This window comes from Myotis nattereri, assembly GCF_964212035.1.
Source record: "Myotis nattereri genome assembly, chromosome: 7".
Classification (NCBI taxonomy): Eukaryota; Metazoa; Chordata; class Mammalia; order Chiroptera; family Vespertilionidae; genus Myotis; species Myotis nattereri.
The window spans coordinates 75,773,746-75,917,924 of record NC_138082.1 but is presented as its reverse complement, the minus strand read 5'-3'; the positions used below and the strand labels follow the sequence as shown (position 1 = coordinate 75,917,924).

Genomic DNA, 144,179 nt, shown 5'->3' with positions numbered 1-144,179 from the left:
TGTGTGCAATGTGGTATGGCAGCACATGTGAATGGTGCAGGACGGGTCCTTGTTCTTACTGTCAGACAGTGAGACTGAGAGTATTAGGGGAAGGGTGTATGAGATCTCAGAATGTTCAGTTCAGTGAAGATCTGAAGGCGTGGTAGCTGAAGTGCCATATAGATTAGAAAGGAAACAGATGAAAGTAAATTTTCCTCAGGGCATATAAGTTTATTAGACTTTGACCTAAAGAGGTTTTCTGTGTGAGGGGATGTGGCTTATTTATGGGATTAGTGTGTGCATATTATGGAATTAGTGAATCTGATAATGATTATGTGATGAAGTGAAGGTAAGAGTGTATCTCCGTAATGGGAATGGAGAATGGGAAAGAGAGATGAAGAGGGAAAGCCTGTGTATATGATAGAACAAGGGAAAAGGAGGACATACAGAGCCTTACTTGGTATGGAGGATGACAGATGTGTGAGTGAGTGTGTGAGGATCTGACTTTGTGGTTCCCAGAGAGTAAGGTCTGAGTAAAATATCATACACACACATCAGCACTGTCTATTGCCTCAGTTTCAGGTGGCGCTATGTTGGAAATTTGTGCTGAGCGGCCTTGCCCTGTCCTTGAAGGCACACTGCCTACTTGTCCCTCTGCGTGAGCCTTAGTCCTAGTCCCTCTTTCCTGAAGTCCTTTTCTGCATTTGAGGGGAAAATGAACTAAGTATGGAGTAGGCTGAGCAATTAAGCTACATCTCTTGATCAAGTTCGGATCCCTCCTTTGTTTATTCCTTACCATCCTCATCACCACGTGTTTTTCTGAGCATGTGTATCTCCATACGCCCCTTAGATGGTGAGCAGATAACGTTGATAGGTCCACCGACGGCCGACTTTTTCCCTTCTGCATCACCGCAGGCTGGGGCCTCCAATGGTGACTCGGGTAGAGGTGTCTTGTCTTGGGTATTGCAGGGTCCTAGGCAATGGAATAAAAAAGAACGCTGAGATGAGGCATTTTCTGGGGTCTTTGTCAATTCAAAAACTGCATCTTCAGTGGACATTACAGGTCAGGCATCTTCATTTCAGTTGACACTTGCCCTCACAGTAATTAAGGTGACTTTCCCATTTAAAATTATCTTTATTCCAAGCTATAAGTAAACTCTCTTTTTTAAAAATTTTTGTTGATACTTGCTTGACTTTATTTTTTTTATTGTCTTATTGCTTAAATTATTACAAAGGGTATTATATATGTCTCCTTCCCCTCCCCCCCACCCCCCGCCCGACCTTGACAATCTCCTGGCCTCCCCTACCCACAGGGTCTTATGTCCATTGGTTAGCTTATATGCATGCATACAAGTCCTTCGGTTGATCACTTACCCCTCTCCCTCCTCACCGCCCCCCACCCCACCCTCCCTGGCCTTCCCACTGCAGTTTGACAATCTGTTTGAGGCAGCTCTTATTAAATGGTATGTTTGGTGGATGTCACTTGGATTGGGTATCTTGCATGTGATATTTATGGAGATCTATCTATACAGATTATCAACAACTTTGAATCATGCCTGAAAGACAGTATGCAGGGATTGAAAGGTGGATATCAATTCAAATTCCTCATGAAAAATTGTGCATTTAGCAGATATATGGTGTGACTTTTATGAAGTACTTAATGAATAACAATATATTTAGATTGTTCTTTATACTGAGATATATATATATATATATATATATATATATATACACACACACAATGATGTAAAAGGATAAATTTTTATTTTTGAGGAAATTATACACTATTTTCTCACTGTTCCTGTTTCAATCTTTGCAAGCTCACTGCTGCTTAATTCACAGTTAAAGATTATCTTCATGTCTCTGAAATGTGTGCACCTTAGTATTATTCATATTTATAGCAAAATACCATGGTGAATGTAATGTACTTAGTGTTTACATTTCTAATGCATTGGTTTAAACTGGGTAGAGGTATGATGTGTTATTGAGTTGGTGTTTGCTAATGTAAATGTGGAATGAGCTTTGTGTGACTGAGGAGGGTATGTGTGCTTATTGTCACTGTGTTCGTTCAGCACATATTTATTGCATAATGTGTAGATTGCATTATCAATAATAATGGACTTACGTGCTTTATATATTATGTTGTGTAGATAAGGAATGTTATCACTAAGAATATTGTCTTTGAGACTAGAGCAGTTAGTATATTTCCAAAATGTGAGACAATAGTTATAGAATCTGGGGATGTGAAAATGAAGGTTTATAAGAGAAAGAACCCCTGTGCTTTGAAAATAATGGCAGAGGGAGAACCAAGATGGCGGCATAGGTTAACGCCGGAGTTTGCTGCTTTGAACAACTACTTCAAAAGTGAAACTAAAAGACGGAACGGACATCACCCAAAACCACTGGAACGCTGGCTGAGTGGAAGTCCTACAACTAGGAGGAAAGAGAAACGCATAGGGACACTCAGAGGAGGCGCAGTGCTGAAGTCAAATTCTGAGGTGCGGAGTGCGCGGAGCGGGCTGGCGGCGGAGGGCGCGGTTGGCATTTTCAATCGGGAGGGAGTCGCAGACTCTGAGCTCCAGATCCGGGCGAGTCTTTAGGGACCCAGACTCAAACGGGAGAAGCGGGTCTGTCTGGCTTCGGTCAGAGCGAGTGCAGCTTTCTCTCCGAGCTTTGCAGCGGGTGCTGGGACTCAGAGAGGCAGAGCCCCTGGGGACAGGACTGAGAGCCGCCATAACTGCTCTCTCCGGCCCACCCTGTTGATCCTGTGCGACCCGCCCCGCCCAAGCCCTGCACACAGGCATTTGCCAGATAGCCTCAGGCAAACGCCAGATTAGCACCTCCCTAGAGGACAGAAGTTCTCTCACTGCTGACACAGCTGATTCTTATAGCCACTTGGCCTGGAGGTCAAACCCTCCCTGGAATTAGCTACAACAATCAAGATTTAACTATAAAACCACCAACAAAGACCACTAGGGGGTGCACCAAGGAAGCATAACAAAATGCGGAGACAAAGAAACAGGACAAAATTGTCAATGGAAGATCTAGAGTTCAGAACCACACTTTTAAGGTCTCTCAAGAACTGTTTAGAAGCCGCCGATAAACTTAATGAGATCTACAAGAAAACTAATGAGACCCTCGATGTTATATTGGGGAACCAACTAGAAATTAAGCATACACTGACTGAAATAAAGAATATTATACAGACTCCCGACAGCAGAACAGAGGAGCGCAAGAATCAAGTCAATGATTTGAAATGCGAGGAAGCAAAAAACACCCAACCGGAAAAGCAAAATGAAAAAAGAATCCAAAAATGCGAGGATAGTGTAAGGAGCCTCTGGGACAGCTTCAGGCGTACCAACATCAGAATTATAGGGGTGCCAGAAGATGAGAGAGAGCAAGATATTGAAAACCTATTTGAAGAAATAATGACAGAAAACTTCCCTCACCTGGTGAAAGAAATGGACTTACAGGTCCAAGAAGCGCGGAGAACCCCAAACAAAAGGAATCCAAAGAGGACCACACCAAGACACATCATAATTAAAATGCCAAGAGCAAAAGATAAAGAGAGAATCTTAAAAACAGCAAGAGAAAGAAACTCAGTTACCTACAAGGGAATACCCATACGACTGTCAGCTGATTTCTCAACAGAAACTTTGCAGGCCAGAAGGGAGTGGCAAGAAATATTCAAAGTGATGAATACCAAGAACCTACAACCAAGATTACTTTATCCAGCAAAGCTATCATTCAGAATTGAAGGTCAGATAAAGAGCTTCACAGATAAGGAAAAGCTAAAGGAGTTCATCACCACCAAACCAGGATTATATGAAATGCTGAAAGGTATCCTTTAAGAAGAGGAAGAGGAAGAAAAAGGTAAAGATACAAATTATGAACAACAAATATGCATCTATCAACAAGTGAATCTAAGAATCAAGTGAATAAATAATCCGATGAACAGAATGAACTGGTGATTATAATAGAATCAGGGACATAGAAAGGGAATGGACTGAATATTCTTGGGGGGGAAAGGGGTGTGGGAGATGCAGGAAGAGACTGGACAAAAATCGTGCACCTATGGATGAGGACAGTGGGTGGGGAGTGAGGGCGGAGGGTGGGGCGGGAACTGGGAGGAGGGGAGTTATGGGGGGAAAAAAGAGGAAAAAATGTAATAATCTGAACAATAAAGATTTAATTAAAAAATTAAAAAAAAAGAAAAGAAAATAATGGCAGAGAATGCAGAGAATATTTTGTAATACTAAATATGCCATAACAAGCAATTGCATTAGAAAGAAAGTGTGAAATATTGACTTTTGAGGATTTTAAAATAGAATATGGCCCCTATGGCCTAGCATTCTAATTCTTCAGCATTCACCACATAGAATTATGGTCTTATTGAAAAATATATGTAATAGATTGCCCAGAACATCACATTTTCAAATAGTTCGACATCAAAGCAACCTGAATGATCGGAAGAGTATGATCAACGCAGAAATAATATTCATGAAATGATATACATATACCGAAAAGGAACAAAATTAATATCATGTACAACATGGATGAATTACAGAAATATAGTAATGAGTGAAAGGAGCTAGACACAAAGTATATACTGTGCCCTTGTATTTCCATAAAATTTACAAACAAGGATACTAATCTAGCCTCTTAGGAGTCAGAGAAATCATAACTGTTTGCATGGCATGGGCAAAAATCCAGCATGGAGAATTTAGATGCATGTGGAATGTTGTAGGGAAATGAATGATGGGGACAGTGAAAGCAAAGGGGTCTTATATGAGATGAATGTGAATGGGAAATACTGGCTATGTAAATATATGGATGTGATGGTGTCTTTGCCTGGGTATCTCTGCACTCTACCTCAAGTTCAGTTCTTGAGGATCCTACCACTTAACGTTGCGCCTACGTTAAGCTATTAGTGCTTCCCAGGATCCTGGTAATATGACATGTGCTTGGCCAGCTCATAGGAACGTATTCTTCCATGTTTCTCTGATAAAACTCTCATCCCCTTAGGCCCTCTGCCATGATTTCCTCAAATAGAACACTGTTCTCCACTGATCTCCTTGGGCTCCCTCCAGCTCTTTGCGGTGTTTTCCCTTGCTTCCACTGCTGATCCTACTAAGACAGTGAAGGTGAACCTTTTGAGCTCGGCCTGTCAGCATTTTGAAAAGCCCTAACTTAACTCTGGTGCCGCGTCACTTATAGAAATTTTTTGATATTTGCGACCATAGTAAAACAAAGATTTATATATTTAATGTTTATTTTATATACTTAAATGCCATTTAACAGAGAAAAATCTACCAAAAAAATGAGTTCGCTTGTCACCTCTGACACGCGTGTCATAGGTTCGCCATCACTGTACTAAGAAGATGCAGAATCATTGGAGTATCTGTTTGTCCTGGGCAGCTTGTTGTCGGTTAACGGACAGAAACCCTCAGCTCAACCATGGGTTCTGTCTAGATCCCGCCTCCCTTTGCATCCTACTCAATAGTCCCTCCTTACCAGCATCATTTGGCTTGTCTTTCGGAGAGATGGAAGGAAAACCCTCTGAAGAGGAGGCCTTCCGTGCTTTCTGTTGTTGAGTTGGGGCCTCTGCCTTGTGCCTGCGCTGCAAAGCATCTCCTGAATTCAGCTTTGCTGAGAAATTAAATAAAAATAATAGATACACAGCCCATTCCTGTAATTTGTGTATTTACCTGTCCATTAAACAAAGCGTCTACCATGCACCACATTCATTGAGCACACACAGCCTGGATGGGTCGTGTTATGTGGTTCCTATGAAAATATTAAAGGCACGGAGTAGTTATTGTGCTAATATATGTCCTGGGTGACTGGGTTTGTTCAAAGCGGCTTCTTTGAAAATGGAACCGAGATTGCTGTCTTCTTTCAACCTGGACATACAACTATGTTCTCTTTGTTAGCTTCCCTTGAAGGTAGTTCTGACCCTGAGATTACATTCCCACAATGGAACATGATTGGAAATGACATGTGCCGTTTCAGGCTTCGCCATACAAACCTTGAATGTGCTGCTCTGTGCTCTTCCGTTTCCTGACTGGCTGGAACGCTGGAATCTCAGAGGCTCCAGTACAGGACAGTTTTTGATGTGGTAGACGAAATACTGGGAAAGAAAACTTTTAACATCAGCAAGCTAGAAGATGTGTGTGAAATCTATAGGGGTTAATATGTCCATGACCCACACGAGAATGTGGAGTGAAAGTTCATATACATATTCTATTTCAGAATTCTATGTGTGGGATACTTTGAGGTATTTGCATGGCATATCAATGCGGTAATGAGGATGTAGTTTTGTATGCAAGTATTTTTGGAATTTTATGTATGTATTAGAATATTTCTGGTGAGTGTTTTCCATGTTGGTAAAGAGGATGGGGATGAGTGTGTGCATGTGTGCAATGTGGTATGGCGGCTCATGTGAATGGTGCAGGACTGGTCCTTGTTCTTACTGTCAGACAGTGAGACTGAGAGTATTAGGGGAAGGCTGTATGAGATCTCAGAATGTTCAGTTCAGTGAAGATCTGAAGGCGTGGTAGCTGAAGTGCCATATAGATTAGAAAGGAAACAGATGAAAGTAAATTTTCCTCAGGGCATATAAGTTTATTGGACTTTGACCTAAAGAGGTTTTCTGTGTGAGGGGATGTGGCTTATTTATGGGATTAGTGTGTGCATATTATGGAATTAGTGAATCTGATAATGATTATGTGATGAAGTGAAGGTAAGAGTGTATCTCCGTAATGGGAATGGAGAATGGGAAAGAGAGATGAAGAGGGAAAGCCTGTGTATATGATAGAACAAGGGAAAAGGAGGACATACAGAGCCTTACTTGGTATGGAGGATGACAGATGTGTGAGTGAGTGTGTGAGGATCTGACTTTGTGGTTCCCGAGAGTAAGGTCTGAGTAAAATGTCATACACACACATCAGCACTGTCTATTGCCTCAGTTTCAGCTGGCGCTATGTTGGAAATTTGTGCTGAGCGGCCTTGCCCTGTCCTTGAAGGCACACTGCCTACTTGGCCCTCTGTGGGAGCCTTAGTCCTAGTCCCTCTTTCCTGAAGTCCTTTTCTGCATTTGAGGGGAAAATGAACTAAGTATGGAGTAGGCTGAGCAATTAAGCTACATCTCTTGATCAAGTTCGGATCCCTCCTTTGTTTATTCCTTACCATCCTCATCACCACGTGTTTTTCTGAGCATGTGTATCTCCATACCCCCCTTAGATGGTGAGCAGATAACGTTGATAGATCCACCGACGGCCGACTTTTTCCCTTCTGCAGGACCACAGGCTGGGGCCTCCAATGGTGACTCGGGTAGAGGTGTCTTGTCTTGGGTATTGCAGGGTCCTAGGCAATGGAATAAAAAAGAACGCTGAGATGAGGCATTTTCTGGGGTCTTTGTCAATTCAAAAACTGCATCTTCAGTGGACATTACAGGTCAGGCATCTTCATTTCAGTTGACACTTGCTCTCACAGTAATTAAGGTGACTTTCCCATTTAAAATTATCTTTATTCCAAGCTATAAGTAAACTCTCTTTTTTAAAAATTTTTGTTGATACTTGCTTGACTTTATTTTTTTTATTGTCTTATTGCTTAAATTATTACAAAGGGTATTATATATGTCTCCTTCCCCTCCCCCCCACCCCCCGCCCGACCTTGACAATCTCCTGGCCTCCCCTACCCACAGGGTCTTATGTCCATTGGTTAGCTTATATGCATGCATACAAGTCCTTCGGTTGATCACTTACCCCTCTCCCTCCTCACCGCCCCCCACCCCACCCTCCCTGGCCTTCCCACTGCAGTTTGACAATCTGTTTGAGGCAGCTCTTATTAAATGGTATGTTTGGTGGATGTCACTTGGATTGGGTATCTTGCATGTGATATTTATGGAGATCTATCTATACAGATTATCAACAACTTTGAATCATGCCTGAAAGACAGTATGCAGGGATTGAAAGGTGGATATCAATTCAAATTCCTCATGAAAAATTGTGCATTTAGCAGATATATGGTGTGACTTTTATGAAGTACTTAATGAATAACAATATATTTAGATTGTTCTTTATACTGAGATATATATATATATATATATATATATATACACACACAATGATGTAAAAGGATAAATTTTTATTTTTGAGGAAATTATACACTATTTTCTCACTGTTCCTGTTTCAATCTTTGCAAGCTCACTGCTGCTTAATTCACAGTTAAAGATTATCTTCATGTCTCTGAAATGTGTGCACCTTAGTATTATTCATATTTATAGCAAAATACCATGGTGAATGTAATGTACTTAGTGTTTACATTTCTAATGCATTGGTTAAAACTGGGTAGAGGTATGATGTGCTATTGAGTTGGTGTTTGCTAATGTAAATGTGGAATGAGCTTTGTGTGACTGAGGAGGGTATGTGTGCTTATTGTCACTGTGTTCGTTCAGCACATATTTATTGCATAATGTGTAGATTGCATTATCAATAATAATGGACTTACGTGCTTTATATATTATGTTGTGTAGATAAGGAATGTTATCACTAAGAATATTGTCTTTGAGACTAGAGCAGTTAGTATATTTCCAAAATGTGAGACAATAGTTATAGAATCTGGGGATGTGAAAATGAAGGTTTATAAGAGAAAGAACCCCTGTGCTTTGAAAATAATGGCAGAGGGAGAACCAAGATGGCGGCATAGGTTAACGCCGGAGTTTGCTGCTTTGAACAACTACTTCAAAAGTGAAACTAAAAGACGGAACGGACATCACCCAAAACCACTGGAACGCTGGCTGAGTGGAAGTCCTACAACTAGGAGGAAAGAGAAACGCATAGGGACACTCAGAGGAGGCGCAGTGCTGAAGTCAAATTCTGAGGTGCGGAGTGCGCGGAGCGGGCTGGCGGCGGAGGGCGCGGTTGGCATTTTCAATCGGGAGGGAGTCGCAGACTCTGAGCTCCAGATCCGGGCGAGTCTTTAGGGACCCAGACTCAAACGGGAGAAGCGGGTCTGTCTGGCTTCGGTCAGAGCGAGTGCAGCTTTCTCTCCGAGCTTTGCAGCGGGTGCTGGGACTCAGAGAGGCAGAGCCCCTGGGGACAGGACTGAGAGCCGCCATAACTGCTCTCTCCGGCCCACCCTGTTGATCCTGTGCGACCCGCCCCGCCCAAGCCCTGCACACAGGCATTTGCCAGATAGCCTCAGGCAAACGCCAGATTAGCACCTCCCTAGAGGACAGAAGTTCTCTCACTGCTGACACAGCTGATTCTTATAGCCACTTGGCCTGGAGGTCAAACCCTCCCTGGAATTAGCTACAACAATCAAGATTTAACTATAAAACCACCAACAAAGACCACTAGGGGGTGCACCAAGGAAGCATAACAAAATGCGGAGACAAAGAAACAGGACAAAATTGTCAATGGAAGATCTAGAGTTCAGAACCACACTTTTAAGGTCTCTCAAGAACTGTTTAGAAGCCGCCGATAAACTTAATGAGATCTACAAGAAAACTAATGAGACCCTCGATGTTATATTGGGGAACCAACTAGAAATTAAGCATACACTGACTGAAATAAAGAATATTATACAGACTCCCGACAGCAGAACAGAGGAGCGCAAGAATCAAGTCAATGATTTGAAATGCGAGGAAGCAAAAAACACCCAACCGGAAAAGCAAAATGAAAAAAGAATCCAAAAATGCGAGGATAGTGTAAGGAGCCTCTGGGACAGCTTCAGGCGTACCAACATCAGAATTATAGGGGTGCCAGAAGATGAGAGAGAGCAAGATATTGAAAACCTATTTGAAGAAATAATGACAGAAAACTTCCCTCACCTGGTGAAAGAAATGGACTTACAGGTCCAAGAAGCGCGGAGAACCCCAAACAAAAGGAATCCAAAGAGGACCACACCAAGACACATCATAATTAAAATGCCAAGAGCAAAAGATAAAGAGAGAATCTTAAAAACAGCAAGAGAAAGAAACTCAGTTACCTACAAGGGAATACCCATACGACTGTCAGCTGATTTCTCAACAGAAACTTTGCAGGCCAGAAGGGAGTGGCAAGAAATATTCAAAGTGATGAATACCAAGAACCTACAACCAAGATTACTTTATCCAGCAAAGCTATCATTCAGAATTGAAGGTCAGATAAAGAGCTTCACAGATAAGGAAAAGCTAAAGGAGTTCATCACCACCAAACCAGGATTATATGAAATGCTGAAAGGTATCCTTTAAGAAGAGGAAGAGGAAGAAAAAGGTAAAGATACAAATTATGAACAACAAATATGCATCTATCAACAAGTGAATCTAAGAATCAAGTGAATAAATAATCCGATGAACAGAATGAACTGGTGATTATAATAGAATCAGGGACATAGAAAGGGAATGGACTGAATATTCTTGGGGGGGAAAGGGGTGTGGGAGATGCAGGAAGAGACTGGACAAAAATCGTGCACCTATGGATGAGGACAGTGGGTGGGGAGTGAGGGCGGAGGGTGGGGCGGGAACTGGGAGGAGGGGAGTTATGGGGGGAAAAAAGAGGAAAAAATGTAATAATCTGAACAATAAAGATTTAATTAAAAAATTAAAAAAAAAGAAAAGAAAATAATGGCAGAGAATGCAGAGAATATTTTGTAATACTAAATATGCCATAACAAGCAATTGCATTAGAAAGAAAGTGTGAAATATTGACTTTTGAGGATTTTAAAATAGAATATGGCCCCTATGGCCTAGCATTCTAATTCTTCAGCATTCACCACATAGAATTATGGTCTTATTGAAAAATATATGTAATAGATTGCCCAGAACATCACATTTTCAAATAGTTCGACATCAAAGCAACCTGAATGATCGGAAGAGTATGATCAACGCAGAAATAATATTCATGAAATGATATACATATACCGAAAAGGAACAAAATTAATATCATGTACAACATGGATGAATTACAGAAATATAGTAATGAGTGAAAGGAGCTAGACACAAAGTATATACTGTGCCCTTGTATTTCCATAAAATTTACAAACAAGGATACTAATCTAGCCTCTTAGGAGTCAGAGAAATCATAACTGTTTGCATGGCATGGGCAAAAATCCAGCATGGAGAATTTAGATGCATGTGGAATGTTGTAGGGAAATGAATGATGGGGACAGTGAAAGCAAAGGGGTCTTATATGAGATGAATGTGAATGGGAAATACTGGCTATGTAAATATATGGATGTGATGGTGTCTTTGCCTGGGTATCTCTGCACTCTACCTCAAGTTCAGTTCTTGAGGATCCTACCACTTAACGTTGCGCCTACGTTAAGCTATTAGTGCTTCCCAGGATCCTGGTAATATGACATGTGCTTGGCCAGCTCATAGGAACGTATTCTTCCATGTTTCTCTGATAAAACTCTCATCCCCTTAGGCCCTCTGCCATGATTTCCTCAAATAGAACACTGTTCTCCACTGATCTCCTTGGGCTCCCTCCAGCTCTTTGCGGTGTTTTCCCTTGCTTCCACTGCTGATCCTACTAAGACAGTGAAGGTGAACCTTTTGAGCTCGGCCTGTCAGCATTTTGAAAAGCCCTAACTTAACTCTGGTGCCGCGTCACTTATAGAAATTTTTTGATATTTGCGACCATAGTAAAACAAAGATTTATATATTTAATGTTTATTTTATATACTTAAATGCCTTTTAACAGAGAAAAATCTACCAAAAAAATGAGTTCGCTTGTCACCTCTGACACGCGTGTCATAGGTTCGCCATCACTGTACTAAGAAGATGCAGAATCATTGGAGTATCTGTTTGTCCTGGGCAGCTTGTTGTCGGTTAACGGACAGAAACCCTCAGCTCAACCATGGGTTCTGTCTAGATCCCGCCTCCCTTTGCATCCTACTCAATAGTCCCTCCTTACCAGCATCATTTGGCTTGTCTTTCGGAGAGATGGAAGGAAAACCCTCTGAAGAGGAGGCCTTCCGTGCTTTCTGTTGTTGAGTTGGGGCCTCTGCCTTGTGCCTGCGCTGCAAAGCATCTCCTGAATTCAGCTTTGCTGAGAAATTAAATAAAAATAATAGATACACAGCCCATTCCTGTAATTTGTGTATTTACCTGTCCATTAAACAAAGCGTCTACCATGTACCACATTCATTGAGCACACACAGCCTGGATGGGTCGTGTTATGTGGTTCCTATGATAATATTAAAGGCACGGAGTAGTTATTGTGCTAATATATGTCCTGGGTGACTGGGTTTGTTCAAAGCGGCTTCTTTGAAAATGGAACCGAGATTGCTGTCTTCTTTCAACCTGGACATACAACTATGTTCTCTTTGTTAGCTTCCCTTGAAGGTAGTTCTGACCCTGAGATTACATTGCCACAATGGAACATGATTGGAAATGACATGTGCCGTTTCAGGCTTCGCCATACAAACCTTGAATGTGCTGCTCTGTGCTCTTCCGTTTCCTGACTGGCTGGAACGCTGGAATCTCAGAGGCTCCAGTACAGGACAGTTTTTGATGTGGTAGACGAAATACTGGGAAAGAAAACTTTTAACATCAGCAAGCTAGAAGATGTGTGTTAAATCCATAGGGTTTAATATGTCCATGACCCACACGAGAATGTGGAGTGAAAGTTCATATACATATTCTATTTCAGAATTCTATGTGTGGGATACTTTGAGGTATTTGCATGGCATATCAATGCGGTAATGAGGATGTAGTTTTGTATGCAAGTATTTTTGGAATTGTATGTATGTATTAGAATATTTCTGGTGAGTGTTTTCCATGTTGGTAAAGAGGATGGGGATGAGTGTGTGCATGTGTGCAATGTGGTATGGCGGCTCATGTGAATGGTGCAGGACTGGTCCTTGTTCTTACTGTCAGACAGTGAGACTGAGAGTATTAGGGGAAGGCTGTATGAGATCTCAGAATGTTCAGTTCAGTGAAGATCTGAAGGCGTGGTAGCTGAAGTGCCATATAGATTAGAAAGGAAACAGATGAAAGTAAATTTTCCTCAGGGCATATAAGTTTATTGGACTTTGACCTAAAGAGGTTTTCTGTGTGAGGGGATGTGGCTTATTTATGGGATTAGTGTGTGCATATTATGGAATTAGTGAATCTGATAATGATTATGTGATGAAGTGAAGGTAAGAGTGTATCTCCGTAATGGGAATGGAGAATGGGAAAGAGAGATGAAGAGGGAAAGCCTGTGTATATGATAGAACAAGGGAAAAGGAGGACATACAGAGCCTTACTTGATATGGGGGATGACAGATGTGTGAGTGAGTGTGTGAGGATCTGACTTTGTGGTTCCCGAGAGTAAGGTCTGAGTAAAATGTCATACACACACATCAGCACTGTCTATTGCCTCAGTTTCAGCTGGCGCTATGTTGGAAATTTGTGCTGAGCGGCCTTGCCCTGTCCTTGAAGGCACACTGCCTACTTGGCCCTCTGCGGGAGCCTTAGTCCTAGTCCCTCTTTCCTGAAGTCCTTTTCTGCATTTGAGGGGAAAATGAACTAAGTATGGAGTAGGCTGAGCAATTAAGCTACATCTCTTGATCAAGTTCGGATCCCTCCTTTGTTTATTCCTTACCATCCTCATCACCACGTGTTTTTCTGAGCATGTGTATCTCCATAAGCCCCTTAGATGGTGAGCAGATAACGTTGATAGGTCCACCGTCGGCCGACTCATTCCCTTCTGCAGGACCACAGGCTGGGGCCTCCAATGGTGACTCGGGTAGAGGTGTCTTGTCTTGGGTATTGCAGGGTCCTAGGCAATGGAATAAAAAAGAACTCTGAGATGAGGCATTTTCTGGGGTCTTTGTCAATTCAAAAACTGCATGTTCAGTGGACATTACAGGTCAGGCATCATCATTTCACTTGACACTTGCTCTCACAGTAATTAAGGTGACTTTCCCTTTTAAAATTATCTTTATTCCAAGCTATAAGTAAACTCTCTCTTTTAAAAATTTTTCTTGATACTTGCTTGACTTTATTTTTTTATTGTCTTATTGCTTAAATTATTACAAAGGGTATTATATATGTCTCCTTCCCCTCCCCTCCACACCCCCCCCCCCCGCCTGCCCTTGACAATCTCCTGGCCTACCCTACACACAGGGTCTTATCTCCATTGGTTATACTTATATGCATGCATACAAGTCCTTCGGTTGATCACGTACCCCTCTCCCTCCTCACCGCCCCCCACCCCACCCTCCCTGGCCTTCCCACTGCAGTTTGACAATCTGTTTGAGGCAGCTCTTATTAAATGGTATTTTTGGTGGATGTCACTTGGATTGGGTATCTTGCATGTGATATTTATGGAGATCTATCTATACAGATTATCAACAACTTCGAATCATGCCTGAAAGACAGTATGCAAGGATTAAAAGGTTGATATCAATTCAAATTCCTCATGAAAAATTGTACATTTAGCAAATATATACACAATGATGTAGAAGGATAAATATTTATTTTTGAGGTAATTATACACTATTTTGTCAATGTTCCTGTTTAATCTTTGCAAGCTCACTGCTGCTTAATTCACTGTTTAAGATTTTCTTCATGTCTTTGGAATGTGTGCACCATAGTATTATTAATATTTTTAGCAAAATGCCATGGTGAATGTAATGTACTTAGTGTGTACATTTCTAATGCGTTGGTTAAAACTGGCTTGAGGTATAATGTGTTATTGAGTTGGTGTTTGCTAATGTAAATGTGGAATGAGCTTTGTGTGAGTGTGGAGATTATGTGTGCTTTTTGTCACTGTTCGTTCAACACATATTTATTGCATAATGTGTAGATTGCATTATCAATAATAATGGACTTACGTGCTTTATATATTATGTTGTGTAGATAAGGAATGTTATCACTAAGAATATTGTCTTTGAGACTAGAGCAGTTAGTATATTTCCAAAATGTGAGACAATAGTTATAGAATCTGGTGATGTGAAAATGAAGGTTTATAAGAGAAAGAACCCCTGTGCTTTGAAAATAATGGCAGAGAATGCAGAGAATATTTTGTAATACTAGATATGCCATAACAAGAAGTTGCATTAGAAAGCAAAGTGTGAAATATTGACTTTTGAGGAGGTTAAAATAGAATATGGCCCCTATGGCCTAGCATTCTAATTCTTCAGCATTCACCACATGGAATTATGGTCATATTGAAAAATGTCTGTAATAGAGTGCCCAGAACATCACATTTTCATGTAGTTCGACGTCAAAGCAACCTGAATGATCGGAAGCGTATGATCAATGCAGAAATAATATTCGTGAAATGATATACATATACCAAAAAGGAACAAAATTAACATCATGTACAACATGGATGAATTACACTAGTATAGTAATGAGTGAAAGGAACTAGACACATGGAATTATTGTGTCTCTCCATTTCCATAAAATTTAAAAACAGGGATACTAACCTCAGGTCCTAGAAGTCAGAGAAATCATAACTCTTTGGATGTTATCGAATTTTAATCCATGTGGAATATAAAAGGATATAGATGATAGGGAATGTGAGTTCATAGGAATTTCATATGTAGTGAATGGGAATGGGAAACATTGGCTATGAAAGTATATGGATGTTATGGGATCTTCACTTGGGTATCTCTGTACTCTACCTCTTGTTCAGTTCTTGAGGATCCTACCACTTTGGACCTGTGTTCAGTTATTCGTGCTTCACATGTTTCTGGTAAATACAACATGCCCTTGTCCAGCTCATATAAAAATATTCTTCCACTTTTCTCTGATACGCCCTCTCCCATTATTTCCTCAACTAGAATGCTGTTTTCCACTGATCTCCTTCAGCTTGTTCTAGTCCTATTACTGTGCTATTACTTGTTTTTCCCTTGGAATATATTGCTTCCAGTGTTTATCCTGTTAAAGATGATGCAGAAGCATTCCTGTCTTTGTCCTTGGCATCCTTGTGTTGACTATTAGGCAGAACTATTCAGCTCAACCCTGGGTTCTGATTAGATCCCAACCTCCCTTTGCAGCCTTTTCGATAGTTCCTCCTTAGCAGCACCATTTAGCTTGTCTTTGGAAGAGATGCAAGATAAACTGTCTGAAGAAGAAACCGTGCCTATTTCCAGCCTTCAGTTAGGGCCACTGCCTTGTTCTGTGCTGCAAAGCACCTTCTCATATGTATGTTCAGCTTTGCTGAGAAATTAAATATAAATAATAGAGATGTAGTTGATGTTGTTATCTGTGTATGTTAGTATATCTGTCCATTTAACAAACAAGAAGAGTCTACTATGTGCATTGTTCAGTGAGCACACATGGCCTTCATCTTCATTGATAGTGTAATATGGTTCTCATGAAAAGATTAAATGCACAGAAATATTGATTGTGTCAATATATGTCATGTGTGACTGGGTTTGCACAAAGAATGTTCTTTGAAAATGGACAGAGACTGCTGTCTCCTTTCAACCTAGACATACTGCTATGTTATATTTATTAGCTTCCCTTGCAGGTGGTTCTGACCATGAGGTTCCATTTCTACAATAGGAAATGAAGGGAAATGATAGGTGCTACTTACAGGCATCACCATACAAACCTCCTTTGTGCTCCTCCGGGCTCTTCTGTTTCCTAACTGCCAGGGATACAGGCATGTTAAAGGTTCCAGGACAGGAAACATTTTGATGTGATTGATGGAATCCCAGGAAAGAAATTTTCAAACGTAAGAAAACTAGAAGATGTGTGTGAAGGTGGTAGGAGTTAAGATGGCCATGACCTACATGAGCATGTGGAGTGAAAGTTCATGTACATACGGTATTTCAGGATTCTGTGTGTGGGCTACTTTGTTTGATGTGATTATATGGTATAACAATGTGGGAACGAGGATGTACTTTGTGTGCACGTTCTTGCTGAGTGGTATGCATATTCCGGGACTTATCTGGGTGTGTTTTCCATGTCTGTAAAAAGGGATGGTGACTGAGGGTGTGCATCTTGCTGTGTAGTGTGACAGCACTTGTGAACAACTGCAGGAGTGGCACCTGTTCAACTTGAGATTTTGAGAGGGAGCCTGTTAGAGACCATGTGCGTGCACTCTCAGAATGTTCACTCCATGAAGGACTGAAGGCCTGGTTGCTGAAGAGCCATATGGTTAGACACACAACAGGTGAAATTTCATTTCCTTCAGGGCATGTTAGGTTATCTATATGGATTATATATGGAATTCATGTGTAAATGGGTGAGTCTGAAAATGGTTGTGTAAAGGAATGAAGACAAGAGTGTACCTAGGTAATGCTGCTAGAGAGTGGGAAAGATAGATGCGTGGTGAAGGCCTCTGTATATGAGAGAACTAGGGAAAGGAAGGAGAAATGGAGCCTTACTGGGTATGAAAGAGGACAGAAGTATGAGTCTGCGAGAATCTTTGTTTGTACTCATTTGAGTTTTAGGTTCTAATTAAGCTTTCTTACACCGATTGGCATGGTCCTCTACCTCAGCCACAGCTGTCCCAGTGCTGCTATGTTGGGGATTTGTGCTGAAGGACTTTGCCCCGTTCTAGAAGGTACACTCCCTACTTGTCCCTCTGCAGAAGCATTAGTGCTCGTTCTTCTACCCTGAAGCCCTTTCCTGTTTTTGAGAGGAAAGTGAGCTAAGTAGAGAATAGCCTGAAGAACTGAGCTTCATCTCATGACCAAACTCAGATCCCACCTTTGTGTATTCCTTACCATCCTTATCAAGACAGGGATGCTTTGGTGGGGAGAAGACACAGATGAAAGGGTTAGAGAAGTCAATTTCTCCTGCTGCCTGATTACGGGCTGGGGCCTCCACAGATGTCTGACGCTGAGGTGTGTCCTCTTGGATGCTGCATCGTCCTGGGCAATAGAATAAAAAAGAACATTGATGTGAGGCATTTTCTGAGGTCTGTGTCAATTCAAAAACTACACGTTGAGTGGATATTACATGTCAGGCATCCTCACTTCAAATGACACTTGCTCTCACAGAAATTAAGGTGACTATCACACTTAAAATTCCATTTACTCCAAACCCTAAGCAAGCACTTATTAAATGGTATGTTTGTGGATGTCAGCGGCATTGGGTATTTCTGCATGTGATATTTCTGAAGATCTACATAGATTATCAACAACTTAATGTCTTGTGTGAAAGACAATGTGCAGGAACAAAAGTTGGATATCAACCCAATTTCCTCATGAAAAAGTGTACAATTTGGAAGTATGGGGTGTGAGTTTCATGAAGCATCTTGCATGTATCCATATATTTATATTGCTACCTATATTGATATTGATATACAGACAGAGATACAAAAAGATGAATTTTTATTTTTGAAGAAATTATATTATGTCACTGTCCCAGTTTCAATGTTAGCCAAGCTCAATGCTGATTATTCTCATCATATCTCATGAATGTATATGCTATGTATATTATTCATATTTGTAGCAAAATGCTGTGGTGAAGGTAATGTGCGTGGTGTTTAAGTTTATAATGTGTTGGTTAAAACTAGATTAAGGTTTAATGTGTGATTGATTTGGTGTTTGCAAATCTGAATATGGGTTGGGCTTTGTGTGACTGAGAAGGGTATATGTGCTCTTTGTGTGTTAGTTCAGCACATATTTCTGTGTGCAGATTGAATTTCCTATAATGAAGGATTTGTGTGTTTTTCATACCATGCTGTTTAGATAGGGAATTTTATTACTGAGAATATTCTCTTTGAGACTAGTGAAGTTGCAAAATGTGTGAGGGCATAATTAAAGAATGTGAAGATGTAAAAATGAAGGTGTATAAGAGAAAGAATACCTTTGCTTTAAAAAAGATGCAAAGAGTACAAAAAAGGGTGTGTAAATTAGGAGGCCAGTAACATGTAATTGCCTTAGAAGTTAAAAGCATGAAAGAGTGAAGTCTGAAGGGGCTAAGAGAGAATATGGCACCTTAGGCCCAGCAGTCTAGCTCTTCAGCATTCACCAAGTAGAAATGTGTCCATACTGAAAAATACTTGTAATAGAATGCCCAGAACATCACCTTTTCATGCAGTTCAGACACAAAGCAACAGAAATGCTCAGAAAAGTATAATCAATAGAGAAATTATATTCATGCAATGCCATACAGATACCAAGAATGAAAAAGCTAAAGTCAAATGCTACATGAATGAATATCACAAATATAAGGAAGAGAAAAAGGAACCAGACACAAAGTATGTATTTTTCACTTCTGTTTACCTAAAATTTAAAAGCAGGGATACCAATCTCACAAACAAAATAGAAACAGAGGCATAAACACATAGAATAGACTGGCACCTCTCACAGAGGAGGAGAGAGGAGATGGGATGAGAGAAGGTAAAGGGATTAGCCAAAGAGCACATATGCATAATTGATAGACACAGACAACAGCGTTGTGATGGCCACAGGAAAGGGGGAGTGGGTGCGGGGGAGGTGGGCCAGACTTAAGGCGGTTGGGCAATGACAACACTTGTAATAGTACCAATGATAAAAATAAAGTTAAAATATGATGTTGCCAAAGGTCCCCTGGAAGACGCAGAAATCCCAAACAAGTTGGAAATACCAGTTCCCTTGAGGCATGTGAGCTACCATTAGAACTTTGGGGTTGGCTCCAATCTGTCTCCCTCCCACCCCTGACCAACAGTTCTTCCATATACTGGTTGCTTGTTTACTTTTAATCTCCATAGTAACCAAAGTATTCCAGTTTTCCAGTTTTCAAAAGGGCCAAACTTTCTCCTTAATTTAACCATCATTGTTAATGGTTGTTTTTTTTTTTTGTTTTGTTTTGTGAGTGCGTGTGTGTGTGTGTGTGTGTGTGTTTGTGTGTGTAACCCATTTTTTCTTACATTTCACATAGTAGGCCCACATTTACATCTTCATAATCTAAAACATAACAATTCATTTTTACCCCTGAGTAAATAAATTCTATCTGACATTAAACACTCATCCGTGCACAATAAGTTTCAGTGTTCAAAGTCCTTCTCCCTCCACCCCCAATTTATTGCTCACCTCTAGGAGCCAGACTTTCTTCTTGATTAAGAGGAGAATAAACTATTAAAAAACTAGTAACAACAACATTTACTTTACCAATGCCCTTAGGCAGAAATCAAATACAGGGAAATACATTTCCTAAGAAATATTATACTAATCAACCACTATGTCTCTAACAGAACAACCCAGAGTGACATGCTGCAGGTAGCACAGGTCCTAAACCACAGTGACGAGGCCCTGGACATCTAAGTTTACTCTCAGACTCCCTGGGCCCTAAAAAATTCAGCAGGCACACATCCATCTCAGTCTCTCAGGTCTCTCCCTCCCTCCCACCACCCTCTCCCTCTTCCCCTGGTTTATCTTCGTTATCCCCTTCTCTTCATTCTCTCTCTTCTCTCTCCCACCCACAACTCGCTCCCTTTCCTCTCTCCTCTCTCCCATCCTCCCTCTTCTTTCCTCATTCTCTCACTCTCCCTCTCCACCATCAAAACTAGGAATTCTCTATGTCTTTCTTTAGAAAACAGCACCTGGTTACCCTATGCCCCGAGAATGTGCATAACACATACCTGTTGACATCCTTGCAGTTTTGATGAAACGCCTGCCTTCCAGATGTTTCTGTTTCTCTTTATGCTTCATGGTTGAACTCTTTAAAGAGTCACTCAAATCAGATACCTTTCTCCCCCAACAGAGTTTGGGGTTCTCCCCCAAATGGGGTTCTCCCCCAAACTCTGCTCTCAGAGTTTGGGGGAGAGTGTCAGTTGGTGATGACAAAGAATAAAATTAAAAAATAAAATCAATATAAACAAATTACTACCAATAATAAGACACTTGAGAGACCTCTCCTCTCACCAGATCACTACTCTGACCAGTCCTTAGGACACTACCAGGGCAGTTATGATGCACGTCATCACCATGGTTTCAGTGGTTTTCTATGACCTGTGCATGACATCACTGCACCCCAGCCACCCAACCAGTATTCACAGAACTACAAGGCTGCCACACCCACTGGCCAGAGTGATCCCTATAGCCAATGGAAACACTACCATGAACTTGAATTTTTTATTGTTTACTTCATATCAAAATGAGAGGATAGGTGACTCGAATGAAACAAAGGAAATGATTTTATATGTTTAGGATAACCACATTACTAATTCTCCCCAGTGGTGAGGCTAAGCAATACCTGAGAAAAGTAGGCTTAGAACCATGCCTGTCTCACAGACAGTGGTATTTTTATGTAGTATATGCTATTGGCAGTTCTATTTAACTAATGTATAAACATAAGTTATATGTGAGGTATGTATTGGTGTATACTAGCATGTGTGGATTTGAAAATTCCATACAACTCTGTCATTTATTGAGTATCCCCCACTATGGGGAATAGTCTCATACATTTTTACAACAAGCCATTTTCTCTTTGGCTATGCTTTTCCTTATCATGTCCCCAGAGGCTTGGGGAAAGCGGGAGCCTTTGGCCCTTGTCATGAATCCTGTTCTTGTCAAGCTAGAAGGTCTCATTTTCCAGGCTCTGTTCTAGGCCCCCATCTAGATCTTCTGGAAACGGTTGGGCTCTAAACAGGGTTTGAACTCTGTAGAGTCCATTCTACATCCCACCCACCACAGAATATGCCTCATCCCTTCAGAGCAACATGTATTTACTTAGCAGTTACATTAGCGCTTGGCTGTGACTTAGCCTTCTCAGCCTTCCTTATGCCCAGTGGGCCCTGCCTCTGGGTCTTACCCCATGTAATCATGGGCAGTATTTTCCAGTGCTATCACCACCACACTAATATAAATAGTGGTGGAAAGAGACTGCACTTGCGGTGGTGAACACAATAGAGATGATGTATTATAGACTTGTATCCTTAAAGCATATTTTTAAACCAATATAACTCCAGTATCTCAATAAAAAATAAAAGAAACTACAAAAAAATAGATGTCATTTAAAAAAGTATGTTTTCAAAGAATTTTGTTACTTCCAGGCTCTTCTACTTTTCACAATGTTATTTATCTATAACTTAACACTGGACTCTTTCAAGTGTCTCTTCAGTTTTATCTTGGCACTAGGTTTCTCTGAGAAGGGATTTTTACCTTCATGTGTGAATAACTCTCTGTCACCTGAATTATTATGTTTATTTTGTGCTTTTTGCTTCCCATTTATCTTTTCCTTCAAAGTTTCTTGACCTAAATTATAAATGTAGAGTTTATAATCCTAGAGAATTTAGTGATGTGCTTAATAAACAAAGAAGGAGTGAGCAGGAGCAATGAGTGTAAACCCTGGTCATCTGGTGTATGGTTACAATATTTTGTCTTTCCACATGATTCTGGAGATTTCCATAATAACTTAATTGCTGTAGTCATCCCTATATATAATCTAAGAAAAACTTTTGGATCATCTTTTACTACTAACGATATGGGTAAGATAGACACCCTCATTAAAACACCCATTATTAGATTTCATTATGGAGGACATAAGAATTAATAGGGTAAAATAGTAATACTATATAAAATATAATAATAAAAGCATAATATGCTAATTAGACTGGAAGTCCTTCCAGACAGCCTTCCGGATGAAGCCGGGGCTGCGAGGGAAGCCCGGATCCCAGGTTCCTGCTCATGCCTGGAGGGCAGCCGAAGTTCCGGGTGCCAGAGGGAAGCAGGGGGAAGGAGCCGGGGGAAGGAAGGCCTACTCTTGCATGAATTTCATTCATCAGGCCTCTAGTACTATACAAAACATTTTAAAGCTAGAGGAACAAATGATGCCCTTGCAGAGAAACTAATGATCCAAAGACCTGATATTGCCTGGGTTTTGTAGCTTCCATTGTCATTAACTATTATATTGTTCTTGTGACATTGGAGGTGGTATTTACTTTCATCATTTTTGGCTCTACCGTCCAATCATTTTATCTGAGGCTCCTTGGTGCCTTTTAAACAATCCATCCCATTCCTCTCTCTTCCTCTTCAGTGTGTACATGTATGTGATCATCCACATTCCAGTTCCAGATGATTCTTGCTTTATCTATTGAAGTTCCTTGCTTTTATGCTTTTCCCTTTTTGAACCATTCTCTATTCTTTACTCAGAGTTTTGTTTTTGTTGTTGAGATGGTGCTAGGGATGCCCACTCATTGGGTTTCCGTATGAGGACCTTATCATACAGGTCTGAGTCATAAATCACTTCTAAATCCAGTTAGCTACTTGGGGCAGTGGTGGCTTTGTGGACTTGGCATGTCCTTTAGGAACAGTTATCCCCTGCCTTTCTATTGATAGCTTTGTCCTTCACGAATAGCTTTTGAAATGTAAGTCATATTTTGTCACTCTGCGGCTTAAAATTCACCAGTAATTGCTGCCCAGTATAACTTTCAGTGTAGATAGAAATGTTTTATATATGCAAGGTTCAATATGATAGCCAATAGCCATATGTGGACATTGAGCACTTGAAACATGGTTGATGCAACTGAAGAGCTGAATTTTTAATTTTAAATAAACTCAGGAAGCCTGGCTAATAGTGTATTGGACAGCACAGCTCCATTGGCATCCCTTCATTCTTAAAATAGAAGCCAAAGTCGTAATCAAGACCTTCTATGATCTGGCTCTTGCTTATCTCAATATCGTCATCTCATACCATTCTTTCTCTTGGTTCAGCCACATTGGCTTCCTTTCTGCTGCTAGAAAACATCAAGCCCTTTTTAAACTCAGGGCCTTTGCTGATGCTGTCTGCCTGGAGTACTCTTCTTCTTTTTTAAAATATGTTTTTATTGATTTCAGAGAGTGGAAGGAAGAGAGAGAATGGGATAGAAACATCAATGATGACAGAGAATCATTGATTGGCTGCCTCCTGCATGCCCCCTACTGGGGATCGAACCCATGACTCAGGCATATGCCCTGACCAGGAATCAAACCATTGACCTCTTGGTTCATAGGTTGATGTTCAACCACTGAGCCACACTAGCCGAGCTATTTTATTTTTTAAATGCAGTTTTATCCCGTTCTTAGAAAATATGGTGTGATATAAAAATGTACATCTATAAATTATGAGAGGATTCATTTTTTCTCTAGCAAATTTATCCTTTATTTTAAAACTAGGGGCCCAGTGCATGAATTCGTGCACCTTGAAAGGAACTGTGGGCCGAGAGGCTGCGATGGGCACAGGGGCGGGTCTTGGACCATCCTCTGCACCCCTGCCCGGCCCCTCCAACCGCAGCTCCTGGTCCCCTGTTTGCCGGCAGCCCCGCTCCCGCTGCCACCGCTCCCACGCGATGACAGCACTGGTCCCGCTCGCACCCACTGATGGCACTGAGCAATTGGGGCCAGTGCCAGCAGCGGGTGCCAGCGGGACTGGCACCGTCAGCAGATGTGAGTGGTGGCTGCTGCCCCGATCACCCCTCAGGAGCAGAGGGAGGTGGAGAAGCCCTCAGGAGCGATCAGGGCGGTCAGCTGCCACTTGCACCTGCTGATGGTGCTGACGATGGGGACCGGGGCGGGGTGCTGGCAGTGAGTGCGAGAGGCGGCTTTGGTGCGGACAGCAGGTGCCAGCGGGGCCAGTGCAGGCAGCAGGTGCAAGCACCGGGTGGGACCGCGGCACGCAGGAGCAAAGAATTTTCAGGAACCACCAGAGGCTCGCCCCGATGACAGCGCCCAGTGCCCAACCTTGGTTTGGCACCTCTGCTTATCTGCTCCACCATCCTGCTGGGGCCGATGCCCGCCATGTCCCCCACACGACCCTTGGTGGTTAGCTAGCGCATGTCATAGCGACCAGTTGTTCGGTTGTTCCGCCATTTGTTCTATTTGCATATTAGGGTTATATATATATATATATATATATATATATATATATATATATATACATATATATATATATATATATTTTTATATTCACTTGTTGATAGATGTGTATTTGTTATTCATAATTTGTATTTTACCTTTTTCTTCTTCTTTCTTCTCTTAAAGGATACCTTTCAGCATTTCATATAATACTGGTTTGGTGGTGATGAACTCCTTCAGCTTTTTCTTATCTGTGAATAATATTTGCATATTAGGGTTATATATATATATATAATATATATATAGAATTATTCAGTTGGTAAAAATGTAGTTGACTTATAACTTTTCAGTAATATATTATTGCTTAAAATAGGGTTATGGCTATATTATGGCTCAGTTAGAAATACAAATGAAATAGAGGATGCTGAGTTTTTATTTTTATTTATTTTTTAAACATACTTTTATTGATTTCAGAGCGGGAGAGAGAGGTAGAAACATCAATGATAAGAGGGAATCATTGATTGGCTGCCTCCTGCATGCCCTAGACTGGGGATCCAGCCCGCAACCCAGGCATGTCCCCTGACTGGGAATCAAACCATGACCTCCTGGTTCATAGGTTGACACTTAACCACTGAGCCAAGCCAGCCAGGCAATGCTGAGTTTTTATCAATTTTTTTTAATTTTATTTTTTAATTAAATCTTTATTGTTCAGATTATTACAGTTGTTCCTCTCCCCCCCCCCATAGCTCCCCCACCCGTTTCCCACCTCACCCTCTGCCCTTACCCTCCCCACACTGTCCTCACCCATAGGTGTACGATTTTTGTCCAATCTCTTCCCGCACCCCCCACACCCCTTTCCCCCCTGAGAATAGTCAGTCCACCCCCTTTCTATGCCCCTGATTCTATTATATTCACTAGTTTATTCTGTTCATCAGATTATTTATTCACTTGATTTTTAGATTCACTTGTTGATAGATGTGTATTTGTTATTCATAATTTGTATTTTACCTTTTTCTTCTTCTTTCTTCTCTTAAAGGATACCTTTCAGCATTTCATATAATACTGGTTTGGTGGTGATGAACTCCTTCAGCTTTTTCTTATCTGTGAAGCTCTTTATCTGACCTTCAATTCTGAATGATAGTTTTACTGGATAAAGTAATCTTGGTTGTAGGTTCTTGCTATTAATCACTTTGAATATTTCTTGCCACTCCCTTCTGGCCTGCATAGTTTCTGTTGAGAAATCAGCTGACAGTCATATGGGTACTCCCTTGTAGGTAACTGACTGTTTTTCTCTTGCTGCTTTTAAGATTCTCTCTTTGTCTTTTGCTCTTGGCATTTTAATTATGATGTGTCTTGGTGTGGTCCTCTTTGGATTCCTTTTGTTTGGGGTTCTCTGCGCTTCCTGGACTTGTAAGTCTATTTCTTTGACCAGGTGGGGGAAGTTTTCTGTCATTATTTCTTCAAATAGGTTTTCAATATATTGCTTTCTCTTTTCTGGCACCCCCATAATTCGAATGTTGGTACGCTTGAAGTTGTCCCAGAGGCTCCTTACACTATCTTCATATTTTTGGATTCTTTTTTCTTTTTGTTTTTCCAGTTGGATGTTTTTTGCTTCTTCGTATTTCAAATCTTTGACTTGATTCTTGGCATCCTCTACTCTGCTGTTGATTCCCTGTAAATTATTCTTCATTTCAGCTAGTGTATCCTTCATTTCCAACTGGTCCTTTTTCATGGTTTTGATGTTCTCACTAGTTTATTTGAAATTCTCACTAAGTTCCTTGGAACTTTCATTAAGTTTCTTGAGCATCCTTGTGGCCATTGTTTTGAATTCTGTATCTAGTAGTTTGCTTGCTTCCATTTCATTTAGTTCTTTTTCTGGAAATTCCTTCTGTTCTTTCATTTGTGACATGTTTCTTTGTCTCTTCATTCTGACTGCTTCCCTGTGTTTTTTTCTACATATTATGTAGAGCTGCTATATCTCCTGGAATTGGTAGAGTGGCCTTGTGTAGCAGATGTCCTGTAGGACCCAGTGTCCCACTCTCCCTAGTCACCGAACTGGGCACTCTAGGTGTTCCCCTGTGTGCACAGTCCTGTTGTAGTTGAGCCTCGATTGCTGTTGGTGTCACTGGGAGGAAGTAGCCCCGCAGGCCAATTGGCTGTGAGGACCTGCTGCAACTCAGCAGAAGAGCTGCTGTGCAGGAGACACCCCTATGGAGCAGAATTTGATTTAGTGGGGCTTTGGTGCTAAGTCTGCCCCTTGAGTGTGTTACTTGTGGATGTGTAGAGTTGTAATCTGCTATGATCTGAAGCTGTCCACTAGGTACGCTGGCTCTGGGGCCTCCTGGGAGGTGCAAAGTCAGCCACTGCCTGTGCCCTGCCTGGGGTCACCTAGCACAAGCTACAGAGCAATCTGCAGATGGCTGCTATTTTTGTTGGTCTCGGACAGGTGTCCTCAAACTACGGCCCACGGGCCACATGCAAATACAAATATTGTATTTGTTCCCGTTTTGTTTTTTTACTTCAAAATAAGATATGTGCAGTGTGCATAGGAATTTGTTCATAGTTTTTTTTTTAAACTATAGTCCGGCGCTCCAACGGTCTGAGGGACAGTGAACTGGGCCCCTGTTTAAAAAGTTTGAGGACCCCTGGGCTAGGAGGTGCCCAGGAGAGGCAAGCTGTGAACCTTGGCAAGCTGCTGTTAGTGCTAGGACTGTGGACACTTATAGAGAGGTATGGGGTACACTGAGTCCAGCTGCAGCTTGTTTGAGAGATTTTAGGAAAATCTGAAGCCTGAGCCAGAACAGGCAATTCACATGGAAAAGATACTGCAAACAGCTTAGGGGGCTGCAAATTGGGTGGGGTAGGATCTCAGGGAATCACCAGGGCTGGGCCAAGTGTGGACCAGGTTGATGGAGATTCAGATATAGTGTCTGCTAATCAGCTCTGTGTGTGTGGGAGGTCCAGTACTTTCATCTGGGAGAAAGCTGCCTCCAAGTTCTTGCTCTGCATTCTGGCTGATGCCAGACAATTTAGTTCCTCCCGGTATCCTTTCAAGCTGTTGCCCCAGAGCTGGAGCTCAGAGTGAGTGAGTCTGTATAAGTCTGTGTATGGGCCCTTTAAGAGGAACTTCCTGGGACTCCAGCAGCCTCATGTCACTCAGCCACCTCCCCCACTGGTTTTTACAGCCTGAAGTTACAGGGACTTCTCTTCCTGATTGGGGGCCGGGCTCAGGGGGGTGGGCGGACCTATAATCTGAGAGATAGAGCACCTGAATTAATCTGAAAAAGAATCGTATTATTTTAAATCTTAGAACACATATACTTATGTGAATAGGGGGTTAAGTTTTTCTTAAGTTTCCTTTCCAAGGCTTGTGCAAAGCAATTGAGGAGGTGACCCAGCTGTGAGTCCAGCAAGCAGAACTGATAAGCATGGTCAGGCCAACCCACCAGGAATTAAAACAGCATCTCATCAGCATCATCTCATCACCTGATGACTCCAATAGCTGACATCTGCGGACCCCCAGGGCTGCATGTAGCACCCTAGCCCCTTTCCCTTTTATAATCCTGTTCCCTACACCTTGCTGGGAAGACAGGATTTGAAGGCTTGTAAACGCCCCGTCTTACTGGTTGGCTACCCTTCTCAATAAACACCTAATATGACTCAACCCTGCCTTCGTTATTGGACACAGCAACAGGCAGCCCGAGTCCAACCGGGGGTTTCCCGGTAACATATTTTGGCGACTCTGCTGGGACACCCTCCTCTGAGCCCTAAGGTCAGACCCTTCGGGGTTTGCCAAAGGACTCAGGTGGTTGCCTGGACTTGGGAAACTTCTTGCAGGCACCTGTGGAAACTCTTTAGCAGCTGCCGAGTTATTTAACTCTATGACTTTCCTTAGGTGCGTACAAACTTTCCCAGTCACCTTTGCAGTTGTTGAATCGGCTTTCTGTTTGGGTGCCTATTATCTGTCAGTCTCAAGCACTGTAAGCTGGGAGTGGCATTAAGGTACCTTCTGTTTCTGTTTGTGGGTGTCAAATAACTCAAAAAGCATGGGAAATGCACTGGCAACCCCCCCGGAGTTGATTGGTCCATTTATACTTGGCTTCGCTCCTAAATATCCTCTAAACTGGGAACAAGAGGAGATTAGTGTTTGGGAATGCACAGTGTGAAGTTCTTGTCTGAGGGTTGTACACGCCTGTCAATGTCATGTATGAGTGTCTATTGATTGTTGTTTTGTGTCTCTCTGTTGTTTGGTTTCTAATGAAAGTTCTTGTCTGTCTGTATATAATGTAACTTGGTTACTGATGTTCTTTGCTTGCTTTCTTATTTTGGGGGGATTTAATTTGCTCTCTGGTTTCTACTGAGAAAGAAAAACATGGGAAATAATCATTTAAACTCCCCAAGTATTTATCTTAGAGGGCCGGAACTGTAGAAGTACCCTTTAATAGGCTGCAGAAGCGGCAACAGCGGGGTGAGGGGTCGGCACTCTTCTTGTAAAGAAAAAAAAATGGTGCTTTTATACTGAAGTGGTTGGAGGCCCAGGAACTGCTGCAGTAGAAAGCAAAGGTACTCTGGATTTATAGAAATACTGGCAAGAAAAATCAGGAGAAACAGAATTTGATTATAGGACTGAGTGAGCTAAAAATAATTGTATGGTTTTTGTAACTGTTACTGAAAATATTGATTTTTAACCTTCTTGTTTTTCAGACATAAAGGAACTTTTTTCTTTTCTTAAAGCAATTTGGTAAATTATACTTTGATAAGCAATATTTCTCCATACCTGACACCTCCAAAATTTAGAAACTTTTAATGAGTAGTATTATTATTCTCATGGCAATTTGTTTGTTTGCATGAATCCAATAAGAATCTCATTTCTTCATAACAGGACGTAAGTCAGTTTCCAGTTGTGGTTTTATTAACCAAAGCTTTGCTGGAATGTCATGTCTGAGAGAGACCTGCCAGGACTCTGGATGCCACCAGAAAGCTCTCAGGAATGAAGATTGACTTTGAAGCCGATAAGCCCCTTGGATAAAGAGCCTGGCACCTTACTTGGTCACATGGTTCATGGTGGTTTTTCCAGGTAAGGAAGGAAGGTTACTTTCCTGAGAGAGGGCATGAAAGGAACCTCAAGACACTTGTGGGGATTGCATCTTGAGGAATGCACCCCAATTCTGTAGGTATTGCAGGCAAAGCCTGAATGGCAACTGTGTGGTGTGGCTTGTTTGCCCTGGGAGTAAACTTTCTCATGAGATTCCAGCAAAGCATATTTTTTAAAAATAGCCTAAGTGATCAATTATTATTCTTTTTGTGTTTATGCAAACCATCAGGCCAAATTGTAATGACTTAATACAGTAAATAAATTGGTCTTAATTTGGCTCTTTGATGAAAATGAGGGTGATTTTGGGGAGAAAAATTGTGTTTCAACGGGATTTTTTTTTTTTTAATCCTCACCCAAGGGTATTTTTTCCATTGACTTTTAGAGAGAGTGGAAGAGAGAGGGAACGATAGCGAGAAGTATTGCTGTAAGAGTAACACAATTGGTTGCCTCCTGCACACGCCCTAACCAGAGCCCTGGATGGGGAGAAGCCTGCAACCGGCTAGGGCTGGCAGGGTTCTTTGAGAGGGTCTGCAGCACAACTTTACAGCTGGTCCTAAGGGAGTCTCCTTTGTCCCTTCCACCCCCACACATGGCCATAAGTTAAGCTGAGAAACACCGAAGCAACAGGGTAATGACAAGGGGCTTTGGGAGTCCTGGTTATCCAGCCTTTTTTCTACTCATGTCCAGCCACACATGTACTATCCACTGTCTTTTGATGGATCGCTTTTGGCCCTTAAAATCTGATGGATCTGACAGAACTCGGCACACAATGGGAAGGTCTGGCTGTGGGGTCACTAATGTCCTACCGGGAGGCGTGTTATCTCCACCAGAACCGTGTAGCAAGCCAGGGGCTATTTATTGACTGGTGTACACTTTTCTGATGCAGATGGCATAGCTTTGCTCCAGAGCTTAGGGGTCTATGTTGGGGCTCCTATAAACTCCACATGTTGCCTTTTCCTATCACTGACACCGTTAGAACTGTGGGTTCCACTGCTTGAACCACAGCCTGGACCTGATTAAGAGCCTCTCCTGCCCCAGGAACCACTCAAACCTGACAGCACTCCATGTAGATAGGTGAGCACAGTATTCTGTTAAGTATTCTGTTGAATAGTTTTAGTTTTATGTATTCTAGACTTGGAAAGTAAAAATAAAGTAGGATTTTATTATTATTACTAGAGGCCCGGTGCACAAAAATTTGTGCACTCGGGGCGGAGGGGGGTCCCTCAGCCCGGCCTGTGCCCTCTCGCAGTCTGGGACTCCTCGGGAGATAACGACCTGCTGGCTTAGGCCTGCTCCCCGGTGGCAGAGGGCAGGCCCAATCCCTAGGTGCAGCCCCTGGTCGGGCTCAGAGCAGGGCCGATTGGGGAGTTGGGGTGCCGCCCCCTGTCATGCACAGAGCAGGGCTATCAGGAAGTTGTGATGCCACCCTGAGTCACGCTCAGGGTAGGGTCGATTGGGGGGTTGGGGCACCGTCCCCTGTCACACTCAAGGCAGGATCGATGGGGAGGTTGCGGCGCCACCCCCTGTCACGCACAGAGCAGGGCCAATCAGGGGGTTGGGGCACTGCCCCCTGTCACTCACAGAGCAGGGCCAATCAGGGGGTTGGGGCTGCCTCCTGTCATGCACAGAGCAGGGCCGATCAGGGGGTTGGGGCGCCGCCCTCTATCACCCACAGAGCAGGGCCGATCAGGGGGCTGGGGTGCCGCCACTCTCACACTCAGGGCAGGGCCGATGGGGAGGTTATGGCTCTACCCCGTAACACACACAGCAGGGCCCGTAGGGGGAGAGGGGGGTTTGGGTGCCGCACCCTGTCACACACAGAGCAGGGCTGATCAGGGGGTTGGGGCGCCGCAGCCTGTCACACACAGAGCCACAGGGCAATCAGGAGGTTGGGGAGCTCCCCCCTATCAGGCACAGAGCAGGGCTGATCAGGGGGTTGGGGTGCCTTCCCCTGTCACGAACAGAGCAGGGTGGATAGGCAGGTTGTGGCCCCGCCCCCTGTCACACACAGAGCCACAGGGCGATCAGGGGGTTTGGGCGCTGCCCCCTGTCACGCTGATCCTGGTGCCGGGAGGCATATTACCCTTTTACTATATAGGTTAGAGGCCTGGTACACGGGTGGGTGCCGGCTGGTTTGCCCTGAAGAGTGTCCTGGATCAGGGTGGGGGTCCCCACTGGGGTGCCTGGACAGCCTGGGTGAGGGGATGATGGCTGTTTGCAGCTGGTCACACACCCTTCAGGGTGGGGTTCCCCACTGGGGTGCCTGGCCAGCCTGGATGAGGGGGTGAGGGCTGTTTTCAGGCTGCGGGTGACTGAAGCTCCCAACCACTCCTTTTTTTCTTTTCTTTTTTTTTTTTTTTTTATTCTGGGCCAGCTTTAGCTTTGAGTCTTGGCTCCAGCTCTTAGGCCCCTGCTGCTGAAAGTAGGTTTCTGGCCTTTGCTTACAATGTTGCGATCCTGCTGGCTGAAGCCCAGCGGACTAAAGCAAGTTTCTGGGGTTTTGTTTAGCTTCTATATTTGTTACATAGTTGCTTAGAGTTGCAGCTCAGAGGCCTGCAGCGGCAGGTGGGGAACGTTGGAGTCCTCTGTCACTGAAGCAAGCAAGCCTCATGTTAGTTTCAAGCTGCCTGGCTGCCGGCCGCCATCTTGGCTGGCAGTTAATTTGCATATTGCCCTGATTAGCCAATGGGAAGGGTAGCGGTCGTATGCTAATTACCATGTTTCTCTTTTATTAGATAGGATACTTTTTGAATGTCTTATAAAAAGTGGGGCATTTGTAAAAATGTTATGGAGGAAATCTCTCTAACCCATAGTGCATTTTGCAACTGGAAGAGCAAAGGTAAGGAATTCCAGTGAACTGATCTTTTAGGGTGCTCTTCTATGATGGGTTTCTTAAAAAACATTCAAGAAATGTTTTACTTTCTTACCATCTTAAAACAAACCAGCTCTAGTTGGTTTGGCTCAGTGGATAGAGCATTGGCCTGTGGACTGAATGGCTCCCTGGGTTCGATTCTGGTCAAGGGCACATGCCCAGGTTGTGGGCTCCATCCCATGGGGGGGTGGTGGGGTCGTGCAGGAGGCAGCTGATTAATGATTCTCTCTCATCATTTATGTTTCTATCTCTCTCTTCCCCTTCCTCTCTGAAATCAATAAAAATATATTTTAAAATATTAAAACAAAAACAAAAAAAAACCCAAACCAACCAACCAAACCTTCATTTCAGCTTTTCCCATCCACCATCTATGGTGTAACCACTGCCAAGAGGCAGATTTTTGTGAAAACCCTTACAGGGAAGATCATCACTCTTAAGGCTGAATCCTCGGATACAACAGAAAATGTTAAGGCCAATATCCAGGATAAGGAAGAAATTCCTCCTGATCAGCAAAGACTCCTCTTTGCTGGCAAGCAACTGGGAGATGGATGTACTTTGTCTGACTAGAACATTCAAAAGGAGTGCACTCTTCACCTTGTGTTGAGACTTCGTGGTGGTGCTAAGAAAAGGAAGAGAAGTCTTGCACCGCCGCCAAGAAGAATAAGCCCTGGAGAAAAGGTTAGCTGCGGTCCTGAAACAGCGCAGTGCATGAGAATGGCAAAGTCGCTCGACTTCGTCTGGAGTGCCCTCTAGAAGAATGTGGTGCTGGAGATTTCATGGCCAGCTACTTTGACGAGTATTATTGTGACAAATATCTGACCTATTGCTTCAACAGAATAGAAGACAATTAATTGTATATGGGTTGATAAAAGACATAGACTAACATTAAAAAAAACCACACCTTAAGCATTTCAAATGATAAAGTCACAAAAGCATTTTCTTTTTTTTCTTTTTTAAATATATATTTTATTGATTTTTAGAGAGGAAGGGAGAGGGAGAGAGAGATAGAAACATCAATGATGAAAGAGAATCATTGATTGGTTATCTCCTGCCCACCCCCTACTGGGGATCAAGCCCACAACCCAGGCATGTGCCCTTGGCCAGAATCGAACCTGGGACCCTTCAGTCCACAGGCTGACACTTTACCCATTGAGCCAAACCAGCTAGGGCCACAAAAGCATTTTCAAAGTCCAATTTGTATATATATTTAGCGCCTACTATATCTTCTGGCCTTGTTAAATATTCTTATTAGCACTTAGCAGTTAGCATTTGAATGCTTCTCACAAGTGGAATTTTCAATCAGGTCTAGTTCTGAAGGAAATATTAAGTTGAATATGTGGAGCTATGATTGATAACCAGTCTGAGCAGTAATGAAGCTATCTTTATATGTCAACAGTTTTTCTTCAATTGGAAATGTTAGCTATCTTAAATTGGACTCAGCAACAGCCCAGATGCAGGTGTCTGTTAGGGCATACAGCATGTTCTGAGTCACTCTAAGACAGCAGACAACTAATCTCATTTAATTCCTGAAACTTGTCTCTCTTTAGCAGTTCCTTAATAGGAATTGCAGCATGATCAACTCTTCTTTATTAGAACAGTTTTAAAGACCCTCAATCAGAGATATGGCTGGCTGAATGTTAAAAAGTAATTAATTTGAGAACTATAAAGATTTGGCTAAATTAGAAAAATAACTACTTTGAAGCTAAAATAATCCTTCAATATATGAATTTACTGCTTTTCTTTTCCTTATATATGTTTTCTTATTTTTAAAAGCAGATAGGAAAAATGCAGTGTTAAAAGTAATGTTACTACCTATCTCCTTCCAGAACTCTGAGGACATGCACATGTTTGGATATGTACACATGATTTACCATGAACAGGGTGGCCTGGTAGCTAGGTGAGGATCCTGGTGGGAAGCATGGCACACTCAGGAGAAGTATGCTTGCAGCGAGTTTCATGGAGAAGACATAAACAAAGGTTTGGGAAGCTTGGAGTGGTGACGCACCCTGGAGCTGGCAACTATGTGAAGCTATTACCACCTCTAAGCCTGAAGGGACAAAGAGGGAGTAGTAGCTGGGGCCTGGGAAAAAGCTGGGACCTTGAGAAAGAAGCCAGGCCCCAAACGTGGCCCAGCAGAGAAGGAAAATAACTATCTTGACCTTTCTCTTCTCCCTTCATCTGATCTCCTTGTGGTGCCTTCCAATGACAAACCCAATTAGAAGCCATTGGGAAGGGTCCTGGATGATGCAGTCCATGAGGTTAGGCTCCCAGGGCACACAGCAAAGTGGAAAAGGGCAGTGAGTGGGGAGGGGAAGGGGGAAAAGAGAATGTCCAGTTCACATGAAGAGCTTTCGATGACAATGAATATACATATGTGTAGTCCTGGTTTTGCATGGTTCTGATAAGTGTAACTTTCAGTTATCACAGTTTTGTTAAATTACACCATTCCCCTAACAAATTGGTATGGTAACGGAATAATTGTACAAACTTCACTGCTAGCTCTTCAGTCCACGATGACTCAGTAACTAACAGTTGTTCGTAATGATCAGTGACCAATCATGTCACTTCTTCCCAAGTCTGTCAGTGATTGGTCACTGCACATATTATTTAGTTCATAGACAGCAAAGTGTGTAGTTGTGTTGCCCCCTTGTCTTCCACTGAGGAACCCATGTGATGAACCCATCTGTTACAAAAACAGATAATTGAAAGAATTGGCCTAAACATTGAAGTGCAGTAAAGAAACAAAAAGTGGTAACTCCATAAATGACGTTTGAATGAAATGTAAATAGAGTTATAGAATAGCTGGCTGTGGGAGTGTGCATATTGCCAATGTTTGAGAAACTCCAGATGTGCAGCCAGAGGAACTTAGTAAAGATGAGCTTATTGACATAAACAAGTAAGTGGTTTTGATGGAAAGGATAAAGACATTTCAGAGGAAGTGACAAGAGCAAAAAACTTAACATTAAAGGAACGCTTGGAGATATTTCATGGTATTTCAGGTAAGAAGGATAAAGTGTTAGAAGCTGTTATGAATGAACTTGGGAAGAGTATGACAATTCACCAAAGAATAGGAGAGATGGTCACTCCATACTGAAAGTTATGAGACAAGAAGGGAAGCAAAGCACTGTTTACATTTCTCTTGGCAAGACTTTTTTTTTTTACAAAGCAATAAAGCACTTTAATTCACAGTGCTTCTGTTTTAAATTATAATGTACTAAATAATTATGTTTTATTTCTTACTTCCTTATAAACTTATAACCAATAGAGAATTTTTAATGTTTGACAAATTTTAAAGGTCACAGAACAATATTTTTCACCTTTAACTATTTTTTAAAACAAATTCACATTTTATTTATGTCAAAATAAACTGTACAAAATTGACTTTCTTTACCAAAAATAACAGCAATATTTTCTGTATTATTCCTAGATAAATAACAAAACACATTTTTGTAGGTTTTCTAGGTTTTGCTTATAAATCAAGACACGTCAGTAGATATAGTCATGAAAAAAAGACAGAATAAAACAGACCAATCTGTTGTCAGTATCCATGGCCTCTGATCCTGTCTTGACCATGAAACAGAAGTGTTCGACATATACTTGCTAAAAAGCTTATGAAGCCCTAACCGGTTTGGCTCAGTGGATAGAGCGTCGGCCTGTGTACTGAAGGGTCCCAGGTTCGATTCCGGTCAAGGGTATGTACCTTGGTTGTGGGCACATCCTGAGTAGGGGGTGTGCAGGAGGCAGCTGAAACTTAGCAAACTAGGAGAAAAACCTTAAAGAAACCAGGAAGAGCATAAATTTATGAACTAAAAAACAAAGAACAGAAAGGATCAAAAGCTAAAAATGTTAGCTTAAGACATTTAAAATACAGATAAACGTCTAATAAAACGTTAATAATTTTGAAATTAAAGAATAGGCACAAAAAGCTAAGATTATTTTAAAAACATTAGAGAATACTATGAACATTATCCCATTAAGTGTAAAGTTTTCTCTGTCTCAAACAAACTATTTGAAAAACCAGGCTGGTAGGCCCTGGCTGGGTAGCTCAGTTGGTTAGAACATTGTCCCAATACGCTAAAGTTGTGCGTTCAATCCCTGGTCAGGGCACATATAAATGCATAAATAAGTAGGACAACAAATTGATGTTTCTCTCTAATATAAAACCAACCAACCAGGCTGGAAATGAGATCTCCAATGGAAGAGAAAAAAAGAAAAAGGAAAAGTATGGTTATAAACATATAAAATTCTTAAATATAAAATTAATACCTATAAGTGGACTGTAAAAGTTAAGTGCATATTAACTATAATCTTGAGAGCAAGCATTAAAAAAAAATCAAAGAAGTTTAGTTCAAATGCCATTGGAAAACTAAAATTCTAAAAAATACTTAGTCATTTAAAAAAAAAAAAGACAGGCCAGCAAAAATGAAGAAAAAAACCCCAGAGGAGGCAAGTAGGAAATTAATAAAGTGACACAAATCTAACCATATAAATAACTACATTAAATCTTTTGGGATAAACTCTCCAATTAAAATGTAGAGATGGTCAGAGTGGATAAACAAGACCCAATTATATGCTGTCTCAAAATAAGAAACTCAAAATAAAGACACAGATGGGCTAAAGGTGAATGAGGTTAAAAGATATAACATGCACAAGAAGATGGGAATATCTATATTATGATCAGATAAAACAGATTTCAAGAGAGCATTACCAGAGTTACAAAGGGGGGTTTCATCAGATGCAAGGGCCAAGTCATCAGGGAGACTTAACAAAGTTTAAAAATACATGAATCAAAAATTTATAGAATTACATGGAAAAATGGTTCCGAAACTATGTCTGATTTCAGCAACTGATAAAACTAGAACAAACAGGATTCAAATCTTTTTTAAAAATATATATATTTTATTGATTTTTTACAGAGAGGAAGGGAGAAGGAGAGGGATAGAGAGTCAGAAACATTGATGAGAGAGAAACATTGATCAGCTGCCTCCTGCACAGTCCCTACTGGGGATGTGCCCGCAACCAAGGTACATGCCCCTGACTGGAAACGAACCTGGGACCCTTCAGTCCGCAGGCCAACGCTCTATCCACTGAACCAAACCGGTAAGGGCAGGATTCAAATCTTGACAGTCTCTTCAATAAATGAGGTTGGGAAAATTGGACAGATAAATGCAAAAAGGTAAAACTAGACCACCAACTTACACCATACAGAAGAATAAACTCAAAGTGGATAAAAGACTTAAATATAAGTTGGAAAACCATAAAAAGCCTAGAAGAAACCATAGGCAGCAAAATCTCAGACATTTTTTGTAGCAATGTGTTTGTGGATACATCTCCTAGGGCAGTGGTCGGCAAACTGTGGCTCACGAGCGACATGCGGCTCTTTGGCCCCTTGAGTGTGGCTCTTCCACAAAATACTGACTTCTGTGCATGGGCCACAAAGTTTCAGTCACACTGTACATGCGCACCTGCACGTGGTATTTTGTGGAAAAGCCACACTCAAGGGGCCAAAGAGCCGGATGTGGCTCGTGAGCCGCAGTTTGCTGACCACTGTCCTAGGGCAAAGGAAACAAAGGAGAAAATAAACAAATGGGGCCTACATCAAAATAAAAAGCTTATGCACAGCAAAAGAAACCATCAACAAAACAAAAAGGGAGTCCACTATATGGGAAGACATATTTGGCAATGATACATCTGATAGAGGGTTAATATCCAAAATATTTAAGAAACTCATACAACTTAACAAAAGGAAGACAACTAACCAAAAAATGAACAAAGGATCTAAATAGACATTTCTCCAAAATGGACATACAGATGGCCAAGAGCCATATGAAAAAATGCTCAGTCACTTATCATCAGAGAGATGCAAATTAAAATGACAGAGGTATCACCTCACACCTGTCAGAATGGCTACCATCAACAAATCAAACAAGTGCGGACGAGGATGTGGAGAAAAGGTAACCCTAGTGTACTGCTGGTGGGAATGAAGACTGGTGTAGCCATTATGAAAAACAGTATGGAGTTTTCTCAAAAAATTAAATATGGAACTACCATTTGACCTAGTGATTCCATTTCTAGGAATATATCCTAAGAAACCCAGAACACCAATCAGAAAGAATGTATGCACCTCTATGTTCATAGCAGCATAATTTACAATCGCTAAGATCTGGAAATAGCCCATGTGACCATCAGTAGATGAGTGGATAAAAAAGCTGTGGTACATTTAACTATGGAATACTATGCAGCACTAAAAAAGAAGACTCTCTTACCCTTTGAGACAGCATGGAGGGACCTGGTGCGTATCATACTAAGTGAAATAAGCCAGTCAGAGAAACACAAGTATCATGTGATCTCACTCATGTGAGGAATCTAAGTAACAAAATAAACAGATGAATGGAGAGGATCCAGAGACATGGAAGCATGGAATAGAGTGTGGAATCTCAGAGGAAAAGTGGAGGAGGCTGGGTGGGTGGGAGGTAATCAACCAAAGACCTTGAATGTATCTACACTAATAAAAGAGAAACATGGTAATTGGCGTACGACCGCTACCCTTCCCATTGGCTAATCCCCCTGTCACTCACAGAGTAGGGCCGAGATATGCAAATTAACTGGCAGCCAACATGGCGGCCGGCAGCCAGGCAGCTGATGCGAACAGGGAGGCTTGCTTGCTTCAGTGACGGAGAACTCCAACGTTCCCTGCCTGACTTGCCCGCCTCTCAGCTGCAACTCTAAGCAACTATGTTGCGAATATAGAAGCTAAAAAACCCCCAGAAACCTGCTTTACTCAGCGGGGCTTCAGCCAGCCGGACCGCAACATTGTATCAAATACAGACAGTAAACAAAGGCCAGAAACCTGTTTTCAGCAGCCGAGACCTCAGAGCTAAAGCTGGCCCAGAATAAAAAAAAAAAGAAGAAAAAAAGGAGCGGTTGGGAGCTTCAGTCCCAGCCTGAAAACAGCCATCATCCCCTCACCCAGACTGGCCAGGCACCCCAGTGGGGACCCCCACCCTGAAGGGTGTGTGACCAGCTGCAAACAGCCATCATCCCCTCATCCAGGCTGGCCAGGCACCCCAGTGGGGACCCCCACCATGATCCAGGACACCTTTCAGGGAAAACCAGCCAGCCCCACCCATGCACCAGGCATCTATTCTATATAGTAAAAGGGTAATATGTCTCCCAGCACCGGGATCAGCGGAGCCGCGAGGCCTCCTGGCACCGGGATCAGCGTGACAGGAGGCAGCGCCCAAACCCCCTGATCGCCCTGCAGCTCTGTGAAAGGGGGCAGCCCCCCCCTGCCCCCCACGGGCCCTGCTCTGTGTGTGATGGGGTAGAGTCATAACCTCCCCATCTGCCCTGCCCTGAGTGTGACAGTGGCAGCGCCCCAACCCCCTGATCCGCCCTGCCCTGAGTGTGACATGGGGCGGTGCCCCAACTCCCCTATCGGCCCTACTCTGAGTGACAAGGGGGAGCTCCTCAACCCCCTGATCGGCCCTGCTCTGTGCATGACAGGGGGGAGCTCCCCAACCCCGATTGACCCTGCTCTGTGCATGACAGGGTATGGAGCCCCAACTCCCCTGATGGGCCCTGCTCTGTGCGTGACAGGGGGTGGCGCCGCAACCTCCCCATCGACCCTGCCTTGAGTGTGACAGGGGGCGGTGCCCCAACCCCCCAATCAGCCCTACCCTGAGCGTGATTGAGGGTGGCATCGCAACCTCCCAATCTGCCCTGCTCTGTGCATGACGGGAAGGCGCCCCAACTCCTCAATCGGCCCTGCTCTGAGACCGACCAGGGGCTGCACCTAGGGATTGGGCCTGCCCTCTGCCACCCGGGAGCAGGCCTAGGCCAGCAGGTCGTTATCTCCCGAGGGGTCCTAGACTGTAAGAGGGCACAGGCCGGTCTGAGGAACCCCCCCTCCCCCCGAGTGCACAAATTTTTGTGCACCGGGCCTCTAGTATATACATAACCCGTGGACACAGACAATAGAGTGGTGAAGGCCTAGGCAGGGGGTGGGGGCTGGTGGAGAGGGTCAATGGGGGAAGAAAGGGGACATATGTAATACTTTCAACAATAAAGATTTAAATAAATACAAACAAAACCTTATAACTGATGTTTTCATGCCTTACTAACATACAATTTAAAAATAGAAAAATTCCCATTCCCAATGAAAGAAATTGTAAGGTATTCTAGTATAAACTAAAAATTAAAAAGCGTCTGCCCTCTGGTGGTCAGTGCGCATCATAGTGACTGGTCATTCATCCGTTAGGTGAATTTGCATATTAGGGTTTTAATATCTTTTGAAAGATATTAAAGAATATCAGTATGTTTTATAATTAAAGAAAAAAAATACCAAAAAATGGATAGACCATGTTCATTCATTCGAGTTTTTGTGTGTTTTTTAATCCTCACTTGAGGATATTGTTCCATTGATTTTTAGAGATAGTGGAAGACAGAGAGAAATATTGATGTGAGAGAAACACATTGGTTGTTTACCTCCTGCACATCCCCTTCTGGGGATCGAGCCTGCAACCCAAGCATGTGCCCTTGACTAGAATCAAACCTGGGACCCTTCAGTCTACAGGCTGATGCTCTATCCACTGAGCCAAACCAGCTAGGGCTAGGCGATTTTATTATACTACTAGAGGCCTGATGCACGAAATTCGTGCAAGGGGCTCAGCCCTCGTAGCCCCACCTTCTCCGGAAGGTCGTTTGGCTGTCTGGTCTAATTAGCATATTATGCTTTTATTACAGTAGATTTTAGGGCCTGGGGATCACACAAAAAAAGATGTACAGTAGTGCATTTTATTCTTGTGTGGCTTAAATTTATTAAACACTATTGGGGTACCTACTATACCCTAATGCTCTGGTAAAATGTAAAAGACATAAAAATTGTGTCTCTATTTTCAAAGAGCTCATAATCCAGATCAGGCGTCCTCAAACTTTTTAAACAGGGGGCCAGTTCACTGTCCCTCAGACCGGGCCGGACTGTAGTTAAAAAAAAAAAACCATGAAAAAATTCCTATGCACACTGCACCTATCTTATTTTGAAATAAAAAAAACAAGACTTCAAAAAAAGGCTCTCCTAACTTCAAAAAAAAGGGCCCTACTAACTGCAAAATAAAAAAAAAAAATAGATCTCCTAACTTCAAAAAAAATAAATCCTAACTTGTTCTTACCTCGGTCCTCAGGCAGCAGCAGGCTCTGCACAGGCAAGCTCGTGACTCGTCCTATCACACCCGAGACTGAGAGGAGGAGTCAGAGACAGAGAGAAGGAGGGGAGTCGGAGAGTGGGGCGCACATTCCACACATGTGCACTGCGGGCCCGGGACGGGTCGGCTGCTAAGCAACAGGCAGCAGTGGCAAAAACACCCGGTGGGCTGGATAAATGTTTTTGGCGAGCCGCATGTGGCCCACAGGCCATAGTTTGAGGACCCCTGATCTAGATGATGAAAAAAATTACCTTTCAAAAATAATAAGCAGGTATTTATGATCCAGGGATAGAGTCCTACCTTTCTGTGTTATTTTCTTTTCCTGTAGAAAAATATTTGAGTGACATTGTTTTGTTCCTGCCTATTCTATGTGATTCACTATAAACATGAGTATCAACATATTTAATTATCTAGAAACTGTTTCTAATTGTAATTCTTACACAGAAATTTCTTTTTGGTAGGGAAAATGGGAGTACATTTTAGTGACATTCACGAAATACCAGTACTGGTTAAAAACAAAAAATTCTGCAGTAATTTTTAATTTATGTGAAATAAACTATAAAGCAACCCAATCTTTCAGCTTTAAGAGCTCTATCCTTACACCTACCTGGACTTGTATCTTGTTATGAACACACTAGAAGCCTGGTGAAATACATTCACTGTGTGTGTGTGCGTGTGTGTGTGTGTGTGTGTCCCCTCAGCCTGGCCTGCGGCCCTCGCAGTCCAGGACCCCTCGCTCCTTACCGCCCGCCTGCTCGCTGCTCCTTACTGCTCGGCTTGCTGCTCCTTAGCACTGCTGCGGAGGCAGGAGAGGCTCCCACCACTGCTGCTGTGCTTGCTAGCCGTGAGCCCGACTTCTGGCTGAGTGGCGCCCCCCCTGTGGCAGTGCATTGACCACTAGGGGCAGCTTCTGTGTTGAGCGTCTGCCCTCTGGTGGTCAGTGCACATCATAGTGACTTGTCATTCCATCATTAAGTGGATTTGCATATTAGGGTTTTATTACTGGTGTATAGGATGTTGTGAACATATAAGTTTTCATTTGTTTTAGGTCATTTACATAAACCAGTTATACATTTTTTCTATTCCCAAATTAAAATGCCAAGCGCTAATTATAAAATTTGACTGCTGTGAAGTTACACAAAGAAAACTATAAATTAGCTTTAAAATTTTATTGAAACTCAGGTTTAGAATTGAACAATTTAATACAATATTATGTTGAATATTTTCTAACCAGTATTCTTACCTGCCTTTACATGATTTCTGGACACAACTTTTAAGAATTGATACTTTCTGCCTAATTTTCCATAATATGCCAATTATGCATGTATTAAAATCTCAGATACTTATCAGAATTTAAAAAAATAAACTAAAATATGGGAAATTTAAGACATTAATATTGCAGCAACTATAATATAGAAATTTACAATCTTAACTGTTAAAATTGTTAACATTTATTGTAGTAATGCAGTATGAATTTTTAACATAATCACATAAATTTTTCATTAAAATGTTCAACCATTTCCTACTGAAGCATGTTCAAAGTTATAAAAACCTTCTCTTTTAAAGTAACTTATACTGAATTAGTCCAAAAGCAATTGTGGCACTTTAGAGAAGACGTTTATTCTACTGCATATCTTAAGTACCCAAGGTGCTGCCCGATCAATAGCAGGTTACTGAAAAAGTGTAAAGCTTGGCTTTCTTTAAGGAGTGAGTCGTTTGGGATCACGGGGGAACATTGAGGTCTGACGAATATTGTGCAATCCCAAAAACAGCATAGTCACTCGTTCCAACCCTAGGGAAAACAAAATAAACATTAATTCCTTTTCTGAAAATCTCTCAGGTTCTTACATTTTGAAAATTACCAACATAGTATTGCTGATCAACAAAATAATTTTCCTTGTTAGGAAGGAAAATGACTTCTATAATTTCAAGTTTATTTAACATGGAATGTTTTAGGTCTGATTCTGAAATAGAGATGACGCTTGTGAGAAGGACAAAATGAGATATCCTTAAGCTATGTGATTCTATGAAATGCGAACTACAGAAATCTATGTTAATGTCCAAAATTTATGGCTTAAACAAATATCTCCTCCTCTCCCCCCCCATGTATAAGCCTGTATGGTTTCAAATAAGACCAGATTCTAAGTATGTAGTCCAGGTCATCAGTATAAGACAAAAGTCATAAACCTGTTCAAGGAAATTTATTAATGGAAGTACCAGAAATTTGTTGTAATTTGATAGGCATGTAACATGGTAGTTCCTAGTATAAAAGACTCTAGAGTACATTATTGTACTAAATTCTTTGAGTACAGAAGAGACTGACTTTGACTTAAATACTATACTACTGATAAGAATTAAGACTAAGTGCCATCTAAAAAACAGAACAACACTAGCAAATGAAACATTTTATGTGCAATTTGATTTATCTATTTCACTAAAGTTGTAAGAAGACTAATATACCACATAAAGGTCAGAGAATAATCTTATATAACAACAACTTTTAATTTTAAAGAAATATACTTAACTCTAAAAACAGAAATATAAATAGGAGAATTAACATTTTTATCCTTATTCCTTACCAAAAACATCTGCAGACATTATTTGAACCTTGTATTAATCTAACACTAATCAAGGTAGTATTTTGATAACCATTCAAATGTCCTCTTTCACAAGTAAAATTAAAATATACATTGCCAAATCAGTCACAAAAGTTTGTAATGTTATACCAACTGAATATTACTGAATACTCGAAGAGAAAATAGTCATAAATGTCTCACTGAGACTTAAACTATATGTTCAATGTAGCGTTGTTTGTAGTAACAAAAGGCTAGTAACAACCTACATGTCCTAGGAAGCTGGCTAACAAGGCTATAGTGCGTCCTTTCAATGGAGTCTATGTGGTGATTAAGAATGAAAAAGCTTTTGAGGTATTCATAAAAAATTAATTAAAAATACAGTCAGGGAAAAATGTAAGGTACTGAATGATTTACACAGTATGCTACAATTTGTAAAAAAATTATTTTTACAAGTGTGTGTATTTTTGCACATGCAAAGACTACCTTTGCATAGGGAAGTGAATGCACACTCCTCTATACCCTTTTAATTTGAAATTATGATAAGTATATTATGTATTCACCAAAAACCTCCAAACAACAAATAAAAATTCAACAAAACTATAAATTGATAATTACTTTTTAAATGTCTTTGACATGGACATCCCAAAGTTGAGTTAAACATTTACTCATTTTAAATCAGAGAGCAGCAGATTACACATACTTTAGAAATAGTCCTGAAAGTCAATGAAATGTTACAATTCAACAAATCATTTAGCAGCAATCTGAGCTAATTTGAGGGACAGCTTTAATTTGGGCTAATTTGAATGAACTCATGGATGAAAAACACAGGGCATTTCATTTACAAGACATTTTGCTTTTAAACAATTAAGATAAAAGAATGGCTAGAACTTTATTACAATATTTTAATATATTTTTATTGATTTCAGAGAAGGGAGAGGAAGAGAGATAGAAAAATAAATGATGAGAGAGAATCATTGATTAGCTGCCTCCTGCACTCCCCACACTGGGGATCGAGCCCGCAACCTGGGCATGTGCCCTTGACCAGAATTGATCTGGGACCCTTCAGTCTGCAGGCTGACGCTCTATCCACTGAGCAAAACCAGCCAGGGCTATTACAATATTTTAGAACCCATAAGTTAATATTGTCATAATATTAAAGGAATGTATTACCAATGCCTCCACCAGCATGAGGAGGGGCTCCAAAGCGGAAGGAATCAATGTATGCCTTAATTTTCTCCAAATCTACAAAAAAACCACAAACATAAATTACCATTTTATTTAGCTTTAAAAAGATAAAAAAGCAATTACTGTTAAATGAAGACTTAACCAAATGACTATTTCTGAGGAGTCTTTAAAGGGTTTAAAATAAGTTATTTTCAGAATATATATCACTTTCCTAAATACATTTAAGTGGTTTACCAATTCCATGATGTAAGGCTCTCTCTGTTAGCAGCTGAGGATCATGTATTCTTTGAGCTCCTGATAGTATTTCTTCTCCTCTCATGAACATGTCATAAGAGTTGGACTGCTTCTGCAGGAAAAACAAACAAACCAAAAACATCACTTATCGAAAGTGGCTACCATTCTATTTCCATTACACATGTGGAAAAAAAGACCTTGGTTGCAAGAAGAGCAAGTTCATTTTTCCCTACAATTGATGATGTACCTGCTCCAATGAACATCTTTTGTTTCTCTAACACAGGTTAAATTAGCGAGGTTTGAATAGTAACTTCTTTCTTGCCTTTATCAGATTTCATACTCCCCTTCTCCCACACCTTCCAACATCAAATCAAAGCACCATATCTAACTTATAAGAAGTAGTGCTGATTCTCATTTTACTTTATCAACAGAAATGTTTTTAAGGGGGTCACTTTTGGAACTTCAAATTATCAATTAACATTTCTTTTTTATTTTAAGGGAAGCAAATTAAACATCAATTTACCGTAGCTCATCCTATTCTCTATCAGGTTTTAACTTACTTTCCCTGTCTTTCAATAAACCAGTGGTTCTCAAAGTGTGATTCTGGGATTAGTAGCTTCAGTATTACCAGGAACTTGTTAGAAAAGCAAATTTTCAAGCTCTACCCCAAACCAACTAATCAGAAAGTCTGATGAGGGGCTCAGGAACCTGTGCTTTAGAAAGCCCTCCAGGGACTCTGATGCACACTAAAGTTTGGAAACCACTACATGGAAAAATAGTAAAAGGCCACATTATGTAGATTTGTTCAAGGTCAAAAATAAATTTTGCTAGTGTCTGCAAATCTAGCAATACTATTTATTATTTATATGGTGTTTCTTCCTCAAATCTTCAAAAAGTGACACACAGAAATGATTTTTAATATGTTCTTGGAACAATTTGCTAGAATATTCAGATTTCACCTTGACCTCAATTGACAGAAACTAGTAGTAATCCACATAACATGACCACTGGAACTGCATATTACAAATGAAAACCATTATTCCCATTTACAATTTGACAAGGTAACAAAGTTTTCCTTCTTCCCCCAAACAGGTTATTTAAAATCAAATTACTTACAGAATTTCTTGGGTCAGGCATGGTATAGAAAGGTCTTACAGCCAATGGATATTTATCAAGAATATAAAAATCGGTATCATACTATAAAAAGAATAAATATAATTAAAATAGTTTTTAACAGTTTAATGAAAGTGAAAAGGCGGCTAGCACTTTGGTAATTAATGTTTTTTTTTAATACCACGTTTTATACTTCAAAATTACTGTAATTACACTGTAAATAAAATGAGTATTCTATTTCTTTCAAGTAATATCTGTAGCCTATAGTATTTTGCCATAATGTTGTATATTCTTCCAATACTTAATTTTCTTTTTTGGGGTGACATGTACTCTCTCTCCAATTGCTTCCACATTGAAAATTATGCTGCGATAAACTTCTTTGATTTTCATTTTTTCCCTTGCTATTCTATCTCATTTAGTTCTTCAGATGTATTTTATAGCTGTTTATGTTAAGTTATACCAAATATATTTGGGTTTTACAAGAATAACAAACATTTTAAATCTATAAATTATTTTAGGAAAAACACCTTTATAATATTCACCTTCAAAAAACCTTATCTTCCCAGTAATTAAAAATTTAGTTTAGATATCTAAAAGAAATTTGGTAGTTTTCTTCAATGAAAACTACAAATGAAATCAATAACATTAACATGAAATTATGACAATTTTGTTAGAATACTTACTATGTGACCTAGATATAATTAAAAAGAAACCAATCACATTTCGACTGTTTTGATGTTAAACATTTTTGCTAGAACTGGAGTGTAGAGGGAATGTCAACAAAGCCGACGAACTGATATTGGCTCTGCTGAAACAGCATTTTAAAGGTATAAACTCAATACTGTGCAGTTTCAGAAATATACGTGTTTCCCAGTCAGTTTAACAGTTTAGAGTGCAATCAGCAGGCGGCGCTCAAGGACTGTTTTCATTTCATCACACAATTCTTTGAATTTCTTTAAGCACCCTTCTAAGTTTAGCTTTTCTCTTCTTTAAGAGCTTCAGAAAATGAGATAGGAAAGTAGCTTTTCACATAAGAGGCGGAAAGGAAATTCATTCTCCCTCATCTTGAGGTCCTTTCTAACTAATCTGACATAGATATCACTTTTAGAGATACTTCAGTACAACTAAGTACAAAAATTGAATACTGAGATAATCAAACTGTTTGGGCAAAGCCTGTTTGAATATTTTTTATTTTTCCAAGATTGAAAAAAAAAATTGGCCCCCTGGGTTTTTATTTATTCTGGAATCATACTATTCTAGGAAAATCATTCCCTCTGCAATTGTTCTTTAGTACCAGGATACATTTCAGATTTAGAGAAGAAATCCAGCATGTACAAGAGTCCTACCTTTTCCTTTACCAAACGACCCAACAGTTTTTCATTCGGCGTACTGGAAAACAATGACAAAAACATGAAATCAGATGTTTGATTAGTTCTTAGAGTTATTAAGGCACCTCTATTTGAAGTTCTCAAAGAATAAAAAATTCAGCCAAAACACACAGTTGTCTATTCTGCTCTTTTTTAAAAAAAGGCAAGTACTACTGAAAACAACTTATAAGTGCACCTGGTATTTAGTAGATGCTGCTCAATAATATTTAAATAAAACCATAAACAGAATTTAGCAATTCACTGATTCAGAAATAACATGGATGATATAATTTCCTACAATCAAATATTACTAAAGTTCACTATATGAACATAGGCTATTCTTGGCGTTAAATGGTTCCACTTCAAATGTTCTCTTCTTTTCATTACTCCTTTTTACAAAAATATATTTTTATTTATTTCAGAGAGGAAGGGAGAAGGAGAGAAAGATAGAAACATCAACGATGAGAGAGAATCATTGATTGTCTGCCTCCCACATGCCCCACACTGGGGATTGAGCTTGCAACCCAGGCATGTGCACTTGACTGGCATCGAACCTGGGACCCCCTTCAGTTCGCAGGCAGACGCTCTTTTCCAGTGAGCCAAACCGGCTAGGGCTCCTTTTCATTACTCTTTTTTAAAAAATATTTTATTGATTTTTTACAGAGAGGAAGGGAGAGGAATAGAGAGTTAGAAACATTGATGAGAGGGAAACATCGATCAGCAGCCTCCTGAACACCCCCCACTGGGGATGTGCCCGCAACCAAGGTACATGCCCTTGACCAGAATCGAACCCGGGACCCTTCAGTCCGCAGGCCGTCACTCTATCCACTGAGCCAAATGGGTTAGAGCTCATTACTCTTTATCAAAGGTTTATAAAACAAAAATCACTAATTCTGAATCTTTAAAATGTTTATATAAACCAATTAAATTTCTATAGCCACTTTAGCATCTACCCTATTTAAGAACAATTTCTAAAATACTTATGAAAATGACAGAATGTACGATTTGACTTAAGATGTCATCTAGCAATGTAGGGGGTGCTTAAAATCATATACAGATATATTTGTTAAACAAACAAAAATAAAGGGTTTTGAGTGAAATATTTTTTAAAAAGCCCTAAAAAATGACAATCATGCCTTTCCCTCTTATATCCATATGATTTGTGATGCCTTAAATATTTTAACTTAAGAACCCTTGAATAAAATAGATAATTTCGTATCTGTTAAACTACGTAATTTGTTCAAAAATTATACACTGTATGATCTGAGTTTAGATAAAATAATACTGCATATCAAATGAAGAATAGTGATTTTTATAAATTTTGGAGATCTTATTAGTTTTATGCCTTAATCCTGTGTGGGGATGGGTTTAGATTACTGTCTATCTTCTCTAATGCCACTGATTGAAAAAGAGAGGTAAAATATTAGATGCCAAAATCACAGGCAAAAGTCTCTATATTCTTTAAAGCATTACAAACTAGGGGGAGAGGGGGCACAAAAATGGTATTTATTGAAGCTTAGGCAAACCACATTAAATCATTATTTCAGATCACACATTAAACAAGAACAGCATCATACGATATACCCAAAAGTTAATAAAAAGCTGGGTAAAAAAATTATGATTTGTTAATATATTCATTCTTGCGTATCTTAAACCTAGTTACTAAAGTTTTAAAAGTCACAAAGACAAACCTCAGATCTTCTTCGTCTCCCATTTCAATTCCAGCTTCCCTAAGCATAGCCAATGCTTCACAATACTCCAGTCTTAAAGTGGGCTCCAAAAATTTGAATGGCTCACATGGGAACTGTTTATTCACCGTCTGAATTTCAGTTTGAAACCTATTTGAATAATGATTTAGAGTTAATAATAACGTGAGATAAATGTTTTCCCCACAAGAGGTCACTGTGGCATCATGTTAAAAATTACTAAAAACTTTTTACTAAAACTGGTGAAATAAGGAACATATATAGCTTTTACTCTACCACACACTTGCTACAAATTCTTTTTTCTTTTAACAAAGAAACATTTTAAACATTTCACAGGAGTCACTATCTGTGCGATGATGTGAGAAGTTCAGAGGCAGAAGCTCCATGACCAGCTGAGTACCCGTCCAGCTGAACCACTCAGCCCCCTCCTAGCTGGCCAGTTGGCAGGGACCCAAGAGCCTACATATTATCAGTCCTATAGGCATTCCACTGATAATTCTGGAATAAGGGACACATGTAGCTTTATTGTTCAAAAGGAACAATAAAGTTTATTTATCAAACGGAAATGCTTTTAGAGCAAAACTCTCTATGTAAAATCTGCCTCAGTGCACTTTTAGGCTCTTCTGTAATACTAGCAACAGCTAAGAAAAAATATCTGGTAGGTAGTGAGTACCATCTTTGCCACATAAAATCATCTTTGAATCAGTGTAGGTACCAAGAAAATGTTACTAAGAAATTGTTTAAGTTAAAGACTAGAGTTTAAACACTTAAAAGATTTAATACCATTTCTCAGTCTTATGTTGTTTGTCACCATGGTGGCATTAAAGGATTAAAACTTTTTTTGTAACTCATATCAAGTAACATTGTTAGAAACAAACTACCCATTTCATGAGGCAATAAAAACTCTGACTTTAACTGCTATGAAAGTAACATAGGCTCTATTTCTTCAAATATCCAGGATGTCAGTATAAGGGAAATACAATCTGGTAAATATATCCACCAAAATGAAGCCACAATTGACTTGGATCCAGAATAGTATTTTGAGTGTGGATTTTTTTTCATTAATTAATTGATCATCTAACTAGCAAGTCTATATGCACACGTATGTCCAATAAAAATTTAGTTTATACATTTCAAATCAAGAATTGCTTTATTCTGAAGAGCCCAAACTGTTTTGAAATTAAGTCCAGTTAGGGATATAATACATAAATTTTTTACCTTTCTTGAAGTCCTTTGAATATTTGTACTAAAGTGTCAGCAATTTCTTCCATAACTTCATGGTAATGGTAATTGAAAGCCATTTCAATGTCCAAACCAACGAATTCAGTTAGATGTCTGTGGGTATTAGAGTCTTCAGCTCTGAATACTGTAACATTAATAAAAGATATACATAGCAGTGTTTTAAATTTTGGAGAAATTGAGATTCAAAACAAAATTCTATTTACTTGTACTCAAATGGTACTATTTTCATTATCATTATAAGGTTGGAAAGACCTTTGACAAGCCATCTGTTACAGCACTCTCATGGATAGTTAAGTTCATTACAAACTCCTACAGTCATGTAGTAAAAGCTGTAACAAATGTAAATTAGTGAGACTCATAAGAACCCCGAGGGAATGCAAGATCCTGAGGTGCCTTCTCAATAACTAAAAATATTCAATATAATGAGTTCTCAATTTTATTAAAGCTTGACTCAAGCTAAATGACATCTGTACAGATGAAGCACCTACCTCAGTCCAGCTCTTAGCATCCTCACTGCACGTTCCTCCTTTTCAGCCTTCCTGGCTAGTCCTGTTCCATCACTCCACGCTCTCATAACTTAATCCCACCCTATATTTCCCATTTCTCAATACTAACTAGTCTCAATTTTATTTGCTCCCGTGCTTTTAACTTAGCTTGCTTCTTCTAAAATGCCATCTCTGTTGTCTTTACCTCCTATTCTGTCCTTAATGCCCATTTCAGTTTGAATTTTCTTTCATGGCATCTCTAGCAAACTCCATCTTCTTCCTCTTTTTTACCCTACCTATACCACATAATTAACACCAACCTGCTGACTATATATCACAATTAGATTCCCTGTGGCTGTGATATGTATGCATGTCTTTTTTAAAAAATGTATATATTTTATTGATTTTTTTACAGAGAGGAAGAGAGAGAGGGATAGTTAGAAACATCGATAAGAGAGAAGCATCGGTCAGCTGCCGCCTGCACACCCCCTACTGAGGATGTACCCGCAACCAAGGTATATGCCCTTGACCGGAATCGAACCTGGGACCCTTCAGTCCGCAGGCCAACACTCTATCCACTGAGCCAAACCAGTCAGGGCTATGCATATCTTATTGTGTCTTAGGAGCAGGGACAATATTGTTCTCTTAGCACTCAAAGCATGGTCTGCACAGCAGCAGTACCTTGGAGCTTATGAGAACTGCAGAATCTCAAGTCTTACCCCAAACCTCCTGCATTTTAACAAGATCCCCAGGTGATTTGTGTGCACATTAACACTGGAGAAGTTCTGGTTGGATCTTCTTTAATAGCGCAAGGTTATATATGCAGCAAGTGTTCAGCAAATAATTGCTTAATAAATTCAGAAAATTAAGACATTTAATGATCTTGCCAGTTTCTCTATTAGCAGGTATTTAATTTATCTTAAACTATCAAAAAATTCACATATATAAAATAACTTTTTTTTTTACCTTGGTAAGTTTTAAAGAATATAGTAAAGCTGTTTTGTTTTGTTTTTTTGCTTATAGTTAGCATCATAAAAGAATTTGCTTCATGATTGTGTCCATGCTTGACTTTTAGCAAATGTATATATACTAGAGGTCTGGCACACGAAATTCGTGCACTCGGGAGAGGGTTGTCCCTCAGCCTGGATTGCGAGGGCACAGGCGAGGCCAAGGGACCCCACTGGTGCATGACTGGGGCTGGGGAGGGACATGGGAGGTTGGCCAGCCGGGGAGGGACTTTGGGAGGACTCCAGGGCATGTCTGGCCTGTCTTGCTCAGTCCAGATTGGCTGGACCCCAGAAGCAAGCTAACCTACTGATCGGAGCGTCTGCCCCTTGGTGGTCAGTGTACGTCATAGTGAGCGGTTGAGTATCCTTAGCATATCATTAGCATATCATGCTTTGATTGGTTGAATGGCCGACCAGACAACCAGACACTTAGCATATTGGGCTTTTATTATATAGAATTTTAATATATTTTTATTGATTTGAGAAAGAAAGAGAGAGACAGAAACATCAATGATGAGAGAGAACCACCAACTGCTGCCTTGTGCACACCCCCCACTGGGGACTGAGCCCACAACCCGGGTATGTGCCCTTGACTGGAATTGAACCTGGGACCCTTCAGTCCGCAGGCTGACTCTCTATTCACTGAGCCAAACCGACTAGGGTGCAAATATATTCTTAAAAAACATGTTAGTATAATTTATTAAATCCAGGCATTTGTTAGTATTTTCTAATGGCCTTAGCATATTATCAATACTAAGGAGAGTACAATTAGTAATAGCAAAAAAGAACAGCTTTGGAATAAAACTGGCAGCAAAGTATACAGAGGTACATTTGTAAACTTACAACAGTAGCAAGGAGCTTTCCAGGACAACAAAATGTATTACTTGGAAGATTGCAATCACTTTTTCTTTAGTATTGATGGAGGGTTGAAAGGATAGTCCAAATGGGAGCTAATTCTATTCTAATTACACTTAAGTATAATAAATAATATACTTAAATATATTCAGAGGGTGTATATTTTCAAAGCATCCATTTTTTAAAATGAGACAGTCCCAAGATACACATTTTCTTTTTTTTTGTCTTCAGCATTCTTCTGTAGGAAAATATATATATATATATAATGCTTATGATTCTATTCATATGAATGATGTTCAACTGTTCAAAGAACTATTGAACATACAATTTTTTGGGAAATGTCTAAATGTCTACCAGGCAATATTGTTATTTTTACCCCCAAGTCTAGTGTTGATGTAGTCAGTATAAAAAAGGATTTAAGCTTTAAAAAGGTCTGTGTAAAATGTGTTTCTAGCCCTGGCTGGTGGCTCAATTGGTTGGAGCATCATCTGGTACACTAAAAAGTCTTAGGTTTGATTCCCAGTCAGGGCACATACCTACCTAGGTGGGCTCAATCCCTGGTCAGGGTACAAGAGGTAACCGATTACTTCAGAGGGTGTATGTTTCTCTCTCATATTAATTTTTTTTTCTCTCTCTCTCTCTCAAAAAAAAAAATCAATGAAAACATATTCTTGGATGAGGATAAAAAGAACAACAATTAAAAAAAAATAAAATAAATGTGCTTCTAAAACCCTAGCTGTGGTACAATTAATGAATTTTGAGATAACCTTAACTACCAAAACCTTACCTGGTCCAATACAGAAAACCTTCTCAAAATCAGCACAAATACACATCTGCTTGTACAGCTGTGGGGACTGAGCCAGATATGCATTATTTTTAAAATATGACACAGTAAATACATTGGCTCCTCCTTCACTGGCAGCTGAAATATAAACATACATGTTACTATAATCAATTGTAAGCTTATCAATGCAAACTTCTAATAAAAATAGTTTATTCTTTTGATTCAAGTACTTCACTTAAATAAAACCACACTAGAAAAAAGACTGCAGAGAAACCATAGTCTATATGTTTTATCCCTGATTCTAAACAGTTTATATTTAGGCGAGATTTACTTCTTTGGCTATACTTTCATTTTACTTCTTTGGATATATACGCTCCCTTTCTGCATAAATTTAAATCTATTAAAAGCTACTTTAGCTTTGTAAAACTTTTTGTAAAAAAAGATAATTTTTCTAACTAAGAATTCAATGTTCGTCCTGGCCAGTGTGAATCAGTGGTTAGAGCATCAGCCTGAGCACGGAAGGGCTGTGGGTTTGATCCCTGGCAAGGGCACATACCTGGGTTGCAGATTCATCCCTAGCCCTGGTCAGGGCATGTGTGGGAGGTAGCCAATCGTTTCTCTCTCTGTCTTTCTCTGCCCCCACCCCTTCCATTCTCTCTAAAAATCAATGGAAAAAATATTCTCAGGTGAGAATAAACAAAACAAACAAAAAAATAATTCAATGTTTAATTTTTTTATTTTCAACTAAATGCCTTTAGTAACACCCCTCCCCACCACTGAATTTTAGAGAGAGTGGAAGGGGGGTGGGGTGAGATAGAGAAACATTGATGTGAGAGAGACACATCGATAGGTTGCCTCATGCACACACCCCGACACAGGCAAGGGTTGGGCCCACAACCCAAGTGGGAATCAAACTCGACTCTTGGGTCTGCAGGCCAATGATCTAGCCACTGATCCTAAACTGGCCAGGGCAGTAACACACTTTTTAGTGTTATTTAAGCAACAGTAAAGAGGGTAAAATGATTAAGATAATGTTGTCATATAAAGATGAGCATTCATGACGTTTTTCCCGTCTGCAATATTTAGTATTAATTTTACAATGCAGTTTATACAAACCAAAATTACAATATGAATTTAAAAAGAAATCTACATAATGAAAGTCATTTCTGGTGCAACTTATATAATAACAATCTTGCCTTGTGTGTTATAGTCTCACTTTACAATCACTATCATATAATGACTCCTGAAATAAGGGGATGTAGTATTACTGATGCTAGTGAGATGGGACTGCTGCTATGTATCATAGTCTTTGAAATAAATAGTCTCAGAGCAATAAACCTTAAGGAATACTTGGGATTCTCAAATTTAAAAAACACACAAAACTAATAGTAAGCAACTTGGGGAAAACAAATTATTTTTAAAAATTAAGAGGAATATCTTAAAGCATACCTGAGATAATTTTAGGAGTCTGAATCTCCACAAAACCTTTGTTAGTTAAAGTTTCTCGGAAAAGATGGCAGATGCCAGATTGGAGACGAAAGACTGCCTGGCTAGTTGATGTCTATAAAATAATAATAAATTCTAATTAAATCAACTTGACACATGAAGGAAATAAATAAATGATACTTCCTGGGTAGTGCAGGGCTTACAGAGCACATAATGCCCCATCTAGGGTGCTAGCTGACATTGCCATGAGTGCCCAGGATTGCCAGATTCACCTCCAACTTTTTATGGAAAGCCATTTAGATCTACTGTGAAAACCCACATTTTCCAATGGTGGCAAGAAATTAAAGTAAAAAAAAAAAAATGATGTGAGCCAAAGAAAAATATTCTTTGGGTCAAATTCTAGAGGCAAAATCAGTAACTTGTGTGAACAAATAGCATAGGCAAATACAGTAGGATGTTTAACTGCTGTGGCCAAAATGATGAAAACCATGAGGTTTCTAGGCAGTATCAAGAGGACTTTTGATTATTGCTAGCCTTTTCTATATACTACAAGTTAATGTGGAAAAGTAACAGTTTACAAAAAGCAAATGGTCAGGGGAAACATGGGTGTACAAAAGGGCAGGCCTGTAGATTGCAGAAAAGCTGGAAAGAACTTATAAAGTGACAAAGAACGTTAAGCTTTAGGTGGAATATGTTATGTAAAGGAGGAAGATGTGGTCAAAACCTTAAGAAAGAAAGATGACATTGGTTTTACTATAATGATGAAACCACTGAAATCTTTCACTTGCAACCAAGCTAGAAAGGGAAACAGAAGCCTATGAGGTTTCCCTTTATATAAACCAAAGGGTCAACTACTTCTTTATTGTTAACTAGAGGCCCAGTGCACAAAATTCACGCGGGGGGTGGGGGGAGGGGGTCCCTCAGCCCGGCCTGCACCCTCTCCAATCTGGGACCCCTTGGGGAATGTCTGACAGCCCGTTTAGGCCTGATCAACTGTGAGGAGCCAATGGCTGCCAAGAGGTGGAGCTTTTGACACTGACTGACATAGAAACTGACCAATCAGAACCAAATCTGGGTCAACTGTGAGGAGCCAATGGCTGCCTGGGAGGCAGAGCTTTTGACGCTGACTGGCATAGAAACCAACCAATCAGAACCAAATTGGCTGGCAGGGGAGGGCAGTTGGGGGGGGGGCAGGCTTGCTGGGGAGGGCAGTTGGGGGTGACCAGGCTAGCAGGGTTCTGATTGGTTGGTTTCTATGCCAGTCGGACATCCCTCTCATAATCTGGGACTGCTGGCTCCTAACTGCTCGCCTTCCTGCCTGCCCCTAACTGCTTCTGTCTGCCAGCCTGATCACCCCCTAACCGCTCCCCTGCAGGCCTGATTAACACCTAACTGCTCCCCTGCCGGCCCAATCATCCCCAACTGCCCTCCTCTGCTGCCTGATCTCACCCCCAATTGCCCTCACTTGCCAGCCTGATCTCACCCCCAACTGCCCTCCCCTGCCGGCCTGATCTCGCCCCCTACAGCCCTCACCTGCCAGCCTGATCTCACCCCCAAACTGCCCTCCCCTGCCAGCCAATTTGGTTCTGATTGGTTGGTTTCTATGCTAGTCAGCGTCAAAAGCTCCGCTTCCTAGGCAGTCATTGGCTCCTCACAGTTGACCCAGATTTGGTTCTGATTGGTTGGGTTTCTATGCCAGTCAGTGAAGGGACAGAACGGAACTTGAAAGAACTAAGCAGAACTAAGCAGAAATGCACCCTCCTCCCTCTTCAAGGACGAAGCACGGACATACTCTTCCTGCCCTCTCCTCTATCTTGTCTTGCAAGGCTGGGCCCTCAGCCCAAGCCGCCCCCCCGCCCCCCCCGAGAGTGACCACAAGAATGCTGGTATTGTCCTAGGACGGCTCCAACCTTCAGAATGTGATGGTCACTTCCTGACCCTTATGCTGTAAAACCCTGACCAATCTCTGTAACTCACGCCACCCCTAAAGCCCACCCCAAATAGCTAGCCCTATATAACCTTTGTTCTCCTGGGACACGCTCTCTCGCCTCACCGCTGTGCCGGATAGAGGCTGGGAGCCAATTCTAGAATTGATCAATAAAGACTCGTTGCTTTTGCATCGGAGGAGGCTCCCTGGTGGTGGATTATTGGGGACCCCGAGCTCTGGGCATAGCATCAGCATCTCTGGGCCTATCAATGGGGCCTGATCAGAAAGGTGGGGCTGATCAGCAGTCCTGGGGGAGGCCTGGAGAGAAAGGAGGCGTGACTGCTGACCAGGCCCAGAGCTAAAGAAAGAGGCAAGTGCTGATCAACAGCTGCCACAGTGGCTATGGATCAGACCCTGCTTCTCTCTTCAGGCCTCTCTCTGGACCTGATTCACAGCCCCCTCAGTAGTCAGTGCTGGGTCACCATGCCTGCAGCCATAGCAGTCAGCGCTGGGTCGCCATGGCAACCCAGTGCTGAATGAAGGACTGACTTCCTGTTGGTTGAGCCTCCTGGTCGTTGCAGATGTGATGGACCTAGGGTTTTTATATATTAGGATTCTGTGCTTAGATCAAATTCAGAGGATTGAGGCATTAATTACTAAACTTCACCAGGTTGCTCTAAAATCTGCACATAATTTCACAATTTTCTAGTGATATTAGTAGTTATGTTTTCACTTGCTTACTAACTTGTCTAAAACAGGTTACCACCTTGAAGCAAGCTTTTTTACTGGCTTCATGTTCCTTTGTCTTTTTAAAACAGTGCAAGTCAATATTCTGTGAACTATTTCTTGACTGTCTTTGTTGCCTGCACTTCGTTCTTGGAGGAGGGTCAGTCGGAAAGGTAAACTGTTTCTTGTATTATCATACTTACATATAAGCAAACAACAATCAGTTCAATGAGCCCAAGACAGGTATGTTATCCTTGCCCTCCTTGATTTTGGCATAATCATGTCACTTAATAAATAAATGAGGCATACCCTAAGATCAATGACTCTGTTATCTAATCTTGTATCCTGGTTAACAGTAGCTCTTCCTTCCTAAAAAAAGAGAGAGAGAAAGAAAAACAGATTTTACAAATTTTTTCAGAACACAAAAAGCACTTTTAAAATATATTCTTTTACATACTGATTTAAGAGAGAAAGGGAGAGGGAGAGTGAGATAGAAACATCAATGATGAGAGAAACATCAACTGACTGGCTGCCTCCTGCATGACATACACTGGGAATCGAGGCTACAACCCAGGCATGTGCCCTGACTGGGAATCACCCGTGACCCCCTGGTTCAGAGGTTGATGCTCAATCACTGAGCCATGGTGACTGGGCCAAAAAACACTTTTAGAAGCCATGTATACTTTTAAGTGACAGGTGTGTTTATGTGTATTAATATCAAACCCCAATCTGGATCCAAAAACCAAGAAGCAGGGTTAGAGAAAAGTTACTGTTAAAAGAAAGAGAGAGATAGAAAGAAGAGAAATGAGACGAATAGGGATTCTTTCTTTCCATCTCCCATCCCAAAAGCTTTGCCTCACATCAAATTTAATGCAGAGGCAAATATGAGAATCTAACTGTTGCCTATTAAGCCAGGCATTACAAAGATCTGTAGATGTATTTATATTATTGTTACTTTCTATAAATTAATAAATATTAAAAATTTGTTTTAACTTCGAATACTGTAAATATTGACAGTATACCCACAAAAACAAAAGCTTGTGAGGTCAATTATTTTTAAACGTGTAAAGGGATTCATAGATCAAAACGTTTGAGAATTGCTGATGTTAAGAATAAACTTAGATAAAAATGAAGCTCATAACAACAGGTACCTTTTATACAGAAGCAGGGCATCAACTTTTCAATGTTTTGCAAACTAAACATACAGAGGAAGCATAGTGTTTCAAAAAGTATAATTTTTACCTCTTCTCCTTCCACCTCAGGCCGAATGGCATCATCCAGCTGCAGGGGCAAACGGGGTTCAGCCAAACTGACCACATAAATCTGAAAGTGAGAGATTACCAAAAAGATCATGAAGCACACAAAACCTGTTATTCTTTGCTTTTTTTTTAAAAAAAAAATCTACAATTGACTTAAACATGAAGGAATATTTGCATACATCTTTAACTGAAACTATGTACTAAAATCAAACAATATGGTACATGTTTTTTCACCTACAAAATGGGGATAATAGTATTTCTTGCCTACCTCCCTGGGTTGTTGAAACAGTCAAATGAGCTAAATATACTTTGTAAACTCTAAGTTGCACACCAATGTGATGAATAAGTAATAATTGGAGTTGAGGGGTCTGGGTTTAAGGACTTGCTTTATCACTATAGCTGTTGTTAGGCAAGTCACTTAACCTCAGAACTTCAATACCGTACTGTGTAAAATGAGGTCTGCAGTAAAAATCAAATGGAATAATGAATATAAAAACACTTTTTCATTTGAAGGGGCCATTATCAAATGAGTTGTTAATGACATTTAGCTATTTCTACCACCAGAACTACAGTCAGCCCAACTCTGCTGTACCTCTCCTTCCTTTTCTCATGCTTTTCCCAAATATGCCTTCCTTGCTTTCTTTCATCGAACGTATTAAATCTCCTTTCCTTCTGCTCTCCTGGTTGGGAGCACCATATGAGGTTATTCCTTTATGGTGTTAATATCCCTCAACATCTACTCACACTAATTGCATATTTTAGTGCTAAAAAGCAGTTAGGTCATAATGAATTAGCTACTCTTAATGTTAGCCCATTAATTGTTCCCAGCTATGCCTAGAAAACCTGCTAAAGCACAAAAAGAAAACAGAGCTTATTTTGTTAATTCAGGAAATTGTATTTTTCCATTTGGAAGATCACATTTAGCATTCAAGTGAGACACTTAAAGAAAAAATATTAGAAGGATACTCCAGTCCCACAGTAAAATAGCATTATTTGACACCACCTCTTATACCCAAATTGTAGCACTTCCTTTTGATGAGTTAATGGAAACTTGATCTGCAATGCAAACTTGGAAAACTGAACAGCTACTTCTTTTATTATTAAAACATGTCTTTTCATTGATTTTAGAGGGAGAAGAATGGAAAGAGTCATCAGAAGGCTGCCTCCAGCACCTCCCCGACTAGGGATCAGGCCTGCAACCCCAGCATGTGCCCTGACCAGGAATTGTATCTGAGACCACTCAGTATGGGACAATGCTCAACCAAGTAAGTCACATAAGCTAGGGCTTTTAAAATATTCTTTTGCCTGGCCAGCGTGGCTCAGTGGTTGAGTGTTGACCTCTGAACCAGGAGGTTACGGTTTGATTCCCAGTCAGAGCACATGCCCAGGTTGGGGGTTCGATCCCCAGAGTGGGGTGTGCAGTAGGCAGCTGATCAATGATTTTCTCATCATTGGTGTTTCTAGCTCTCTCCCTCTCCCTTCCTCTCTGAAATCAATAAAAATATATTTAAAAAAACTTTTTTTAGAACTAGTAAAAATTCATTGTCTCCTTCACTAGGTTGTGAGTATTCTGATCCCCAGAACCTCACAGAGTGCTTGGTGCAAAGTATATTTTCAGTAACTGCTGGTTGAATAAATAAATAAGTCATTAATTATAAAATTCTATTTAGTATAAAATATTTATGCTTTGTGAGATACTTTATAATTATTTTTATGGAGGGAAAATTTGTAAGCTCTTGGGCTTTATATTTATTATCAACATTAAGTTTATAATAAATGCTCCATAATCAGAATGTTTTAGAAATACAATTATTTGCTATAGTCACTAAAAATTTATTTATTAAAATACTGAAAAAGATATGTTGCTTGGAAGATAGGGGTTTGTTTTTCTTGGTTAGTGTACCCTTACATTTGCCTTTACTAAGTTAAAGACTTCCTGGATTGGTTTAAAGTGAGATGTGCACAAAGAAAACAAAGTAATTTGGCAAATTAAGTCAGTAAAAAAGACAAGATATTCTAAGCTTTGAAGAGTTCCATGACAATCAATTCCAGTTAAATAACCTTATTCCCAAATAAATGTGCATGTATGAGTCTATCTTTCTGCATTTGTCTGTCAGTTTGCCTGACTGATCTATTTTATATATGCTCACAGGGTGTGTGTGTGTATATATATATGAGTATATATAAGATAGGGCAATCAGACAGACTGTGTAAGAGACATTTAATGATGCATTTTATAAATACAAAGTAGGCCCGGATCTGAGAACTGCAGGTTCAAAACTGCAGGGTTATTTCAACAGTACTAAATATATATAAATTCACTTACAGTATTTTCAAAGGCAATGAAAATGAGCACTTCCAGTTTTTATGTCTGATGAGAAAAGAGATGTGAAATAAATCTTGTATGAAAATAAGTTATTGCTAGAATGTAAGACCAATATAGTATCGTCTCTTGACTTTTCTATACTGTAAAATATCAGAAATAAAATTGTAAGAAAAGATGATTAAAAATTAGTATAATTAATGTTTAGAAGTACATCATCATAAGAAAGTTCATAGCAAAATAGGTTCATAATAGTGAATAAAGCTTCTCCAATGTGTTACATATTTTTCCCTGTGTGACTATGGTAGATTGTTTGTAAAAATGGCTTCCATCATTCCTCCTGTTCTGTACATATGCCCTTTTCCAATGATGTCGCCTCTCCTAACATCAAAAGGTGGAATCTATTTTTCCATCACTAATATCTGAGTTTGGCCATGTGACTTGCTTTGATCAATGAAATTCTTAGCAAACATGACACAAGCAGAAGCTTGAAGAGTGTATGCACACTAAGGCTTCCTTCTCTTGCTGCTAGGAACCAGTCTGGTACCATGTCAACAAGCATGAGCTAGCTTGCTAGATGAACTGAGGCCACAGGAAAATATGTTCCATAAATATCAGTGAACCCTGTCGATGACCCATGGAGCAGATGAGCCAATCCAGATGGGCCGACTCTAACTGCCCAATGTACAGAAAAGTGAGCAAATAAATGTTTGTTGTTTTAAGTCACTAAGTATGGGGTGGTTTGTTATAAAACAAAAGCTAACAGATTCAGTTAGTCTATTTATAAATCTCAACATTTTGTAACACCTCTAATTATTAAGAAGATATAGATTTAACATGAATAGTTATAAGAACTACTCAAACCTATTTCTGTACACAATTTTTTTATATATGTGTGTGTGTGTGTGTGCATAGTCAATCCTCACCCCAAGATATTTTTCCATTGATTTTTAGGGAGAGTGGAAGAGAGAGGGAGAGAGAAACATCGATGTGAGACAAACACATTGGTTGGTTGCCTCCTGCAAGAGCCCTGACCACCCCAGGCTGGGGAGGAGCCTGCAACCAAGGTTGACCGGAATTGAATCCAGGACTAATTAGTTACAAAGAAAAAGAATTTCTCAACCTTGGCTGCACATTAGAGTCACCTGGGAACCTTTTTAAAATCCTGATTCCGCCCTAACCGGTTTGGCTCAGTGGATAGAGCATCAGCCTGCGGACTGAAGGGTCCTAGGTTCGATTCCGGTCAAGGGCATGTACTTGGTTGCGGGCACATCCCCAGTTAGGGGTGTGCAGGAGGCAGCTGATCGATGTTTCTCTCTCATCGATGTTTCTAACTCTCTATCCCTCTCCCTTCCTCTCTGTAAAAAAATCAATAAAATATTAAATAAATAAAAAAATCCTGATTCCTGGGCCTCGTCCTCCGGAAATTGTTTCTTTGTTATGGGGCCACAACATTAGTAACAAAGAAACAGAATTTCTGGAGGATGAGGCCCAGAAATCAGGATTTTAAAAAGATTCCCAGGTGATTCTAATGTGCAGCCAAGGTTGAGAACCACTAATCTATAAATATAGTATTTCTAAAGGTAGCTTCAATAATAGATCCATTACAAATCATTTCATTTCCACGCTCCGCTCAGAGGGCAGGTTCCTGTCTGAAACCTCGCCCTCCAGGAAACAGCTGGGGGAGGGTGCAGCCGTTTCCAAGACGACCCCTGCAGGACTGGTCGTGGTTCTGGCTATGATGTTACACTCAGGTTTTTTATATAAGTAGATAGCTATTTTCCCTTTCTCTATAATGGAAGTGTCAACCAAATTCACGATCAACAATGACAGATTGAAACACATGCATGCAATTGACACCATCAAGAGCTTTATAAGTATTGCGCATGCATGAATCAACTTAGCCTTTTATAGATATCGAATATATCTATAAAAGATATATGAAAGAATATATCTATAAAACTTGTTTAATTAGACATGATTTCTGATTTAGCTAAACTTTTTCCAGCCCAGTGAAGCACCCCAACTTCTCTTTTAGGTAATTGTCAGCAACACAACAGTAAATATCAACATGAAGCAGATTATTATTGTAGATCACACGGAGAGAACAAAGGGTAAAATATTTAACTGCAGCAGTGTATGACTATATTCTGCACAGTGAGAAAACCTGAAGTCATTTTCAAGGTCCACCATTTCTTACTTCTTTTCAGTCGGGTCAAGTTTCTAAGCTTTCTAAATCTCCGTTTTCCAGCTAATGAAAAGAAAATAGGATTCCACCGAATCTCCCGTTTACCTACTCCAGGACCTCTGTGAGGGTCAAATGAGATGAGGCATGGGAAAACATTTCACAGACATTTGGTTAAAGTGTGAAATGTTTGCACCTGGCTATAAAGCAAGTTGTGTTCCTGGGCTGAAGAAACTGCAGGGAGGCAAGTCGTTGCTAGGGAGAGGAAACTGGGCGTTGCTACGTGACGTCATTACCTGGTGTCCACAGCGACCGTTTCTGGGCTGGGCTGTGGGCTGCATTTTATGCCATGGGGTCTCGGCAGTGTCGGCTGTGATTTGGTGGGCTGTCATTCTGGGGTGGTGGCGGGGCCTGTGTCTCACTTGGGGGAAGCTGAGTGTTGCTTTGTGGGTGCCAGGTCCATGGTGCCGTTTCTCTGTAAATGGCCAGTGCGCGTCACAGCAGCTCCTGTGTTGAGCGTCTACCCCAATGGTCAGTGCATGTTGTAGTGACCAGACAACCCTTAGCATATTAGCCATATATATATATATTAAAGGCCTGGTGCACGAAATTTGTGCATTTGGGGGTGGGGTGGGGGTCCCTCAGCCTGGCCTGTGACCTCTCACAGTCCAGGAGCCCCGCAATTGATCACCCCAAAGAGGGAGGCCCTGCCCACCTGGCTGGGGTTCTGCGATGGATCGCCCCCTGCAGAGGGAAGCCCAGACTATCTGCCGCAGTGCCACTGGCCAGGCAGCCTGGGCCTCCCTCTTTGGGGCGATCTTGGAGCCCAATTGATCTCCCTGCCAGCTGCCCTTTGCAGGGCGATCATGCGATCGATCGCGCCCTGCAGATGGAGGCCCCGCCCACCTGCCACAGCCTGTCGGTCGGTGACCTGGGACCCCCTCTTTGGGGTGATCATGGGGTGATGGCCAGGTCCCTGCCTTGGCGGGCCTGGTGCCAGTGTGTGTCATAGTGTGGTCATCTGGAAGGTCGTCTGGACGGTTGTTCTGCTATTGGGTCGTTTTGTCGATTTGCATATTATACTTTTATTATTATAGATAGATATATTTAAAAATATATTTTTATTTCAGAGAGGAAGGGAGAGGGAGAGTTAGAAACATCAATGATAAGAGCGAATCATTGATTGGCTGCCTCCTGCACACACCCCCCCCCCCCCCAATGAGGATTGAGCCCACAACCCAGGTACCCAGGTATGTGCCCTTGACTGGAACTGAACTCAGGACCCTACAGTCCGAAGACTGATGCTCTGTCCACAGAGCCAAACTGGCTAAGGCCACAATTTTGTATTTTTAAAGTTACCTTTTGAACATGTAGCTCTACATCTTGCTGCGTACAGCTTCCAATTTTCTGATTCACTTTTCTCACAACACCTTCTACATCTACGATGCTCTCTTTGCTGATGCTGTCAAAAGAAAAAAATTCCCAACTTTAATCATCTCGTCAGAGTGTCAGAACTCATTTGGTGTTTCAACAGTAAAGCTGAATACATTAGACACTTCTTTAATAGAGTAAACCACTTGAGATAAACCCAGACTATTTAACAATACACTATTATGCAGCACACCTTGTGAGATTCTTTGAAGAGAAGATTTCTAGATGCCATCATTTAATTACCATTTATAAAATACTCTGGTTATAAAAGGACCAGCACTGAATCACAAGTAATAGGGAAAAGTCTTTCAATTATTTATTAAAGAATATTTCCCTGCCTATATTTGAAATTTACTAAGATCAGCATTTCCTATAACAAAAAACACTGGCTTCAATAAATGCAATTAATGGGATGTAATGGAACTAAATAACAGAAGAAGGCCAACTGGAAACATTTCAAGATAATAAAAAGACATTGGGGTGCTGCAATTAAATCCTCATTGCCCATAGAACATATACTGTCATTAACTGAATTTATGGCAGACAATTATTGGATTGTGTAATCCCATTTAAGAATGTCACCCAGCCAGCATGACTTAATGGTTGAGCGTCGACCTCTAAACCAGGAGGTCACAGTTCGACTTGCTGTCAGGGCACATGCCTGGGTTGTGGGCTTGATCCCCAGTAAGGGGTGTACAGGAGGCAGCTGATCAATGATTCTCTCTCATCGTTGATGTTTTTCTATCTCTCCCCCCACCTCTCCTTTTCTCTCTGAAATCAATAAAATATATATATTTTTTAAAAAATAATGTTTATATGAAGCTAAATATACATTAAGAGTAAAATAAATGCATCTTCTGGGCAGTGTAATTCCACAGCAAACTTGAATTTTGCAGGAAAATCTGCTCTAGACTCCCTGTTTATCTGCTTATGTCATAAACCCTAGTTAACTTTTGTATTAACCTCTCATGGTTCAATTCCCTATCCAGAATCATAGAGAATATGAACAAAAGATGTAACTCTCATAGTAAAGATTCTATGTATTCTGATGAAGTATTGAGTCCTTCCTTAGTAGTTATGGTGCTACTGGACAAGATTCCAGAAATCCAACAATGCTTATTTTACAAAAGAGAACACCACAATCCATTTCAATGAACATTTGCTCAGGGTTGGGAAAAGGATCAGAATGAGAATAGATGGAAAATGGTGAAGAAAAAAATTTTTTTTCACTTCACTCTGCTACACTGCTTAACATTTCATAGTGTCTGTTACCAACTACCTTAAAAAAGATCAATAGTACACACATAAGTTTTCTGAACGAGGGCTACCACCCTACACTGACAAACCTGTGTATTGAAGAAACTCACAATTTATTACGGCAAACGAGACATTGGTGAACTAAGATAAGGCTACTCTGTGACCCAAAGGCACAACAGGCTTCAGTTTATTCTTAAAAAGGCTTTCTAACACTGGCAGTCCAACGTCACTGAGCCTTCGGTCAATGTGACTACTGCCTACCAGGTGCCCTGTTTGTTTGCATGAGCAAACCAGATACTGGAGTATATAATTCAGGCCTCGTGAGAATTCTGCTGCTCACCTTATATTTCATATTTCATGGACTTAGACCAGTGATGGCGAACTTTTTGAGCTAGGTGTGTCAGCATTTTGAAAAACCCTAACTTAACTCTGGTGCCGTGTCACATATAGAATTTTTTTGATATTTGCAACCATAGTAAAACAAAGACTTATATTTTTGATACTTATTTGATATATTTAAATGCCATTTAACAAAGAAAAATCAACCAAAAAAATGAGTTCGCGTGTAACCTCTGACACGTGTTATAGGTTCGCCATCACAGCCATAGACCTTTCCATAAGGAAGGTGTTTCTATTCCTCACTGATGAGTGTGTTGCTTCGTAGAGTAACCTGACTTGTCCCAACCAGACCTCCACCTGCTCCACTCCACTATTTCCCTGGCCATCTTGGTTCTCCTATCTCACCCTCTCTGACTCCCTTCTAGACAGCCTTCTTCAAGCCAACTTGCCGTAGACCAATCCCAGCATGTCATAATTCTAAGAGTTTCATCAAGAGGTTGATGAAACCTGGGGACTCAACAGGGTTGAGTCACACATGTAGTCACCTGTTGGGAATGGCTAAAGGCATTTCCCCAAACCTGAACAGGAAACTGATTGTGGCTGCCAGACAGTGAAAGGGCATCTTAATCTACATCAGTGATGGCGAACCTATGACACGCGTGTCAGAGGTGACAAGCGAACTCATTTTTTTGGTTGATTTTTCTTTGTTAAATGGCATTTAAATATATCAAATAAGTATCAAAAATATAAGTCTTTGTTTTACTATGGTTGCAAATATCAAAAAATTTCTATATGTGACACAGCACCAGAGTTAAGTTAGGGTTTTTCAAAATGCTGATAAGCTGAGCTCAAAAGGTTCCCCATCACTGATCTACATGTTATTGCCTCCTACTGGCCAAACACCTGAACAGCTGTAGGCTATTCCCCAAACTGTTAATGCTTAAGTGTATTATATCCACCTTGCCTTAGGACAAATTGTGTTAATAAAAGCAAGGGTCCTAGAGAAGGAGGGAGTCTTCAGTTCCTTTAGCTGAAGGTCCTCTGACCCCCCAATGCCTTTCAAAATTATATCTCGTCTCCGGACTCTTTATTAGTCTCTGGATTCTTATGTCATCTACGCGCAGCCTTTTCCAGATTCCTGAACCCTTCTTGATGCTGGAACAAGAACCCCGGCACCAACTCAATAAACACATCTACTCTCAACTAGTATCTTTCCAGAAAGAAACTGGAATATGGTAAAGATACCTTGCCTAAGGCTAACTAAAGTTTCAATTAAATAAAACAAAATTTTATCTTCTTTCTCCCTCAGAAGTACCAGATGATTCCTTTTATCCAGGGCCTAAAACTTGGAACTGAGCCTACCTTCAGTTACTTCATTTACTTCAGTAGTATTATGTGCTAAAATATTTGATCAGTTAGATTAGAAAACAACCAGCATTTAAATATTGTTTCCAATACTAAATAACTCCAAAAGAACTTCTGAAAACCTGACTTATTTCTTAAACTAGGGCCAGAGTTAAACTTCTGTAATCACAAATTGGTCTATTGAATCAATTAAAAAAGTAGGATTAACTAGATATAGAGGATGCCTATAATTTTTTTTGCCCTTCCAATCTCAGTATTTCCCCTTATTACATCTACAAGCTACCTGTTGTTAAAAGAATACTAGTAGCCTATTTAGATATTAGTAAAATCATTCCATGATTTTTAAACCTTGGATAATTTAGCTGTAATATCTCTATATCTACACCTACAACCATGTCTATATATCTACCTCTATATCCTTCTATTTATCCCTATTTATTTATAGACATAAATGAATTTAGAAGGAAAGAACCTTAAAAAAAGTCAAATTTGTGAAAAAGGGTCAGACTAGAACTTGCTAGTTAAAACTAATAAAAAAGTTATAGTATGTATAGAGTCAATACAAGAGGGATAGGAATACTTGAATAAGCTACTGCCAGTATTAGATAAAATTCCATTTTGTACAAAGATTCTAATGATTTTAACTAATATTGAATGTTAAAATGGCTTAATACTTTATGTGTATATACTATATAGTTTGACTGTTACCATAAAGAAACCCTGTTAAGGTTTCAGTTTTACATTTCAAAACTAATGCCACAATATCTATATTTTGAAAGAGGTTATGTCTAACAGGCAACTGAAAGCCTTGGAAGGAAGAAAATCCACAGTGGAAAGCAGAGGAACTCCTGGGAACTATTTTATTGTAGGAGAAATGGATGAAGCAAATAAAACACATCTTTTTTCAAGAGCTAAGTCAGCTATTTTTATTATTGCCACTGCCTCCCAAAACACACTACCACTGCATTGTGTTTTATACTGCTTTCATTTCCCAACTACCCTTTTGAGCCTACATATAATTAATCACTCTACAAACAAGATGAATTAGTATAGCCTTGATATTAAAAATGCCTCGATAGGCACAACAAACTTCATGTCATCCATTAGAAACTGTCAACCGTCAACTTAATAGTTAACTTCTACTGTCTTTAGAAAATAAAATTATAAAAAGCACCATTCTTTACATAAAGTACTTCATAAAAATATTTAGAGTTGGCTATCAAGTTTTTAAAAAATATATTTTTATTGACTTCAGAGAGGAAGGGAGAAGGAGGGAGAGATAGAAACATCAATGATGAGAGAGAATCATTGATCGGCTGCCTCCTGCACACCCCCTACTGGAAATAGAGCCCACAACCCGGACTTGTGCCTTGACAGCAAATCCAACTGTGACCTCCTGGTTCAGAGGTGGATGACGTTCAAACACTAAGCCAAGCCGGCCGGGCTCAAGTTTGTTTGTTTTTTTTAATGATGTATGAGTCACTCAAGCAATCATAAAACATGCAACTTGGGAGAAAAACAAACAGTACTTGGTTATCTGAAGGAATAAAATCCCATCTTTCCAACACAAGTGCCATACATTTATTACTTAGAGCCTTACTAATAATTCCAGGGACACTTTCCTCATCTATAGTTCTCTCAATCTTCATTAAAAGCTTTTGCATGTCTACAATAAATAAAAGTAGGAAACTAAAAAAGTCTGGTGGAACTGTTAGAAATAGGTACAACTGTTGTATTAAATAACAGTTGACTGATGAATATATATTAAAAACAGAACAAAACAAAAAACTGGAAAGTAGTAAAGAGCCACATCTTTTTTTTATTGATTAAGTTATTACATATGTGTCCTTATCCCCCATTCCCCCCCATCGCTCCCACTCATGCCCTCACCCCCGTTGTTTGTGTCCACTGGTTAGGCCTGTATGCTTGCATATAAGTCTTTTGGTTGACCTCTCCCCCTTACCCCCACCCTCCCCTACCTTCCCTCTGAGGTTTGACGGTCTGATTGATGCTTCTCTGTCTCTGGATCTGTTTTTGTTCATCAGTTTATATTGTAAGAACCACATCTTTACCTAGCACAGTAATAGGTGTTCACAGTGATGGCCCTCTGTCATTAAGAAAAAGGAAGAATGTGTAAAATAGACTTCAAAGATTCTGTTATAATGATCAAACTAGTTTCAATAATTGAAGGAGGTAAGCTTCATAGCCTAAAATAAGAGTAATGTCTTATTTAATGTTTCTGAAAAAAAATTAGTTCTTAGCATATCTCTGTGATACACTATTTGTCCCAACTCTTTATTCCCATGTGGTACCAATAATCATCCACACCTTTGCCATGGCTTCAAGGTAGACAGAAGGTTACTTCTCTTCCCTTAGAATTTGGGGTTGGCCATATTACTTGCTTTATCAATGAGATGTCAGTGGATGTGAGCCAGCAAAGGCTTGAAATGTACTTATGCAGTTGAACTTGCCATTTAGCATCCCTGCATTTCTCTTGAGAGGATGATGCTCAGGTAAATTGATGGTCCAAAGAATCTGAGAAACACCAGGACCCAAACCACAACTTCAGAACAAGCTTAGATGAGCCAAACTCTAACTGACCCTCAGATGTAGAAGCAAGAAATAAAAGTTTGCCCAGCCAGCATGGTTCAGTGGTTGAGTGTCAACCTGTGAAAAAGAAAGTCATGGTTAAATCCCTGGTCTGGGATCAGGCCTAAACCAGCAGTCGGACATCCCTCTCACAATCTGGGACTGCTGGCTCCCAACCGCTCACCTGCCGGCCTGCCTGATTGCCCCTAATCGCCTCTGCCTGCCAACCTGATCACCCCCTAACCCCTCCCCTGCCAGTCTTATCGACGCCTAACTGCTCCCCTGCTGGCCCGATTGCCCCCAACTGCCCTCCCCTGCTGGCCTGGTCGCCCCCAACTACCCTCCCCTGCCAGCCTAGTTGCCCCCAACTGCCCTCCTCTGCAGTCCTGGTCCCACCCCAACTGCCCCCTGCTGGCCTGGTCATCCCAACTGCCCTCCCCTGCTGGCCTGGTCACCCCTAACTGCCCTCCCCAGCTGGCCTGATCGCCCACAACTGCCCTCCCCTGCCGGCCATCTTGTGGAGGCCACCTTGTGACCACATGGGGGCGGCCATCTTGTGTGAGGGCGTGATGGTCAGTTTGCATATTACCTCTTTATTATATAGGATATTTAAAAAATCAAAGTTTATTGTTATATGCAGCTGCGATTTTTCTTAAAATTCTATAATTCTATTAATTAAGCATTCATGAAATATATGGCATTAACATAATTAAGTACATAAATTAATTTTAAAAATCCATATCCCAATAATACTTAAGAAATAATTCAACACACCACTTCCTCTATTTCCTTCATTTTTCTTAGATAATCCATATTATTTTATTTTTATACTAGAGGCCTGGTGGATGAAATTCATGCACAGGAAGGATCCCTAGGCCTGGCCAGTGATCAGGGCCTTCCGACTGCCGGTCGGGGCCTTCTTCATTCCATGCTGTCCCCTGGTGGTCAGAGCACATCACAGCGAGCGAGCGAACTCCCAGTCAAACTCCCGAGGGGACAATTTGCATACTAGGCTTTTATATGTATAGATAATAGATTCACATTTCTATAATACTCCATAGGTTTTATTCATTTTGACATTACAAAAATTTTAACTGGTACTATTTAAAATATATATTTTTATTGATTTCAGAGAGGAAGGAAGAGGGAGAGAGAGCTAGAAAAATTAATGATGAGAATCACTGACCGCTGCCTCCTGCACACCCCCTTCTGGGGATCGAGCCCACAATCCAGGCATGTGTCCTTGACCCTTCAGTTGGCAGGCCAACACTCTATCCACTGAGCCAAACAAGCTAGGGCTTAACTGATACTATTTACAGGTACAAGGTATGTAGTATTGAATTATACAATCACGGTACCTGTCCTGTCTTCATTCTAATTGGGAAGATAGTTTGAATATTATTTTTTAAAATTTAAATTCTTTATTGTTTAAAGTATTACATATGTCTCCTTTTCCTTCCATTGACTTCTCCCTAGCCGCTCCCACCCCCCAGCACATGCCCTCACCCCCCTGCTGTCTGTGTCCATGGCTATACTTATATGCATGCATACAAGCCCTTTGGTTGATCTCTTTCCCCCCTTCCTTGCCTTCCCTCTGAGGCTGGACGGTTTGTTTGATGCTTCTATGTCTCTGGATCTATTTTTGTTCATCAGTTTATGTTGTTTGTTATATTACACAAATGGGTGAGATCATGTGATATTTATCTTTCTCTGACTAGCTTATTTCACTTAGCATAATGCTCTCCAAGTCCACCATGCTATTGCAAATGGTAAGAGCTCCTTCTTTTTTACAGCACTGTGTAGATGTACCACAGTTTTTTTAATCCGCTCATCTGGGGATGGGCACTTAGGCTGTTTCCAAGTATTAGCTATTGTCAATTGTGCTATGAACAATGGGGTGCACTGTTAAGTGTACATATTCAGTGGCAGTCACAATGTTGTACAACCATCCCCATTATTTATTTTCAGAACTTCTTCAGTATCCCAAATAGATACCCTGTACTCATTAAACAATTAACTCCCCTTTCCCTCCAACTACTCCCTATCCGAGCTCTTGGTAATCTCTATTCTATTATCTGTATCTATGAATTTCACTATTCTAGGCCCCTCAAAGACGTAGAATCATATTTGTCCTTTTGTGTCTGACTTATTTCACTTAGCATAATGTTTTTAAGATTCATCCATGTTATAGCATATATCAGAATTTCATTCCTTTTTAAGGTTGAATAATATTCCATTATATGTACATGCCACAGTATGTTTATTCATTCGTCTAATGATAGGTTGTTTCCACCTTTTGTTTATTGTGAATAATGCTAGAACAATAACATACAATGATCTGTTTGAGTCCCCGCTTTAAATTCTTTTGGGTATCTACCTAGAAGTGGAATTGCTGGATCATATAAAAATTCTATGTTTAATTTTGAGGAACCGTCATATTGTTTTCCAAAGCAGCTGTACCATTTTACAATCCCACTGGCAATGCACACAGGTTCCAATTTCTCCACATCCTCACCATCATTATTTTCCATTCATTCACTCATTCATTGATTCATTATTGACTTTAGAGAGAGGAGGTGAGAGGGAAAGAAACATTGATGTGAGGAACATCTACTGGTTGCCTCCTGTATGTGCCTCAACTGGGGATCGAACCTGAAACCTGAGTATGTGCCCTGACTGGAATTAAACATGGGATGATGCTCCAACCAAATGAACCACATGGGTCATGCTGTTTTCTGTATTGGTTTTTTTTTTTTTTGAATAATGGTCATTCTAATGGGTATAAAGTGATGTCTTATTGTGGTTTTGATTTGCATTTCCCTAATGACTAGTGATATTGAGCATCTTTTCATGTGCTTAGTGGCTATTTGTATATCTTTGGAGAAATGTCTATTCAAGTCCTTTGCCCATTTTGAAATAGGGTTTTTGTTGCTGTTGTGAGTTGTAATTCTAGATGTATTCTGGATATTAATCTTTTATTGGACATAGGATTTGCAAATATTTTCTCCATCCTGTGGGTTATCTTTTCACTCTCTTGATGGTGCCCTTTGATACAAAAGTTTTATATACATAAAATCACTGCTAAATCCAATGTCATGAAGCTTTTGGTCCATGTTTTCTTCTAAAGAATCTTATAGTTTTAACTTTTATATATTTAGATCATTGATCTATTTTGAGTCAAGTTTATATATGGTATAAGATAAGGTCTTTTGCATGTGGATATCCAGTTTTCCTTGCACAACTTTTTGAAAAGATTGTTTTTATCCACTGAATGGTCTTGACACCTTTGACGAAAATCAATTGACCACATATGTCAGGGTTTATTTCTGGGCTCTCTATTTTATTTCATTGGTCTATATGCCTGTCCTTATGCTGGTACTACACTGTTTTGATTACTGTAGCTTGGTAGTACATTTTTTTAAAAAAAGTTCTTATTATTGATTTTTAGGGGGGGGGGGGAGAGAGAGAGAGAGAGAGAGAGAGAGAAAGAGAAACATCAATGAGAAAGGAAACATCATCAATCAGCTGCCTCCTGCATGCCCCCAATGGGGATCGATTGCACAACCTGGGCATGTGCCCTGACTGGGAATCAAGCCTCTTTTTTCCTGAGTTGACACTCAACCACTAAATCACACCAGCTGGGCTGTCATAAGTTTTGAAATCAGAAAGTGTGAATCTTCCAAGTTTGTTATTTTTCAAAAATTTTTTGGCTAGTCAGAGTCCCTTGAGATTCCATATACATTTTAGGATGGCTTTTTCTATTTCTGAAAAAAAAAAAAAAAAAAAAAAAGAAAGAAATGCCATTGGGATTGTGACAGGGATTGTACTGAATCTGTAGATCACTTTGGGTAGTACTGTCATAATACTGAATTTTGAAGTGGTTTGTTACATAGCAGTTTTCTTCCGCAACAGCTGACTAATACAATCTTAAGCTCAAGAAAGTTATAGCCCTAACCGGTTTGGCTCAGTGGATAGAGCGTCGGCCTGCGGACTGAAAGGTCCCAGGTTCGATTCCGGCCAAGGGCATGTACCTTGGCTGCGGGCACATCCCCGGTGGGGGGTGTGCAGGAGGCAGCTGATCGATGTTTCTCTCTCATTGATATTTCTGACTCTCTGTCCCTCTCCTTTCCTCTCTGTGAAAAATCAATAAAATATATTTTAAAAAAAGTTATAAAATTAAAAAAACACACACACCCTTGAGTTCAAAGCTATTATCTGATCATAATAAGGGTCTCTAAATGTTTATTTGCAGTTTATCATACACACATTGCCAACCAACAGTGTATATTATGCACTATAAATATGTTTTCAAAAACTGGATATACAAAACTTTACTATAAAACATTAGGCTGATTTTTTATCAAACACAGCAGAATTTATCTGTTCAAGTGAATACTGTCCTCTTCAAAGTGACTGCTCAGGGAAAGAGGTTGGTCTATAAACACATTTCAAAATCAGAACTGCCTAAAACAATCTGAAAATGACATCTGGTATTACCTCTTGGCTTTGTCACACATATTAGTTTTTTGGGGGGACCAATCTCATTTATACTTATTATTTACTATCCTTTAGAAACACTAAAGACCATGATAGGAATCTGGGTGGGAGCGTAGAGGAGACATTAAAAAAATTATATCAGAAGAGAACCGTATTAGAAATACAAGGAAGTAACATGTTTCACAGAGAGAACAGTTAATATATCAACTATAGGACTAATACAGATAGAAGATATTAAGCTTTACATATAGGGTTAACATAGCTATAGATAATATATCAACTATTGGGCTGAGTAGTTATCTCTGAAGATTTTTGATATTATAGGAGATTATACTTATTACTAAAAATTCCAGTCTCTCTATATAAAAGGCTAATATGCAAAGTGTCCCCTTGGGAGTTCGACCAGGAGTTCGCTTGCTCACTATGATGTGTACTGACCACTAGGGGGTAGCATGGAGCGAAGGAAGGCCTGGCCGACAGCTGGGGAAGGAAGGCCCCGGCGGGCAGCCAGAAGTCCCCAATTGGCCCTGATTGCCAGCCAGGCAATGTCTCCTCTACCCATGCACAAATTTCATCCACCGGGCCTCTAGTGTTAAACAAACATAAATTTAAAAATTTAAGTCCCCCATTATATAGCCAACCCCTCTTCCTATAATCACTGTTTTACTATTTGGTCTATACACCTCCACGTTTTTTCTCATTTGCAAAAAATATGGAATGCTTCATAAATTTTCTGTCATCCTTCTACAGAAGTTTTGTTCATTTTCTCTGTATTTTTTAATGTTGAAGCATAGTTTTATTTTTATATTTATAGTGCAAATGAAACTTATCTTAATATATAAATACCTTAACTATCACTATTCCCACATCAATTTCCTTTTATGTTCCAGTTCCTATGTGAAGTAGTTTGTTGGGGTCCAACCCCAGCAGGTCCAGGGGTCCCCAAAGGTGTGGATGGAGTTGGCGAAGGAGGAAGGACACGGAGGCAGAGTTCAGTTGATCAGCAGCCTAGCCAGGATCTCCAGCCAAGTTCTGGTGTTTATTGTCTTGTTACATCTGTATTTATACCAGTTGATTTTAATCCTGTCAATTTCTATTGCAAAGGTTAGGGTGTTTCTTATCTCCATTCCAGGGAGTAAAGATTATGTAGCTTCAGTGTGATTGTTTGTAGTTAAAGTGATTAACTACCCACCTGGCACATAGTTAAGTGGTTTTATCCCCTCCCTAACTTCAGGGAAAAATCCCTACCTGGGGAAACAACCTTTCTCAGAGAGGTGACCTTGGTTAAAACACATAGCGCTAAGGGGAGCAAACATTAACAACAGTATGCCATATACGCCAGGTCCCTTGAAACATATGCTGTGCAGATGTTTCTTTCCTGTAGCGCCTGTGTCAAGCAGCAAGGATGGACCGGCTTCCGGCAGTAGTTTACACATATACCATCTTGCTTAAACTTCACAAAAGTCTACAAAGTAGGCACTGTCACAATTTTACAGTTGAAGAAATAGACTAAAAGGTCAACTAATTAGCCTAAGATCACACAGCTAGTAAAATCATGTACAGATGACTAGAGAATTGTTAGACTTAAAAATGAGCACCTTGCCGAAACCGGTTTGGCTCAGTGGATAGAGCGTCGGCTTGCGGACTGAAAGGTCCCAGGTTCGATTCCGGTCAAGGGCATGTACCTGGGTTGCGGGCACATCTCCAGTAGGAGATGTGCAGGAGGCAGCTGATCGATGTTTCTCTCTCATCGATGTTTCTGACACTCTATCTCTCTCCCTTCCTCTCTGTAAAAAATCAATATATTTAAAAAAAAAAATTAGCACCTAATTTTAAATACTACAGAATGTATCGTCAGCTCACTTTGAAATAATACATTCTTAATCTTAGAAGCTGACGAGCTGCCAGACTCCATTATAGTTTATAAGAAAGAAACTGGAAAAGGCCCTTCATGAATAATTTTCAAAATGTCAAGAATCGTGCTACCTTCTCCAATAATACTGATGCATCTTGATGTCCTGCTATTGCTGCCAGCCTCAATACAAATTCATCAGAATCTTTGTATAAAACAACATGAAGTTATATTTAAAGTTATAGTTAACTTAGAAGAATTAATCCCATAAACTCTCTGGAATTTTGACGCCAGATTTTAGACCTACTTTTAAAGTTTATCTTTAGACTTCAAAAATACAACTAAAAGACAAAACGGACATCATCCAGAACCACAGGAAGGCTGGCTGAGTGGAAATTCTACAACTAGAAGGAAAGAGAAAAGCACACTGAGACTCAGAGGAGGTGCAGAAGTAAAGTGCAGAGGTACAGAGGCGCACGCCGAAATGGCTGGCAACTGAGGACGCGGCGCATGTGGAAGGGGCTGGAAAATGAGGACAAGGTTGTCTTTTTCAATCGGGAGGGAGTCTCAAGCTCCTGACTGCTCTGAACTCCAGTTCTGGGTGAGTCTCTGGGGACCCAGACTCATACTGGGAGAAACTGGGCTGTCAGGCATCGGGCAGAACTCATGGGCGGCTTTCTCTCAGAGGTGCTTGCAGCATTTACCGGGACACTGAGATGCTGGGCCTCTTAGGGTAGGACTGGGGAGCAGCCATAGCTCATTGCTCCGCCCTGTTGATCCCCTGAGACCCCGCCCCACCCAAGCTGTGCACAAAGGCTTTTGCATATGAAAGGCCTGGCCCTTTGCAACCTGAAAATTACCTAACAGACTGCAGCTGAATCAGAGAGACCCAGAACTTCCAAAAGAGGGTCTAAGGCCCCACAGCAGCTTGCACTGCTTCACAGCTGGGCCTCATCTGGGCACCTCCAAACCCCAAACAAAGAAGAGGAATCTCTCCATAGCTCCTGCTGGGTAGCCTCAGGCAGAGGCTAAATTAGCACCTCCTTAGAGATCCAAGAGCCAGTGTACCCAGTGGTCAGAGTGGGACCATTCAGATTACAACTCCTCAGATCCATGAGGGACACACTCAGGGGGCAGACTCAGTGAGCACCAAAGCCCCACTGAAGCAAGTCTTGCGCCAGAAGGGAGTCTCCAGCTCAGAAGTTCTCCCACTGCAGACACAGCTGATTCTCACAGCCAATTGGCCTGGAGGTCAATTCCTCCCAGTAATAACTACAACAATAAAGGCATAACTACAACAAGACTGTGCACAAAGCCCACAAAGGGGTGCACCAAGAGTGTCCACCTCAGGTAATTGGGGAGGCTGAGCCACTAGGCCCTATAGGACACCTAACACAGAAAGCCACTCTGTCAACACAGGGAAGCATAAAAAATGAGGAGACAAAGAAACAGGTCACAAATGACAGAAATGGAGAAAAACAAACGACTGGATATAAAGTTCAAAACCACACTTTTAAGGTTTTTCAAGAATTTTCTAGAAACCATTGATAAATTTAGTGAGACCCTCAAGAAATCTAGTGAGACCGCTGATAAATTTATTGAAACCCTCAAGAAATCTAATGAGACCCTCGAGGTTATGAAAAAGAACCAACTAGAAATTAAGCATACACTGACTGAAATAAAGGATATTATGCAGCGTTTCAACAGCAGACTAGAGAATCGCAAGAATCAAGTCAAAGATTTGAAATACGAAGAAGCAAAAAACACCCAACCGGAAAAGCAAAATGAAAAAAGAATCCAAAAATACGAAGATAGTGTAAGGAGCCTCTGGGACAGCTTCAAGCGTACCAATATCCGGATTATGGGGTGCCAGAAGAACAGAGAGAACAAGATATTGAAAACCTATTTGAAGAAATAATGACAGAAAACTTCCCCCACCTGGTCAAAGAAATAGACTTACAAGTCCAGGAAGCGCAGAGAACCCCAAACAAAAGGAATCTAAAGAGGACCACACCAAGACACATCATAATTAAAATGCCAAGAGCAAAAGGCAAAGAGAGAATCTTAAAAGAAGCAAGAGAAAAACAGTCAGTTACCTACAAGGGAGTACCCATATGACTGTCAGCTGATTCCTCAACAGAAACTATGCAGGCCAGAAGGGAGTGGCAAGAAATATTCAAAGTGATGAATAGCAAGAACCTACAACCAAGATTACTTTACCCAGCAAAGCTATCATTCAGAATTGAAGGTCAGATAAAGAGCTTCACAGATAAGAAAAAGCTAAAGGAGTTCATCACCACCAAACCAGTATTAAATGAAATGCTGGAAGGTTTCCTTTAAGAAGAGGAAGAGGAAGAGGAAGAAAAAGGTAAAGATACAAATTATGAACAACAAATACACATCTATCAACAAGTGAATCTAAAAATCAAATGAATAAATAATCTGATGAACAGAATAAACTGGTGAATATAATAGAATCAGGGGCATAGAAAGGGAGTGGACTGACTATTCTCAGGGGGGCTGGGAGGGGAGAGGAGTGGGGGGTATGGGAAGAGACTGGACAAAAATAGTACACCTATGGATGAGAAAAGTGGGTGGCGGGGGTAAGGGCAGAGGGTGGGTGGGAACCGGGTGGAGGGGAGCTATGGGAGAAAAAAGAGGAACAACTGTAATAATCTGAACAATAAAGATTTTTTCTAAAAAGTATATCTTTATTGAAGTTTTCAATACAAATACTGAACTGGACAGGGCCAAATACAGAAGTTCTGCTTCTCCTACAATAGATAACTGCCTCTTTATAAACTACTTAAGCTCAGAGTTGCAACCCACAACAGTATAGTGACTTAGCCTATGTTTACCAAATTGTCCTCATGATTCTCAAGGGGTACCCACATACCCAACTCCCTGTGGGCCTCAACTATAGGTGATCTATACATATACTTCTACCACAGCACCAGTAACATGTCTCTGTATACAGCTGTTTATCTACATTTACTCTCTTATCAAATTAAGTTTCTTATTATATGTATCATTGTGTACAAGCCTAATAAAGTGCCTTTACCAAAGCAGGTGCTAAATAAGTTTTCTAAATCAATGAGACTTCTGAGGATTTTGGTATTTTACAATTTTAGAAGTTAATGCAGCAAACTGAATTTTAGCTTACCAACTATGTAAAATATTTATTCTTTTGTAAAAGATCTAAAAGTAAAGTAAACAAACTTGCAGGTAGCTAGGTGACTCATTGGAGAATGGGAAAGATACTTGTGACTCATCAGCTACCAATAAATCATTTAACCACAATGACTAATACAAAAAAAACTTAAAAAAATATATGTATATAAATAAGAGTCTGAAAAAGTCTTTTTTTCTTTTTTTTTCCAGAATCCAAAAATTTCTATGTTGGGATGGAGGCATGTTAAATAATCACAAATAGCAAAATATAATTTTTAACTTTAACAACTGCTTTTTCGTTTAATCTTTAATTTCTTTATTGATTAAGGTATTACATATGTGACCTCATTCTCCCCATAAACCACCCCACCACCACTCATGCCCTCACCCCCCTGCTGTCTGTGTCCATTGGTTGGGCGTATATGCATGCATACAAGTCCTTTGGTTGATCTCTCCCCCTTACCCCCACCTTCTCCTACTTTTCCCTCTGAGGTTTGAGTCTTATCGCTGCTTCTCTGTCTCTGGATCTATCCCTGTTCATCAGCCTATGTTGTTCACTATATTCCACAAATGAGTGAGATCATGTGGTGTTTATCTTTCTCTAACTGGCTTATTTCATGTAGTATAACACTCTCCAGTTCCATCCATGCTGTTGCAAATGGTAAGAACTCCTTCTTTATACCGTGTTCATGGATTGATAGAATCAACATCATCAAAATGTCCATACTACCCAAAGCAATCTACAGATTCAATGCAATCCCCATTAAAATACCAACGGCATATTTCACAGATCTAGAACGAACGTTCAAAAATTCATCTGGAATAAAAAAAGACCTCGAATAGTTGCAGCAATCCTGAGAAAGAAGAACAAAGTAGGTGGGATCTCAATACCAGATATCAAGCTGTATTACAAAGCCACTGTTCTTAAAACAGTTTGGTACTGGCACAAGAACAAACATATAGATCAATGGAATAGAACAGAGAACCCAGAAATCGACCCAAACCACTACGCCCAATTAATATTCGACAAAGGAGGAAAGAGCATACAATGGAGTCAAGACAGTCTCTTCAATAAATGGTGTGGGGAAAATTGGACAGATACATGCAAAAAGATGAAACTAGACCACCAACTTACACCATACACAAAAATAAATTCAAAATGGATAAAGGACTTAAGCATAAGATGGGAAACCATAAAAATATTAGAGGAATCCACAGGCAGCAAAATCGCAGACATATGCCGAAGGAATTTCTTCACTGATACTGCTCCTAAGGCAATGAAAACTAACGAGAAAATAAACAAATGGGACTACATCAAAATAAAAAACTTTTGCACAGCAAAGGAAACCATCAACAAAACAACAAGAAAGCCCACTGCATGGGAGAACATATTTGCTAATGTTATCACCGATAAAGGTTTAATCTCCAGCATTTACAGGGAACTCATACAACTTAACAAAAGGAAGATAACCAATCCAATCAAAAAATGGCCAACAGACCTAAACAGACACTTTTCGAAAGAGGACATACAGAAGGCCGAAAGACATATGAAAACATGCTCAAAGTCACTAACTATCTGAGAGATGCAAATCAAAATGACAATGCAGTATCATCTCACATCTGTCAGAATGGCTATCATTAACAAATCAACAAACAAGTGTTGGAGAGGATGTGGAGAAAAAGGAACCCTTCTGCACTGCTGGTGGGAATGCAGACTGGTGTAGCCACTGTGGAGAATAGTATGGAGTTTCCTCAAAAAACTAAAAATGGAATTCCCATTTGACCCAGTGATCCCACTTCTAGGAATATATCCCAAGAAGCTAGAAACACCAATAAGAAATGATATATGCATCCCTATGTTCATAGCAGCACAATTCACCATAGCTAAGATTTGGAAACAGCCTAAGTGCCCATCAGCAGATGAGTGGATTAAAAAACTGTGGTTCAACAACTGCTTTTTCAAATGAACTGTGGTTCTTTTTTTCCCCATTTTTTTTTTATTTCAAGAAAAACGATTTTAAATATAATAATGTTACATGCAATAAACCTTCAAGAAAAACTATTTTAAGTATAGTAATGGTACATGCAATAAACATTAATATCTCAAGAAAAACAATTTTAAATATGATGTTACATGCAATAAACACCAATTATTCAAGAAAAATGATCTTACATATAATAGTAATACATGCAATAAACTTTAATATTTCAAGATTAAAAGGATTTTAAGTATATTATTATTACCAAAACTGTACTAACATAGTATATCACAAAAGTTGTAAGAAATATTAAAAATCCGCAAATAACAAGATTACTTCTATTATATTCTAGTATATATTTTTTTCACTCTGGCTCTATTTTTGTCCATCAGTTTATGTTGTTCATTATATTCCACAAATGAGTGAGATCATATGATATTTATCTTTCTCCGACTGGGTTATTTCGCTTAGCATGATGCTTTTAAAGTCTATTTTGTCAGATATGAGTATTGCTCATATCATTTTAAATACACAATTAAGGATCTGTTCTTAAAGATCTCTAGGGAATGAAATTTGACAACCTTCCTATGTAATTCATTTGATTGCTTCATTTTTATATGCATTCAACCGTAAGAAAATTTATCTTTCCAACAAATTGATTACAATAATGTGTTGAAGAGTCATGTGGCACTTATATTCAATTGGTAACTCAACTTTTCAGATTAGTACATTGATGAATTGGATATTCCTAGGAAAGGTAATTTTGGGAAAAACAACTGACCCCACATTAGGCTCTAAATGTTCTTAAGGCAAATAATCAACAGCCAGAAACTGCTAGCAGTATAATCTAGTCAATAAGGCAAAGATAAAAATCTCAGATTTTAATACCTAAAGTAAATGCTAAGGTAGTTATCTACTTTAAGATATTAAAAGAGACCTCATATTTTGCCTTTTAAATGATTAGAAAGCCCCAGCTGGAACTATCTGATTTGATATTTTTAAGAGCAGAATCCTTGCTTTATTCCACCTGGTATATGGCCAGAGGGAATAGAGTTAAATATAGGGCCTCATAGAATTAACATATAAATACCATTATTTTCCCCACTTTGTTGTGTAGGAAGTTCACAATATTTTAAATGTACAGTCTCTTTGGGTAGCACTATTCAAAATGGAAACACCTTGAGAATATATAAACAGTCCTTAGACACTGTCCTAGTATACACATTTCATTATATAAAAACGGCCTTTTTTTTCATGAACATATTTCTACCCTATGCTATTTTCCAAACCAAAGATTCTAGCAGACTGGTTAGTTGGCTCACTAGGCTGCTAGCTTCTCAAAGTAAATGTTACTAAATATTCATCTGAATTACCTCATTCTTCATTGAGTGACTGTTTTTTCTCACATATAGAGTAATAAGAATGTGTAAAATGAACTGTGGCAGTGCTGATGAAAAGAAAAGGCAAAAGAGTAAGCAAACATAGATGCAATTATTAAAGTTGTCTAGTGAATTTTAGGTTTCATGTTTATAATTATAGATATATTTTTATATTGAAATTATTAAAGAAAAAATAACTTTATAAACATAAAACTCTCTAGTTTCTAACTACTTTTCCCACCACTGTTTTTATAGCATGCTTTTTAAAAATTAAATTTACTGGGGTGACATTGGTTAATATTATGTAAATTTTAGGTGTATATCTTTATAATATGACATCTCTACACTCCATTGTGTGCCCACCACCTTCAGTCTAGTCTCCCTCCATCACCATGTATTTGACTCCCTTTATCCTCTTTGTCCTTCCCCCCGCCCCCAGCCAGTTCCTCCCAGTAACCACTATTCTGTTGTTTGTATCTACTTCCTTATCTTCCCCCACCCCAGTATCAATAATGGTGAAAAATATACTATATTAAGCGTTTCTTTCTGCATATTTACATATTCTAATGTCAATAAAACTGTTAAAATTTTAACACTTATAGACACTTGAATATTAAAGGTTTTCAGCAAAACAAATTTGCTAGCCTTCTAGTTGTCAGAAATAATTAGTTGAATTTTACTATACTCAATAAGAAATATGTCCACCGATCTACATAACTACCCACATTCAAATTAGTAATTTTTAAATCTTGGAAAAGCTATAATATAAGATTAGATAGAAAAGAGGACAGGCTTTAAAGTTGCCACACACTAGTTTTTCGAGTAATGCACCAACAAAATAATGTAAATTTTTTTTAGTAAAACACTACTCAATATAGCACAATGATGTAAATTAAATTGTACAGTAAGTCATTGAGGAAAGAATTCAAAATGCCCGAACATGAGAAACCATGTATTTTTGCTAGTTAAAAACAGAACCCAAAAAGCATAAATTATTTTTTAAAATATTAAACTACTCTTAGATAATAAAAATCTATATTCGAATTCTAAGGCAGGCATAGGCTTGTTTTATATGTCAAGTAACTTCTTACAATTATAGTGAATTAATACCATACCGAATCTCATACTTTTATATTTCTCAGGCAAGTAGAAATAAAGATTTTTAAAGAAGGGTCATAGCTCTAAAAATGAAGTAAGACTAGATACAGTAAACAATTTATGAACTCACATGGCTAGTTGGTGGGGACCAAGCATCTGGGCTCTCTGGCCCTCTATTTTACCCAGCTGGCCTTTGGTGCTTTGTAAAAATTAAAGATTTAAATCGTCCTAGTAGTTCCATAATGACTTATTTTGTGAACTCATTTTTCTTCACCAAAAATGTCAAGAATTTTAAGTTCAAAATAAGCTTGGTAAGAATTAAACACTACTCAATATAGCACAGACCAGTGGTTCCCAAACTACTGCATGGCTCTTTTTAGTGGAACAAAAATGTCAGGAATCCTTAGTGAGTACTTAAACAAGTTTTACTGTGTTATTTAAATATCTACAAATATAAAACTAGTATAAATACCTACACATACAGCTCTTAACTTTAAATCAAAATAAAATTTTAAACAAAATAAAAACAAGTATAAAGACACAAAATTCAAATAAATAGTATTAATTTAAAGCTTGCGAAAACTAAATTGCTGACTTTTGGGTTTACTGTATAAAGCTGTAATTGCAGATCCAGTTCTATATTTAATGTTTTTGCATTTTTAATTCTAGTAATGTGAAGAATGCCTGTTCACAATTACATAAGACATTAACTCTGAGGTTGGTTCAGGATAATTAGGCCTCATAATCAACCAAAATTCTGTAAAGAGCAATCCAAGAATGACAACTTAAATAAAGTATTAGTCGATAATTTTATAAAACTATCATGTTCATGTGAAAGTTAATAACGTTGCATTGTCAATTGAAGTTTTAATCAAATGAGTATCGAATCTGATAACTATTAGAACTGGAAATAGAAACATTTTTCCTTGCATGGAAACTACTATGCTATTAGTAATTCTGCTGCCCTTATACAGATAAATGTAGGATTCAATAAATCTGTTTGAATGGCACAGGCTTTTAAAACTTCAGGATGCCTCGTAACTATGAAGTATCACCTCGTAACCCAACTCATTCAGCATGTACTACTGTTCAAATACAGTGGAATTTTCATTTGTACAGAACATGGATATCATTTGGCTTCAGCTGGCATGAACAAAATTGTAAATCTGACAGAAAACGCTAAATGGAAGCACTAAATTTACAGTTATTTTGTTATAACTTAGGCTTTAAAACGTAAAATAATACCCTTAAATAACTTTAAGATAATAATAAAAATGTACACTGAAATTTTTAAAAATCTAGAAAACGTTCAGCCTCCTAGGAAACATATCTGTGGACCCCAAAGAAATGCAAAGAGAAACCCATCAATGAGGATCATGAAAGACATGGGCTTAATCTAAGTGACAAAGAGTGAGGATTTAATGAATAAAGCCAAAGCTTTTAAGAAGAGAGGCCACTGCAGATACACAGAGTGTATCTTGGGAAGTACATAGTGACAAATAACACTGTACTGAGGGAACCAGCAGGCAGAATTAACATTGGACATGGTTGGAAATAGAAAGCCATTAAGATGTTAGATAAAGATAGGACTTAAAAAAAAGCTTCTAGCAAGTATAGACTTAGGAGGGCGCAGAAAGAGCTTGTATGTATCGCTAAATATTAGTTTAATCAATTATTGGAATATTTTGTTCAAACCCAACTAATGTGGCAGAAATTATAAAGGATAACACTAAAAAGAGAAAAGAATTAAAACCAAATAACTTAGAAGACTCACTTAGAAGAAAACTCACAAATAAAGATTTTACTCTCAAATGTTTTTTAAAATATGAGTTAATAATTATAGTATTACTATCATTCTGGTGCTGTATCTGAATGTTGGATTATCCTTCATGCTTCAAAACAGAATGTCCATATGAGCCATAGTTAAGGATTTTGTAGTATGGCTGAGTTAGCTGAATTCTTTTCTTGCCTAGAAGATCCTTCTTACACTCTCCCATTTAGATGAAAGCCTTTCTTTAATTAATATATTATGAGGGCATCAGTGAACTAATTTCTGTTTGAGAGACCATATACAAATAGCTCTTCCAGCTACAGCTTTGGTTGATTATCTGACATGGTCAATTACTGTTAATCAAGTCCCAGGAGTCTCTGAGAAGATCCAAAATTGTCCTATATAATAAAGAGGTAATATGCAAATTAACCCTCATGCCCTCACAAGATGGCTGCCTACAACCAGGCCAGCAGGGGGGTTAGTGAGGGAAGACGAAACGACTGAACAAGCAAGCTGCGTGGGGTGACCAGGCCGGCGGGGGGGAGGCAGTTAGGGGCGACCAGGCCAGCAGGGAGGAGCAGTTAGGGGTGATCAGGCCGGCACACAGAGGCAGTGAGGGGCAATCAGGCTGGGCTGGGGGCAGGGGGGCATTTAGGGGTGACCAGGCAGGCAGGTAGATGAGCGATTAGGAGCCAGCAGTCCAGGATTGTGAGAGGGATGTCCCAGATTAGAGAGGGTGCAGGCTGGGCTGAGGGGACCCCCTCGTGCACGAATTTCATGCACTAGGCCTCTAGTAAAAAAATAACTATTTGTGGACTATTTTGATGTGTTTACTTCTAAAGACATTAAATGAAGTGACTATCCTCTTGTTAGTAAATGCCTCTTAGTAAATATCAAGGTTAAGTGGGATTTTAACAAGATTTTTAGACTAGAATCTTTCCTTCAGGAACATAATCCTGAGGTTACAATGAAGTTTAATGGAAAAATATATTCTAAACAAAACTGTCATCTTCATATATTAGTTTTCAGAACCAAGATGTAATAATAAAATCATAATATGCAAATTGACTTAAAAGCAAAATGACCATCTGGACGACCGTCTGGAAGACCACACTATGACACGCACTGGTGCCAGGTCGGCCAAGGCTGGTGCAATGTGATTGGTCGATTGCCCCAAAGAGGGAGACCTAGGCTACCCGGCCAGCGGCACTGCGGCAGGTAGGTGGGGCCTCCCTCTGTGGAGCCCCATGATCGATCGTCCTGCAGAGGGAGGCCCAGGCCACTGGCTGGCGGGGTGATCGATGGGGGGGGCTCCGGGATCCATCACCCCGCAGAGGGAGGTTCAGGCCATCGGCCAGCAGGGCAATCAATTGGGGTTGGGCCTCTGTGATCACCCCAAAGAGGGAGGGCCAGGCTACCCACTGGCAGTGCTGTGGTGGGTAGGTGGGGCCTCCCTCTGAGCAGTGATAGACTGAGCAGCCCTGACCAGGTGGGCGGGGCCTCCCTCTGCGGGTCCATCGATCACGGAGCCTCACGATGGAGCGTTGCAAAGAGGGAAGCCCAGACTACCCAGGTGGCAGCACTGTGGTGGGTGGGCAGGGCCTCCCTCTGTGGGGCGATCGATTGTGGGGCTCCCAGGCTGCTGAGGGCCCCCCTGCCCGAGTACATGAATTTTGTGCACCAGGCCTCTAGTTCTAGCTAATAAAAGAGAAACATGGTAATTAGCCATACCTCCGCTACCCTTCCCATTGGCTAATCAGGGCGATATGCAAATTAACTGCCAGCCAAGATGGCGGCCGGCAGCTTGAAGCGAACATGAGGCTTGCTTGCTTCAGTGACGGAGGAAGCCAATGTTCCCCACCTGCCGCTGCCGGCCTCTGAGCTTGCAGTTTGAAACACTGTTACAAATATAGAAGCTAAACAAAACCCCAGAAACCTGCTTTCAGCCAGCTGGGATCTCAGAGCTGGAGTTGAAACAGTGTTTCGATTATAGAAGTCAAACAAACCAGATACCTGCTTTCAGCAGCCGAGGTCTAAAAGCTGGAGCCAAGCCTCAGAGCTAAAGCTGGCCCAGAATAAAAAAGAAAAAGAAAAAAAGAAGCGGTTGAGGGCTTTAGTCACCCGCCAGCCTGAAAACAGCCCTCAGCCCCTCACCCAGGCGGGCCAGGCACCCCAGTGGGAGCCCCCACCCTGATCCAGGACACCCTTCAGGGCAAACCAGCCGGCACCAGGCCTCTATCCTATATAGTAAAAGGGTAATATGCCTCCCAGCACCGGGATCAGCGGAGCCGCGAGGCCTCCCGGGACCGGGATCAGCGTGACGAGGCAGCGCCCAAATCCCCTAATCGCCCTGCAGCTCTCTGTGTGACAGGAGGCGGGGCCACAACCTCCCTATCCACCCTGCTCTGTTCGTGACAGTGGAAGGCACCCCAAACCCCTTATCAGCCCTGCTCTGTGCCTGATAGGGGGGAGCTCCCCAAACCCGATTGCCCTGCGGCTCTGTGTGTGACAGGGTGCGGCGCCCAAACCCCTGATTGGCCCTGCTCTGTGTGTGACAGGGTAGAGCCATAACCTCCCCATCGGCCCTGCCCTGAGTGTGACAGTGGCAGCACCCCAACCCCCTGATCAGCCCTGTTCTGTGCCTGATAGGGGGAAACTCCCCAACCCCCAGATCGCCCTGCGGCTCTGTGTGTGACAGGGTGCGGCGCCCCAACCCCCTGATCGGCCCTGCTCTGTGTGTGACAGGGTGCGGTACCCCAACCCCCCAACCCCCCCGCCCCCCACGGGCCCTGCTCTGTGTGTGATGGGGTAGAGCCATAACCTCCCCATCGGCCCTGCCTTGAGTGTGACAGTGGTGGCGCCCCAACCCCCTGATCGGCCCTGCTCTGTGGGTGATAGAGGGCGGCATCCCAACCACCCCCCACGGGCCCTGCTCTGTGTTTGACAGGGTAGAGCCATAACCTCCCCATCTGCCCTGCCCTGAGTGTGACAGGGGGCAGTGCCCCAACCCCCCTATCGGCCCTACTCTGTGAGTGACAGGGGGGAGCTCCTCAACCCCCTGATCGGTTCTCTGTGCGTGACAGGGGGGAGCTCCCCAACCCCGATTGGCCCTGCTCTGTGCGTGACAGGGGGTGGCGCCGCAACCTCCCCATCGACCCTGCCTTGAGTGTGACAGGGGGCGGTGCCCCAACCCCCCAATCGGCCCTACCCTGAGCGTGACTCAGGGTGGCATCACAACCTCCCGATCTGCCCTGCTCTGTGCATGACAGGGGGCGGCGCCCCAACTCCCCAATCGGCTCTGCTCTGCACTCGACTAGGGGCTGCACCTAGGGATTGGGCCTGCCCTCTGCCACCGGGGAGCAGGCCTAAGCCAGCAGGTCGTTATCTCCCGAGGGGTCCCATGCTGTTAGAGGGCACAGGTCGAGCTGAGGGACCCCCTCTCCCCTCCCCCGAGTGCACAAATTTCTGTGCACCGGGCCTCTAGTCTTATATAATAAAAGGGTAATATGCAAATAGACTGAACAGTAGAACAATTGAACAACCAATCAAAGCATAATATGCTAATGATATGCTAGGGCTGCTCAACAGCTCGCTATGACGTGCACTGACCACCAGGGGGCAGACGCTCCGACGGGTAGGTTAGTTTGCTGCTGGGGTCTGGCCCATCAAGACTGAGCAAGACAGGCCGGACAAACCCTGGAGACCTCCTGCAGTCCCTCCCCATCTCCGATTGTGCACTGGTGGGGTCTGTTGGCCTGGCCTACACTCTCTCACAATCCGGGACCCCTCAGGGGATGTCTGAGAACCGGTTTCAGCCTGATCCTACAGGCCAGGCCGAGAGACCCCACTGGTGCATGAGTTCATGCACCAGGCCTCTCGTTAAATATAATTTAGCATATATGTCTGTGGTTTCCAGGGGCTCAAACGCTATCTATATAACATTTATTTCTAGGGTCCAAGCTTATTTATGCCCCACTTCATAGGACATAGATTGACCTTAAAAAACACAAACCTTTGCAGACTATGAGATGAAATCTGCAAACCTAAATACCAAAAGATATAGGTAGAAGAGATGAAAGTGACAGTCTCTGGGCATCAGGAGTGGGAGGGAGGGAGAGATGGGGTTACTGTACTAGTAGTACTAATACTATTGAGTTCACCAGTGAGAAGCCATGTAATTAATGGCATTGGAGTTTTTAAATCAGAGTGCAGGTATCGCTATGATACAGTAAAACTAAATCTGAGCCCAGCTGGCATGGCTCAGTGGTTGAGCGTCGACCGATGAACCAGGAGGTCATGGTTTGATTCCCGGTCAGGGCACATACCCCGATTGGGGGTTGGGGGCTCGATCCCCAGTGTGGGGTGTGCAAGGGCCAGCCGATCAATGATTCTCTCTCATCACTGAAGTTTCTATCTCTCTCTCCCTCTCCCTTCCTCTCTGAAATCAGTAAAAATATATTTAAAAACAAAAAAAAACCACACTTAACTTTGATAAGTACATCTCTAAACTAAAACCAGTTGCTGAGCATCTACTATATTAAAACACTGTGATATGAGATGATAAAACTGAATTTGATAAATAAATCTCTAAACCAAAATCAGTGACTAAGCATCCACCATATGTAAAATACTATGCTGGAGGAGTCATGGACATCCCAAACATAAATTAGAGTCTTAAATTATATGATTTTTTAGTTTTTTCTAGTTATAAATTGATAATTCTATGTGTATTAACTCATCTTTGAAAGCATACATCTAAAGAACAGACATAAAAATCAATAGAAAAAATATACACTTACTTTAGATTGAATTTCTTTGAAAAATATTTATGCCTATGAAATACTTTACTACTTAAAATGTAAAGATCGTCCATTTTCCAAGTCTTCTTTGATCATTATCATGGAAATAAAATTTCAGTTAAATTGAGAAAAACATACAAATGAACAAAACTAGGCATATCACCAACTATTAACTTAGAACTACAGCATGTATAACCACTACACTATACCATTTCTTGCAAACTGTACAAAACAAAGAATTTCTACAGAAACTCTGAACCAGACAGCAAGACTTTTGGAGAGACAAAGCAATTTTTACCTTTTAAAAAATCCTTCAGGAGGGAATCAGTTGTAAAACTACATTATTTTATTTTATACACTTTTATTCAGTTAGGAAACTTGTTGCTCAATATGCAAATCAGAAACTGAGGGAGGGAGAGAGGAAATGAAGCTCCAAACACCACAAAATAAAGTTGCTTTGCTATGTGGAGGCTGCCAGGCTTTTTGTTACTCTACTTGAAAGTAAATGTGACTTGTCTGTAGAGAGTGCTGCTTCAGCAGTTCCCAATGAATTTTAAGCCTGTGCTCCATATTTTCTCTTTTGTAAGTTTAATGTATTCAGCAACACTGAACCGACAATTTAAATAACTACATTTTTAAACAAACGAAGCATTGATGTTAATGTATGAAAATGGTCCAAACCCCTGGGAGTCTTGGTTCCCACCATTGTTTATTCTGACAACAGGATATAATTGCTTACTTACTTGGCAGCAAATTTAACCATCTGCTTGCTTGCATGGTCTCCCACTGCCACAAGAGCCTGAACATTAAACTGCTGCTGACGTAGGACTAAGAAACACTGCTTCCCTGAATAAGACAGAAAGAACACAAATGTATTAAGAACATGCTACTTCAGGTTTTACAGAAAAAAAAATGCTTATCTACTTTAAATTTGGGTCAAAATTTACTATATTCATCAGGCTCATAACATACATATATCTGGCTTTTACAGACAAAATACTCATCCTCAATTGACAAACTTTAAACAAACCCAAGTTCCTACTATGAGTAAAATAATGCTTTTAACATGTTTGTTATGAGAACACAGGCAAATCACTAATTAAAAAATATTACAAATAAAGAAATTATTTTTTGTTATTGCATTGATTTATTAAACAAATTTCAAGTAACGTCAGATCACTTTCAACATTCATTCAATAGCTATTATATTCTACAACCAAAGGCACTGTGCTAACCACCATGGGAGCTTCAATGATGCAAGCACAGAAGTACTAATAAAGAACTTAGTAACAAGAACACAAGCATTTTATGGGAGTGGTCCATTTTACTTTCTACCAAAGTTCATTTAAAGGGCATTTAGAATGACAGGCTAGTTCAGTGATGGCGAACCTTTTGAGCTCGGCGTGTCAGCATTTTGAAAAACCCTAACTTAACTCTGGTGCCGTGTCACACATAGAAATTTTTTGATATTTGCAACCATAGTAAAACAAAGAGTTATATTTTTGATATTTACTTTATATATTTAAATGCCATTTAACAAAGAAAAATCAACGAAAAAAATGAGTTCGTGTGTCACCTCTGACACGCGTGTCATAGGTTCGCCATCACGGGGCTAGTTTCTTTCATGGTCTATTTCCTTTATCACCTTCCCAATATTTCATCCTTTGTAATAGTTCTCAATTTTTCTTTTACTCCACCTAAGTTACTTTGTCTATGAAAGATCATTCTCTTTATGCCTTATAGCCAGTTTTATTTTTATATATTCTGGGCCTCTTGATTTCCCCTCCTTTCATTAAAGAACCATCATTCCTTATTCTTAATCTTTTGAAAACAACTATTCATAACAGATTCTAGTAACTATATATCCTTGTGACATCCTTTTCCTCCAAAGCAGATTCTTTTTAAGTCTCTGTCAAGTTTTGGGAAACTATTTCCTCATAATACCAGGTAAATCTTTTTAAGACCACTTTTCTCATTAGCTTGTCTTATAAAACTGCAAAAGATGATCTGATTTTTTTTTTAAACATATTTTATTGATTTTTTACAGAGAGGAAGGGAGAGAGATAGAGAGTTAGAAACGTCGATGAGAGAGAAACATCGACCAGCTGCCTCCTGCACATCTCCCACTGGGGATGTGCCCGCAACCCAGGTACATGCCCTTGACCGGAATCGAACCTGGGACCTTTCAGTCCGCAAGCCGACGCTCTATCCACTGAGCCAAACCAGTTTTGGCTGATCTGATTTTTAAACTGAGAATTATTCTTTATACTGAGAACTAGCCTTGGGAAAAAAAAAAAAAAAGCAAAAATGCAAGTGGACTTATAGTTATTACTTTCAACATAGACTATTTTGAAAAGAAAATCAGACAGTAATTATGAATTTATAAAAGAAAGATAGATTGCAAGCTCAAACATAATCTATGGACTTCTGAGTCATATATGGTAGTTTTACCACTAAATAGACACTCATTTTCTCTTTCCTTTGGAATATGATCCAGTCATAAAGTACAGTTTTTAAGAAAGTTTTATGTATAATAAATTCAAGGGATTTTAAGACACTGAATAGATAGAGATTGATGAAGTCAGAGAGAAATCTGCAGGTGGATCAAAATGACATTATCCCAGGAACTACTGAAACTATAGCCAGATATTAGGCCACTTAGAACAAAGTGTTAGCATGAATTGGAAGGCAACATGATTTAGTAAGTACTTTAGCTTTTCTAACCGGACAGATAGGCAGCACAGATTTAGCCATCATGCAATGAACTCTAATGCCACACAAAAGACCTTGGGAGAAAACGGAGAGCTCTACAGCGCACATGAACAGCGAGCACAGGAACATGTCCCTGGGTCAGCACTAAAGGTAACATTTAGTATAAGGGTTTGGTAAAAAGTAAAAGCTCTGAAACCAAAAGACCCAGGACCACATTCAGCCCACCACCTGGGAAGGAGCCTGTGGGAAGATTATTATTCTTTGATTGGTTGACTCCTGCACACACCCGACCAGGCCAGGATAGAACCTGCAATTCAGGTATGTGTCCTTGATTGGGAATTGAACCTGTGACCCTTTGTTGCCAGTGCTCTAACCACCGGCAAGGGTGGAGCCTGTTGAGAAAATTATTAAATCACTTTATGCTTCAGTTTTTCATCTGCAAAAGGGGAAAAAAAAACAATAGATATAACTCATGGAGTTTCTTGATGTTTCTTAAATAATACTGAAAATTATATAAGTAATATATTTAGAGTTGTGACAGTCAATTAATATTAAATATGAATATAAAATATTAATTAGTATGAACTATAAATATTGTTTACTACTATTATTAATAGCAGCACTACCATTGGTTATTTATTTGAGGATTATCATTCCTATTTCACAAATGGATTATTATGTGCAAAAAATATGTCAGGTGTCTGGAATATAAAATAAATATTTGTTAGATACTCATGATAGACCATTGTGTGAAAATATAATAAAACCACATATGTGAAAATATAATAAAACCACATATAATCTCTATTTTGTGTAAAAAGTATAGATATATGAAAAGATGTTCAGAGTCATTAATCATCAGAAAAATGCACACTAGAACCACAATGAGATATCACCTCACACCTGTCAGAATGGCCATCATCAATAAACAAACAAGTGTTGTTGAGGGTGTGGAGAAAAGGGAACCCTTGTGTACTGTTGGTGGGAATACAGATTGGTGCAACCATTGTGGAAAGCAGTATGGAGTTACCTCCAAAAATGAAAAATGGAACTACCTTATGACCCAGAAATTCCACTTCTGGGAATTTATCTAGAGAAACCTGAAACATTAATTTGAAAAATATGTACTCCTATGTTCATTGCAGCTGTATTTACAATAGCCAAAATTTGGAAGCAGCTCAAGTGTCCATCAATTGATGAGCGGATAAAACAGCTATAGTACCTTTACATAATGGACTATTGGGCCTAAAAATGAAAAATTTACCCTTTGCGACAGCATGGATGGACCTAGAGAACATTATGCTAAGTGAAACATGCCAGAGAAAGACAAGTACCATATGATTTCACTCACATGTGGAATTTAATGAACAAAGTGAACTAACAAGCAAAGTAAAGAAAGACTCATAGAGAGAGCAGGCCTACAGCTGTGGTGGGGGGTGTTGGACAGGGTGGAAGGATTGGGGGGGGAGGGAGAACTCATGGGCCTGGGTAACACTGTGGTGAATGTGGGAATGAGGGGGTGGGTGGAGGTAGAAGAGGATATAGGGGAGATGAATGGTGTTAAAAAACAAAAGAAAAAAAAGTTATTAACACAGATTGTATAGGGGACAAATACACCAAAATGTGGTTACGAATGGGTGGTGAAATTTCAGGGAATTATTATGTTCTTCATATTTCTCTGTATTTTCTGAACTTTCTCCAATAAGCATATACTACTTTTCTAATCAGAAAAAAAAAACTTTTTAAAGACAATGACACAATGAAAGAGGTAGGTATAGAAGGTAAGGCTTACATATGCTGCCTACAAGTGACTCACTTCATATTGAAAGACTCACACACAGACTGAAAATAAGGGATGGAAAAAGATATTTCATGAAAATGCAAACAAACAGAAGTTGGGATAGCAATACCTATACCATACAAAATAGACTTTAAAACAAAAGCTATATAACAAGAGAGAAAGAAGGACCCAGCCATTCCACTAACTAGAAAAGACACATACTAGTACATCCCTATGCTTATTGCAGCATTATTTACAATAGCTAAGATATGGAAGCAACCCAGGTGTCTATCAATGCATGAGTGATAAAGAAGTGGTGCATGTATACCAGCCATAAAGAAGAATGAAATCTTGCCATCTGCAACAACATGGATGGACCTAGAGGGTATTGTGCTGACTGAAATGTCAGACAGACAAACAAATGCCATGATTTCACTTATATGTGGAATCTAAAAACACAATAAATGAACAAGCAGAGCAGACTCTTGTTTGTTAAGGAAATTAAGTATTAAAAACCTCTCATAACGGTGTTATTTATAGAAAGGAACCAAAGTTCATATTTATATAGTCTTTACTAGTGAAACAGATTTCCATGTGGCTCTAATGCTATGATCCCCAAAGCGTCTGTGTTCAAAGCACTTTCAATACTAGAATCTTGATGGTCCACTCAAAAAATTTTCTAAAAGATTCAAACAAATAAAAAATCAGTTCTGGTGCCTGGTAAATAGAACTGTCTGCTCAGACTACCTGTATTAGGTACTTTTGAGACCAAGTTTTTGCCAGGTGTTAATAAACACAATTTTCTCAGAAAGGATATATGCACCCCTTTGTTCATAGCAGCACAATTCACCATAGCTAAGATTTGGAAACAGCCTAAGTGCCCATCAGCAGATGAGTGGATTAGAAAACTGTGGTACATATACACAATGGAATACTATGCTGCAGTAAAAAAAAAAAAAAAAGGAACTCTTGCCTTTTGCAACAGCATGGATGGAACTGGAGAGCATTATGCTAAGTGAAATAAGCCAGTCAGAGAAAGATAAATACCACATGATCTCACTCATTTGTGGATTACAGAGAACAACATAGACTGATGAAAAGGGACAGACCCAAAGACTGAGAAACAGCGGTCAGGCTATCAATCCCCAGAAGGAAAGTAGGGGAGGGCGGGGGTAAGGGGAAGAGATCAACCGAAGGACTTGTATACATGTATATAAGCCAAACCAATGGACATGGACAACAGGGGGATGGGAGCATGAGTGTGCGGGGCGGGGGGGGGGGGGGAGGTTAGGGGTTAATGGGGGGGATGAGGACACATTTATAATACCTTAACTAATAATAAAAAATAAATAAATAAACACAATTTTCTTTCTTTGGCTCTGGCTGGTAATACAATGTACTGCATGATCTATTTAGTTCAATGTTTTGCAAGCTACTATTTAAAAACAAACAAATATTTTTACTGATTCCAGCGAGGGAGAGAGATAGAAACATCAATGATGAGAGAGAATCACTGATTGGGTGCCTCCTGCACACCCCCTACCAGGGATCCAGTCAGAAACCCGGGCATGTGCCCTGACAGGGAATCGAACCCTGACCTCCTGGTTCATAGATCGATGCTCAGCCACTGAGCAACAACAGCTGGGCAGCTACTATTTTTATAGACACTGGTTACTGATAACAAGGAGCAGCATGTGTACAACCCTTTTAATGAAAATTTAAAAAAACAAAGGCTATACCTATGCTTATACATGCATTTTTTCTCCCTGGAAGGGTTCACAAGAAACAACAGTGGTTATTTTAGGGGGAAGAGATTGTAATGGGATGGAGAAGCTAGAACTGTGAGACTTTTTTCATTTTATATCTTTCGGCACTATTGAAATTTTAATTTATTTTTTATTTCAAGAAGTATGTAATTTCTCAGTTTAGCAAAAAGTCCTTACTGTATTTAAATTAGTATAAAAACTTTGCAGGACAGACAAATCAATTGCTAAATATTACTTATCTTTCTTTTTGGAATTTTCCAACCAGGAGACAGTTTATAGAAAGATATAGAGTCAATGTTCAATACAGCTGAATAAAATCACTATTTTTAGATCATTTAAATTAACAATTAAAAATCATGTTGAGCCCTGGCTGGAGTGGTTAGAGTGCTGGCCCACGCATGGAAGGGTCATGGGCTCCATTCCCTGTCAAGGGCGTGTCGCTCCCCTCTCCCCTCCTCTCTCTCTCTCTCTCTCTCTCTCTCTCTCTCTCTCTCTTCTCCTTCCCCTTCCCTTCCTCTCTTAAAAAAAAAAATTGATGAAAAAACTATCCTTGGGTGAGGATTAATAGCAAAAAATTGTGTTGAGGAGAACCAAGATGGCGGCATAGGTTAACGCCAGAGATTGCTGCCTTGAACAACCAAATCAAAATACACCTAACAGACGGAACGGACATCATCCAGAACCACAGGAAGGCTGGCTGAGTGGAATTTCTACAACTAGGAGGAAAGAGATTATCATACCCAGACTCAGAGGAGGCGCAGTGCTGAAGTGAAATACTCACGTACGGAGTGCGCGCGGAGCGGGCTGGCGGCGGAGGGCGTGGTTGGAGCTTTCAATCGAGAGGGAGTCCCAGATTCTGAGCTCCAGATTTGGGCGAGTCTCTAGGGACCCAGACTCAAACAGGAGAAGCGGGACTGTCTGGCTTCGGTCGGAACTCGAAGGCAGCTTTCTCTCCAAGGTTTGCAGCGGTTGCTGGGACTCTGTGAGGCAGAGCCCCTAGGGATGGAACTGAGAGCCGCCATAACTGCTCTCTCTGGCCCACCCTGTTGATCCCGAGCCCGGAGCGACCCACGCGCCCTGCCCAAGGCCTGCGCACAGGCATTTGCCAGAGAGCCTCAGGCAAAGGCTAGATTAGCACCTCCCTAGAGGACAGAAGTTTTCCCACTGCAGACACAGCTGATTCTCACAGCCAGCTGGCCTGGAGGTCAAATCCCCCTAGTATTAACTACAACAATCAAGGCTTAACTACAGGAGGACTGCACACAAAGACCACTAGGGGGTGCACCAAGAAAGCATAAAAAATGCGGAGACAAAGAAACAGGACAAAACTGTCAATGGAGGATATTCAGTTCAGAACCACACTTTTAAGGTCTCTCAAGAACTGTCTAGAAGCCGCCAATAAAGTTATTGAGATCCTCAACAAATCTAATGAGACCCTCGATGTTATGATAAAGAACCAACAAGAAATTAAACATACACGGACTGAAATAATGAATATTATACAGACTCCCAACAGCAGACCAGAGGAGCGCAAGAATCAAGGCAAAGATTTGAAATGCGAAGAAGCTAAAAACACCCAACCAGAAAAGCAAACTGAAAAAAGAATCCGAAAATACGAAGATAGTGTAAGGAGCCTCTGGGCAGCTTCAAGCGTACCAACATCAGAATCATAGGGGTGCCAGAAGATGAGAGAGAGCAAGATATTGAAAACCTATTTGAAGAAATAATGACAGAAAACTTCCCCCACCTGGTGAAAGAAATAGACTTACAAGTCCAGGAAGCACAGAGAACCCCAAACAAAAGGAATCCAAAGAGGACCACATCAAGACACATCATAATTAAAATGCCAAGAGCAAAAGACAAAGAGAGACTCTTAAGAGCAGCAAGAGAAAGAAACTCAGTTACCTACAAGGGAGTACCCATACGACTGTCAGCTGATTTCTCAACAGAAACTTTGCAGGCCAGAAGGGAATGGCAAGAAATATTCAAAGTGATGAATACCAAGAACCTACAACCAAGATTACTTTATCCAGCAAAGCTATCATTCAGAACTGAAGGTCAGATAAAGAGCTTCACAGATAAGGAAAAGCTAAAGGAGTTCATCACCACCAAACCAGTATTATATGAAATGCTGAAAGGTATCCTTTAAGGAGAGGAAGAAGAAGAAAAAGGTAAAGATACAAATTATGAACAACAAATATGCATCTATCAACAAGTGAATCTAAGAATCAAGTGAATAAATAATCTGGTGATCATAATAGAATCAGGGACATAGAAAGGGAATGGACTGACTATTCTTGGGGGGGAAAGGGGTGTGGGAGATGCGGGAAGAGACTGGACAAAAATCATGCACCTATGGATGAGGAAAGTGGGTGGGGAGTGAGGGCGGATGGTGGGGCGGGAACTGGGAGGAGGGGAGTTATGGGGGGGGAAAAAGAGGAACAAATGTAATAATCTGAACAATAAAGATTTAATAAAAAAAAATTGTGTTGAACTTTGATTCTTAAGGTTTTAGAAGCAGCACTTTATTTCTTAAATTTTCACAGGAGTACTGTTTTAGAGAAATGTAAAGTTGGAAACCTTCTTTTACACACCAGGAGAACAAGCTTTATTTCTGAGCTAAAGAACCAACATGGTAGGTGGTCAGAACAAAAAGGTTTATTCTCATCTCCATTATGGTGACGGCTCCTAATGAAGAGGCCTTTGTGGAAGAACTAGGTAATTAAAGATGTGAGGCAATCTTATGTCTTGATCTCTTCCTACTGTCTTTCAGCTTGTCAAGCTCCTGAATTCATTATTTAGATAATGTACCTTAACTTCCTGATTCCCAACATTAACCTTTTCCTTCATCATTTATGTTAATCAGTTAGGAAGTTAAATAGCAAAGACCTTACTATTTTAAATACTTTCCATTTGTTATTTTCTCAATATTCTCACATGGATGTTGATCTGACCTTTGGTATTAAAAATCCTAAATTATCTGTTTGACAAAAGTAATCAGCTATTTTGGAAGTAAAGTAAGTTTTTAGAAAAAAGAGTATTGAAAGAGAATTATGTACTGCCAATGACTTCCATCTAGTGTATATGCAATTTGAAAGGACCCACTGATATTTCAATTACTCTTCTGATATGTAGACTTAAGCTCATAAGCTTTCACAACGGAAAGAAACAAATTTTAAAGGTATCATTAAGAGTTACAGACATATATAAAACACTTGATTTTAGGAATGTATAAACTTAGTATAAGAAATCTGATCTTAAACACTGTCCTTTAAAGCAAAATACACAGATATTATGTAAACATACTAGATTTTTTTGTTTGCATAACAGGATCCTATATCGTCATACTTTTGACACTATGATTTTGACACTTCCATTTCCTTATTTATGGTTTTTCACAGCTTTGCTCTACTTGAAATTGCTAGCATGGTTTGTTTTTCTAAGTCCACTTTTTTTTTTAATATATTTTATTGATTTTTTTACAGAGAGGAAGGGAGAGAGAATAGAGAGTTAGAAACATCGATGAGAGAGAAACATCGATTAGCTGCCTCCTGCACATCTCCTACTGGGGATGTGCCTGCAACCCAGGAACATGCCCTTGACCGGAATCGAACCTGGGACCCTTCAGTCGACGCTCTATCCACTGAGCCAAACCGGTTTCGGCTAAGTCCACTTTTAATGTGTTACTACTTTTGGAGTTATAGCAGATGAATTATTCTAAGTAAGTCATTATTTAATTGACGTTTTCCCAATGTAAGACATGGGAAGAAAGGAAAAGCAGCAAATTGAAAGCATAATATTTTATTTATTTTTAGATAATCTATTTTGGCAGAAACAGAAAACATTGACAATCACTATTAGCAAGATGTGGAAAAAGTCACATACTTGTGGGATAAATACATATAATGTTATTGAAAGGTTCTTTTGGTATTAGAAATATGAACCCTTTTTGGTCCAACATTGAGGCTGACTCGACAGACCAGGTGCTAGGAGCAGGTCTAATGTCGAGGCTGAGGTCGACAACGCAAACCGGTTCAACATTCAATCCCATCAATTAATATGGACCAGACTGTTTGAATTCCAAAAATAAAATTGGACCACAAAGGGTTAAGTAAGTATATGCATACCCTTCAGTCCAGCTATCTCACTTCTAGATACCTATCTTGGAGAAATACTGCCTTATGTAGATCTATAACTAGTACCATGGAAAAAATCTCCAAGAAACATGTTCATTGAAAATTTTAAAAGTTGCAGAATAACACGTAAAATATGTTGTCATCTACATAAAATAAGACAAATTAAAACACACGAAACAGAAAAACTGTATGTATCTGTGTGTGCATGCATATACATACATTAAAAAGGAAGATTTTTGAAAAGATGCTGAACAAATTATTAAGAATAAATAGAAAAATGTTGAAGCAGAGGATAGACAGTAAAAAAGAAAAAAGTGAGTATCATTTTTGTATTCTTTGAAAAATTCATGTGAAAATGTTATTTGGGTAACTTACTTAAACACACACACACACAAATAACCTTAACAAAAAAAAATAAGATTTTCCAATTAGAAGTTATGAGGATCAGATTAAATGCAAAATTTCAAAAATATATCTGAAACTTAATCTAGTACTATACTAAAATACCACTCACACCTTTGCCAAATTCAGTTTATTTCATGTATCTACAAATTGTTCAACATTAAGAAACCCATTATTATAAATCATTACAATAATATATAATTGATTCTTGTTATTTGTGATAGTTATATTCCATAAAGTCTCCAGGAACAATGTTGAATTAGCAGATATTGAACTATTGCTCCTAGGGGAAATACAAGGTTAGGTTCCCATGAGCCTCTGATCACAATATTTTCATCAGTCCATCAATACACGACCTTGTTTTGTGTGTTTCTGTTTAAATACATTTTATTTAATATATATAGAATTGGTTCATTAACATGAACTCATAGCCAACAGCACTGTATCTCATGCTCACATGAAGCTTGTCTAACACATATTTTCTCTGTAAGGCATCTTCACTTCAGCAGTACTACACTTCAGCAGTACTACACTTGGGGGCCATATTAAATAGCCAAATCACCAACAAAAAGCACAGAACTGAAGAATGTGGCATGAAACAGGTTGTGAAAAGGACACCTGTTAATGAGAGCTGACTCAAGAAGGCAGAGCTTCATTGTGTTTGACCTCGGCTGGGAACGTACTAGGATGTACGGGACAACGCAAATGTTTTGCCACTGCACACGTGCATGTCAGCATGTCTGTGAATGACAGTGAAAATGCCGCACATGCTGATTTTGGGGTTACAAATACATTTTAGCAACTAGGTGAATTTGTAAATACACAATCTATGAACAATGAGGACCAACTGTATTTTTAATTTTTTATTATCTAGAAAATTTCAAACCAACACAAAAGCAGAGAGAATAGTATAATGAACCTCTACATAAATACACTCAACCAATTATATTTTGAGGGAAAAAATTGCTGGCAAAAGGTCTTGTAAAATTTAACATCTATTTCTGACAACAGAAAACTGGACTAGAAGAAAACTTCTTTTAATACTTTCTAAAATCTGGTATTGCTTTCTAATGACATTTTATGCAGAACACCTACAGTCATGAAATAACTCATCAGGAGTTTCAATCTCTGCTGTATAAAAAATCCTTAATTGTGGAAATCCCTACAGGACTAGAAAGAATCTAATTATTGTAAAGAGAAACAACATGAAATGAAATAAACATTTGAAAGAAAAGGGCATTATTTGTAAATGATATCAATGTCTACCTATAATCCTCTTGGTCATTCTTGTCTCAGCTTTAACCCAATCCACTTATCCCTCAATGCCTGTACTATTTTTAAAAAATATATATATTTTTATTGATTTCAGAGAGGAAGGGAAAGGGAGAGATAGAAACATCAATGATGAGACTCATTGATCAGCTGCCTCCTCCAATGATGAGACTCATTGATCAGCTGCCTCCTGCACGCCCCCTACTGGAGACTGAGCCCATAACCTGGGTATGTGCCCTTGACCGGAATCGAACCTGGGACCCTTCAGTTTTCAGGCTGACGCTCTATCTACTGAGCAAAACGGGCCAGGGCTGCCTGTACTATTTTGAAGCAAACCCCAGCCATGGTATTTCATCTATATATATAAAAGCCTAAGTGACCGAACAACCAGTTGCTATAATGCGCACTGACCACTGGGGGGCAAATGATAACACAGGAGCTGCCCCCTGGTGGTCAGTGTGTTCCCACAGCCAACCTTCTGTGGCCAACCCACCTCCCACGGCCCCTCCCCCCCAGCCAGGCAACCACCTGAAGCCCCTCCCCCCAACGGCTGGCCCCGATGGCCAGCCTGGCTGAGGGGCCCCATCCATGCATGAATTCGTGCACCAGGCCTCTAGTCTATATATAATTAAGTACGAACCCCTAAGAGATAAAAGCCTTTAAAAATAATGTTACCACAGTACAATTATCTCAACTAAAAAATGAACAAATATTTAACATCAAATATCCAGTCAATGTTCAAATTTCCAAGAATCTCAAGTATCTTTTTATTGTATATTTAAATCAGGATACAAACAAGTAATTACTTCAGAGATATCATAAGTCCGTTTAAACTCATAGCCTCCTCCTCCCTTTTCTATTTATTTATAACTAGTACAAGAGACAAGGTTGTTTTTGCTCATAACCATTGTCACTTAATATGTGTTCCCTAGTCCTATGTTTTTCCTGTAAGTTGGTAGTTAATCTAAAGGCTTAATGAGATTCTGGAACAATATTTTAGGCAATAGTATTTCGTTGAATGGTATTGTGTTCTTTCATAAATAGATGTAAAATATTTCTGGTTATCTTTCTATTCTATTATTAGCAATCACTGACCATCAATGTACCTAGGTAATTTATAAGGAACAAAATGGTGATGGTCTAATATGCTCTTTTCATTTTATTAGTTGGAATACCTCTCTAAAGAGATACTTCTTAAAAAATAAAAAGACACTTTTCTACATCTACCATTTGGTTAGCCAGTGATATACAACTCATACAGAAATGATATTGTTTCAAAATAATGAAATGTTTGCATTGGTGACCAACTAGGTTTTCTGTTTGTCTTAGCATTAATATGTACTTACAGATTTAAACATATCTGGTATGTTTCAATTCACTGCAATTATCCTTATTGATACTCAAATTGTTCCATTTTGGGTATAGATGTGAAGAGAAGTATGCTTGGTTCAGCCTTACGTGTAGCATGTATTCTATCTTTTAATTTGTTGAATAACCATGTTCAGGAAACAAAGTGTATATTTTGGACAGAACAAAGATCCCACACTAGTGGGAGAAAGACAAGTAAATCAGGGATTACAATACAATGTGATATATCTATTGGTAGAATAAATGGCCCAACCTTTCAGGAAGGCAAATAAACATTTTTAAAAAGTTAATATTCCAGCACTATTCTTCTCAAAGTCTACTAGCATTCAACTACTTGGGAGAAGAATACTGGAAAAATAGACAAACTCTTAAAGTAGTGACCTTGAGAGCATGAGACATACGTATAAAACGTTGGGATTTTAAAAATAAGCCCAGCCCTGACCGGTTTGGCTCAGTGGATAGAGCGTTGGCCTGCGGACTGAAGGGTCCCGGGTTCGATTCCCGTCAGGGGCATGTGCCTTGGTTGCGGGCACATCCCCAGTGGGGAGTGTGCAGGAGGCAGGTGAATCGATGTTTCTCTCTCATCGATGTTTCTACCTCTCTCTCTCTTTCTCCCTTCCTCTCTGTAAAAAAACCAATAAAATATATTTTTTTTAAAAATGAGCCCATATTAATTCTATAATAAGTATTTTAAAACACAATGTAAAAAATGCTATATTATAGAATGTATTAAATGCTATAGAAGCAATGAACTCTTAGAGAGACAGAAGGTATTTTAGAAAGCTTCTGGATTTTGTTTGTATTCCACCAATTACTATGAGAACTTGGGCAAGCAGTTTTAGTCTCCTCACTTATCAAGGGCAATAGCAATGCCTGTTCTGCCTACATCACAAATTTGTAGGGATGATCAAATGTGAAAAAGTGTGTGAAAAAGTTATAAACTAATGTCATTAATATTTTTAGATAATTTTGAACACTTTAGGTTAGGACAATTTTCCATAAGGAACTAAGGTTTGTCTAAACTATGCTTATCCTTCTTTTCTGTTGTTCATGCTAATTCAATGGGACTTTCTACAATGAGAAAAAATATTCTGTATTTGTACTGTCTGTGCAATATAGGAACCACTAGCCATTGTGGCAGTTAAGCACTCAAAATACATGTAGTGGCTGAGCTATTGGATACTAATAACTACATGTAGTCAGTGGCTACTGTATCGGGCAACCCAGTCTGTCTTTTATCTCTTCTACCTCTCTCCCTATCTAAATATCACAAATATAAGGATATTAACAAATAAAAAGCTTCTCAAAAACACTCTTCACTTCAAAAAATTAAACTTATGAGTACTGCTAAATCAATACCTTATTAGGTTTCATCTGAGTTTTTAAGGTCAACTTATATTTAAGGTGATCTTATAAAAATCTAAAAATAATTAAACATAGACTAATATTTTACAGTGATTTAAAAAAGAAAACAGAGGGAATTTTGTTTTATTTTTAAAGATTTACTTTAGTCTATGAAATATACATAAAACAAAAAATTTCGATTCCTTAACCAAAGACCTTTCTTTACTCATTAAATCAACCTTACCTTTAGCTCGGCTTGTATGAACCCTTGCACGCACCCAAACAACTTCATCAGCTTTTTGTACTGTCAAATTGCTAACCCGAACCAAAACTCGATCTGCAGCAAATAAACGAAACAAATTTAGTAATTCAGAATTTACAGAGATCATAATTTTGATTTGACAGCGAGCATAAGTACTCGGTATTAGTTTTCAACCTCTGACGCCTTCTTAATTTGTGAATTGTATTTTCTAAATATATCTCTAAAACCTATACAATTCTCGAGGCCCAGACCAGGAGACTCAATTGCTTGGAGGGTCACCTATACACCAAAAGGTTGCAGGTTGTTGCAGGTTTGATCCCCAGTCAGGGCATGTATGAGAGGCAATTAATTAATGTTTCTCACACTCATTTTCTCTCTGTCTCTCCTTTCCTCTTTCTCTAAAATACGTATCGTCAGGTGAGGATTAAAAAAAACTCTATCCAATTCTATTATCTTCACTGCCACCATCCCAAAGTACTTGTCTAAATTACGGCAATAACCTTTTGATAATCCCGATTCCCTAATTCAGTCTATACTGGAGTCAAAGAGAATTTCAAAATGCGTATGTACTGAATATTTTATTGATTTATAAGGCCAACTACAATCTATCTTCATCCACCTTTGCCTAAGTGGACATGGTATTTTAGCTTGCCTGTCACAGTACGTAAGTCAGCTAGCCAAAGGGGAGGTTTCTCTGCCAGGCCTGGATAGTCATGGTGTTATTGGAGAATTGCACAGGTGGAATTTCTCCGCTGCTAGTGGGAGTGGGGTTCTTATAATATTCTGAGAAAACGTTTTTTAAGATTCTCACAGGAAAACGAGTGATTTTTATCTGTATAGCATTCTATCTCTCAGTTTAAAAGTCCTATTTCCCTTAAACCAGTTCTGGAAATGTGCAGCTGGGGATGCAGCAGAGCTAAAAGCAAAGCCAGTATCCACAGTCTCTGTTCAATGGTGGAGCTGAGTCCAGCAGAGCATCAGGCTAGTTATAGTCCATCGGTCCATTGTGTGGGGTCCACGTGACTGTGGGCCATGGAGGCCAAGTGCAAGGGAGAGTGTCTCCTGCAACAAGAGAGCTGGGAGCCCAGTGCACAAGACAGCCAAGAGAGAGCTCTCTCCGTTCAGTTTATGTACCTCAGATTTCTCACCCTAGCAGTGGCCATGCCTATTCTGGCCAATAACCTACTCCCAGGTGTGACTGACAAGCACCTTCCCACACCACCCATACCTTATCAGGCATGCGCCTATTGTCCAGACCCTTCCCCCGAGGATCTGTGGGGAGCAGACCTGGAGCATGTTAAACTGCAGCTTTCTGGCAAAGCTGTACAAATGGCATGCCTCTATTATCTGGCCTTCCCTTCGCTCCTTTCCAATTAATTAGTAACTTGGTTAATTACAGTAATATCATTGGTACCCCATTCCCTGGGACACAGTGACTCATCCAGGGAAAGGCATGTTGCACCAACTGGGCTAATCAAACTCCTTCTCGGGGACTTAATATACAGACACTGGGAATGAAGCTCTCCCCTGGGCTTGCTGAGCTGGGATGGTATAGGCCCGTGGTCAGCAAACTGCGGCTCGCGAGCCACATGCGGCTCTTTGGCCCCTTGAGTGTAGATCTTCCACAAAATACCATGTGTGGGCGCACACATACAGTGCGATTGAAACTTCATGGCCCATGCGCAGAAGTCGGTATTTTGTGGAAGAGCCACATTCAAGGGGCCAAAGAGCCGCATGTGGCTCGCGAGCCATGGTTTGCCGAGCCGCAGTTTGCAGACCACTGGATACTATAGGCCCAGGGCTGCAGCCACCATCTGTCCCACTACCCGAGTTTGTAGGATGAGAGAATAAAGCCAAATAACCTAAGAGAAGCAGAGCCAAGAAATACGGACAGAAAGCCTTAAAGATGCTGATTGAGCCTCTAGCCCAGTGATGGCGAACCTATGACACACGTGTCAGAGGTGACACGCGAACTCATTTTTTTGGTTGATTTTTCTTTGTTAAATGGCATTTAAATATATAAAATAAACATCAAAAATTTAAGTCTTTGTTTTACTATGGTTGCAAATATCAAAAAATTTCTATATGTGACATGGCACCAGAGTTAAGTTAGGGTTTTTCAAAATGCTGACAGGCCGAACTCAAAAGGTTCACCATCACTGCTCTAGATGCAATCATGCCTTATGCCATCTCACCTTTTTTCTCTAGAGCAGCGGTTCTCAACCTGTGGGTCGAGACCCCTTTGGCATTCGAATGACCCTTTCACAGGGGTTGCCTAAGACCATCCTGCATATGATATTTACATAATTACTCATAACAGTAGCAAAATTACAGTTATGAAGTAGCAACAAAAATAACTTTAGGGTTGGGGTCACAACATGAGGAACTGTATTTAAAGGGCCAGAAGGTTGAGAACCACTACCCTAGAGTTATGTAAGCCAATAAATTCTGTATGTGAGGCCCAACAATTGTGTCCTCCAATATATCCATCTAGAGTCCTCCAAACAAAAAAACTATTACGTGAAGATAGTGATATGAGGCAATAATGATCCAGAAATCATTTTATTTTTTAAATATGCAACAATTTGATTAAATTTAAAACGTATTACTTAAAAACATAATAGACATCATATCACATCACATCAAGAGTAGTAAAAGATCTTTCTCAAGGGTTATGTTGCCTAACTAATAAAGTTTGTCATTACAGGCAGTCCTCGGGTTATGTTGGACTCGATGTACGTCGTTTCGTGGTTACATCGCCATCTCCCATTTACAGTATTTATAAAAAAAGAAGTTCCGTCATTTCGACATATGTACATATGTGCTTTATGTTTTTTATTATTTACTTACCACAAGTAAAGGTCAGGAATTGTTATCTTTCTTTTAAATGTTTTTTTTTAAAATATATTTTATTGATTTTTTACAGAGAGGAAGGGAGAGAGATAGTGAGTTAGAAATATCAATGAGAGAGATCAGCCGCCTTCTGCACATCTCCTACTGGGGATGTGCCCGCAACCCAGGTACATGCCCTTGACCGGAATCGAACCTGGGACCTTTCAGTCCGCAGGCCGACGCTCTATCCACTGAGCCAAACCGGTTTCGGCTGTTTTTGATTGCTTCACTTCATTGACTGTGTATGTGCTCCATGTGAATGATGTAGGTGCTTATGTAGGTGGGTTCCGACTTAACTGGCGAATCGCGTTACATTGTCGCCCGTAGGAACGGATCTCCGAGGTAACCCAAGGACCTACTGCATCTTCTGCAGTGAAACCTAGTTATAATATTAAGCAAAGCCCTAGACGGTTTGGCTCAGTGGGTAGAGCTTTGGCCTGTAGACCAAAGGGTCCCAGGTTCAATTCTAGTTAAGGGCAGTACCCTGGTTGCAGGCTCTTCCCTGGCCCTGGCCCCGGAGCTGGCCCTGGCCCTGGCCCCGCCCCCGTCAGGGCTAATGCAGGAGGCAACCAATCGATGTGTTTCTCTCATACTGATATTTCTCTCTGTCTTTCCCTCTCTCTAAAAATCAATGGAAAAATATCCTCAGGTGAGGATGAAAAACAAACAAACAACACCCCCCCTCCCCCCGGCAAAACACAAAACCAATACTAAACAAATATATTTATTCTACCTACTTTGTCTAAACATACTTATAATTTGTCTCTTGAAGCAAATAGGAAAATTACAGGAGAATACAATGGTTCTCACTGCCAAAAGCAGACAATGAATGAGGAATTTTTAAGCCACTGGGTATCACAAGAGAATTTCTACAAAACATTGCCAACAGACCTTATGAGTTAAACCAACTCCCAAGTCTGCTGTGTAAACTTAGGCAAAGCAAAGTATGAAAGAGAAAAGACAGACAGAATAGCATAAACATTTAAGACAGATTTAGAAATACCAAAATTGAAAAAGCCAATGACTTACTAATAACTAGGCAATAAAAACTCAAAATCAAATGGAACATAACAACATAAATCTAAGGAGACATAAATAAATGTCATGACTAGGGTAACTTTAATAGTACTTTGAAAAAAGACAGAATAATAGCCCTTCTTTCATGTGGTATTCCAACTAATTAGCTTAGGGGTTCTCAACCTTTAACATATCTACACATACTTGAGGCACATGTCACACTTGCACCAATGATTGATTAGTGGCAGTAGGGTTTCAGTTTAAAAAACTATTGCCTCCTCCACACTCTTAAGACACTGGCATTAGAATGAAGAAATTTGGAGAAATGGAAGCAAATGGGGAAGGAAACTCTGCCTGAACAAAGTATAAGGATTTTAGCAGAGATAAAACCAAAGGCAGAATTTTACTGTTATGCTACTGTAAACATACATAACTTTTTTTTTCCCTCTTTTTTTTTTCCCTCTGGTGGGGAGAGCTTATAAGTGGAAAACAGTTGTCTGGATTTGCCAGCCAAATGGGAACAGTAATTATGGCAAGGGGTGATTGGGACTTACGTAATAGATTGAAACTCCATTGGGCATCTTTGTGTTACAGCTGAAGGAAGTCCAGTTCAGGAAGATAATTAAGCTAAAAACAAAGTCTCAAATGACCCCTCTTGCTTACTCTGCAGGGGAATGTCATCTCCAAACTATATTGCTTCTATCCCATTTTATATTCAATTATTTTACTTCACCATCTGTATCTTTTGGAAATGGTATATTTTTAGCCAATTATTTTGCACTTTTCGGAAAAAAGTTGGGAAGGAAAGTGATTTTATGATCATGCAATAAATTGAATCCAAAATCACAATAAAATTAACCCAGAGATATGTTATTTCCAAAGCATAACATTCATAGGCAGGTCTATAAGTTAGAAGTACTTCCAATAGGCCAGGACTTTAAGATCTGCAGTTGTACCAAAGACCGAAAGACATAATTTGGACTTTGGAGTGTCTACCATGAGAAAAATTGTTGTTAAGTAAGATAATCTATTGAAAACACAAATAAATAAGTAAATAAAAACAAAAGGCAAATGTTTAAAAATAGAAAACCTATAGGTCTGAGAGAAACAATATGTGACAAATCAATTTCAAAGAAATCTAATAAAAGCAAGGGGAGAGTAAAGAAGGTAGCCTCATAAAGCATGCAAAAAGGCTGTATATGATGAAGGTAGTTACTATTAACATTCTTTTATCTCCTGGGCCAGACTTAAGTCTTAAATATTTTACCTAATCACTTAGGAATATCTTTTTAATATAATTTAACTCTTAAAATGTACTCATTTAATGTATTTTCTTCCCTTTCTAGATTAGGAACCCCAACCAAACTGACAAATGTTTATACAGGATTATAACATCTGCTTGAGTTATTACTGTCATTTATGTTTTTCAAAGTTATGTCAACCTTAATTAAAACTTCATGAAGAATTTCCCTGGAATTAGAAGAAAAACAGCTTTATTTATTATCACATAGCTACTAACCTGATTTTTCTTGAGACTGTATCATTGAAGATACTCCGTATCTTTCTTTAGCATAATCCTACAAAAAATGTTTTGCATTATAACGTTTTATTTAAAAAAAATAATAGCATAGTAAAAACATAAATACAAACAACAATGTAAAAATAAATTCCTTTTCACTTTCAGGACCACTTTATTAATTCAAAGAGTCGTAGTTTTAAAGTGTGGAAATTTGTCATATTATTTACATATGTACTCTATAGAAAAAGGATAAGCACCCGGTTTCTGGCTAGTTTGTTTGAAATATCACTACTCTTGGATGGATATACCATAAATAATAGCATTCTCAGATAAAATTTACACATGTACAACACATCGTAACTATCTTCTTCAAAATGAGATTAACCTACTTCAAAGGAGGGATATAAATTTCCTGGAAGGGAGTAGGATGAAGCACCACAGTTTTATTAACTTCCTATTACAGGAAGAGATGTTCAAAGAGAACCAACATTTTTTTGGTAAGCTTTCTGAGCACCAGATGTCACATTTTTAGAAACTGAAGATGTTGGATATAAGCTAGCTACAATTTTGCATTTGGAAAACATAAAAAAAAAACAAAAAAACCCACCAGCTTCCTGTTTCTAAAAATCAGCTTCAGCATACTAGGTTGCAAGTGACAATGACAATATAATATCTAGGGTTCAGGCTTTTCTTAAAATACTATATTTATTAAATAGACTAGAGGCCCAATGCACAAAATTTCTGCGGGATTGGGGGGGGGGGGGGGAGAGCGAGGGGGGGAGAGCCCTCAGCCCGGCTTGCGGCCCTCTCACAGTCCGGGACCCCTCGGGGGATGTCCACCTGCCAGCCTAGGGATCAGGCCTAAGCCGGCAATCGGACATCCCTCTCGCAGCCTGGGACCCCTCAGGGGATGTCCGACTGCCTAAAGCAGCAGTTGGACATCCCCTGAGGGATGTAGCAGCATGCCACCACTCACGCTCAGCCTGGCCCACTGCGCCTGCTGCTGTGGAGTCAGGAGAGGCTCCCGCCGTGGCAACTGCTGGCCAGCCATGAGCCTGGCTTCTGGCTGAGCGGTGCTTGCCCTGTGGGAGCGCACTGACCACCAGGGGCAGCTCCTGTATTGAGTGTCTGCCCCCTGGTGGTCAGTGTGCATCATAGCAACCGGTTGTTCTGGTTAAGTGTCACTTAGGCTTTATTATATAGATAAGTGACCTTTCCTTTTAATCTCACTTAACCTCTAAAATGATCTCTTAGGAGCCTTCTAGCTATAAAATGACATAACTCTGCCACAATGTCTACCTTATATCTAGACCTGAGCTATCTGCAAGGTTGCATTAGTTTATATAATCAGATAAAGAATACCCAAAATAATTCCCTTAGACTTTACAAGGTAACTTAAGATATATATGAAATAATTCGTTTTTATCACTCTATAGCTATCAGTTGGAATCCTCTCCTTTAATCTGGAGGACTCAGGTTTTTGTGTGTTTATACAAAAATAAACCAACCAACCAACCTTAAGGACAAAGAAAACCCCAGCCCTAGTAAAAAGATATAGTTATACAATATAGCATTAGGGCAACAGATGGATTAGTTCAGTGATGGCAAACCTATGGCACGCGTGTCGGAGGTGACACACGAACTCATTTTTTTGGTTGATTTTTCTTTGTTAAATGGCATTTAAATATATAAAGTAAATATCAAAAATATAAGTCTTTGTTTTACTATGGTTGCAAATATCAAAAAATTTCTATATGTGACAGGGCACCCGAGTTAAGTTAGGGTTTTTCAAAATGCTGGCCCGCGGAGCTCAAAAGGTTCGCCATCACTGGATTAGTTCATGTTTCAGCAAACCCTAGTCCACCGCATATTCTTAAAATGTCCCATTCCTTAGGCAGTTTATCACAAACTCGTAATTCCACAATAGGAAAATTAGGAGCCGGGCATGAGTAAAGGCTCAGTTTTAATACAACACACCTGACCTGTAGGATGGTATCAAACTTTCATTTCGGAAAAGCACCGAGGGACCGCTGGGTGTTAGGAATTGCCCCCCAAGATTGTGGGTCCCTTCATCTCAATCGCCCTCTAAGCTTCCTGCCTCACCCCATCACTTACAGGGAGAAAGACAATAAAAACGACGTGTCCTTTAGAGCTGCCACATGGCAAACGGTCACTAAACACACAGTCAGACCGTTTTACTCATCACTGTCAGTGTCCGAGGTGGTGGTTTACGTGAGGGACGTGCCTAGCCAGGGAGACGCCAGGGTGACCCCCGCGCTGCCACTTCCGGGGCAGGGGGAGCCTCACGTCCACCCTCCCCGCGGCCCGCTGCCGGGGAGCCAGGCCGGTGAGAAAGCGGTCCGGTCCGGAGAAGGTCTGGCCACGCTTCTTGGCCAAGGCCCCGGACCCCGGCCCGCAGGAGAGGTGCCGACAGGGACCCCGAGGGCAGGGTCCCGCTCACCCTCCGCCCGCCCTCCGCGCGCTCCGGCCCAGGGGTCTGTCCTCCCGGGCCCGGGGAAGGGGAAGACCCACTTCCGCCGCGTCCATGACCTCCCGCGGCTTCTCCTGAGTCTTGCGGCTGGCGCTGGCGCTGGGCATCGGGGCAACTGGACGGGGCAGCGGTCACCACCCTCCCTCGCAGGCTTCCGTAGGGCAGGCCAAAGGGGCTTCTCCCTCCCGCACGGTCTCCGCCCTCCCTGCACTTCGGTCACAGCACACGCGTCCCGACTCCGCGTGGAAGGGCGACTCCGGAAATGTCGCGAGAAACGCAACTCTCTCGAGATCCCGAAGAGCTAGTAGCGGACGGCCAGACGCCGCGGGGTCCTCTGGCCCCGCCCCTACGGGTGTTGAGCTGGAGTTGGAGGGAAATCCCGGGAGTTTGTCGTATTATCGCGGGATCGGCTGCGAGGGGCGGGGTCCGGGGGCGGGCGGTCTCGCTCCCAAGTGAAACTGCTGCCCTTTTCTCTCTTCGGCCTCTCGGTCCCTCCGGCTTCCACCAGGGACTGTTCACTAATCTCAGGCTCCGCCTTCCTCCCGTGGACTTCCTGCCTCCACGCTTCCCCGCGGCCGCGCGGCTGCCTGGAGTGATTGGAGACCTGTCGCTGCTGCTCTGTGGACTGGGACGCGGGAGTGCTGGGTTCTCGGTAGCTGGCTGGGTGGAGGGGATTCTTTCCCTATTTCACTGGCCAAGCCAGTCACGTGCTCCTTCCCGAGTTCAACAGAGTAGGGTAATTTACTCATTCCTCAGGGAGCAGTACTGACTGTTTCTGGTCAAGAGAACATTCTGTGAGATTCCAGCATAGCGTCTGTGTCGCTGCTCCATCTCGGGATTTTTAAAAAGCTTGTATTCCCTCATGTAGATATTATCCAAATGAATGAACTGATGCTCAGAAATCTGAATACAAATCTCATATATTGGCCTTTTGCTAGGGGTAAGGGTTATTTTTTTTCTATCTTTCCATTGCCCACGAGGCCTCTACAGGCTCTCCTTAATTCTCTTGACTTGACATGTTATTCTTACTTAGGACATAGCCGTGTGTGGGGAGATTAAATAGGTACTTCTGCTCTGGCCTGCCTTCCTGGTAGTGATGGAACGGAATTTGCCAGACCAACAGCCACGCTCCCTATGCCGAGGTCCGTGGATCTGCTGCAGTAACCACACCATAGCTGCAACTGCGGCTACAACTGTGTTGAATTTGCAGTAGTCTTCTGTCGCCTCCTGCATCTCTCTGTGTTTGTGGGAGCCAGACTGGTGGAAATAGAAATATGATGGGGGCTATCAACTATCAGGTCTCTAAGGGTTGCACTAAACCCTGCTATTTCCCCTGGGGACATGACATCGTTTATGATTTACTATCCTAAATGGGGACTAGGGAAGAATTTAGAGGTTTCCTGTTAAGCTTTCTGCAATGTGATAGCCTTATCCCACAGGCCAGTAAGGGAAAGGCTCTGGCCATGTCACCCAACCACCTTGCAGATATCCAAATAAGCCATCGAGGCAAGAGCTGGCTTGAACGGCAGCTAATCTGTCTTGGGAAAATGCCTTGTGATCCTTTCAAACCAGAAGGGGAGAAGCTATCTTCCACCCACTTCCCTGTTTCCCTTGGGAGACTGTCTGAAGAGGCGCAGGACTTCGTGCCACAGCCTTCCTACCGATGGAGCTACACAATATGAAACCGCATAGCTGGAGCCTAGAAGTGGCTCCTAAGCAACAGGGTCCTCATAACTCACCCTGCAGTCATATGACCCCTTTGTTTCAGTGTCGTCCCTTTCGGTGTGTAGGACAGGGACCACGGGGAGCTGGCACCTTTGGCTTCTTCTTTTCACTCTCTAAATAAGGAACAAAGCGTTTGAATCTAAAAGTGGCTTATTGTATTCTGGTACAGCATAAGAATAGGCATATAGATCAACAGAACAGAACAGAGAGCCCAGAAATAGACCCTTGCCTTTATGGTCAATTCATATTTGACAAAGGAGGCAGAAACACACAGTCAAGCTAGTCTCTTCAATAAATGGTGTTGGGAAAATTGGACAGTACATGAAAAAAATGAAACTGGACCACTATTTTACACGATATGTAAGCATAAACTCAAAGTGGGTAAAAGACTTACATGTAAATCATGAATCCATAAAAAGCCTAGAAGAAAACATAGTCTGTAAAATTTCAGACATTTCTCATAGCAGAATTTTCACAGATACATCACCTAGGCAAGGAAAACAAACAAACGTGACTACATCAAACTAAAAAGCTTTTGCAGAACAAAAGAAACTATTAAGAAAAAGAAAAGGGAACCCACTGAATGAGAATATATTTGCCAATGCTATATCTGTAAGGGATTAATTTCCAAAATACATAAAGAACTTATACAACTCAACACCAGGAAGACAAACAACAATGCAATAAAAAATGAGCAAAGGACCTGAAAAGACACTTCTCCCAAGAGGACATACAAATGGCCAATAGGCATATGAGAAAATGCTCAATGTCACTAATCATCCGAGATGCAAACTAAAACCACAATGAAATATTACCTCACACCTGCCAGAATGCCTATCATCAACAAATGACAAGTGCTGGTGAGGATGTGGAGAAAAGGGAACCCCCGTGCACTGTTGGTGGGAATGCAGATTGGTGCAGCCATTATGGAAAACAGTATAGAATTTCCTCTAAAAATTAAATTTGGAACTCCCATTTGACCCAGTTATCCCACTACTAGGAATATATTCGAAGAAACCAGAAATACCAATCAGGCCCTAGCCCGTTTGGCTCAGTGGATAGAGCGTCAGCCTGGGGACTGAAGGGTCCCAGGTTCGATTCCTGTCAAGGGCATGTACCTTGGTTGCAGGCACATCCCCAATAGGGGGTGTGCAAGAGGCAGCTGATTGATGCTTCTCTCTCATCAATGTTTCTAACTCTATATCCCTCTCTCTTCCTCTCTGTAAAAAATCAATAAAATATATTAAAAAAAAGAAATACCAATCAGAAAGAATGTATGTACCCCTATGTTAATAGCACAATTTATAATAGCTAAGATCTGGAAACAGCCCAGTGCCCATCAGTAGATGAGTGGATTAAAAAGCTGTGGTACATTTATACCATGAAATACTATGCAGCTGTAAAAAAAAAAAAAAAAAAAAAAAAAAATGAAGGATCTCTTATCCTTTGAGACAGCATAGAGGGACCTGGAAAGTATTATGCTAAGTGAAATAAGCCAGTTAGAGAAAGACAAGTATCACATGATCTCACTCATATGTGGAATCTAATGAACAAAATTAACTGTTGATCAAAATAGATCCAGAGTCATAGAAGCAGACTGGAATCTCAGAAGGAAGGTGGGGGTGGGAAGAGATTAACCAAAGAACTTGTATGCATATATCCATAACCCATGGATACAGACAATTGGGTGTAGAAGCTTGGGGCGAGGGGCGGGGATGGGTTATAAGGGGTCAATGGAAGAAAAAAGGGGACATCTTTATAGTAATACATTCAAGAATGAAGATTTTAAAAAATGGAACTGCCTTTTGACCCAGGAATCTCACTTCTGGGAATATATCCTAAGAAACCTGAAACACTAGTTTGAAAGAATATATGCACTCCTATATTCATAGTGGTGTTATTTACAATAGCCAAGATCTAGAAACAGCCCAAGTGCCCATCAGTGGATGAGTGGATAAAAAATCTGTGGCACATTTACACAATGGAATATACTCAGCGATAAAAAAAAGGACAGCATGGATGGATCTGGAGATTATTATGCTAAGTGAAATAAGCCAGTCAGAGAAAGACAAATATCATATGATCCCACTTATATGTGGAACCTAATGAACAAAATAAACTGACGAACAAAATAGAAACAGAGACATGGGTACGTGGAACAGACTGACAAGTGTCAGAGGGGTTGGGGGAGGGGGAACAAGATGAAAGAAGGTGAAGGGATTAACCAAAGCACATGCATACATGTCACATAGACACAGACAATAGTGTGGTGATAGCCACGGGGGAAGGGGTGGTGGGGGTTAGGTGGAGGTGGGCAAAGGCAGAGGAAAATGGGGACAGAAAGATTTTGCTTGGGGGTGATGGGCAGATCACAGTGTGCAGATGGTGTTTTATTGAGTTGTACACTTGACACCTGTATGGTTTTGCGAACTAGTGTCACCCCGGTAAGTTTAATTTAAAAATATTTAAAAAGTAAAAGTGGCTTGTTGTATCTTTACTGATTGAGACAACCAGAGCTTGGCCTTAGCCTCACTTGTCTTGTGTGTTCCTGGCTTGACAGGAACCAATGTGGGCTTCTGCCAACTACTAAATGTGTCCATTCCAAACTGTACATTTCGGGACCAGCAAGATGACTACGGGTAGGCCCCCAAGGACCAGTTCTAGGTGTTGCTTTTAAGAGGTTTGAAACACCATTGTGATTCCTAATCCTTTGTACAGTCTTCACTCCTTACTCACCATTTCCCTTTTTTGTTTTGTTTTGTTAACCCTCACCTGAGGATATTTTTCCATTGAATTTTAGAGAGAATGGAAGGGAGGGAGACGGAGAAACATCGATGTGAGAGAGATGTCGATTGTTTGCCTCCTGCACTCACCCTGACCAGGGTCGGGGATCGAACCAGCAACCAAGGTACATGCCCTTGACCAGAATCGAACACAGGACCCTTCATTCTGCGGGCCAACGCTCTATCCAATGGCAATCTGAAAATATTTAATGAAAAATTACAGAAATAAACAACTTGTAAGTGTAAAATTGTGTGCCGTCCTAAGTAGTGTGATGAAATCTCGCGGCATACCACCAAGGACTTAACTCATCCCTTGTCCATGTGTCCACGCTGCATATGCTCCCTGCTCCCCGCTTGTTAGTCATTTCATAGCCACCGTGGGTGAGGCATTGCAGTGCTGTGGGCAAGTCACTCTCATTGTACTTAACAACAGTCTTAACGCAAAAAGTAGAGAAGCTACAAAGCGGTTCCTTTAAGTGAAAGAGTGCAATTTCTTGACTTGGAAAGAAAAAAAATCTTTTGCTGAGGTGGCTAAGATCTATGGCAATAAGGAATCTTTGTGAAATTGTGAAGAAGGAAAAGGAAATTTATGCTGATTTTGCTGTTTCAAACTGAAAAAATTACCCCCACGGTGCATGATAAGTGCTTAGTTAAAATGAAAAGGGTGTTAAAATTGTGGGTGGAAGACATGAATGGAAAACATGTTGCAATTGATGGCAATGTTATGCTCCAGAAAACATTAAGCTAATATGGAGATTTCAGCAAAGGATCCCCTGAAACCAGTGACAGCCAAGCCTATTCACTGCAAGTAAATAATCCTCCTTCTGATTTGGTCAGAAGGTTGATAGTAACCTAACACTATGTCACAATGCCTATGCCATTCGCTTCACTTCCTCTAATCACATAGGCATTGTATCTTCCACGTCATTGTAAGAAGGGTGAGTACAGCACAATAAGATATTTTGAGAGAGACCATATTCACATAACTCTTTTTGCAGTATATTGTTATAGTTGTCCTATTTTAGTATGGGCTATTGTCATTAGTCTTTTACTGCGCCTAATTTATAAATTAAACTTTATCATGGGTATGTATAAAGTAAAAAACAAAGTATATGTAGGGTTTGGTACTCTCCCTGATTTGATTTCACATGTCCCCTGTGGGTAAGTGGGGGTTATTTTATGTGTTTCTTTTTCCCCTGGAAAAAAGAATTTTGCAGTGTATCTACTAAGTAAGTCATAATGTTTGCAATCTGTGGATCTAAATTCACCATGGTGCTGGGTAAGGGCCTGTCCATGTGGAAGCTTGTTACTTTGTTTGGGGGCATTTTCCTGAAACTTTCCTTGATGATTCTCTTCCTTTCTTTCGTTCTTTGCTCTCTTTCTTGAATTCAAACGTTAGCCCTTCTGAGCTGGTCTTCTAATTTCTTATCATTTCTTTCCATTTCTTGTCTCATTGCCTTTTGCACTGCTTCTGGGAGATTTCTTCAACTTTATCTTCTAACCTTTTAAATGGGATTTTCTCCTTTTTTGCCATCATGTTTATAATTTCCCCTTTCTGTTCTCTGAATGGTCCTTTAAAAGGATAACATTTCGATCTTTTATATGAATGCAGTATCTTACCTTTCTGAGCATATTAATAAGGTGATTCGGGGAGGGTAATTTTAAAAGTACTCTCTCGGTAAAGTTGCTTTTCTGTTTGTTTTTGGTTTCTATCTTCCATGTTAGAGACTCACCTCAGCTGTCTGAGAAATACTTATTTTTATTTTCTGTAAACAGTGATGTTTTGGTGATTCCTTGATTGTCTGCTTATGTTAAAAGTGGGTATTGAAAGCAAATTAGAAGTTCAGCACTTGAATGGGATTTGTCAATTTTGAGTTTTACTGGTTGATGATCTGGTTGGGCCATTTCATAGCCAACTCCAGTGTCAGTATCTTTAGTTCTTTCCTCTTGGCTAGTCAGATTGTTCAGGAAAAACCTCTCCTAACCTCCTGCCTGAAGAGCAAAGGTCTGCCAGTGTTCTGGGAACACTTGGCATTCAATATGCATTTGGTCACCGAATCCCCCTAGTTTTGGTACCCAGCTCCTAAAGTCCAAGGACCCACCCTTTCACCCTCTCCAGAGAATACATCATGTCGGGGTGGAAGAAGACTCTTGCCAAAAGGGTGGAATAGGGATGGATGCAGGGATCAGACTTCTCATGTAGCTTTCTCCATATATTTATTATAATTCCCACTTCCCACCTACAGTTCCAAAAGTAGCTGGTGCTGCTTGTCATGCATCTTTTGAGGTTTCTGTGGTATAGATTAGGTTGATTCTCAGCTTTCCTGACTGCTACCTTAGGATTCGGCTTTTCATATCCGCAAAGTTGGGCTGGGCTGTCTGCTCTCCAGCTTTCCACGTATTGCAGGTTTTGCTTCCCTTTTGTTCTTCCATCCTCTTGATTATAGTTTTTGTAGGACTGGGGGCAGGAGCAAAACTGGATTTGCCACTTTAGCATAGAAGTCACTTTTCCTGTTTTGATTTATAATGTCAGTGTATACAAGGTTTCTAGCAGTTGACCCATAGTTACCATGATGAACACCCTTCATTCATTCAAAAATATTTGTTGAATGCTATGTGCCAAGCATTAGTCTAGGCATTTGGGGTACATCGGGGAACACAGCAGATGAAGATCTGGTTCTATGGATCTTATTTTTTAGAGGGGGAAGCAGACAATCTATAGAATAAGAGCTAATATGCTAATTAGAACGGATGGCAGAACAACCTTCTGAATGACCTTCTGGAATGACCAGTGGGTGGGGAGTGGGGCTGCTGGGCTGTGATGCAGCCCAGCCATGAGGCAGCCGGGGCTGTGAGGGCTGAGCCCCTTGCACGAATTTTGTGCATTTAGGCCTCTAGTAAATAATAATAGACATAATAAGTAAATTGTGTAAAATGTTAGGAAGTGATAATAAGAAAGAAAAGGTCAAGCAAAGAAAGGTGAATGGGGGGTGCTGGAGGGGCAGGATGGTCGCATTATGACAAATGGTGGCCAGGGCAGGCCTCACTGAGAAAGTGACATTTGAAGATTTGAAGACAGTGAGAGATGTGACCTGACCCATATCTGGGGGAAGAGCATTCCAAGCAGGGGAACAGCCAGTGCAAAGGCTTTAAGGTGAGAGGAGCAAGGCCAATGGTCCATGTAATAGAGTAATGTCGTCCGGGCCTCTGAAGCGTAAACCTAAACAACTCTAGTTTGCCAAGTAATTTTTATTTTTAAAAATCCTGATTTTAAAAGCTTCTCCCTCTGGGGAGGAAGAGGGGTTGGAATTGAGCCAATTACCAATGACCAATGATTTAATCAATCATGCCCGCATATATGGAACCTCCATAAAAACCCTAAAAGAGAGTCTGGACAGCTTCTGTGTTGGTGAGCACATCATGTGCCAGAGGGTAGTGCACCCCAAACTCCAGAGGGACAGAAGCTCCTATGCTCGGAATCCTTCTGGACCTTGCCCTATGTACCTCTTTATCTGGCTGTCCAATTGTATCCTTTAGGAGAAAGTAGTAATAGTAAGTAAAATGCTTCCCTGAATTCTATGAGCTGTTATAGCAAATTTCAGGTCTGAGCGGGGGGTGGGAGGGTGTCATAGGAACCCCCGATTTGTAGCCAAGTCAGACAGAAGTGCGGGTAACCTGGGAACCCACTACTTTCAACTGGCATCTGGAGTGGGGACAGCCTTGTGGGGCTGAGCCCTTGACTTGTGGGACCTGTGCTAACTCTGGGTAGTTAGTGTCAGAATTATTTTCAATTGCAGAACACCAGGTTGGTGTCTGCAGGGAACTGGAGAATTGCTTGGTGTGGAAACTCGTATCTTTGGCATTAAAAGTGCTGTGAGTAGAAACAGATCATAGTAGTAATAGTTCAACCAATAGTGTCTACTATACCAGGTGTGTGAATTGAGGAAAGTCATTTAAAATCTCTGTACTTGATTTTTTTTTTTTTGAGGAAATGAGGATCATGGTGTTTTTCTCATGTGAGCATTAAATGAGATAATAATTGAAATGACAAAAAGTCATCCAGGACAGTGCTAGTTCAAGAGCTCTGAAATTGTGGTCCCTGGATGAACAGTGTCAAACCAGCATCACCTGGTGTATGAGCTGCATTGTATCTCTGTCCTCCACCCAATTCTTATGTTGAAGCCTACCTCCCAGTACCTCAGAATGTGGCTGTATTGGAGATCGGGGCGGGGGGGGGGGCGGCGAGGAGGATTTATTTAAGCCGTACCCAAGGATACATCTTCCATCAATCTCTTCACACATAGTGCAGGGGAGGTAGGAGTGGGGGAGAGAAAAATCGTGAGAGACACACATCAACCAGCTGCCTCCCATGTGCGCCCCAACCAGGGTTGGAGACTGAGCCCGCAACTGAGGCACATGCCCTTAACTGGGAATTGAACCATTGACCCCACAGTCTGGCCAGGCTGGAGATGGGGTTGTCTTTAAAGAGGTAACTAAATTAAAATGAGGTCAGTAGCACGGGCCCCAATCCAAACTGACTGATGTCTTTATAAGAAGAGGATATTAGGACATAAACACACAGGAGGATGACTGTGTGAAGAAACAGGAAGACAAACATTTGCAAGCCAAGGGGAGAGGCCTCAAAAGAAACCAACCCTGACTACACCTTGATCTCAGAATTTAAGCTTCCAGAACTGTGAGAAAATAAATTTCTGTTGTTTAAGACACTCGGTCTGTGGTACTTTGGTATGGCAACTATGGGAGCTTGTTAGAAATGTAGAGTCTCTGGTTCCATCCAGATCTACTGAGCCAGAAACTCTGAGGTGGAGCTCAGCATTTTGTGTTTTTTTCTTTTTCAATTAGAGTTCACATTCAATATTATTCTGTATTAGTGTTAGGTGTACAGCAAAGTCGTTAGACAATCATATACTTTACAGAGTGGTCCCCCTGATAGTTCAAGTATTCACCTGGTACCAGACGTAGCGATTATAGTATAATTGACTGTATTCCTTATGTTGTACTTTACATCCCTGTGACTATTCTGTGACTACCAATTTGTACTTCTTAATCTCCTCACCTTTTTCATCCAGCCCCTCAACCCCTTCTGGCAACCATCAGTCTGATCTCTATCAGTCTGATGTTACTTTGTTCATTTATTTTGTTCTTTAGATTCCACATATAAGTGAAATCATATGGTATTTAACTTTCTCTGTCTGACTTACTTCACTTAGCAAAATACCCTTTAGGTCCATCCATGCTGTTGCCAATGGTGACACCCATTCTTTTTTATGGCTGAGCAGTATTCCATTGTATATATGTACCACTACTTTTTTTCTTGATCAGAATTGAGCTTGAGACCCTTCAGTCTGCAGGCCGATGCTCTATCCACTGAGCCAAACCGGCTAGGTTTGTACCACTACCTTTTTTTTAAAAAAATCAATTTGTCTATTGATGGGCATGAGTTGCTTTTATATCTTGGCGATTGTAAATAACACTGCAATGAACATAGGGGTGCATAAATTATTTTAAATTAGTGTTTTGGGTTTCTTCTGATATATACAGAGAAGTGGAATTGTTGGGTCATAAGGTAGTTGTATTTTTAACTTTTTGAGGAAACTCCATAGTATTTTTCATAGTGGCTGCACCAATCTGCATTCCCACCAACAGTGCACAAGGGTTCCCATTTCTCCATATCCTCCCCAACACTTATTGTTTGTTGATGTATTGATGATAGCCATTCTGACAGGTGAGAGGTGATATCTCATTGTTGTTTTAATTTGCATCTCTCTGATGATTAGTGATTTTGAGCATCTATTCATATGTCTATTGGCCATCTGTATGTCCTCTTTGGAGAACTGTCTATTTAGGTCCTTTGCCCATTTTTAAATTGGATAGTTTGTTTGCTTTTTGGTGTTGAGTTGTATGAATTCTGTATAAATTTTGGGTACTAACTCCTTATTGGATGTATCATGACAAATATTTCTCCCATTCAGCAAGTTGTCTTTTTGTTTTATTGATGATTTCCTTTGCTGTGCAAAACCTTTTTAGTTTGACGTAGTCCCACTTGTTTATTTTTTCTTTTGTTTCCCTCGCCCAAGGAAGCATTCTGTGTTTTAAAGGCCCTTTAGATGACTCTGGTGCACACACAGGTTTGAGAAGAGCTGCCTAGTTGTTAAGGACATACCAGTAGGAACTTGACTAGCCTAGATTCATATTCCAACTCTACCACTTACTAGCTGTGTGATTTTGGGTACGTTCTAAAACTTCTCTGTTTCAATCTCCTCATCTATAAAATGGGGATAAAGCCTAGTCCTTATATGTTAGATTAATATGGTGGTAAATGAATCTATCCAGATAGAATTTAGAACAGTGCTTGGTGCCTAATTAATACTCAACAAGTGAACTATTATAAGAGTAGATAATATGTAAATATTGAACCTGAATCTCATTTTAAATGGTTGGGTTTAGGAAAAAAGATAGTAGCCAAGCTTACTTTATTTGTGAAGTAAGGACCTGGAAACTCCCTTGAGTAAAGTTGAGTATTCCGACCCCTATTTTCGCTGCTTGAAACCCTTTTTTTTCTTAACTTCCTGGTTTATGATTGTGATATGGAAAATGTAGACGGTGCCAAGTTCTTTGGAGTTTATGCAAATAATACATAGCACACATTGTTATGTTGCTCTTCATCTTCTACGAAGGCCCATTGTCATCAATTTTATATCCTGTTCCCATGAGAACTTTACCTTTTCTCCTCTTTGTACTCTATTCTTGATGGATTGTCTAGTTTCTCGCTAAGGCAACTTATTCTCTTTCTCTGCTGGCCCACTGAAAACCACCTTCTATTAAAAATAAGTTTTCCATTGAGGCATCTAGATAATCATTCCCCTTGTTTCTCATTTGCCTTCCATCGGAGGCAATTCCAACTGCTTTACAGTGGGCAGCTGCCAGTCGGTACTAATGACATTTTCACGGGTCGAGCTGCATTTCCAAGCTTTGTTTCTTTATATTTGATTGTCTTAAGTATTTTATGTGAGTTGTAACCACACTGGGTAGAAACAACTCAATAACGACAAACAGTAAAATGAATAATAAAAAGTTATAGGTTCATAAAAGGAGAGTGAGTGGGGCCCCTCTCCCTAATAAAGTAGGCCAGGAATATCCGTATGTGATGACAATGCTGGCTAGCTGCTGCTACTTTGCTTTAAAATATTCTTTCAGTCACAAATTTGTTTTTGTAATCTTCCCCCTGCAATAACCAATTTACTTTCCTTTCTACTTACCTTCTTAATCACTCTAGAAGGCAACCATTCATTTATGACGTAGGCCCCAAATCTCAGTGTGATTTCTTATTGCTTTCTCTTCTCCCCAACACTGAAAAATCTAGCAAAATCTTCCTGCTATTGCCTTTTTAACATTATCCACCCATAACTTATCTCAAAGACCAGACTTTCTACAGTTGTGGGGAACTGGAGAGTTCAAGGTAAATAATAATTCATTTGGCTAGATTATCTCCAATCTTATTTTGTAATTCCATATGTAACTGTAGCTATATCCACAAATTCCACCCAGACCTTTAAAGCCCCTCCCACCAATAAATTTGAATGTAAAATGCAAAGCAAATGTAAAGTATATCACACTTTTAGAAGAATTATACAGGAGCCAGGAGGTGGGGGGAAATCAGAATCTCCATAGTGATTATAGGACCCTCTTGTCTGACTTCCTGTTCATTATTCAGCTGCTGCTTTGCTATTTTCTGCTTTGTTCCCTTTAACTTTGTTCACATTAGTTTTTCACTATAAGCTCCCCATGTTACTATTTAGGGAGTATGTGGTTTTATCATGTACCTTTAAGGAAAAGTTTTTACTCTTAAAAATGCTTTGCACTGATAATAATTTTTCCTAACGTAATGACCTTTCCTTATTCTGAATGACGTTAGACCCAAAGGAACTATTTTCCATATTCTGAATCCATATTTAAATCATGGGTAAACAAGTGATGCCATATTAAAACACTTAATTCCATTTGCTTCTTTATTTTAGTAGGTAACTCTGTGATCCAAACTCGTATTGGTCTTCCTAATTGAAGACCAAATATAAAGAAACAAAGCCTGCAACTTTCACTCAATCCAAATGTTACGGAAATCTAGTTCCTCCCTATTCCCTGATCTGTGGTAGACCATGTTTCTAAAGATGGCAGCAGCAACATTTCTATCCTGTATGTTCTCTTGCAATGCAGCCGTGCTACTCCCTCATCCAGAAGTAGAGTTTATTTTCACTCCCTTTGAATCTAGACTGGCCACTAACCTACAGTTGGCCCTCCGTATCCTCAGGTTCCACATCTGTGGATTCAACCAACTATGGATTAAAAATATTCAGGAAAAAAAGTGACTGTGTTACTGACACACTATGTAGTTAGGCCGACTATGGTTGCATCTGTACTGAACATGTACAGGCATTTTCCCCCCTTGTTATTATTCCCTAAACAAGACAGTATAACAACTATTTGCGTAGCATATACATCAGATTCGGTATTACAAGTAATCTAGAGATGACTTAAAGTTTACAGGAGCATGTGCATAGGTTATATATAAAAATAATGCCATTTTTTTTATGAGGGACTTGATCACCCACAGAGGTTCTGGAGCCAATGTATTTTGGCCAATAGGATGCAGCAGAAGTGATGTGCAACTTTCAAGGCTGGGCCTTAAGAAATCTGGATCTTCTGCCTTTGTGTCTTGGAAAGTTCTTTCTTGGAGCCAGCTGCCATGCTGTGAGGAGGCCCAAGGAGCATTCTGAAGAAGCTTCATGGAGGGAAACCAAGGCCATTGGCCAAAAATCCCAGCTAAGCGCCCAGACAACATGTGACTGAGTCTTCTGGATGTTGCAGCCAACTCAGGACCCAGGTCAACACTCTATGAACTAGAGCTGCCTGATGAACCCATAGACACAAGAGCAGTAATAAATTGCTTCTATTTTTTAAAATCTTTATTGTTCAAAGTATTACATGTCCCCCTTTTTCCCTCCCATTGACTGCCCTTTATCCTACTCCCTTCCCTTCCCAGTAGTGGTTCTTCACCCCACTATTATCTGTGTCCATGGGTTATTCATATATGCCTATAAGCTCTTTGGTTGATCTGTCCCCACCCCCCCTCCCCCATCCCCCTGAGGATCCTCAGTCGGTTTCATGCTTCCAACTCTCTGGGTGTATTTTGCTTGTCAGTTTATTTTGTTCATTAGAGTCCACATGTAAGTGCAATCATGTGATACTTATCTTTCTCTGACTGACTTATTTCACTTAGCATATTACTGCTATTTTGAGCCACTACATTTGAGGAAGTCGGTAATGCAGCAGTACCTAACTGCCCACTGGGGCTCCACTCATCTTGTTTTGAGGCTTTGCACCAAGTGACCTGCTTACCTCACCACCCTCAGACCTCTGCAAGGAAATGAAACTTACTTTTTGGATCTCCTTCTGGAAGTCGTTCACCCTTCATGATTATGAAAATGGTCAACTGATAATCACAATACTGATTAACACTTTTTGAAAGCTTTGATGTATCAGGCACTGTTTTAAGTGCAATACATTTATTAATATACTTAATCTTTAGAACAATTTTTTGAGCTAGATATTATTATTATTAGTCCCATTTTACAGATGGAAAAACCAAGGCACAGAGAGGTAAAGTAACTTGTACAAAGTACAGCAGCAAGTGGTGGAATCACCATCAGAACTCAAGCGTAAGATTCCAGAGCCATACGCTTAGCCATTGCAATGTACTGCCTCCCGTAGACAATGCCTCAAGTTCATCAGGTTTATCTGAAAGTGACTTAGGTAGTTTCTTTCACTTATGATACGTGGTCCTCTTACTTTAATTAGGAAAGTCCTTTAAGACTTTAATTATACTACATTCTGGGCTGGGTCCCATGCTACCACTTACACTTAGAAAAGCCTAGTGTTAGAAGTCTAAATGCTTGACAATTTCTATACTCACAGTTCAGGGTAGAATAGAGCATTTTCCTGGTTTCCCCAGGTTCCTCATCCCCCTGCAGCCACCGCAGAGGGCAGCAGAGCGACAGGCAAGCAGTGACAGGGGAAGGGGGCAGAGAAGCAGAGCTGGCAGGGAGGACTAAGGAGGCGCCAGTCTGAGAGCCAGGTGGGCGCACAGCACAAAGTCCCTTAGCACCCATCAGACTGAAGGAAGGATAGACTGCTGCTTCTAATAACAGGGTCAGGGACAGCCAAAGTCATGCCAGTCAGACGTGAAGCAGAGGCAAATGGAAGTCTCCGTGCTTGTTATGCATTGGAAACCTTAGAACAAGCTCCCAGAGCCACTTGCCAAATGGACTGCGGCCCTCTGGTCCCCCTTAGGCAGCTGTTTTAGAGATGTCACTGTAAGGGGAACTGATTTTGCTTCAAATAGCCTTAATGTCTTTCTGCTTCCTATCTGCCTGATAGCTACCTCTAGAACTCTGTTGGAAATACAATAGCTAATTGTAAAATTCCATAGGTCTGTGTTCTTGTGCTGTATTCAGAGCAAGGTCTTTGGAAACAGACCATCCTGAGATCTGTGCCCCATCTCTGCTGCTTAATGGCTGTGTGGCTTTGGGAAAGTTGCTTTCTACTCTGAACCTCACTGCCCTGAGCTGTAGAATGGATTAGTGATATTTACCTTGTGTGGTTGTCACAAGGAATAAGTCTTATAGGCAAAGCTCTTGGCCTCAGGTACACCAAGCAACAAGTAGGGTGCTATTATTTACATACACAGGATATATTGGCCAGTATATAACCATGAATTCCCATGTGACCTCAGAGCATAAGCTGCTAAGGGTGAAGCTGGTGTTTCATGCTCCACTACACAATGTTTGTTAAGGAAAAAGACAGTCATGACAATCTATTTTAGAAAAGTACTATCTTTTAGAACCTTCCCTTTTTACTTTCATTGCTTCAATGCGTTGGAACTATGTGGTATGAAATTGACTTCTATAAATTTAAAAAATATCTAAGTCTCCATGGAATATTCTTTTTTAAAAAATATATTTTATTGATTTTTTACAGAGAGGAAGGGAGAGGGATAGAGAGTTAGAAACATCGATGAGAGAGAAACATCGATCAGCTGCCTCCTTCACGCCCCCTACTGGGGATGTGTCCACAACCAAGGTACATGCCCTTGACTGGAATCGAACCTGGGACCCTTCAGTCCGCAGGCTGATGCTCTATCCATTGAGCCAAACCGGTTAGGGCTCCATGGACTATTCTTAATCCGAGGAATCCATGCCCCTCCCCCCCCCCCCCCTTGAAAGGGCATGCAACGTTCTGTGTGTCTACACATATGTACAGTTTGGGAGGGGGATGATTCATAAGTATGAACAGACTCTCTAAAGCAGTGGTTCTCAACCTGTGGGTCGCGACCCCTTTGGGGGTCGAACGACCCTTTCACAGGGGTTGCCTAAGACCATCGGAAAACACATATATAAGTACGTATTGTTTTTGTGATTAATCACTATGCTTTAATTATGTTCAATTTGTAACAATGACATTGGGGGTCACCACAACATGAGGAACTGTATTAAAGGGTCGCGGCATTAGGAAGGTTGAGAACCACTGCAAGGGTCCATGCTTGGACAAAAGACTAAGAAACTCGAATACAGAAACAACCTTTTAAATCTTCTTCTACTGAAAGCAACTTGGAGGCCTTCCCTGACTTAAGACAAAGCAGGCAAAGCTTTGGAAAACACTAGAAATGGATCCCGTCTTTCAGCCAAGGCCCAGCCTCTTTTCCCCAGTGTGTCCGTACTGAGTGGGAGGCTGGCTGTTCCCACGGGCACAGGTAATGCTGTACAGAGGGGACCACGTGGACGAGGAGGTGATGCCGTCTCGAATTACAGTGGACAAAGACCAAAGCCTAGCCTCAGCTGCACCTTCTGCCTCTGGGAAGTCACTGATGGAACAGACCTATAATTAGGCTTTGCTACCTGAAATATAATTCCCGGGATGACGAATATCTAAATTATGTCCCCAGACACATACCTGAGGCAAAGCCCTGAGGGCTGAGGGCCGTAAGGGGGTGCGTGTGGTATTCTTCATTCAGCGGGGATTAATAAACGAGGGTGATTTCACCCAGACTCAGAAGTGGCAGGTGTCCAGGAGGTCCTTTTCACTTCTGCAGTAGGGCCTGACAGCCTGGGCCCTGGGCTGCGTGATTGATGCCTTCGGCACAGAATCCGCGGAAAGCAAGAATGGCCACATCAGCATTTTGGGGTTTAAGGCCAGCTTCTCTTACTCACAGGCCCTTTCTCCAAATTGTAAGGATGATTCAGCTAATCGATTCAACTTTATTTTTAAAGAAAATGATGTTGGTATAGAAAGTCAACGAAAATACAGGCCTGGGGGAGGGGCCTTAAAGCAATTTAAGAGTTCACTGGGTGATGACTAATTTTGCAACTATTATTGCATCTCTTTAATTAACAGATACTTCATGAATTCGTAAGCCAGGTGGACTCTGTTAGGGAAGCATTTTTGGTCTGTGTAAATAAATTGAGATAAACAGGGGTGCACCTGTTCCGAGCCTGTCTGAGAATATATGAAACTCTGGCACAGGATGAACGTCTATTGGTGTCAGTGTGACAATAACAAAACAAAGCTGGCACTGGGGTCAGGAAGTCTTTGGTGGGTGGGGAGCCGCCGTGTGCAGCCAGAGCCCAGCACGGCTGTGTTCTGATGCCCATCAACCAGGAAAGGGAGTCTCAGGTTTCCAAATGATTTTCCCCCTTCACAAAGCTGTTGTAAAATCAAATACAAATCCTTCCTGAATGTTCCTAGCTTTCCTTCCTTTAGGAAGTTTTCAGTCAATGGGAAACAAAGCCTCATTCAAAGGATTAAAACCATAGTCGTTCTATTGTTTACAGCTTCAATAATGTGGCTTTCCTTCCACAGACAAAATTTTCAATTCACAAATCATCTAAAAAACAGGAAATTTTTGGGAAACACGTGCTTTTGGTAACAAACAAGGGATCTATCGTGTGGTATAGAAGTTTACAGAAAGATGCATCCGATTTTATGGAAGATTTTTTTTTTTTTTTGATGGGCCGTACTTCTAGACTCAGTCTAGGAAGATTGCTCAGTTCCCACGCAGCGGGAGGATAGGAGAGGAGGGGAGGCAGATGCTGGCTGTATTCTCAAGGCTGTGCTCCCCGCAGGACGGTAGAGGCCACAGGCCTCTGCAATAGCCTCTCCTCCCTGCTGTACTCCGTCCTCTGCTCTCCTCTCACCTGCAAAGTCCTGCGCTCTCACCAGTGCGATGGAGACAGAAGGGCTGGCAACACTGGTTAGCAGGGCGAGAGGCAGTGGTAGGCAGCTCTGAGCTCTGGCTGTGGGCTGTAGCCATTGGGAGCGATAGAAGGTCATAGAGGTTGTGGAAAAGGTCAAGCAGGAGAAAAATAGGGTTGGTGGGAGCCAGGGATGAAGCAGCAGCACTAAGCTGTGAGCAGACAAACTCACTCTACAAATCTATTCCAGTTGCTTTTAAATAAACTATTGAGAGAATTCTTATTAAGAGTCTTTATTTTGGTGATAACCTTTTAATCTTTTTATCGATATGTTTGAAAAAAACGTTATAGATCCTCCTGAGTAACAGTGTTTAGTGTCTGGAATTCCCCAACATCATGATTTTTCCTCGGTTCCCCATCTTCCACTATTCCCTTTAACTTTTATCCACACTTCCAGGAAAAATACCATTTTTTCTTAATTAAAGGATGATAGAACTTATTTACTTCCTAACATTCCCTTCTATGCTCTTGCTAGAATCTGGATCCCAGAAGCAACAGCAACATCTGGTGTGGTAAAAATGAGACTCCGGGACCTTCTCTATGACTTCAGAGTCAGGTCTTCATTTAGGGGATCCTCAGTGATTTGCATGCACTTTGAGTTTGGGAAAGGCTAGTATATACCATACTACAGACCTGACGCATGGTCCACACCACCACGGCCTGCAGGATCCTACATTCTTTGCCCTGCCCACTTCTGCAATCGTATCCCACACTACGAATTCCGGCCTCCCAGCTTCTGTACTCGCTGTTCCCTCTACCTGCAGTGCTCTTGCCCCCCTTCGTATGGCTAACTCCTTCATTTCATTGTGGTGTTGCCTTAAATGTTACTTCCTTGGAGGTTTCCCTTATCACTCTACATGAGGAACCACTTCCAACCCAGCCACACTCTATCCCATTACCCTGGTTTATATTTTTCAAGGCACTTATTGTTATCCAGAATAATTTTATTTATTTGGGTCATTATGTTGAGGATTGTATTTCCGGTGCCCAAAGCAATGCCTGGAGCATTAAAGATGCTCAGTAAATATTTATTGGATGAATGAATAAAGTTTTGGGGACCATGAACAGTGAGAACTATGCCCAGACAATTCTAAGGTAGTACAGGAACCCTTTGAGCCAACTCAGCAGCTTTCAGTTAATTGGCCTAAGGCCAATGCTTCTGAGTGGTCCCCAAACCAGTATCCTCATCATCCCTGGGGATCTTGCTAGACAGGCAAATTCTCCAGCCCCACCTCTCCCTCGGACACACTGAATCAGAAACCAGCAATGCCTTTTTTTGGTTAATCCTCATCTGAGGATATTTTTCCCATTGATTTTTAGAGAGAGTGGAAGGGACTGGGAGAGATAGAGAGAGAGAAACATTGACCTGACCACACATGCCCTGACTGGGGCCGGAATTTGAGCCTGCATGGGAGGTACATGCCCTTGACCGGAATTGAACCCAGGACCCTTCAGTCTGTGGAGCTGGTGCTCTACCCACTGAGCAAAACCAGCTAGGGCCCAGCAAGCTGTCTTAACAAGGCTTCTAGTTGATTCTAATGCACTACCTAGACAATACCAACATCTTATCTGTGTAGAGAACCCACAGTGTTCTGAGCCATTCTGCATATATCATTGTAGTTCTGGACTTCAAAAAAAGCCCGAGAAATAGGCAAGGGAGAGATCATTCCCATTTTATAGATGAAGAAACAGCCCTAAGAAATGACTTGGTTTGTCTATACAGTTTTAACAGGATCACCTGCAAAGCTTGTTAAAATTGTATATACCTGGGCTCTACACCAGACCTACTAAATGAGAATAACTGGAGCTGAGGCTCTGAAATCTAGTTTTTAAAAAGCTTTGTAGGAAATTCTGAAGTTCCCAAAAGTTTGAAAACTACTTATGTTAGACAGTAGGAGAATGGGAATTAGAACTCATAGCCCCTCATTCCTAATGACTGTTATTACAGGGTCTTGAGAAGAGTAAGTACAAATGATACTGATCTTTGGTGAAAACAGTTAAACCAAAGTTTCAATAAGTCTGTCACTTTTATGAGACCCTAACTCTATATGCTATCCTTGTAAGCTAGGAAGAATCAAAGTCTATTCCATTTGTTTGGGGCACAGGCATACCTGTTTTAATGTGGTTCACACATGTAATTTTTATAAATGGAAGGCAAGACCCTCCACCAGCAAAAAGATTATGACTCCCTTTCTTGTGAGGCTCTGGAACAGAACCCACAATATCTTCAAAGTATGTCTGTATATGATGTAGTTGTGATTATTATGGAATTAATTAATGGACCGTCAATTAAGGTATGGTAGGTATTGTTAGTTTGTGATACAGGAATTGAAAAAGTTTTTTTCTGCTGTGGGAATTATTGTCAGACTAGAGGCCCAGTGCATGGATTCCTGCACCGGTGGGGTCCCTCGGCCTGGCCTGTGAGGACCGGGCTGAAACCGGTTCTCAGACATCTCCCGAGGGGTCCCAGATTTCGAGAGGGTGGTTCTTGGGTGATGCACCCCAGAATTGGGCTCCCTCCTCTCTGGTTCTAGATGCATCACCTGAGAACCGCAGCTGCCAAGTCACTACAGCTTGGTAGCTCCTGTGTTGAGCGTCTGCCCCCTGGTGGTCAGTGTGCATCATAGCTACTGGCTAGTCGGCCTGTTGGCTGGTCGCTTTTATATATATAGATGTTTGATCTGTGTGGTATATTCCTGCAATCCTTTACCAACTTTCCTTTGTTTACATCTTTTTAAAAAATATATATTTTTATTGATTTTTTACAAAGAGGAAGGGAGAAGGATAGAGAGTCAGAAACATCGATGAGAGAGAGACATCGATCAGCTGCCTCCTGCACACACCCCACTGGAGATGTGCCCGCAACCAAAGTACATGCCCTTGACTGGAATCAAACCTGGGACCCTTCAGTCCGCAGGCCAATGCTCTATCCACTGAGCCAAACCAGTCAGGGCTACATCTTTTAATTAAAAAGGAAATTTTAACCCAGCCAGCGTGGCTCAGTGGTTGAGCGTGGACCTATGGACCAGGAGGTCAAGGTTCAGTTCCTGGTCCAGGCACATGCCTGGGTTGCAGGCTCAATCCCCAGTGAGGGGGTGTGCAGGAGGCAGCCAAACAATGTTTCTCTTTCATCATTGATGTTTCTATCTCTTTTTCCCTCTCCTTTCCTCTCTAAGTCAATATAAATATTTATTTTTATTTATTTATTTATTTATTTTTAAATATACTTTATTGATTTTTTTACAGAGAGGAAGGGAGAGGGATAGAGAGTTAGAAACATCGATGAGAGAGAAACATCAATCAGCTGCCTCCTGCACAACCCCTACTGGGGATGCGCCCGCAACCAAGGTACATGCCCTTGACCTGAATCGAACCTGGGACCCTTTAGTCCACAGGCAGACGCTCTATCCACTGAGCCAAACCGGTTAGGGATATATATATATATTTTATTTTTTTTTTAAAGAAGGCAATTTTGGAAAAAGAAAAAGTCTTTCAAGCCAAAAGTGATGGCTGTTTAAACAATCATTACAACCTCAGACATCATTTATTTACCTGGCTAGACTGGAAAAGATTAACTTCTGAAAAGACTTCTTTAAATTGTCAAGTAACTCCCAAATCTCTCTCTCTCCTGACCAACCAACTCCCACAAACTCCAGACTCATAAATTCAACTGCATGTGGAACAATTAATTCCCTTTGAATGTCCTGCAGACATCTCAAGCTTGGTGTGTTCAAAACCAAATTCATTACCACCTACCCATTCTTTCTCCTGGATACACTCTATAAGCTAATGGCTGTCCCATCCACTGCACCATCCTAGCCAGAGATCTCTAGGCATTGTCTCTGGATCCCTTCTTTCCTCCTCCTAGATAGCCAGCCAGTTCTTTCATTTTTCTCCTTAGATCTCCCTCTAATCCATCTCCTCTTCATCTCCACTACAGCTCTGCTTCAGGCCTTTATCATCTCTTGCCTAGGCTACCATGATGGCTTCCAAAGTAGCCCCCTTATCTGTGCTTCCGCCTGACTTCATTTCCCACTGTTCTTGCTTCAGTGTTACCAAACTGCTTTCACTTCTCGGTGACATTTTGTGCTTCTGTGTCTTTGCACATGCTACTTCTGCTCTACTGGTTTTCCCTTCCCCACCTCCTGCTTGTGGTGAGCTCCTGTTTTCCATGACACTGCTCAGTAGTCTCTTCTCTGTGAAGCCTTCCCGGAGGACTCCTCTCTGAAGCGGACTGTCCCCTCCTGTGTTCCCACGTTAGCATGTAGTCTACCTTCACTGTAGTACCTCACTCAATGCGTGTTTACACTTTCCTCCTCCCCCCTTCTCCGCCCCTTCTTCTTCCCCCCAGAGAACGAGTTCCTTGGAGGAAGGGAACATGTCTTATTAACCTTTGAATCACCATTTCCTGACACGGAACCTTTCCCACCAGACACTCAAACATGCAAGTGTTCAATGAATACCTACCTAAGTCTCTGGATTTCAGAGATGGCTGAGGGTAAGAAGAACTAAAATGTATTGAGCAACTATTAGTATGAAGAGGTTAAAACTCGTTTATTTTTATTTTTATAAATAATACTTTGACCTAAATGTCATTCTAATTATGTACATATTGAAATTCAGACTCAAAGTAATTATATTACCTGCTTCAGGTCTCACAGTTAGTAAATGATAGTACTTGGAATTGAATTCAGGCTTTTCTAACTACAAACTCTGTTTTTCCATCCATCCCACGTGGCCCCTAGTGTTACCCTAGCGTAAGTCATAGGTTTTAGGATGACTTCTCACTTTGTTTATTAAAATATTAAAACGTGTCATTTCTAAAGAGTAGTGGTGATATTATGTGTCACTGGTCGTCTTCAAAGATGGTCGTCAGTGAGCTCTGTCTCATAGTATTCATGCCCTTTCCTAGTCCCTTCCAGGCATCTAGGCTGGTCCTGTGTAGCCAATAAAATCAAGCAGAAGTTGGGTCATAAGATGCCTCCCAATGTCCTCCTGAAATACGTGTTCTGAGGGAAGCCAGCTGCCATGTTGCCTGGAACCACCATGTGTGAGAAGTCCAACCTATCCACTTGGAGAGAAAAAGAGGTCTGACCAGCTCCTAGCTTTTCCAGCCCTCCCAGCTCCTGTATCAGACTTGTGAGTAAAGAAGTTTTCTTGGATGTCCTGCCCCAGAGACCCTCTATTCCAACTGCATGAAATACCCCAAGTGAGAACTATCCAGATGAGCCAAGTAGTATTCTCTCTCAGAGAAACTGCTTGGAAGCCACTTAGTTCTGTGGTGGGTTGACAGGCAGCAATCGGAAGCTAGAGCACTATGATTTATCTTTTTAAAAGAAAATAACCTAATGTTTACAAGCAAAGGTCTTAAGCTTCTTGTTATTTTCCCCTTATACAAGTACACCGCAATATAGGTAGGTTTCTAGCTCCATCCTTAATAAAATTTATGATCTTGAGCAAGTCTTTTATAACAATGTCACTGAAGGGTTGGGCTAGTTAATCATGAAGTCCATTTTAGTTCCAAACTCGTAGAATTCCCTTCAAACTACCCGAGAAAAATTGTAAATGTTAGCCTGCAGTAAAATTTTACAGGCACAAGAATTTTCAGCACAGCAATGAATGCCAGGGAATTGCTGACTCAGCACAATGCTGTCTGTTAGCAGGGGAAAAAAATAAGAGTCAGGGGCAACTATAAATCTGATGCTGTGCTACTTCTTCCCGAAGCAAAATTCAAAGAGATCATTATCTGCAACAAAAGACTTGAAAGAGGATTCTCACTTTTGCCCCTTAAAAATCTGCTATTGAAGTCTGTGGGTGACTTGAGGACTCTTGGCAGACGATTCCGGGTTGCATAGTTGAATCAGTCTCCGGAAGATCCACACATACAAATGCTAAGTTTAGGGCAAGTGAACTGTGTAGATTCCTAGAGGAAGTAAACTCTCGCCTGAGAACAACAGCTGAAGTAAAATCCCATAAGCCAGGAAAACAGCCACACAATCACAGTAACAGGTGGCAGGTTTCAAAACAAATTTCAAGGTCTGACTCGCACAGCACCTGCTCTAGAACCACAGACGGCAGAGTGACTGTCTGGGCCAGAGTTAGGTCATCCCTGCTGTACTCTGAGGAGGATTAACTATCTTTATTAGCTAAGTCATGGCAGGCTGGATGACTGCCTCTCTGGGGGAGTAACCCTTGCGTTCCCCATCAGAAGGGAAGAAGGAATGAGAGTCTTTGGGAACCAGAAGGGAACTTGGAGATGAGCTAGTTTAACCCCCTTGATAGCAGAGCAAAGTGAATCCAGACAAGTGGAAAGTTGTTTAAGGTCACATGGACCCATGAAAGCAAAACATTACCTCCCTCCTGCGTTTTATTATGAAACATTTCATGCCTGACTGGTGTGGCTTGGTGGTTGAGGGTTGACCTGTGAACCAGAGGTCACGGTTTGATTCCTGGTCAGGGCACATGCCTGGTAGGGGGCATGCAGGAGGCAGCCAATCAATGATTCTTATCATTGATGTTTCTATCTGTCTCTCTCCCTTCCTTTCTGAGATCAATAAAAATATATTTTCAAATATTTCAGAACACAGCAATATTGAAAGATTTTTTACAGGGAACACCTGTATACCCATTGCCAAGATTCTGCCATTGCCATTTTATAAAGCTTGTTTATCATGTATTTACTCATATATCCATTCTTCTATCATTCTCTTATTTTTTGAACACATTTCAAAGTGAACTGCAGAAATCTTTACTCTTTTTCTTAAAGCAACATTATGTTTTATCATTATTTGTCTACATTATTTGACACCCCAATTTTATACACCCTATGGAACCAGAAGAAAGTTACAAAAAAAATATGTCACTGGACACAATAAATGTAAATTAGCACCAGCTAGCTGAAAGGGAACCTGCTTTCTAAGACCAAGGTCCTTGAGGGTTCTCATTAAGAGCAAATTCCAGAGAAGGGAGAAATACTAGTCAATACAAGGCACTGCTTCTGTCATTTCCTGCACCTGGAACCTGCTCTTTCCAGTTCCTGTTGAAATCCTCCCCATTCCTCTAAAAACGACCTCAGATGCCTGCAAGCAACACAGACTACTGTTACATATGCATTCCTGTTTTAGGGGGAAAAGTTGTTAAAAAAAACACTGAGCCCTGGCCAGCGCTCAGTGGTTAGAGCCCAGCCTCGGATTAAAGGATTGTGGGTTTGATTTCAGGTCAAGGCATGTATCTCGGTTGCAGGTTCAATCCTGGCCCCTGTAGGTCTCCTTCCCGGTGCCTTTCCGGAACCCTGAGTTTCATCTTCTCATTTGAGTGCCACTTCTCCTACCTCATCCTACCTTGACACCGTTGAGTGTGTTTATCTGTCAGTGCTATTGTCACTGTTACTGCTACCAGCCCTCCTATGGTTATTTTCTCTTTGTAAGGTGCTACAGCTTAAGATTTATTTCAGTATCTCCTGCAGTTCTTTCCGTAGAGTCCACGCTGAACGCTAAGTTGCTTCAAATTTCAAATCTACAAGATTATGTCCAGGCAGCTTTGTGAAAGTCAGATCTCACAGGATGCCAGATCAGTCACACAAGGGACTTGATTCATGTGCAGGTTTCTGGACTTCCCACCCTCAGAAACCTGGCTTCAGTCGGTTTGAGGTGGGGTCTGGAAAGCCGCAGCGTTAGCAAGTGCCCCCTGGTGATGTGGATGTAGGCAGCACGGGGTTGCACTTGGAGAAATCTGCTGAGAGGCCCACCTTACCAACCAACCGTACTGTGTGTTAGGCTTTCATCACTTTTTTAAAAAATATATTTTATTGATTTTTTACAGAGAGGAAGGGAGAGGGATAGAGAGTTAGAAACATCGATTCAGCTGCCTCCTGCACACTCCCTACTGGGTATGTGCCCGCAACCCAGGTACATGCCCTTGACCGGAATCAAACCCGGGACCCCTCAGTCCGCAGGCTGACGCTCTATCCACTGAGCCAAGCCGGTCAGGGCGGCCTTCATTACTTTTAAGCCAGCAATACGACTCTCGCCTGTCCCTTCCATGGATCCGGATAAAGGGGTGGCACACGGGCGCCTGTCACGCTGGGTGTGACAGTCATGGCATCACCCCTCACCACAGCATGTGCTGCCAGCTATCACTTCTGCTCTTGCCACCAACCCCGAGTTTCCCTTTGTCACTTCCCTCTTGCCACCACCAACGGCCACTGCACCTCTTGCCTCTGACCCTCCAAGGCTGAGTCAGATCACCGAGGAGCACTGAGGAAGCACATTTTGGAAGACAGGTTGAGGGTGTCCTCATTCTGAATTCAGGATCCCACGTCTGGGAACAAAGGAACAAGGGCTTCTGAGCCTGGGTTCTCCAGAAGCGCTGCAAACCTGTTTAGGAAGTTGGGTGCGTGGCTTGAAGTTCCTGCCACCTTTTATTTTACAATGAGTGGAAACCAAAGTTGAGTAACAGGTCTCTTGCCTAAGCATTCAGGGCCACCACAAAGCACAGGGCAATGGGACAGGAGTGGATAAAATGTGGTTGCTGCCCGCTGCCCACCAAGTGCTTCTTTCTGTGTAGGATATGCTGGCTGTAGACATCACCGCTGTACGGTCTTAACAGAGTATTTTTATACTGTATATGCTGAAATTCACTTTCTTTTAGGTGGCAAAAGGATAATACTTAGAAGAACTATGGGCCAGCCTGGTGGAGTGGCTCAATGGTTTGACCCATGCACCAAGAGGTGACTGGTTCGATTCCTGGTCAGGGCACATGCTGGGGGTTTCAAGCTTGATCCCCAGGAGGGGGCATGCAGGAGGCAGCTGATTGATGTTTCTATTTCTCTATCCTTCTCTCTTTCCCTCTCTCTCCGAAATCAATAAAATAAAAAATAAAGAAAACCTATAGGCCAGAAAAGTTGTTTCACGAAGCATAATCTGACGTATGTTTTGAGTTGAATATACTTGAATCAATTTCTCTAAGACATTCTCAGCATTGTCATTTTCGATTCAACCTATTTCTCTACTGTGGTGGTTCCCAAACTACAGCAGGCATCTGAGTCACCTGAGGGCTGGTTGCTGGATCATGCTGCTGCTGTTGCTACTACACTTTGAGAACGCTGCCCTAAGAGAAAGCAAAATGATAAATCAAAACCCTTTCCAACCAATTGCTGACCTGCCTGCCTGTCTTTTCTATCACAATGGCTTAGAGCGGTGATTCTCACCAGTAGCTCTTCATTAGAATTACCTGCAAAGTCTTTAAAACACAGGGTCTGGGTAGCATGCTTAGCCCCAAATAAATCATAGCTCTGGGATGGGGCCTGGGTAATTTTGAAAAAGATCCCCATGTGATTCTAAAGGGCATCCAGGGCTGAGAACCACAGGCACATAGGAAACTCTGGCCCTGTGCTCTGTTAACATATGATTCTCATTTGACAAATACTTATTGACGACCTAGTATATGCCATAGGAAATGATAAACTGTCTGAAAAATGGTCCCTGACCTCAAGCAGAGATATAACATATGCCCAAACACACACACACACACACACACACACACACACACACACACACATACACACACACACAGCTGGTGTGTGGCAAGTGCCGATTGGAAGGATAAACCATTACTGAGAACAGAAGGCTAGATGATCCCAGGTACTTCAGTGCTGCACTGAAGCCTCATGTTGTTTGTGATAAGTTATGTATGCCTTTGCCACACAGGAAATATCTCCCTTTGGTGGGGAAATTGCTCATTTATTGGTTCATTGAGGATGCTCCAACTGATTCACCATGGTAGGTGTGATTGAACCATGGAGATGATGGAACATTAAATCAATAGCTAGTCAGCTGGCAACTGTTCCCTTCTAAGTATGCTATTAAATCTCAGTTTCAGAAACCCTGGTGTCTTTTCAGTGAAGAAATAAAACATGAATTATGTGTAGAAACCACTTCAATCTGGGCTTTTAAATAAACGTTCCTTATATATATAAAAATATCTGGGTTCATTTGTGAATCAAAAGATAAATAACTCAAAAATATGTATTTATTTGCATCTAGTAGAATACAAAATAATTTAATGATTCAAAGATAGCTTTCCCACAAAGAGGAAAGTTTCCAGAAAACTACCTGGGAATGAGGTGCAGGGGTTGGGTGGAGGGGTTCAATGGGGAAAGGAGGGGGGGACATCTGTAATACTCTCAACAATAAAGATAAATTTTTAAAAAAGAAAGGAGAAAAATATACTTTTTGGGTGTCACTAATATATGAAGGCATTATTTAATTCATTGTGTTATTTAATTTGGTTATATCTTTTTCAAAATTTTGTTTTCATGTGGGGAAGTTTTTCCAAGACTAAGAAATCTGCCCATGACAACAATTGTCTTCAAGAAAAGGAAATAAATGCTTTTTAAACGGTTACATTTATCTCCATTAGAAAATACTGGAGGTGGCATTGTGGGGAATAACATGAATATGACAAAATAACTTGCACTCAAGGAAACCTATAACCTAGTAGAAGGGAAACATGAGTACAGATTTGAAGCAAGACATGCCTTTAGAGAAGAATACATTTTAATGAGGTTTCAAAGAGCTGGAAGAAAAGGTCAAAGTTCAAAGGGCCTCCGACAAGGCTTGGAAGTGGGGTTCTGGTGCAGCGTATTAGTGCAGGGCCAATTTTCAAAGGCCAGCTGTTCCCAGTCACACAAAGAGTGAAGATGAGGGTAGATGCAATCAATGGGAAAATTAGGCCATCCTGCCTTATTTTCCTGGCGATGTAGTTTCAAGATCAATAGTTTAACAATCTCATTCCAGGAAGCAAAACGAAAATGAATCGGATGCATCTTCTTAGTTCACTTCTTACTAATAAAATCCAATTTAGAGGATTTTATGCGTTGTCTATATGGCCACTAATATTTACAAAAATGCTTCACCTCATTCATAATCAAAGAAATGAAAATTATAGCTGCCACACAACAACTCTTTTTGGCCTATCAAATTGATAAAGATTTTAAATGACTGTCAAGTGTTGGGGAGTATAGGAGGAGCAAGTCTACTCCTTCTGCTGTGGGGTGGTCCTTGGTGTCACTCCTGCAGCTACAGCTCTCCTAGGAATATATTTTAAGGAAATAGTGTGTATATGTTCAAATGCTCACAAAAATATTCCTCCATGCTTTGTTTGTTATTGGGAAGAATCAGGAAAGAAACAAGTGCCTAAACTAAAGGGTAATATTTATAAAAGATTATGCTAGCAAGGGAACGGGGTTGACCCACACACCTAGAAACCATAGTCTGGAAAAAATTTTCCTGCTTGTTTTAGGTAGGTCGGCCCCTTCTACCCAAGATCAAACCCCTTCCCTTCATTTGTTCCGCAGCAGATGCTGCCTGCCTGCCGTCGCTCGTGCCTTCCCTGCTGTGTGGATGCCTTTCCTCAATCTCTGAGGTCTCAGGCCTTGAGGACCCGGTTTTGTAAGCCACCTTACACAATGTTACAAAGCTGTTCTCTTACATCACCCCGAGAGGGCTTATTCCCTCCCCGTACCCTCAAAGCAATTCTGTTCTCTTCTACAGCCCTCCTCACCTCTGTCCTGGATGATCTGCATATATATCTTATT

At 40.7% G+C, this 144,179-nt stretch overlaps 1 protein-coding gene across 1 annotated transcript; it reads right to left on the bottom strand.

The window, feature by feature from the left end:
• Positions 1-42,996: 42,996 nt before the first annotated feature.
• DARS1 (aspartyl-tRNA synthetase 1) lies at positions 42,997-114,987 on the bottom strand. The gene is made up of 16 exons (XM_081096079.1): positions 114,792-114,987; positions 112,260-112,317; positions 106,814-106,906; positions 92,533-92,635; positions 65,622-65,724; positions 59,738-59,818; positions 58,805-58,864; positions 55,846-55,957; positions 54,400-54,534; positions 51,242-51,389; positions 50,009-50,155; positions 48,297-48,339; positions 46,954-47,034; positions 45,838-45,949; positions 45,589-45,660; positions 42,997-43,634 (listed from the first exon to the last, which is right to left on the bottom strand). Exons 1-16 carry the CDS (start codon positions 114,855-114,857, stop codon positions 43,543-43,545), a joined length of 1,506 nt encoding a protein of 501 aa, XP_080952205.1. The 5' UTR covers positions 114,858-114,987; the 3' UTR covers positions 42,997-43,542.
• Positions 114,988-144,179: the final 29,192 nt, after the last annotated feature.

Bases quoted from the DNA above. Each gene is read 5' to 3' on its own strand.
- DARS1 (XM_081096079.1), bottom strand. From the start codon at position 114,857: ATGCCCAGCGCCAGCGCCAGCCGCAAGACTCAGGAGAAGCCGCGGGAG. The intron at 58,865-59,737 runs GTAAAAATTATA...CTCTTTTTTTAG, and splicing joins CTGAGGTGGAAGGAGAAGAG to GAAGGAAGAGCTACTGTTAA. The intron at 55,958-58,804 runs GTATGCCTCATT...ATTATTTTATAG, and splicing joins ACAGAGTCATTGATCTTAGG to ACATCAACTAGCCAGGCAGT.